Source organism: Ranitomeya variabilis, chromosome 2 (genome assembly GCF_051348905.1).
Source record: "Ranitomeya variabilis isolate aRanVar5 chromosome 2, aRanVar5.hap1, whole genome shotgun sequence".
NCBI classification, from domain to species: Eukaryota; Metazoa; Chordata; class Amphibia; order Anura; family Dendrobatidae; genus Ranitomeya; species Ranitomeya variabilis.
The window spans coordinates 843,735,841-843,880,019 of NC_135233.1; the positions used below are offsets into that span (position 1 = coordinate 843,735,841).

General features: G+C 46.2%; 1 long non-coding RNA gene across 2 annotated transcripts; it reads left to right on the plus strand.

The window, feature by feature from the left end:
- Positions 1-53,820: 53,820 nt before the first annotated feature.
- On the plus strand, positions 53,821-92,478 carry LOC143809966 (uncharacterized). Of its 2 annotated transcripts, none has more exons than XR_013222562.1 (3): positions 53,821-54,109; positions 88,727-88,797; positions 91,110-92,478. It is a non-coding gene; the product is annotated as an uncharacterized LOC143809966 (long non-coding RNA). The 2 variants fall into 2 exon arrangements; XR_013222563.1 differs by lacking the exon at positions 91,110-92,478 and adding an exon at positions 89,176-89,234.
- Positions 92,479-144,179: the final 51,701 nt, after the last annotated feature.

Sequence of the window (144,179 nt, forward strand, 5' to 3'; positions counted from 1 at the left end):
CCAGGGATATCTTTCTGCATCCCTTTCCTGTTTTATACAGTTCAACTACCTTTTCCTATAGATCCGATGACAATTCTTTTGCTTTCTCCATGACTCACAATCCAGAAACATCAGTGGCTGGATAAAAGATGCAAGAGTCTGTCTAGATCCCAGAAACTCACTCAGCTTTTATGCACACACACTGATTAGAAGCAAACAGGTCACAGGTGAGGATGTTACCTTTAGTAGCCACTCAAACCCATTTGTGTCAACTTCTGTGCATGTTATCAGGCCCAAATCATCAGGCTATGTTAAGTTTTGATCAGGGTCATTTGGATGTTTTGTGTTGTCATTATGATTTAAAAAGAGAAGATACAGTAGTTTTAAAATAAATGGCTCCACCCAACCACTAACCATGAGTGGAGAAAAAGTCTTGGTGTTATCATTTATATTCTCTGAAAAAAGGCCAAGGAAGTAAAAATTCTGCCATGGTATGTAAACTTTCGAGCATAGCCGTACTGTACTTTATGATAGTGGTAAAATTTCTCTGATATGACTTGCATTTATTTGTGAATTTTTTTTTTCAAAATTTAAATTTTTATGCCCTTAAATCAGAGAGTGGTGTCACACAAAATAGTTAATAAATAACATTTCCCACATGTCTTTACATCAGCACAATTTTGGAAATACAATTTTTTTTTTCAGGAAGTTATAAGGGTTAAAAGTTGACCAGCGATTTCTCATTTTTACAAGAAAATTTGCAAAACCATTTTTTTAGGGACCACATCACATTTGAAGTGACTTTGAGGGGCCTATACAACAGAAAATACCCCAAATTGACACCATTCTAAGAACTGCACCACTCAAGGTACTCAAAAACCACATTCAAGAAGATTATTAACCCTTCAGGTGCTTCACAGGAATTTTTGGAGTATGGAAGGAAAAAATAAACATTTACTTTTCTTTCACAAAAAGTTTCCTTTAGACCTCATTTTTTTACTTTTGCAAGGGTAACAAAAGAAAATGGACCATTCATTTTGTTGTGCATTTTCTCCTGAGCATGCCTATACCCATATGTGAGGGAAATCTACTGTTTAGGCACACGGCAGGGCTTGGAAGGTATGCAGCGCCATTTGACTTTTTAATGTAAAATATGCTGGAATAATTAGCGGTTGCCATGTCGCATTTGGAGAGCCCCTGATGATACCATTTTGGAAACTAGACTCCGTAGTAAACTTATCTAGATGTGTATTGAGCACCTTGAACCCACAGGTGCTTCAGAGATGTTTATAACGTTAAGCCGTGAAAATAAAAAAAATAATTTTTTCCAGATAAATCTTTTTTAGCTCCAAATTTTGCATTTTCAGAAGGGTAACATGAGAAATTGCTCCATACAATTTGTTGTGCAATTTCTCCTGAGTGCGCAGATACCCAATATGTGGAGAAAAACAACTCTTTGGGTGCACGGCAGGACTTGGAAGTAATGAAGCGCCATTTGACTTTACCACAAACAGATGCAACGTCTGTGTGCACACATTGGATAAGACTAAGTCCTTTCAGCTGGCTTCAGGTATGGTCCAAGAAATTACATCTTTTATCAATTGCGACACACAATACGTGGTTTATTGTATCTGCTGCTTTAACTGTGATTTAAAATATATCGGGTATACTACTCGTAAACTAAAAAAAAAGGATAGTAGAACACCTATCAAATATCAACAACAAAAATGCTTCCTATTCGGGGGCTTCTAAACATTTTGTTAATGTTTGCAAAGGTGATTTCTCTCACCTTGTGTTTTTTTGGATTTGAAAAGGTCAATAAATCTTATTTGTGTTGGTGACAGAAGTAAACTCACTATCAGGAAAGCCTCTTGGATTAGAAAATTAAATACAAAATATCCGAAAGGGATGAATTTCAGAAACTATTTATTTTATATATATTAATAATTGTTTTCTTTGCACCCTTAGCTTCTATGACATCGGCGTGGGACACTCCTTGTGCATACTAATGTAATGATGCTTTGCTGTTTTTTGATGGGCATTTTTTCTATATATGATCACATGCTTTGCCATTTTTGTATCCTATGACTTAGGGCGCTACTATCGCCTCAGGTTCTTTTATTTTAACTATGGCTTGACATGACGAATAAAGTTTTTTTATTTTATCTTATGGGTTGGTGTGCCAGAGGAAATCCCTTTTTTTTCATCTTTATTTTGTGAAATATGACTCTGATTTAAAGGCATAAATGTTAAAAGTTAGAAAATTGTGACATTTTCAAAAATTTTTCTCCAAATTTCTATTTTTTTCACACATAAGCGCAAGTCATAGCAAAGAAATTTTACCACTATCATGAAACACAATATGTCACAAGAAAACATTCTCAGAATCAGTGGGATCCATTGAAGCGTTCCAGAGTTATGAACTCATAAAGTGACAGTGGTCAGAATTGTAACAATTGGCCTGGTCAGGAAATTGAAAACAGTCTTCGGGGTGAAGGGGTTAAATGCTTATTCTCATCTTCTTATATTGTTGGATAGTGCTTTCGGATAATGTCTTATCCGAGCATGCTCAGGTGTTATCCGAGTATCTTGGATGTGCTCGTATATTATGTTCGCGTACCTGTGGCTGCATGATTTGACAGTCTCAACACATGCACGAATTGCCTGTTTGTTATCTGAGCACATGCGCCCATCGCTAGTTATTAATGGTTATCTGAGTAATGTTCTGCCTCGCTGAATGCATTTGGGCACACAATCATCAAGATCCACAACAGGCAGCTCCCTTTGCAATTGCCTAGCAATGGTGTCCCAAATGTCCTAGATGGGAAACAAGTCAGGCTATGGTGGCATGTGTTGATCACACTGGCTGCTCACAGTAACTTTAGCAACATACGACCTGGCATTGTCGTGTTGAAAAAGGCTGTTTCAATACACTTGTGAAATGGCCGTATCACTGGTTCCACCACCAAAACAATGTAATACTGAGCTGCTGGTATACCTGAGATGATGCAACGAGTGTGTCAGAGGCTGCAGACAGACTGCATCTAACTGCCGAAGGTCTCAGCAGTTGACTTTGCGACTCCTTCCTAGTCCATCTGACTTTAGGACCCAGTGGCAACCTCCCCCAGCTCTAGTTGACACACCTGAGGTGTTTATAATTCCCAGCTTGCTGCTGGGAGTTGCTGGTGTTTTTTCCATTTCCCTGTTGATACTTGGAGCTATAGCAGTCGGCTATCTTCTTCTTTGGTGTTTGGAGGACATCTGTGTTTCGTTCTGTGTCTACTCAAGCTAAGTGTTCCCCTTGTTTGTGTATCCCATTTGTCTTTAGTGGTAGTGGGGATTGACTAGTGCATAATCTGTCCTTCCCTATGCAGGGCTTATCTCCTGGGTCAGGCAGGGGTTAGGTATCCTGCTCGGCGATAGGGTGACGTTAGATCTGCCTAGAGGTCTCCACTCCCCCCTTCCCTAGTGTTGGGTTCCTTTCCCCTTATCCCTTCGTGTTGCACTTAGTCTTTCCTACACTGTGCGTGACAGATGAAGACCATAGGGGTCCGGCTAAATTACATTATGCCACACCAAACCATAATCCTACTGTAGGACAAGAATTACATTCACTTGTTAACTCCTTTTCATGGCATTGCCAATCTGTAAATAAACAGAAAGAGTCACATAATTGATATTACAATGATGGTATTTATCCCATATGGCAAACCTTGTACACAAAAAAAATGTGATTTTTTTAATTCATATTGACATATATAAAGTAGAACATGGCAATGAAGAAAAACAAATTTTATTTTGTAAAAAAAAATGTTTAGTGTACAAAATTAGCAAATCATAAAAACCTATATAAATCTGGTATCAATATAATCATACTGACCTAAAGAACAAAGTTGTCTTATTACTTCTATTGCATATTGAATGGCATAAAAAAAGTTAAAACAATAGCTGAATTGCTTTTTGTTCATTCTGCATCAGCAAAATCTGAATAAAAAATGTTTTTAAATGTTATGTACCCCAAAATGGTGCCAATAAAAACATCAACTTATCCTGCAGAAAAATGTAACAAGCAGTCAAATAGGTCTGTCAAAAATAAAATAAAAAATCTATAACTCTCAGAATATGGTGACAAAAAAATCTATTTTTTTATATATCGTAAAATCATTTTTAGTCCATAAAAATAACAAAAGAAAAAAAACTATATAAATCTGGTATTGCTATAAATAGCACTAACCCAAAGAATAAAGCTTTCTTATCATTTATACCACATGGTGAATGGCACTAAAAGAAATAAAAACAATTCTTGAACTGCTGTTTTATTTGTTTTGCCTCCCAAAAATTAAAATTAGGCTCAGGGGACATTATCCTATGTTCTATGCTGAGCACTTACATTGCGGTTTCTGTGTAAATCCTCATATTTATGATCGAACACTGCAGTCACTTTATTACGACTTCTAAATCCTCAAGCTGCGTGCACCGCACATTGTCAGGATTCTCTAATGCTCGTGGTGAGATCGGGGGATTATGTAACTGCAAGTCTTCGATTTGAATACATGAAGTCATGTGCAAATTAGACATGCACAGCTTCATTCAATTCACTTTTATTGAGCGAGATTCAGCATATCTAGTCAGAATAGGGCCGAAAGTATGCAAATCCTATATACTTGCCGCTGGCAGAATACTAACAGTGTGCAGTGTGCACACTGAGAGGATTCAGAAGTCTACAGTCACATAGAGTGACTGTAGACTTTCAACACAAACATGGACTACCCATTTAATTATAACATTAAGCACGGTAACATGCCCAATCCTAACAGTGTGTACTGACTGTGAGCTTTTGGAACTGTTTTCCAGTTGCAGTAGTTATCACGTGCAAACTAGCTTTACTTCATACTTCTCTCAGTGAAGCAGGGATGGTAGTTTTTCACTGAACATTGAGAGAAGTATTAAATGAGCTGTGAAGTCTCAAAAATTAGGTCACTTGTGAAGGACGTTTGCTGGTGTGGCACCTCATATTTTTGTCAATTCCGCCCACAATTTATTCAAAGAAAATCTATGTTCCACAAGCCAAGTAGCACTCCTTCCCATCCAAGTGCTCAAACAGTAGTGTATTGTACAACCACAAATGAAGTATTGCCAAAATAGTACCTGTAAAAAGTTTAACTTGTCCTAGAAAAAACAAGCCCTCATACAGCTCTGTCAGCAGAACAATAATAATAATAATCTTTATTTTTATATAACATATTCCGCAGCACAGTTTGCACACATTATCATCGCTGTCCCCTATCAGTATGTCTTTGGAATATGGGAGGAAACCGGGGAACCCAGAGGAAACCCACACAAACACGGTGAGAACATACAAACTCCTTGCAGATGTTGTCCTTGGTGGGATAAAAACTTATGTCTAATAATATGAGGATATATAGTATTTTTCGGACTACAATACGCACTTTTTTCCTCCCAAAATGTGTAGGAAAATGGGGGGTGCGTCTTATAGTCCGCATATAGCGAACAGAGTGGAAAAACAAGAGTGGACCCTCTGGACCGTGGGGAGACCTACCCCTGGGCGAGCGGACCTAGGGTGAAACACGACCCCTATACAGGGACCGTAAGGAGCAGGCCCAGAGGTCACTTACCCAGGGTGAAGATACCAAGAGGGACGGCTCCAGGAGGAAGGATAAGTGAAGAAGCAGGATACTGACAGGTGGTAAGGGTTATCCGTGGGCTAGACTGGAGGGCTGGAAGACCGGAACGGAGTAAAGCTGAGGGAAAAAACAAAACAAAAGGAAAAGTAAGCAAAAAGAGCAGGGTAACCAGCAGTAGCAAGATAGGAAACCAAGGAGAGGCAATGGACGGGGAAGAGTAAGCGAAGACGCAAACGGAGAGAGTATGCTGCGGAGGGAACGGAAGGGGCCGGACGCAATAGCAAAGGCTAAAGCAATCAGGCACCAGGAAGCCGTACAGTAGAGGCAGGGACGGGATTGGTTACCCGGGAGGCTGACCTAATGATCCCAGGAAGTGGTAACAGGGAAGATGCGCCTGCGCCCCTTGGGAAACCCAGAGCGCCTGCGCAAAGACAGCATACCTGCAGAGGGGCTAGGCACCGGACGTGCTGGAGGAGCACAGACGCGCGCGGACCCGGAAGTGGATTGCCGGGGACGTGCTGCAGCAGAGGAGGAACCGGCGTTCACAGACCCAGGGGCAGGACGGGCGGAGAGCGCAGGACCGGAAGCAGACCTCGGGAGAGTGAGGTGAGAGCGGCGGAACCCAGGCACAGCAGCGGAGGAGCGGCGACGCGGGGAAGCGGCGTCGGTAACAGTACCCCCCTCCTTACAACTCCCCCTACGTAAAGCAGCAAAAAAATTTGTTAAGAATACGAGGAGCATCGATGTTCTCCAGAGGCTCCCAGGACCTCTCCTCAGGACCAAAACCCTTCCAATCAACCAAGAAAAAAATCTTTTCCCCAAATTTTCTTAACAGCCAAAATATCCCTCACCTCAAAGACATTGTCAGTGCTGATTGGTTGAGAAGAGGTACCAGGAGAGGGATGAAAGCGGTTAAAGACAGCCAGTTTGAGAAGAGAGACATGAAAGCTATTGGGTATACGAAGCGAGGCAGGCAATCTCAGCTTGTACGCGACATCGTTGACTCGACACAGAATCTCGAAAGGACCTATGAAACGTGGACCAAGTTTGTAGGAAGGAATCTTGAGTCTCATGAATCTTGAAGAAAGCCAGACCTTATCACCAGGAGAGAAAGGAGGAGAATCTAAACGCCTCTTGTCAGCTTGTCTTTTCATTCTTGAAGATGCTTGTATTAGCGTCTCTTTGACTTCGTCCCAGATCGTAGAAAACTCGAGAGCTACAGAGTCAGCTGCTGGAACACCAGAGGCAGGAGAAACTGGTAGGGGCAAACCAGGATGCTGGCCAAAAACAATGAAAAAAGGAGTTCTTGCAGAGGCCTCACTGGAATAGTTGTTGTAAGCAAATTCCGCCCAAGGAAGCAAATTGACCCAGTCATCATGGTGAGCATTAGTGAAATGTCGTAAATAGACAGCCAAAGTCTGATTGGTTCGTTCCGCCTGACCGTTGGTTTGAGGGTGATATGCGGAAGAAAAGTCCAGGGATACCTTTAAAAGTTTGCACAAAGCTCTCCAAAAGCGGGAAGTAAATTTTACCCCTCTGTCCGACACGATGTGCTGAGGAAAGCCATGGAATTTGAAGATGTTTTGGATAAAAATGTTTGCCAACTCAGGAGCAGAAGGTAAACCGGGCAGCGGAATAAAGTGAGCCATCTTAGAGAATCTGTCCACCAAAACGAGGATGACCGTACATGCGGAAGAGCCGGGTAGATCGGTAATGAAGTCCATGGCGATATGTTGCCATGGCGCAGACGGAACTGGAAGAGGAAGCAGGTTTCCAAGCGGTAGTCGTCTAGGTACTTTGTTTCTGGCACAAGAGGGACAAGATGCTACGAATTCTTTTACATCTTGACGTAACGTGGGCCACCAATAATACTAAGAGATGAGAAGGAAAGTCTTCTTGGTCCCTGCATGACCAGCCAATTTGGAAGAATGACCCCAAGATAACACCCTCCCTGTGTCACCATCCGAGACAAGAGTCTTACCCGGTGGAGGACGGAACATCTGTAAGGGAGCTATGGTTATGATTTTAGTTGGATCAATGATGCATGCTGGCTCCTCCGCAGTATCAGACGATTGGAATGACCTAGACAGAGCGTCAGCCTTTATGTTCCTATTGCCAGGCCGAAAGCGTAGTTCAAATTCAAAATGGGCAAAAAACAGAGACCATCAGGCTTGACGTGGGTTTAATCTCTGCGCAGTCTGCAGGTATGTAAAATTCTTATGATCAGAGAAGATTACAAATGGATGACCAGACCCCTCTAGCAGATACCTCCATTCCTCTAAAGCCAATTTGATGGCTAACAACTCTCGATCACCAATGGTATAATTCCGTTCAGAAGACGAAAAGGCTTTAGAGAAGAAGCCTCATGGAGCCGTTCGACCTTCGGGAGTCTTTTGTGAGAGCACAGCTCCAGCACCCGTAGAAGAGGCGTCCACTTCCAGAATAAATGGCTTGTTCACCTCCGGGTGATGCAAGACAGGGGCGGTGGAAAAAGACTCTTTAAGCAGAGCAAAGGACTCTTCAGCCTCCGGGGTCCATTCCTTGGAGCAGGAACTTTTACGAGTGAGAGAAGAAAGAGGATGAATCACGGAAGAAAAATGCGGAATGAATTGCCTGTAGTAATTGGCGAAACCGATGAACCGTTGGATGGCTTTCACTCCGCAGGGCCGCGGCCAGTTAACGATGGCATTCACCTTTTCAGGATCCATTTTAAGACCAGAATCCGAGATGATGTGTCCAAGGAAAAGCAAGGAGGTTTGCTCGAACACACATTTCTCAAACTTGGCATACAGGTGGTTGTCTCTTAGGCGTTGCAAGACTTTGCGAACACTCCTACGATGCGATGGGAGATCAGGAGAAAAAACAAGGATATCATCCAAGTAAACCAAAACACATGAGTAGAGGAGATCTCGGAATACATCGTTGACGAGCTCTTGGAAAACCGCGGGAGCATTGCATAGGCCGAAAGGCATAACTAAATACTCGTAATGTCCATCCCGGGTGTTAAAGGCGGTCTTCCACTCGTCGCCGGAGCGGATCCGGACTAAATTTTAAGCGCCTCGCAAATCAAGCTTAGTGAAAATACGAGCACCTCGAAGGCGGTTGAAGAGCTCCGGAATAAGAGGCAAAGGATACCTATTCTTGACCGTGATGCTGTTCAATCCACGATAGACTATAGATGGTCTTAAGGAACCGTCCTTTTTTTTCACAAAGAAGAACCCTGCTCCAGCAGGAGAAGAAGACTTTCGGATGAATCCTTTAGCAAGATTCTCTTGTATATACTCAGACATAGACTTGGTCTCTGCTGCCGAGAGCGGATAAATTCTTCCTCTGGGAGGAGAACAACCGGGAAGGAGATCCATCGGACAATCGTAGGAACGATGGGGAGGAAGATTTTCAGCCTCCTTGTCGAAGACGTCAGCATACGACCAGTAAGGAGAAGGCAAATCAACAGTAACACCAGTGGGCTGAGGAGAGGATACAGGACATACTGACCGTAGACAACGATCATGACACGAAGGACCCCACCGAAGCACGTCTCCTGTATGCCAATTCAGAGTAGGTTCATGAACTCAAAGCCAGGGAAGACCAAGCAAAAAGGCGTGAAAGAGATTAGGCAAAACATAAAAAGCGATCCTCTCATGATGAAGAGCCCCGATTTGTAACTCCACCTCCTCAGTAACAAAAGAAATTGCCTCCTGTAAAGGTCTTCCATCCACAGAAGCAATTAGGCGAGGAGAGTCCAAAGAGAATACTGGAATGCGAAGTCTCCGAGCCGCTTCAAGACTGATAAAATTGCCTGCCGCGCCTGAATCCACATACGCAACTTCGGAAGACTGACTCTGGTTGGAAACAAAAAGAACAGAAAGAGTCAAAGGTTGAGAGGAAACACTGTCACCTAGGGAGGCCTCTCTTACCTGTCCTAGGCGGAAGAGTTTTCCGGTCTGTCTGGACAGCTGCGAAGCAAGTGAGCGGCACTGCCACAATAAAAGCAGAGGCCCTGAGTATGCCTCTCTTTACGACGTTGTTCAGCCATTTTTACACGATCCACTTGCATGGGTTCAGGTGTAGGCAAAGAAGAAGAAACAGAAACGGGGACACGAGGACTGCTGGACTGACGGAAAGTAGATGTGGTAGGATTAGGTCTCCTCTCTCGAGCAGACTCACGAGATCGCTCTTGAAAGCGGAGGTCTATCCGGGTGGCGAGAGAGATAAGATCCTCTAGAGTAGTTGGGGTGTCACGACCGGCAAGCTCATCCTTGATCCGGCTAGACAGGCCCCGCCAGAAGGCGCCCACAAGAGCCTCATTGTTCCATCCCAGCTCTGAAGCCAAAGTACGGAAGCGGATGGCATATTGTCCGACAGAAGAGGATCCTTGACGTAAATTAAAGAGAGACTCAGTAGTAGAAGCTAAACGTCCGGGCTCATCAAAAACTTTACGAAAGGTCTCAAGAAAATCCTCTAAGTGGCAGACTACGGGATTCGTCACGCTCCCACAAGGGATTAACCCAAGCTAACGCCTCTCCCTCCAAGTGTGACACAATAAACGCCACTCTCGCCCGATCCGAGAGGTACTGCTGAGGCAGAAGCTCAAAATGGAGACGGCATTGATTCAAAAACCCCCGACAGAGCTTGGGATCGCCGGCGTACCTGGGAGGTTTACCCAAACAAGGAGGAGGATGAGAGGTAGGCAAAGAACTGGAATCAAGAGAGGATGCCTGCGCAGAAGCAGCAGGAGCGGACTGTAAATTAAACAGGCGATCACCAATAGAAGCCATATAGCTCAGCATGCGGGCCTGAGTATCCCGCTGCTGAGTAAGCTCCTGTTGGAGGCTAGCCAGTTGGGCGGCATTGACAGGGTCAGCAGTCTGTATAGAGGTTATGCGTGACTCCATAGACTTCATAAAAGCCATTATGCGCTGCTGATTATCACGCAAATGGGCTAACTCCTTCTGGGCCGAAAAAGGGGTACCTGCGGGGTCCATGGCCTGATTGTACTATAGCGAACAGAGTGGAAAAACAAGAGTGGACCCTCTGGACCGTGGGGAGATCTACCCCTGGGCGAGCGGACCTAGGGTAAAACACGACCCCTATACAGGGACCGTAAGGAGCAGGCCCAGAGGTCACTTACCCACGGTGAAGATACCAAGAGGGACGGCTCCAGGAGGAAGGATAAGTGAAGAAGCAGGATACTGACAGGTGGTAAGGGTTATCCGTGGGCTAGACTGGAGGGCTGGAAGACCAGAACGGAGTAAAGTTGAGGGAAAAAACAAAACAAAAGGAAAAGTAAGCAAAAAGAGCAGGGTAACCAGCAGTAGCAAGATAGGAAACCAAGGAGAGGCAACGGACGGGGAAGCGTAAGCGAAGACGCAAACGGAGAGAGTACGCTGTGGAGGGAACGGAAGGGGCCGGACGCAATAGCTAAGGCTAAAGCAATCAGGCACCAGGAAGCAGGAGAGGCTACCTCTTATAGTAGAGGCAGGGACGGGATTGGTTACCCGGGAGGCTGACCTAATGATCCCAGGAAGTGGTAACAGGGAAGATGCGCCTGCGCCCCTTGGGAAACCCAGAGCGCCTGCGCAAAGACAGCATACCTGCAGAGGGGCTAGGCACCGGAAGTGCTGGAGGAGCACAGACGCGCGCGGACCCGGAAGTGGATTGCCGGGGACGCGCTGCAGCAGAGGAGGAACCGGCGTTCACAGACCCAGGGGCAGGACGGGCGGAGAGCGCAGAACCGGAAGCAGACCTCGGGAGAGTGAGGTGAGAGCGGCGGAACCCAGGCACAGCAGCGGAGGAGCGGCGACGCGGCATCGGTAACACCGCATTTATTGGCTCTGGCTGTGGTGGGGAGGTGGGGGACTGGAATTGGAGGAGCAGCGGGTCACAGAGGCAGGAGTCGGTGGCTCCAGCTAACTCCTGTGCCCACTGCTAAAGAGAAATGAATATGCACTGCATTACACGCCCCTGGGCGTGGAGGGCAATAAATATTCATTTCTTCCTGGCATCCTGGTATGACTGATTGGCCCCATCCCCTTGCCAGTATGATTGGCCTCATCCCAGTTCTGGTATCCATGGCCCCATCAGAAAAGATTAAAAAAACAAACCTTTACTCTTACCTTCCTCCACTCCCTCGCAGTCGTAGCGTCCTGCTCTGGTGCCAGCAGCTGCTTAATGCTTGTAAGCAGTGCATGGCAGGGACATCATGCGCTGCTGACAAGCAGAGCACAGCTGCTGGAATACTCACCGGGTGTTCATCAGAGATCACGGTGAGTATCCATTCCTCTTCAGTAGCGCTCATTGTCAGCCACCTGCTTCCTGCTGCCGGCGGTCACGTGTGCCGATACTTATATTGTTTTTAGTCTTTTTTAGGTCATCTGTAGAATGTTCCCACACACAAACATCAAGCTGAGTTGATATAAGTAATTGAATTGAAAATTTGCCTAACATACTTTTGTATTTAATTGTACAATCATTAAAGAAATTAATGAAGCTAACTTGAAGTTAGTCTAGGGTGCAAGTTTTAGTCAGTTCAGAAAAATCAGTATCGGGATAAAGTTAAGTTGTAATTAACAGTTCATTCTTAACCAGACACTTACGTACTATAATATATATAGCATTGATCTTTAGGGCACAATAACTTTTAAGAGATATTTTAGTCTAGGACTACACGGCAACATTTGTTGCGCAAACAATAAATCGTGACAAATGTGTGGGGGGGCTTGAATATACTGTTTGTGGTAGCTGCATTATACTGTGAGTGGGGGGCTGCATTGCACTGTGTGTATGTGAGGGCTGCATTATACGGTGTATGGGGGGCTGCACTATACTGTGTGTGGGGGCACTGCTCTATATTGTGTATGTGGGGGGCTGCCTTATACACGGCTTATACACAGTACCGAGTGTCTGGGGGCTGCACTATATTGTGTATATATGGGGGCTGCACTATACTGTGTATGTGTGGGGTCTGCACTATACTGTATGTGTGTGTGTGTGGACTGCATTATACTGTGTCTAGGGGCTGCACCATATTGTGTATGCATGGGGGCAGCTCTATACTGTGTACGGTAGGGGGCTGCTCTATACTGTGTACGGTAGGGGGCTGAATTATACTGTGTGTGGGGGCTGCACTATATTGTGTGTGTATGGTGTCAGCAGCCACGTACCTGATACCCCCTGGTGAGTAAGTCTTCTGTGGAGTGCAGGCAAGTGGGGCTCATGGCATCCAAGATGGCACGCAACCGCCAATGTACAAGACCTGCAGCACGTGACCGCAGGGGGAGGGACCTTGGCGGAGCCAACCGCCGGGTAACTGGAGATGATAGCGGGAGACGGCGGAGACTGACAGGACCACAAAGAGACAAAGTGAGTTAAGGACCACCGGGTATGAGAGCCAGATGCGGGGAGAGTAGTCAGGGCCAGGCTGATGTGTCAGAAACCGAGAGAGGCAAATAACAGTACCGAAGGGACAGACAGAACGGGTAGTCTCAAATCACTTTAAAGAAAAGAAAAATAAACCAGCTCACCCGTGATGCATTAGTTGAGCTTCTGGAGCACAGACCCGCTGTGTCCAAACGTATAAAATCCAAAAGAAGAAAAATGTCCAGCTCCATCGAATCCGTGAAGAAAAAATTTCTTTCACAAACTTGTTACATAGAGGGTACAAACTGGTCATGATTAAGGGAGCTTGGTCTCCAGAAATGCGTTGAGATTCACACCCACATGGTTTGTGCTGAAGTTTGTACTCTCTATGTTACAAGTTTGTGAATAAAGAAATTTTATCTTCACGCATTCGATGGAGCTGGACATTTTTCTTCTTTTAGTCTCAAATCACGCAGGAGTCAGGAACCAGACAAATCAGTAGACAGTACCAAATCAGCAGACAAAACCACAACAGAGAAACGGACCGGGTCATAGCCAAAAGATTATACAAAAACACAGGCACAAGGCACAGACACACAGAGGTCAACTAACTCTGCAGAGGGGGAAAGTATAACTGACAAGGAGCAAGGCCCCACATAGGCTATAAAAGGCCCTCCCCAAGCCAGAGAGAGGCTACCAGCCTTAACCCCTGGAGCGCTGACCAAACAACTACAAAACAGGCCATGACATATGGGGGCTGCACTGTACTGTGTATGTTGGGGGCTGTATTATGCTGTGTCTGGGTACTGCACTATACTGTGTATGTGTGGGGACTGCACTATACTGTTTGTGTGGGGTTTGCATTGTACTGTGTGGGGGGTTGCATTATGCTGTGTATGTGGGGACTGCATTATGCTGTGTGTGTAGGGGGCTGCACTATATTGTGTGCATGGGGGCGGCACTATACTGTGTATGTGGGGAGTGCATTATGCTGTGTCTGGGGGACTGCACTATATTGTGTATGTGTGGGGACTGCACTATACTGTGTGTGGGGTTGCATTATACTATGTGTGAGGGGACTGCACTATACTGTGTATTTGGGGGGCTGCATTATACTGTGTGTGGGGTGGCTGCATTATACTTTGTGGGGGGACTGCACTATACTGTGTATGTGGGGGATGCATCATACTGTGTGTGGGCTGCACTACACTGTGTGTGTATGGGGGCTGTATTATGCTGTGTGTGGGGGGTTCTGCACTATACTCTGTATGTGGGGGCTGCATTATACTATGTGTGGGGGCTGCACTATACTATGTGTATGGGGACTGCACTATACTGTGTGCGGGGGGCCTGCATTATACTGTGAGTGAGGGAACTGCCCTGTACTGTGTCTGTGGGGGCTGCATTATACTGTGTTTGTGGGGGCTGCATTATACTGTGAGTGGGGACTGCTTTATACTGTGTGTCTGTGGGGGGCTGAATTATACTGTGTGTGGGGGCTGCATTATACTGTGTGTATGGGGGGCTGCATTTTACTGAGTGGGGGGCTGCATTATACTGTGTTTGTGGGGGCTACATTATACTGTGAGTGGGCACTGCTTTATACTATGTATGTGGGGGGCTGAATTATACTGTGCATGTGGGGGGCTGCATTATACTGAGTGGGGGGCTGCATTATACTGTGTATGTGTGTGTGGGGGCTGCATTATACTGTGCATGGAGGCAGCACTATACTGTGTGTGTGCGGGGGGCTGAATTATACTGTGTGTGGGGCTGCATTATACTCTGAGGGGGCTGTATTATACTCTATAAGGGGCTGCAGTATACTCTGAGAGGGGCTGCAGTATACACTATGAGTGGGACTACAGTATACTCTATGAGGGGGAGCTTTAGTGTACTCTATGAGAGGGGCTGCAGCATACTATGAGGGGGGCTGTATTATATTCTATCAAGGACCATGGTCAGTGCTTTTATACTATATGTACTACTGTATATAGGACCTGCTTTGTACTGAATCAAGGACTATCTGTACCCATCATTGTTCCTCAGCCGCTATAAAGAGGCCGGGAAACAAGCCTTCGAACGACTTCAATATTGTCAATCACGCTCGTTTAACGGCCTGAACTCAGCGCATGTAAATACAACAGAAATGTTTGGGTCATGGTGCAATATGTGAGCATTTGGGGCCCCACTTTAAACTTTTGCCAAGGGCCCCACATTGTCTAAAACCGGCCCTGGTCGGGACTTACATCCGAAGTCACAGCAAAATGGGATACAATAGTGTGCGTCGATAGGGCCATTGACTATAATGGTGCAGACAGAATCACTGTGTGCTCTGTTGTGTCATTTTCTGGTGTATACGCCTATCTGAAAAGGACAGCTGAATGTAGTAGCCTACATCATGGTGTCCAGTAGGTAGAAAATTATGCACGATGGAGCACACAGACAGCAAGCAGCCCAGTAAGTGACACACTGCTGGAATTAGGGTCTCTGTCACAACATCATGCCCCTCTCAGATTAAGTGGCAGAAACCTGGTGACAGTATCCCTTTAAAACATAATGTGTTAAAGGGAGTCTGTCACCACCAAAATGGCATTTAAATTTACTAAATATTTATATAGGCCTAGCCCCTATTTAAATCATGTTTGGAATGAATAGTTTAACTTAATATTTAGTTAAAAATCATTATTTATTTGATATGCAAATTTTCTGTGCACCCTTGGCGTGTCCTAAGCTTTCTGCACTGTTAAGTTAAACTATACATGATGCCTTATATAGGTCCCCTATATAAATGTTTCTGCAGTTTAATTGCCATTTTAGGTGTGGCAGACTCCCTTCAACTATACAATGATGCAAAAAACTAACTGAATACTTAAAGGGGTTTTCTAGTCACCAGCATTGGGTCACTGGGTCACTTATTTGCAATTCGGTGTAGTTTTGTTAAAACACTGTTTTATCTCCTATAGCTTGTGCTGTGCAGTTTTCGATATTCATTAGCTCTGTCTCTCTCCACAAAAAAATTGCTAATGTTTTTTTTCTCATACAACAGTCTTTAATATAAAATAATAAATAGAAGTGGTAATTTTTTTTGTTATTGACATATTTAGATATGCACAGATTAGGCAAAAACTGTCAATCAGTGGCATGGATTAAATTGGACAAGGGCAGGTTTCGTTATAAAGGAGACTAGCAGAGCTGCAGACGATAATATAGTGACTTTATTAAAATTACCGCAAGAGGTCCAATAAGGAACAGATCACTGGAATCAGGGTCTGTGCTGCTATTTTATGCTGCCATCACATTGAAGGCATAAACCTGGTTACAGATTCTCTTTAATAAGGTCTGTATCATCTGATGGAACCAAGAACCACCTCTATGGGAAAGTTATAATTACTGTGCTCATTTTTACAGTGAAATTCCTTTCAGGCAGTAAAGAAATGCCTCACATTTCTATGCACTGTTGCTCATCTATCCTACATGGCTCAATAAGTTCCTAATCCTAACCGGATTTCCTTCTTTTCATTTCAGCAACATTGAATCACAGCTAGGGAAATCAGTTTAGTTCTCCAAGGAGCAAAACAATTTCTACAAGGATAAATCTCCAGCCTTTATTCATCAGATATAATAAATAAATGTATACTTGATCTTAATAAAATCTCATAAGACACAAACAAATGTAAGCAAAATGAAAATATCCTGTAGGAGAAATAACTAGTGCTTATTACAAAAAAAGACATATAAAAGTCTGTTCTTGTAAACAAATGAAGGATAATGTTCACCAGTCATAATAGTCTGTCCTTGCACAAGATATTCACCAACTGTAGGTCTTGGTAAGATATCTGTTGATGCCTTACATCTAAGGCCGGGGCTACACCTGTTGTCCCACCAAAGTTTACTAGGTGTTACTGCTACAATGCAGTGCAACACAGGTGAATGGGATTGCATTGTGACCTCCAGGCAGGGCTGGACTGGCCATCTGGCAATTCTGGCAAATGCCAGATAGACTGGTGCCAGCTGTGGGCCTCTCCTTCATTCCAAGGACACACATGCAAACTGTTGGCAGATATGCAACAGATACAGACTTATTAGTGTGCAGGAGGAGTTTACATTTTTCTGACAGTAGATGGCAATGTTGTTACTGTTATATGCTTAGATTAATGTAATGCATATACTTGTTGTACTTTGGTTTCACTTTCTCTCTGGTAAAAGTTCCTTCAGACTTCCTGTTATGCTGTACTAAGAAGCTGATGCATGTACCTCATGTTCTGTGTAGATGAAAGTTGAATTACCCCATATAATCTACTCTCACAAGTTTTTTCTGTGCCCAAACTATGCAACAGGTTATGGGCCCAAAAGCTCACAGACACAAAAAGAGGACTTAAAAATCCTCCAGAAAATTGAAAAAAATCAGAGAAAAATGCAGAGATGATTACCTGCTGAAGCCTCCAAACAAATGCACCAGCAGGGCGCATCGGACCCGATTAATGATGGCAAAAAACAGGTGCAAAAAATACCGATGAAACAACCACTTTCAATCCAGTGTTGGCTGTTTGGCATTAGTGCACAGAAAGATAAGCGATAATAGTCTGTATGTGGCATTGTTCACACAGGCAATGCAGAGCATCTGGTTTACAGCCTATTACTAACGCACATACAGGCGGGCCGCCCAGTGCTACAAAATGCATGCTGTGTGAATAGAGGCCTACAGTTTACAGAGCCATCTTGGTCCGACTGCGCCCTGCAAGATAAAGTGCAAAAAAAAACATATCAATGTATGTAAGGTATTAGTTTATATTGGGGCCTCAATAGCATAAAAGACAAAAAAGACTTGGTGAATGGAAAAGAGTTTAGAGCAATTCTCTCCAAACAAGTAAGACAAATAAGTTAAAGATGAGCAGCAGTTCAGAGCTGAGACTCACAGTAGCTAAGCTAAACAATGAGAACTATCAGTTATGGAAGTTCAAAGTGGAGGTGTTATTGTCTAAAGATGATTTATGGGAGGTAATCACTACAGACAGACCCAATGATAATAATCAGACATGGGATAAGAAAAACAGACAAGCAAGAGCTACTATCAGCTTATTAGTGGAGGATGATCAGTTAATCCACATAGGGAATGAGAATACAGCAAAGGGAATGTGGGAAGCATTGAGAACGCTACATGAAAGATCCAGCTTAAATCACAAACTATTCCTGTTAAGAAAACTTTGCAAGATGAGATTAAGTGCAAGGAAAGACATGCAGGAGCATATAAACGTCATGATGGAGGTGGTAACACAGCTGTGATCAGTCGGTAAAGACATTAAGGAAAGCCATATAGCAGAAATATTATTATGCAGTTTACCAGATTCCTACACTACTCTGATAAATGCATTAGATACAAGACCTAAAGCAGACAGTACACTAGAGTTTGTAAAGACCAGACTTATAGATGAATATCATAGAAGGAAAAAGCAAACGATTCCACTGAAAGGGATAGTGAAAATGCTCTTAAAGTGACAGACAAGAAACCCCATAATACAGAGACAAGAGAATGTTTCATATGTAAGAAAAAGGGACATTTAAAGAATGACTGTACTATATGGAAAGCAAAACAACAGAAATGACTCCAACAGGAGAATAAACAGAAAGTAAAAAGCAACATTTCTAGCCTACATGCAGATCACTGGAATGGTACATTTAAAGTAAAGGTACCTTCACACGAAGCGACGCTGCAGCGATAGCGACAACGATGCTGATTGCTGCAGCGTCGCTGTTTGATCGCTGGAGAGCTGTCACACAGACCGCTCTCCAGCGACCAACGATGCCGAGGTCCCCGGGTAACCAGGGTAAACATCGGGTTGCTAAGCGCAGGGCCGCGCTTAGTAACCCGATGTTTACCCTGGTTACCAGCGTAAAATGTAAAAAAAACAAACAGTACATACTTACATGCGTCCCCCGGCGTCCGCTTCCTGCACTGACTGAGCGCCGGCAGTAGCAGGGCACAGCGGTGACGTCACCTCTGTGCTGTGCTTTCACTTTCACTTTGCGGCGCTCAGTCAGTGTGGGAAGCGGACGCCGGGGGACGCATGTGAGTATGTACTGTTTGTTTTTTTTACATTTTACGCTGGTAACCAGGGTAAACATCGGGTTACTAAGCGCGGCCCTGCGCTTAGTAACCCGATGTTTACCCTGGTTACCAGTGTAAAATATCGCTGGTATAGTTGCTTTTGCTGTCAAACACAACGATACACGGCGATCGGACGACCAAATAAAGTTCTGAACTTTATTCAGCGACCAGCGACATCACAGCAGGATCCTGATCGCTGCTGCGTGTCAAACTAAACGATATCGCTAGCCAGGACGCTGCAATGTCACGGATCGCTAGCGATATCGTTACAAAGTCGTTTCGTGTGAAGGTACCTTAACTGATAAAGAGTCATCATCAGGCTGGTTTATTGACTCAAGAGCAACAAGTCACATGACTAGTGATAAAAACTTCTTTACTGAACTTGATGAAAATAAGAAGGAAGCAATTTATCTTGCAGATGGGAGTAAAATAACCCCAGAAGGTATTGGACAAGGAATGTTAACTTGTCCTGATAGATTTGGGCATAATTCAAAATTACTAGTAAAGGATGTGTTATATGTTCCAGGACTAGAAGAGGATTGTTATCTGTAAAGCTTCTGACAGCCAAAGGACTTACTGTAAAATTTAAAGATGATAATTGTACAACCCTAGCAGGAGATAGGGTAATAACTAATGTCAAAGCAGGTGAACCATTATACCATCTAGACACATTAAAGTAACAGATGAAGTTATGCACACATGATCACAAGAATTGTATTCACATGTGGCATAGACATCTAGGACACAGACATCCTAAAAGTATAATGGCGTTACAAAAGAAGAATTTGACAAAAGACCTATTGATATCTGATTGCTCAATTACCGTAAAATGTGAATGTTGTATAAAATCTAAAGCTACAAGAGTATCCATACCTAAAGAGAGTGAGACAAAAAGCACAAGACCACTTGATTTGGTACACACTGATGTATGTGGACCCATGAAAGTGACCACACCAGGAGGTAATAGATATATGGTGAGCTTCATAGATGACTACTCAAGATACACAGTCACGTACTTGATAAAGAACAAAAGTGAAGTTTTTGAAAAATTATAAGACTATGTGACAAAGTCAAATAACAAGTTTCAGAGTAAGCCAATCATCATCAGAAGTGCTACTGAAGGTGAATTTACAGGACACCAAATAGAAAATTACTTAAGACAGAATGGAATAGAACATCAAAAGACTGTTCCATACACACCTGAACAGAACGGGATAGCAGAAAGCAAAAACAGAACTCTGAATAAAATGATAAGATGCATGCTAACTAGTGTTGAGCATTCCGATACTGAAAATATCAGGTATCGGCCGATATTCGCTGTATCGGAATTCCGATACCTAGTTCTGATATTTTTGCGATATCGGATACCGGAATTGGAAGTTCCCATAGTGCAATGATGCACTATAATGGGTGTGGGCGGTGCGTGGGTGGAGACTGTGCATGTGTGTGTTGGCGGGGTCTGTGCGTGCCTGCTGGGGCTCTGTGCGGGCTGCTGGGGCTCTGTGAGGGCTGCCGGGGGTCTGTGCATGCCTGCTGGGGCTCTGTGTGGGCTGCCGGGGGTCTGTGTGTGCCTGCCGGGGCTCTGTGCAGGCTGCTGTGGGTCTGTGCGGGCTGCCGGGGCTCTGTGCGGGCTGCCGGGGGTCTGTGCGTGTGTGCAGGCATCGTCCGATGGGACAACAAGTCCCATCGTCCAGGGACTTGTTGTCCCATCGGACGATGCCTGCACACACGCCTGCTACAGTGACAGTGGTTGACACATTAGCCAATGATGGAACAGTAGTAGTCCTATCATCCGGCTAATGTGTTGAATGTAAAAAAAACATACATATTACATACATACTACATACATACAACATACATACCACATACTATATACATACTACATACATACTACATACAACATACATACTACATACATACATACTACATGCATACTACATACTACATACAATACATTCATACATTACATACAATACATACATACAGACAGACATACAGTACATTAAACACAGATTTCATACTTGTCACTTTGTTCCCCGAAGCCAGTGTCATCTGTAAAAAAGATTAAAATAACAAACAACCAATATACTCCCTGTCCGCAGAAATCCACGAGTGTCCCACGACGATCTCCCGTGGAGAACGGCAGCATCAGCTGATGCGACCGCTCTCTAGGGGCTCTAGGAACACAATGACGGGAGGAAGGTATCCTTCCGCACTGTATTCCTCTGCCACTGTAAAAAAATAGTCCCTAGTCTCACTTTTGGCATTGCTGTGTGAGAAATTTTCCCACGCAGCAATTGCCATAAAGTGAGACTTTGAACTATAGTAACCTCAGTGATGCACTGCTGGAGCCATTGTCTCCTGTCAGTGTGTCACTGAGGGTCCTATAGAGCAGTGACATCACCCAATGTCACTGTTCTATAGGGGACATCGTTGTGGGACACTCGTTATTAATTGGACTACGGTGGACAGGTAGTATACAGTTTATTATTTTACGATTTTGCAGGCGCTGAAGTATGGTAAGTATGGTTAAATGAAGAATATTACAATACTTTTTTCCTAATGTGTGTGTTTTATTAACCCTTTATTACTATTGGATTAATAATGGATAGGTGTCTTATTGACGCCTCTCCGTTATTAACCCAGCTTAATGTCACCTTACAATAGCAAGGTGACATTAACCCCTTATTACCCCATATCCCACCACTACACGGGAGTGGGAAGAGAGGGGCTAAGTGCCGGAATTGGCGCATCTTACAGATGCGCCATTTCTGGGGGGGCTGCGGACTAGTATTTGTAGCCGGAGGGGGCCAATATCCATGGCCCCTCTCTAGACTATGAATATCAGCCCGCAGCTGTCTGCGTAGCCTTTCTGGCTATAAAATATAGGGAGACTCCACGTCATTTTTTTGGGGGGTCCCCCTATTTTAATAGCCAGTGAAGGCTACGCTGACAGCTGCGGGCTGATATTCATAGCAGGCTACAAATATTGGCCCCCGGCCGTCGGCTTTCCCCTTCTGGCGCAGAAAATTGCGCGGGAGCCCACGCCGTTTTTTTTTTAATTCAACGCTCATTAAGGCCTCTTTCACACTTGCGTTGGTACGGGTCCGTCGCTATGCGTTGGGCCGATGTACCAACGCACGTTGTGAAATTCGTGCACGACGTGGGCAGCGGATGCAGTTTTTCAACACATCCGCTGCCCATTCTGAAGTCCGGGGAGGAGGAAGCGGAGTTTTGGCCGCGCATGCGCGGTAGAAAATGGCGGACATGACGGACAAAAATACATTCACTTGAATGTTTTTTCGTGCCGACGGTCTGCCAAAAACACGACGGATCCGTTGCACAACGGATGCGACGTGTGGCCATCTGTCATGATCCGTCGCTAATACAAGTCTATGGGAAAAAAACACATCCTGCGAGCACATTTGCAGGATCCGTTTTTTTCCGCAGGATCCGTTTTTTTCCGCCGGATCCATTTTTTCCCCGCAGGATCCGTTTTTCTGCCGGATCTGTTTTTTTTCTGCCGGATCCGTTTTTTCCGCCGGATCCGTTTTTTCCACCGGATCCATTTTTTCCACAGGATCCGTTTTTTCCCGCCGGATACGTTTTTTCCCCTGGATCCGTTTTTTCCGCCGGTTCCGTTTTTTTCAAAAAAAGCATAAAAAAAGCATAAAAACAACACCAAAAACCTGCATCAAAAACCACACCAAAAACTGCATCAAAAACAGCATGAAAAACCGCATAAAAAAATGCACCATAAACTGCACCAAAACCTGCATTAAAAAACTGCACCAAAAACCTGCATCAAAAACCCGCATCAAAAACTGCACCAAACACAGCATCAAAAACCACACCAAAAACCTGCATCAAAAACTGCATCAAACACAGTATCAAAATCCGCACCAAAAAACCTGCATCAAAAAATGCACCAAAAACAGCATCAAAAACCGCATCAAAAACCTGCATCAAAAACAGCATAAAAAAACACAACAAAAACCTGCATCAAAAACTGCACCAAAAACTGCATCAAAACCGCATCAAAAACCACACCAAAAACCTTCATAAAAAACTGCACCAAAAACTGCATCAAAAACTGCATCAAAAACCGCATCAAAAACCCGCACCAAACACTGCATCAAAAACAGCATCAAAAACGCACTAAAAACTGCATGAAAACTGCACCAAAAACTGTATTAAAAACCGCACCAAAAACTGCATCAAAACTACACCAGTTTTTGATGCAGGTTTTGATGCAGTTTTTGGTGCGATTGTGATGCCTTTTTGGTGCAGTTTTTAATGCAGGTTTTGATGCAGTTTTTGTGCGGTTTTTGATGCCGTTTTTTGGTGCGGTTTTTGATGCAGGTTTTGATGCAGTTTTTGGTGCGATTTTTGCGCGGTTTTGATGCAGTTTTTGGAAATAAATAAATAAACGGATAATGTGCATGATTTGGATGGAAACATGCATAAAAAAACTGATTCGGAGGCCGGATTCATCATTTCACATCTCAGTTTCATCCGTTTTTTGCCGGATCCATCTCTGTGCGTTTTTTCGCCGGACAGAAAAACCGTTCCTCTGTATGTGTTTTCCTTCCAGCGGAAACAGCTTTTTTGATGGATCCGGCAAAAAAACGGATGGAACGTGTGGCCATCAGGCGCAATCCGGAGCTAATACAACTTTGTGAGAAAAAAACAGATCCGGCGGAAAAAAATGTATCCTGCAAATGTGCTCGCAGGATGCGTTTTTTACCCATAGACTCGTATTAGCGACGGATAGCGATGGATGGCCACACGTCGCGTCCATCGTGCAACGGATCCGTCGTGTTTTGGCGGACCGTCGTCACGAAAAAACGTTCAAGTGAACTTTTTTTGTCCGTCGCGTCCGCCATTTTCTACCACGCATGCGTGGCCGAAACTCCGCCCCCTCCTTCCCGGACTTCAGAGTGGGCAGCGAATGCGTTGAAAAACTGCATCCGCTGCCCACGTCATGCATGAATTTCACAACGTGCATCGGTACGTCAGCCCGACGCATAGCGACGGACCCATACCGACACGTGTGAAAGAGGCCTTAATGGGCATTGAATAAAAAAAAAACGGCGTGGGCTCCCGCGCAATTTTCTGCGCCAGAGGGGTAAAGCCAACGGTCGGGGGCCAATATTTGTAGCCTGCTATGAATATCAGCCCGCAGCTGTCTGCGTAGCCTTTACTGGCTATTAAAATAGGGGGACCCCCCAAAAAAATGACATGTGGTCCCCCTATATTTTATAGCCAGAAAGGCTACGCAGACAGCTGCAGGCTGATATTCATAGCCTAGAGAGGGGCCATGGATATTGGCCCCCCCGGGCTACAAATACCAGTCCGCAGCCGCCACAGAAATGGCGCTTAGCCCCTCTCTTCCCACTCCCTTGTAGTGGTGGGATATGGGGTAATAAGAGGTTAATGTCACCTTGCTATTGTAAGGTGACATTAAGCCGGGTTAATAACGGAGAGGCGTCAATAAGACACCTATCCATTATTAATCCAATAGTAATAAAGGGTTAATAAAACACACACACATTAGGAAAAAAGTATTTTAATATTCTTCATTTAACCATACTTACCATACTTCAGCGCCTGCAAAAAATGTAAAATAATAAACCGTATACTACCTGTCCGCCGTATTCCAATTAATAACGAATGTCCCACGACGATCTCCCCTATAGAACAGTGACATCGGGTGATGTCACTGCTCTATAGGACCCTCAGTGACACACTGACAGGAGACAATGGCTCCTGCAGTGCATCACTGAGGTTACTATAGTTCAAAGTCTCGCTTTATGGCAATTGCTGCATGGGAAAATTTCTCACACAGCAATGCCAAAAGTGAGACTAGGGACTATTTTTTTTACAGCGGCGGTGGAATACAGTGCGGAAGGATACCTTCCTTCCGTCATTGTGTTCCTGGAGCCCCTGGAGAGCGGTCGCATCAGCTGATGCTGCCGTTCTCCACGGGTGTTGTGAATTCTGCTCTTGGGCTCCCTCCGCTGGTTGTTGGTGGTAGTGCAGTTGTCTTGGGGTTGTAATCCAGGGCAGGTGTTTCTGCTGATTGCAGCTCTATTAGGTATTTAGGTGTGCAGGATCCATGAGTCCGTGCCAGTTGTCCATTGTACTTGGAGGGATTGCATCTCTCTCTGGTTCCTCATGCCCTGCTGCCAAATTCAGCTAAGATAAGTGTCTGGTTTTTGTCTCTGTGCACACATGCAGTGTGCTTGCAATTCAGTGCAATTCATTGTGTTTTTGTCCAGCTTAAACTTTGTTTGGATTTTTCAGTCATGCTGGATTCTCAGGAGATGCAGATATACTTTCTATGTCTTTAGTTAGATGTAGAATATTTGTATTATCTGCTGTGGATATTTTTAGGATTTTAATACTGACCGCTTAGAATTCTGTCCTATCCTTTTCTATTTAGCTAGAAGTGCCTCTTTTGCTAAATCCTGTTTTTCTGCCTGCGTGTGTCTTTCCTCTTATACTCACAGTCAATATTTGTGGGGGCTGCCTATCCTTTGGGGTTCTGCTCTGAGGCAAGATAGAATTCCCATTTCCATCTATAGGGGTATTTAGTCCTCCGGCTGTGTCGAGGTGTCTAGGAAATGTTAGGTACATCCCACGGCTACTTCTAGTTGCGGTGTTAGTTTAGGGTTTGCGGTCAGTACAGGTTCCACCTACTCCTGAGAAAGTCTCTCATGCGGCTCCAAGGTTACCGGATCATAACAACGGGAGATCGTCGTGGGACACTCGTGGATTTCTGCGGACAGGGAGTATATTGGTTGTTTGCTATTTTAATCTTTTTTACAGATGACACTGGCTTCAGGGATCAAAATGACAAGTAATGGTGAATATGAAATCTATGTTTAATGTACTGTATGTCTGTATTGTATGTAATGTATGAATGTATTGTATGTAGTATGTATATAGTATGTATGTATGTAGTATGTATACTGTGTGTAGTATGTATGTAGTATGTATGTAGCATTATGCAGTATGTATGTATGTATGTATGTATGTATGTATGTATGTATGTATGTAGTATGTATGTAGTATGTATGTAGTATGTATGTATGTTTTTTGTTTTTTTTTTACATTCAACACATTAGCCGGATGATGGGACTACTACTGTCCCATCATTGGCTAATGTGTCAATCACTGTCACTGTAGCAGGCATTCGTTCGATGGGACTTGTAGTCCCATCGGAGGATGCCTGCACACACACACAGACCCCCGGCAGGCACCCACAGAGCCCCGGCAGGCACCCACAGAGCCCCGGAAGGCACCCACAGAGCCCCGGAAGGCACCCACAGAGCCCCGGCAGGCACGCACAGAGCCCCAGCAGGCACGGACAGAGCCCCGGCAGGCACGCACAGAGCCCCATCAGGCCATGCACAGAGCCCTGGCAGCCCACGCAGAGCACCGGCAGGTACGCACAAACCCAGCAGGCACGCACAGACCCCAGGCAGCTGCACAGAGCCCCGGCAGCCCGCACAGAGCCCTGGCAGCCCGCACAGAGCCCCGGCAGGCACACACAGAGCCCTGGCAGCCCACACAGAGCCCTGGCAGCCCGCACAGAGCCCTGGCAGCCCGCACAGAGCCCCGGCAGGCACGCACAGAGCCCCGGCAGGCACGCACAGAGCTCCGGCAGGCACGCACAGAGCTCCGGCAGGCCACGCACAGAGCCCCGGCAGGCCACGCACAGAGCCCCGGCAGCCCACGCAGAGCACCGGCAGGTACGCACAAACCCAGCAGGCATGCACAGACCCCAGGCAGCCGCACAGAGCCCCGGCAGCCCGCACAGAGCCCTGGCAGCCCGCACAGAGCCCCGGCAGGCACGCACAGAGCCCCGGCAGGCACGCACAGAGCCCTGGCAGCCCGCACAGAGCCCTGGCAGCCCGCACAGAGCCCCGGCAGGCACGCACAGACCCCCGGCAGCCTGCACAGACCCCCGAGAGGCCCATACAGATCCCCGGCAGGCCCGCACAGACCCCGCCTGCACACAGACATGCACAGTGTCCGGCCACGCACCGCCCCCGCACCGCCCACACTCTTCCCCCCTCAGGAACAGGATGTAGAAGGACAGAAAGGGCTTATTTACATTCCAATATTTGTGTCCCATTGACTTGCATTGGTATCGGATATTTTTTGGGTATCGGCCGATCCAATCCGATACTTTTGGATATCGGAAGGTATCGCTCAACACCAATGCTAACAGACTCCAAACTACCAGAGAAATACTGGGGTGAAGCAGCAATGACAGCTACTTATCTGCAAAATAGACTGTTTTCAAGAAAGCTGAAAAAAACTCATTTGAACTATGGCAAGGTAAGAAACCAAGTGTGAATCATTTAAGAGTTTTTGGTTGCAAAGATTTTGTGTTTATTTCAGAAGAAAAATGCTCCAAACTTCAAAACAGAGCCAATGAAGGAAAATTTGTCGGATATAGTGACAATTGCAAAGGATAAAGAATTCTAGATACCAAGACAGACAGAATCACAGTGAGTAACAGTGTAACATTCATTGAAGATCTAAATGATGACATAAAATGACATCACTGGAAACAAAAAATAAGAGAAACGACAGTGATATAACTGCAGGAACATCTGATGAGAAAGAAGTGGAAATCGATGAAAATAAAAAACTGAAAGTCAAGAAAGATATACAGCTCCATACAGACACAGAACCAAGACACTCAATAAGAGAAAACAAGGGAAGACCACCTCAACATCTTTCATACAAGGCAAGTACAAAACCTACATGAACCTACATCTTGGGAGGACATAGCTCAACTTTCACAAGAAGAGGCCAAAAAATGGATAAAGGATACTGAAACAGAAATAAAATCCATGCACGATTCAAAGACATGGACACTGACAGAACTACCAAAAGAAAAAAAGGCTATAGGATGTAAATGGGTTTTTAAAGTAAAATACCAAGCAGACGGCACAGCTGAACAATACTGAGCAAGACTTGTAGCTAAAGGCTTTTCTCAGAAATATGGAGAAGACTATGATGAGACATTTGCTCCAGTTGTCAAACACACCACAATCAGAACTTTGTTTGCAGTTGCAGCAACAAAACAAATGCAGTTGAAACATCTGGATGTAAAGACAGCATTTCAGAATGGAGACTTAACAGAAAACATTTACATGGAACAACCCCCAGGATTCAAGGATAAAAGGAAACCAAACATGGTTTGTAAGCTACGGAAAAGTATATATGGTTTAAAACAAGCTGCTAAAGTATGGAATGATAAAATCACAGCAGTGCTCATAAATGAACATTTTCAAAGAAGCAAAGCTGATCCTTCTGTATCTACAAAGAGACTGACAGACAGATGGATCTATATGCATATATATGCGGATGATATTTTATTTTGTTTTGAAAAAGAAAGGGATGAAGCGGAGATAGTGAAAACTTTGGATCAACACTTCGAAATCAAAGATCTTGGAAATGTGAAACAGTACCTAGGAATACAGATAGAAAGAGAAGAAGATGGGAGTTTCCTTCTTAATCAAAATCACATGATTCAAGACGTAATCGAAACATTTGAATTGAAAGATGCAAAACCAGTAAAGTCTCTAATGGAAACCAACTATCTGAAGGAAATAAATAGTGAACAGAATCCGTTACCGAATACTGAACAATACAGAAAGGTAATGGGAAAATTATTAAATCTTGCGACTGTTACAAGGCCAGACATGTCAGCAGCAGTGGGAATTTTGAGCAGGAACGTGTCAAAGGCAAACAAAATGCATTATAATGCAGTGAAGAGAGTAATCCTTTATTTGAAAGGGACTAGCAGTGTTAAACTGAAACTACCTGCAAGTGAGAAATGCATTTTAACCGGATACGTTGATGCAGACTGGGCTGGAGATCTAATTGACAGGAAATCTACCAGTGGCTATCTTTTCTTGCTCTCTGTAGAAGAAACGAGAGGCTAGCACACGACTTCTAGTAGGTTTGATGGTGCTAGTGAACGGAACCAATGATCCCATAAAGAGGTAAAGTCTATAATCACTGCACTCATACAAGTAAGGAAGTTTGCTTCAAGTGAATAATTTATTTATAGATGATGAGCGATAGGCAATTTGATGTTTCGGCCACAATAAGGCCTTGATCACAATGTCGCCTTTTGTAGATGCATCAACAGGTCGTACTTGTACACCCCTTTTGGGCAATGATATATGGGTAAGTGTGTCCACGCTGGATGGGGTATGCACAGGGGCTGCAGTGATGCCAGAGATATGCCTAAGCACTCTTGTTGATCCATTGGTGGTATTGTGATTACAGAAGCTTCTCCCCGCTTAGGCACGGATGTGCCAGCCCTCCCACTTAGCCACCAACATCGGCTTGTGCAGCAGCTGATCTTCAGACACTAATATGTCTGTAATCATGACAATATCATTGCCCAAAAGGGGTGTACAAGTATAAACTTCCTTACTTGTATGAGTGCAGTGATTATAGACTTTACCTTTTCTTGCTCTCTGGCAGACCAATTACCGTATATACTCGAGTATAAGCCGACCCGAGTATAAGCCGACCCCCCTAATTTTGCCACAAAAAACTGGGAAAACTTATTGACTCGAGTATAAGCCTAGGGTGGAAAATGCAGCAGGTACTGGTGAATTTCAAAATTAAAAATAGATACTCCATACCGTTCATTATGGCCCCATAGATGCTCCACATAAAGCTGTGCCACATATAATGCTCTGCACCGTTCATTATGGCCCCATAGATGCTCCACATAAAGCTGTGCCATATATAATGCTCTGCACCGTTCATTATGGCCCCATAGATGCTCCACATAAAGCTGTGCCATATGTAATGCTCTGCACCGTTCATTATGGCCCCATAGATGCTCCACATAAAGCTGTGCCATATATACAATGCTCTGCACCGTTGCCCCATAGATAGCTGTGCCATATATATAATGCTCTGCACTGTTGCCCCATAGCTGTGCCATATATACAATGCTCTGCACCGTTGCCCCATAGATACTCCACATAAAGCTGTGCCATATATACAATGCTCTGCACCGTTGCCCCATAGATAGCTGTGCCATATATATAATGCTCTGCACCGTTGCCCCATAGCTGTGCCATATATATAGTGCTCTGCACCGTTGCCCCATAGCTGTGCCATATATATAATGCTCTGCACCGTTGCCCCATAGCTGTGCCATATATATAGTGCTCTGCACCGTTGCCCCATAGCTGTGCCATATATATATAATGCTCTGCACCGTTGCCCCATAGCTGTGCCATATAAATAATGCTCTGCACCATTGCCCCATAGGTGTGCCATATATATAATGCTCTGCACCGTTGCCCCATAGCTGTGCCATATATATAATGCTCTGCACCGTTGCCCCATAGCTGTGCCATATATATAGTGCTCTGCACCATTGCCCCATAGCTGTGCCATATATATAGTGCTCTGCACCGTTGCCCCATAGCTGTGCCATATATATAATGCTCTGCACCGTTGCCCCATAGCTGTGCCATATATATAATGCTCTGCACCGTTGCCCCATAGCTGTGCCATATATATAGTGCTCTGCACCGTTGCCCCATAGCTGTGCCATATATATATATATATAATGCTCTGCACCGTTGCCCCATAGCTGTGCCATATATATAATGCTCTGCACCGTTGCCCCATAGCTGTGCCATATATATAGTGCTCTGCACCGTTGCCCCATAGCTGTGCCATATATATAATGCTCTGCACCGTTGCCCCATAGCTGTGCCATATATATAATGCTCTGCACCGTTGCCCCATAGCTGTGCCATATATATAATGCTCTGCACCGTTGCCCCATAGCTGTGCCATATATATAATGCTCTGCACCGTTGCCCCATAGCTGTGCCATATAAATAATGCTCTGCACCGTTGCCCCATAGCTGTGCCATATATATAGTGCTCTGCACCGTTGCCCCATAGCTGTGCCATATAGTGCTCTGCACCATTGCCCCATAGCTGTGCCATATAGTGCTCTGCACCGTTGCCCCATAGCTGTGCCATATATATATAATGCTCTGCACCGTTGCCCCACAGCTGTGCCATATATATATAATGCTCTGCACCGTTGCCCCATAGCTGTGCCATATATATAATGCTCTGCACCGTTGCCCCATAGCTGTGCCATATATATAATGCTCTGCACCATTGCCCCATAGCTGTGCCATATATATAGTGCTCTGCACCGTTGCCCCATAGCTGTGCCATATATATAGTGCTCTGCACCTTTGCCCCATAGCTGTGCCATATCGTGCTCTGCACCGTTGCCCCATAGCTGTGCCATATAGTGCTCTGCACCGTTGCCCCATAGATGCTCCACATAAATCTGTGCCATTGCTGCTGCTGCAATAAAAAAAAAAAACACATACTCACCTCTCTTGCTTGCACCTCCTCAGCGTCCCGTCCCGGCGTCTCTCTGCACTGACTGATCAGGCAGAGGGCGGCGCGCACACTATATGCGTCATCGCGCCCTCTGACCTGCACAGTCAGTGCGGAGAGACGCCGGGAAGATGGAGCGACGCCCGGCGTGTGGAATGAGGACAGGTGAATAGGTCATACTTACCTGCTCCCGGCGTCCCGCTCCTTCCCCCGGACAGCTGCTCTTCGGTGCCGCAGCCTCTTCCTCTATCAGCGGTCACCGGCACCGCTTCATTAGAGAAATGAATAGGCGGCTCCGCCCCTATGGGAGGTGGAGCAGCCTATTCATTTCTCTAATGAGCGGTCCCACGTGACCGCTCAGGGGAAGAGGCTGCGGCACCCGGAGACCGTGGGACGGGCAGGGGGAGCGACAGGAACGCCGGAACTAGGTGAGTATATGACAGTCCTCACCCGCCGACCCCACCACCGATCATGACTCGAGTATAAGCCGAGAGGGGCACTTTCAGCCCAAAAATTTGGGCTGAAAATCTCGGCTTATACTCGAGTATATACGGTAGTTGGACTAGTAAGAAACAATCTATAGTAACACTGTCGTCAACAGAAGCAGAATATGTCTCTGCAGCACATGCCAGTCAAGAAGTTCTATGGTTCAGACAACTGCTAACAGACTTAGGACAACAACAATTGGGACCAACAAAGATGCATCAAGACAATCAAGGATGTCTAGTTCTTGCTCAGATGGAAATAGTTAATCCAAGAACTAAAGACATTAATGTAAAGTTTCACTTCTTGAGAGATCACCAGGAACAAGGAATCCTAAATTTAGAGTACTGCCCAACTGAAGATATGACAGCAGATATTTTCACAAAAGCATTGAATGCTGAAACATCAGAGACTGATGAAGAAATTAGGCTTAACTGAATAAGTTCTTACTGTTGAGAAAGGATGTTGGCAGATATGCAACAGATACAGACTTATTTGTGTGCAGGAGGAGTTTACACTTTTCTGACAGTAGATGGTGATGTTGTTACTGTTATATGCTTAGTTGAATGTAATGCATATACTTGTTGTACTTTGGTTTCATTTTCTCTCTGGTAAAGGTCCTTCAGTTCAGACTTCCTGTCATGCTGTATTAAGAAGCAGATGCATGTACCTCATGTTCTGTGTAGATAAAAGTTGAATTGCCCCATATAATCTAATCTCACAAGTTTCTTCTGCAACCAAACTATGCAACACAAACCTTCCCCCTGGCATCCTATTTGTTCTATTTAGGTTTCTGTGCTGCACAGGGCTTAACTCCAATGGTGACCTGATGTCCGCTTCTTCCTAGACCCATTTAGTACATTAAGGAGGAAAAAGGGGTTGAGCTGATGCAGCCAGTCAGAATAATCATGTTTAGTGACTCAGCCAGCCCAGCAAGAGCAGCCAAGGCACAGACAGAAGAGCAGCATTATAAGGCCATGTGCACACGTTCAGGTTTTTTCGTGTTTTTTTCGCGATAAAAACGCTATAAAAACTCATTAAAAACACATGCATTATGCATTCTATCATTTAGAATGCATTCTGCATGTTTTGTGCACATGGATGAGTTTTTTTCCGCGAAAAAAACGCATCGCGGTAAAAAAATGAGCATGTTCATTAATTTTGCAGTTTTTCTGCGTTTTTCCCGCAATTCTATGCATCTGGGAAAAAACGCACAAAAAACACATCAAAAACGCGTCAAAAAACGCAAAAAAAAACGCATGCGGATTTCTGGCAGAAATTTCAATTTTTTTGTCAGGAAAATTTCTGCAAGAAATCCTGATGTGTGCACATACCCTAAAGCCATGTGCACACGTTCAGTATTTTTCGCTTTTTTTCGCGTTTTTTCTCTATAAAAACGTGATAAAAACGCAAAAAAAAGGCTTACATATGCCTCCTATTATTTACAGTGTATTCCGCATTTCTTGTGCACATGTTGCATTTTTTTCCGCAAAAAAATCGCATCGCGGAAAAAAGCAACATGTTCATTAAATTTGCGGAATTGCGGGGATTCCGCACCACTAGGAATGCATTGATTTGCTTACTTTCCACATGTGGCTGTGCCCACCATGCGGGAAGTAAGCAGATCATGTGCGGTTGGTACCCAGGGTGGAGGAGAGGAGACTCTCCTCCACGGACTGGGCACCATATAATTGGTAAAAAAAAAAGAATTAAAATAAAAAATAGTCATATACTCACCCTCTGATGGCCCCGGAGTCTTCCCGCCTCTCATCGGTGCACGCTGCCGCTTCCGTTCCTATAGATGGTGTGTGTGAAGGACCTGCGATGACGTCGCGGTCTTGTGATTGGTCGCGTGACCGCTCATGTGACTGCGACGTCATCGAAGGTCCTGCACACACACACACCATCTATAGGAACGGACGCCGCTGAGGAGATCGGCTGTCTGCAGGTGAGTATAACCATTTTTTTTATTATTTTTATTAAACATTCTATCTTTTACTATTGATGCTGCATAGGCAGCATCTATAGTAAAAAGATGGTCACACTTGTTAAACACTGTTTGACAAGTGTGACCAACCTGTCAGTCAGTTTTCCAAGCGATGCTACGGATCGCTTGGAAAACTTTAGCATTCTGCAAGCTAATTTTGCTAAAATGCTAAAAAAAACGCGAAAAACACGGGAAAAAAAACGCAAAAAAAAAAAAAATGCGGATTTCTTGCAGAAAATTTCCGGTTTTCTTCAGGAAATTTCTGCAAGAAATCCTGAACGTGTGCACATGGCCTTACAGTCATGCTGTGAGTTCTGCAGATTACATGACCCTTCCACATTCAGGCCCATGATTAGGGTATGTGCACATGTTGCGGATTTCTTGCAGAAATTTCCTGAAGAAAACCGGAAATTTTCTGCAAGAAATCCGCATTTTTTTTTTTGCGTTTTTTTTCCGTTTTTTTCGCGTTTTTTTAGCATTCTGCAAGCGTAATTAGCTTGCAGAATGCTAAAGTTTTCCAAGCGATCTGTAGCATCGCTTGGAAAACTGACTGACAGGTTGGTCACACTTGTCAAACATAACGTTTGACAAGTGTGACCAACTTTTTACTATAGATGCAGCCTATGCAGCATCAATAGTAATAGATAGAATGTTTAAAAATAATAAAAAAAATAAAAAAATGGTTATACTCACCCAGACATCTCCTCACCGGCGTCCGTTCCTCTTCCTATAGCTGGTCTGTGCGCACAGGACCTTCCGTGACGTCACGGTCACGTGAGCGGTCACATGACCGCTCACGACCAATCACAGGACAGTGACGTCATCGGCAGGTCTTTCACCGCACACCAGCTACAGGAACCGAAGCGACAGCGTGCAGTGGAGGCGGGAAGACATCGAGGGTGAGTATAGGACTATTTTTTATTTTAATTCTTATTTTTTGACCACTTATATGGTGCCCAGTGCATGGAGGAGAGTCTCCTCTCCTCCACCCTGGGTACCAACCGCACATAATCTGCTTACTTCCCGCATGGTGTGCACAGCCCCGTGCGGGAAGTAAGCAGATCAATGGACCCCTAGGTGTGCGGAAACCCCTGCAATTCCGCATTTTAATGAACATGTTGCTTTTTTTTCCGCGATGCGATTTTTTCGCGGAAAAAAAGGCTACATTTGCACAAAAAATGCGGAATACACTTAAAATAATAGGAGGCATATGTAAGCATTTTTTTCGCGTTTTTATCACGTTTTTATAGCGAAAAAACGCGAAAAAAACGTGAAAAATACTGAACGTGTGCACATGGCCTTAGAGCTTCTCTGACTATGAAATGGTTGTCCTCTGGCAGCTCCTGTCTCTTTGATCTGCTGCCCCTCTCTCATTTCTCTTATCACTGTCCTGTGTTTGTAAAAGGTATCCACACAAGACAGCTAACCCTTTTGTTGCCTTTTGTTGCTGACAGAGAACTGTGTTTTAGCTAGGTAGTGAAAGGATTAAATCTTTTGCGTTGCAATGGCTTTTACAAACTAAAGATAGTATTGGACTCCTTACATCTTATCACTGTTCCTTCTGACAGTCTGAAGCTGTGCCACGGGGTCCCGCCCACAAGAGTCCCCAATACACATTAAAATGAACCTGACTGCTACCCTAACCCCCTAAACCGGCGTCAGCGCTGACTCTTTGCAAATTTTGCTCATGCAGACATTTTTCTACTTCCCTGGGAATGTGCAATGAAGTCGGATGTATGTACCCCAACTTTATTGGCACACTGCCAGGGAGGCAAGAGTGACATTGGACTTGGCCAGCCTCAAAGTTTGCAAAGAGCTGGCGGTAACATTAGTTTTGAAAATCATGTTACCCACACCCACAGGACTGTGCTTACACATATAGAAGGAGGATTAGTCCAGGGAAATCAGTGCCCCCTGATTAGTTATTTACCCATTGATTTACACAGCTCTAGAGCAGGTTTAGCCCCTTCTCAACCCCAATTGTTCCTCCTTGTAAAATAATAACACCTATAGTCACCTCCGCCACAAAGAGCTGTTCAAGCTGTGTCAGCATTTTCTCTTCTGGGGATTGCGTAACATTGTTGTGTCATGTCATACCTGTGGCCAAACCTTGCTGGCTTCACTCGCCTTGCTTTTGAACAAATCCAGACATCCAGAGGAGGTGAGCACTGCTGCTGCTCTCGCACCTCTTTTGGATGTCAGTTATGTCCAAAGGACTGGACAGAGAAGCCGCTGCTGAATTGCCACAGGAATCGCCTGAAACATCGCCGGCACCGGAGGTGAATAGAAGTGTTATTATTTTACTGGGAAGAATAAAATAATAGGGATTGTGTAAAGGTGGTGAGAGCAATATTCATGACGGAGCTGCTGTCCGGTTATGCTCTGGCACTTTACAGGAAAACAGTGTCCCAGTCCCAGTGTGCTGTCAGGTGTGGGATGCATCACGCTCACTTGTAAGCCATAGGCCTCGGTTGTCTCCAAACCTCCATCCTCAGGAGCTGCCGCACACAATTGAGGGGACACCAAGTTCATTGCAACAAGTGTTGTGAAATTGGATTTTGGGCTCCCCCGGTGGCCACTGGTGCAATTTAACTGGTGTGCTTCATCCTCTCTGTTCACCTGTTTCCATCAGGATGTGGGAGTCGCTATTTAGCCTTGCTCCTCTGTCACTTCCATGCCGGTCAACATTGTAATCAGAAGCCTTTCTGTGCATGTTCCTGCTGCTAGACAACTCCCAGCTAAGTTGGACTTTAGTCCTTGTTTGTTTTTGCATTTTGTTCCAGTTCACAGCTGTAGTTTCGTTTCTGTGTCTGGAAAGCTCTTGTGATCTGAAATTGCCACTCTGATGTTATGAGTTAATACTAGAGTCTTAAAGTAATTTCAGGATGGTATTTTGATAGGGTTTTCAGCTGACCATGAAAGTGCCCTTTCTGTCTTCCTGCTATCTAGTAAGCGGACCTCAATTTTGCTAAACCTATTTTCATACTACGTTTGTCATTTCATCTAAAATCACCGCCAATATTTGTGGGGGCCTCTGTCTGCCTTTCGGGGAAATTTCTCTAGAGGTGAGCCAGGACTATATTTTCCTCTGCCAGGATTAGTTAGTCCTCCGGCCGGCGCTGGGCGTCTAGGGATAAAACGCAGGCTACGCTACCCGGCTACTGTTAGTTGTGCGGCAGGTTTAGTTCATGGTCAGTTTAGTTTCCATCCTTCCAAGAGCTAGTTCTTATGTTTGCTGGGCTATGTTCTCTTGCCATTGAGAACCATAACAGTTTGACCGGCCATAAAGGGTTAAATTAATTGACAGAGAAAGGAGAGAAAAGAGAAGTCTGCTGAAGATTTTTTTTTTTTTTTTTTTTCCTTCAGTTCTGAGTGTGCTTGTAATTGAATCTCTTGCAAGTCTGCCTATATTGCAGCCTTTCTCTCTCTCTCTCCTTCTAATCCTGGAATGGCTCTGTGTTCACCTGTTTAAAATGGATATTCAGAGTTTAGCTGCAGGTTTGAATAATCTCACCACGAAAGTTCAAAATTTACAAGATTTTGTTGTTCATGTTCCTATATCTGAACCTAGAATTCCTTTGCCTGAATTTTTCTCGGGGAATAGATCTTGCTTTCAAAATTTCAAAAATAATTGCAAGTTGTTTTTGTCCCTGAAATCTCGCTCTGCTGGAGATCCTGCTCAGCAGGTCAGGATTGTGATTTCCTTGCTCCGGGGCGACCCTCAGGATTGGGCTTTTGCATTGGCTCCAGGGGATCCTGCGTTGCTCAATGTGGATGCGTTTTTTCTGGCCTTGGGGTTGCTTTATGAGGAACCTCAGTTAGAACTTCAGGCGGAAAAGGCCTTGATGTCCCTATCTCAGGGGCAAGACGAAGCTGAAATATACTGCCAGAAATTCCGTAAATGGGCTGTGCTTACTCAGTGGAATGAGTGCGCCCTGGCGGCGAATTTCAGAGAGGGTCTCTCTGATGCCATTAAGGATGTTATGGTGGGGTTCCCTGTGCCTGCGGGTCTGAATGAGTCCATGACAATGGCTATCCAGATCGATAGGCGTCTGCGGGAGCGCAAACCTGTGCACCATTTGGCGGTGTCTACTGAGAAGACGCCAGAGAATATGCAATGTGATAGAATTCTGTCCAGAAGTGAACGGCAGAATTTTAGACGAAAAAATGGGTTGTGCTTCTATTGCGGTGATTCAACTCATGTTATATCAGCATGCTCTAAGCGTACTAAGAAGCTTGATAAGTCTGTTTCAATTGGCACTTTACAGTCTAAGTTTATTCTATCTGTGACTCTGATTTGTTCTTTATCATCTATTACCGCGGATGCCTATGTCGACTCTGGCGCCGCTTTGAGTCTTATGGATTGGTCCTTTGCCAAACGCTGTGGGTATGATTTGGAGCCTCTGGAAACTCCTATACCCCTGAAGGGGATTGACTCCACCCCATTGGCTAGCAATAAACCACAATACTGGACACAAGTAACTATGCGGATTAATCCGGATCACCAGGAGATTATTCGCTTTCTTGTGCTGTATAACCTACATGATGTGTTGGTGCTTGGATTGCCATGGCTGCAATCTCATAACCCAGTCCTTGACTGGAAAGCTATGTCTGTGTTAAGCTGGGGATGTAAGGGGACGCATGGGGACGTACCTGTGGTTTCCATTTCATCATCTATTCCCTCTGAGATTCCTGAATTCTTGACTGAATATCGTGACGTTTTTGAAGAACCTAAGCTTGGTTCATTACCTCCGCACCGGGAGTGCGATTGTGCCATAGATTTGATTCCGGGTAGTAAATACCCTAAGGGTCGTTTATTTAATTTGTCTGTGCCTGAACATGCTGCTATGCGAGAATATATAAAGGAGTCCTTGGAAAAGGGACATATTCGTCCTTCGTCATCTCCCTTAGGAGCCGTTTTTTTCTTTGTGGCTAAGAAAGATGGCTCTTTGAGGCCGTGCATTGATTATCGGCTTTTGAATAAAATCACGGTTAAATATCAATATCCGTTGCCATTGCTGACTGATTTGTTTGCTCGCATAAAGGGGGCCAAGTGGTTCTCTAAGATAGATCTCCGTGGGGCGTATAATTTGGTGCGAATTAAGCAGGGGGATGAGTGGAAAACCGCATTTAATACGCCCGAGGGCCACTTTGAGTATTTGGTGATGCCTTTTGGTCTTTCAAATGCCCCTTCAGTCTTTCAGTCCTTTATGCATGACATTTTCCGTGATTATTTGGATAAATTTATGATTGTGTATCTGGATGATATTTTGATTTTTTCGGATGACTGGGACTCTCATGTCCAGCAGGTCAGGAGGGTTTTTCAGGTTTTGCGGTCTAATTCCTTGTGTGTGAAGGGTTCTAAGTGCGTTTTTGGGGTTCAAAAGATTTCCTTTTTGGGATATATTTTTTCCCCCTCTTCCATCGAGATGGATCCTGTCAAGGTTCAGGCTATTTGTGATTGGACGCAACCCTCTTCTCTTAAGAGTCTTCAGAAATTTTTGGGCTTTGCTAACTTTTATCGTCGATTTATTGCTGGTTTTTCTGATGTTGTTAAACCATTGACTGATTTGACTAAGAAGGGTGCTGATGTTGCTGATTGGTCCACTGCTGCTGTGGAGGCCTTTCGGGAGCTTAAGCGCCGCTTTTCTTCCGCCCCTGTGTTGCGTCAGCCTGATGTTGCTCTTCCTTTTCAGGTTGAGGTCGACGCTTCTGAAATCGGAGCTGGGGCGGTTTTGTCGCAGAGAAGTTCCGATTGCTCCGTGATGAGACCTTGTGCTTTTTTCTCGCGTAAACTTTCGCCCGCCGAGCGGAATTATGATGTTGGGAATCGGGAGCTTTTGGCCATGAAGTGGGCTTTTGAGGAGTGGCGTCATTGGCTTGAGGGGGCTAGACATCAGGTGGTGGTATTGACTGACCACAAAAATCTAATTTATCTTGAGTCCGCCAGACGCCTGAATCCTAGACAGGCGCGCTGGTCATTGTTTTTCTCTCGGTTTAATTTTGTGGTGTCCTACCTGCCGGGTTCTAAGAATGTTAAGGCGGATGCCCTTTCTAGGAGTTTTGAGCCTGACTCCCCTGGTAATTCTGAACCTACAGGTATCCTTAAGGACGGAGTGATATTGTCTGCCGTTTCTCCAGACCTGCGGCGGGCCTTGCAGGAGTTTCAGGCGGATAGACCTGATCGTTGCCCACCTGGTAGACTGTTTGTTCCTGATGATTGGACCAGTAAAGTCATTTCTGAGGTTCATTCTTCTGCGTTGGCAGGTCATCCTGGAATCTCTGGTACCAGGGATTTGGTGGCAAGGTCCTTCTGGTGGCCTTCCCTGTCTCGAGATGTGCGAGGCTTCGTGCAGTCTTGTGATGTTTGTGCTCGGGCCAAGCCTTGTTGTTCTCGGGCTAGTGGATTGTTGTTGCCCTTGCCTATCCCGAAGAGGCCCTGGACGCACATCTCGATGGATTTTATTTCGGATCTTCCTGTTTCTCAGAAGATGTCTGTCATCTGGGTGGTGTGTGATCGTTTCTCTAAGATGGTCCATTTGGTTCCCCTGCCTAAGTTGCCTTCTTCTTCCGAGTTGGTTCCTCTGTTTTTTCAAAATGTGGTCCGTTTGCATGGTATTCCGGAGAATATCGTTTCTGACAGAGGTACCCAATTCGTGTCTAGATTTTGGCGAGCATTCTGTGCTAGGATGGGCATAGATTTGTCTTTCTCGTCTGCTTTCCATCCTCAGACTAATGGCCAGACCGAGCGGACGAATCAGACCTTGGAGACATATTTGAGGTGTTTTGTGTCTGCAGATCAGGATGATTGGGTTGCTTTTTTGCCTTTAGCGGAGTTTGCCCTCAATAATCGAGCCAGCTCTGCCACCTTGGTGTCTCCCTTTTTCTGTAATTCGGGGTTTCATCCTCGATTTTCTTCTGGTCAGGTGGAATCTTCGGATTGTCCTGGAGTGGATGCTGTGGTGGAGAGGTTGCATCAGATTTGGGGGCAGGTAGTGGACAATTTGAAGTTGTCCCAGGAGAAGACTCAGCTTTTTGCCAACCGCCGGCGTCGGGTTGGTCCTCGGCTTTGTGTTGGGGACTTGGTGTGGTTGTCTTCTCGTTTTGTCCCTATGAGGGTTTCTTCTCCCAAGTTTAAGCCTCGGTTCATCGGCCCGTACAAGATATTGGAGATTCTTAACCCTGTGTCCTTCCGTTTGGACCTCCCTGCATCTTTTTCTATTCATAATGTTTTTCATCGGTCATTATTGCGCAGGTATGAGGTACCGGTTGTGCCTTCCGTTGAGCCTCCTGCTCCGGTGTTGGTTGAGGGCGAGTTGGAGTACGTTGTGGAAAAAATCTTGGACTCCCGTGTTTCCAGACGGAAACTCCAGTATCTGGTCAAATGGAAGGGATACGGTCAGGAGGATAATTCTTGGGTGACTGCCTCTGATGTTCATGCCTCCGATTTGGTCCGTGCCTTTCATAGGGCTCATCCTGATCGCCCTGGTGGTTCTGGTGAGGGTTCGGTGCCCCCTCCTTGAGGGGGGGTACTGTTGTGAAATTGGATTTTGGGCTCCCCCGGTGGCCACTGGTGCAATTTAACTGGTGTGCTTCATCCTCTCTGTTCACCTGTTTCCATCAGGATGTGGGAGTCGCTATTTAGCCTTGCTCCTCTGTCACTTCCATGCTGGTCAACATTGTAATCAGAAGCCTTTCTGTGCATGTTCCTGCTGCTAGACAACTCCCAGCTAAGTTGGACTTTAGTCCTTGTTTGTTTTTGCATTTTGTTCCAGTTCACAGCTGTAGTTTCGTTTCTGTGTCTGGAAAGCTCTTGTGATCTGAAATTGCCACTCTGATGTTATGAGTTAATACTAGAGTCTTAAAGTAATTTCAGGATGGTATTTTGATAGGGTTTTCAGCTGACCATGAAAGTGCCCTTTCTGTCTTCCTGCTATCTAGTAAGCGGACCTCAATTTTGCTAAACCTATTTTCATACTACGTTTGTCATTTCATCTAAAATCACCGCCAATATTTGTGGGGGCCTCTGTCTGCCTTTCGGGGAAATTTCTCTAGAGGTGAGCCAGGACTATATTTTCCTCTGCCAGGATTAGTTAGTCCTCCGGCCGGCGCTGGGCGTCTAGGGATAAAACGCAGGCTACGCTACCCGGCTACTGTTAGTTGTGCGGCAGGTTTAGTTCATGGTCAGTTTAGTTTCCATCCTTCCAAGAGCTAGTTCTTATGTTTGCTGGGCTATGTTCTCTTGCCATTGAGAACCATAACAAACAAGCAAACGTTTACTGGTCAGTTCAAGTTCATCAGATTGTAGCATAGGATAGGCAGGGCCGGACTGGGACTAAAATTCAGCCCTGGCATTTGAAGGTACACAGGCCCACTTGTCACATGGTGACTGTATAATATCTTTGTACACTTGTAGGCTACAAGAAGTGAGGGGAGTGTAACATGACTATATAACATATAATCACAGCTGTATCCAGCTTTACAGCTCAGTGCTATTTATGGCTTTTAGTTGCGGTACCAAGAAAAGCCGCTACTTTACCTACATAACTGGATCTCGTAGATAATGAAGGGATTGAGATGACCAAAGGCTATGGAACCTCATTCTGATGCTCCATATACTTTGCCTACAGCCACTTTTGGTTCCGCTGTGCAGCATGAGACCCGGTGACTCTGAAAGCGGTGACATCAGTAACGTCACCGCTCTTCAGATATTCCGGGTATTGCGCTGAGCTCGGCGACTGTGAAGAGCGGTATTGTTACTACCGTCACCGCTCTTCAGAGTCGCTGGGTCTCGCCAGGTCTGGGCTAGTAGTGGGGGTGTCTGATAGACACCTCTCCATTACTTACACCAGGGATTGATAGCAGCTGACATTATGCAGCTGACATCAACCCTAAAAATCATTACAAATACCAGAATTAAATGCTTTGGAGGCTGGGAAAAGCAATAGAGTTAGGGCTATTCCCAGGCGCCAGGTGCTAACTACAACTGTCATCATCCTTGCCTCATCTCCCTGCGAAGCATTTCTGTTGTATTTACATGCGCTGATCTCAGGACGCTAAATGAGTGTGATCGACAATAGTGAAGTCATTCACTTGTTTCCCGGCCTCTTTACACCAACTGAGACAGAATGAAGGGAACAGAACAATCCCAATTAGATCAATCTGTCCCCATACAGTATCATGTTATCACTAGCACATCTACAGTTTACACCGGTGATGTGCTGCTGAGAACAAGGATTTCTGTTTCCACATAAACAATCCAATCACTCGATGAATAGGCAGCATTTTGCTTGTTTAGTATAATACACCCCATAGTCCTCCATATATTATAATGTGCACCTCAGTCCTCCATATAGTATAATACACTCCTCAGTTCTCCATATAGTATAATACACTCCTCAGTCCTCCCTATAGCATAATACACTCCTCAGTCCTCCATATAGTATAATACACTCCTCAGTCCTCCATATAGTATAATACACTCCTCATAGTACTCCATATAGTATAATACACTCCTCATAGTACTCCATATATTAAAATACACTGCTCAGTCCTCCATATAGTGTAACACTCTTTAGTCCTCCATATAGTATAATGTACTGCCACAGTCCTCCAAATAGAATACACTCCTCATAGTGCTCCATATAGTATAATGCACCGCCATTGTCATCCATGTAGTACAATTCACTTCCCATAGTTCTTCATATAGTATAATGTATTCCCCATAGTCCTCGATACAGTATAATGCAGCCCACATATAGTATAATGATGCCACTCCAGAGTATAATGCAGCCATCCCACAGAATATATCGTAGCCCCCTGAGTATAATGTAACCCCCCAGAGAATATAATGCAGCCCCCTCATATAGTATAATGCAGCCCCTGCATATATATGGTAGCACCCTCATAGAGCATAATGCAGCCCCTCATAGAATATAATGTAGCCCCTCCATAGAATACAATGCAGCCCTCCTCATATAGTATAAAGCAGCTTCCCATAGAATATAATGTAGCCCCCTCATAGAGTATGATGCAATCACCCCCCATGGAATATAATGTAGCCCCATAGAATGTAATGCAGCCAGCCCCATAGAATGTAATGCAGCCAGCCCCCATGGAATGGAATGCAGCCACCCCCCATAGAATGTAATGCAGCCAGCCTCATAGAATGTAATGCAGCCAGCCTCCATAGAATGTAATGCAGCCAGCCCCCATAGAATGTAATGCAGCCAGCCCCCATAGAATGTAATACAGCACAGCCCCCAGAGAATGCAATGCAGCCAGCCCCCATAGAATGTAATAAATCCCCCCCATAGAATGTAATACAGCACAGCCCCCATAGAATGTAATGCAGCCAGCCCCCCAAAAAATGTAATGCAGCCAGCCCCCATAAAATGTAATGCAGCCAGCCCCCATAAAATGTAATGCAGCCAGCCCCCATAGAATGTAATACAGCACAGCCCCCATAGAATGTAATACAGCCAGCCCCCATAGAATGTAATGCAGCCAGCCCCCTATAAAATGTAATGCAGCCAGCCCCCATAGAATGTAATACAGCACAGCCCCCATAGAATGTAATGCAGCCAGCCCCCATAGAATGTAATAAAGCCCCCCATAGAATGTAATACAGCACAGCCCCCATAGAATGTAATGCAGCACAGCCCCCATAGAATGTAATACAGCACAGCCCCCACAGAATGTAATGTAGCACAGCCCCCATAGAATGTAATGCAGCACAACCCCCATAGAATGTAATGCAGCCAGCCCCCATAGAATGTAATGCAGCACAGCCCCCATAGAATGTAATGCAGCACAACCCCCATAGAATGTAATGCAGCCAGCCCCCACAGAATGTAATGCAGCACAGCCCCCATAAAATGTGATGCAGCCAGCCCCCATAGAATGTAATGCAGCCAGCCCCCATAGAATGTAATACAGCACAGCCCCCATAGAATGTAATGCAGCACAGCCCCCATAGAATGTAATGCAGCCCCCCATTTGCCCCACAATCCAGTTATCACTCACAGATACATAAAAAAAAACAAAAAAAACCACTCTCCTCACCTCTCCTCGTGCCCTGTGCTGCTCCCGGCTCCAGTCTCAGCGGCTGCCGTCTGCCCGGCCACACAGCAGGTACGCGATGATATGACGTCTTCGCGCACCCGCAGTGTCAGAGGCAGAGCAGGGAATGTGTTATGATCCTAGTGGCAAGGATCGCAAGTAAGACTAGCTAAGTAACTAAACCGACGACCAGCTCTGGGGAAGTGGTATCTGGATTGACCGCAACCTGATCCTATCCGCAAACAACTATAGGCAGCCGTGGAACGTTACCTGAAAATCCTAGACGTCTCTTCACGGCCTGAGAAACTACCTATTCCTAGAGGGAAAGTAAAGTCCTTACTTGCCTCAGAGAAATGACCCAAAAGATATAGAAAAGCCCCCCACAAATATTAACGGTGAGTTAAGGGGAAAGCACAAACGCAGAGATGAAATAGATTTAGCAAATGAGGCCCGCTAACACTAGATAGCAGAAAATAGGAAGGGAGCTGTGCGGTCAATAGAAAACCCTAAGCAAAATATCCACGCAGAGATTGCTCGAGCCCCCGCACCAACTAACGGTGCGGGGGAAGCAACTCCGTACCCCAGAGCTTACCAGCAGAAAGAACTCACATATTAGCAAGCTGGACTAAACTCATCATACACTGAAATCATATTGCAGACTGATGAGCAAAAAATAATCAAACAGAAACTTAGCTTCTCCAGAAGAGACTGAAAACGAAGATAATCAGGGGAGATCAGAATAGCACTGAATACATCGACAGCCGGCAACAAGTGGAGGTGAAGCAGAGCTAAATAGGAAACTCCCTAGTGCATAACGAGGCAGCTGATTCAGCCACAGATCCGCAGGATAACAAACAAAGCCACCAGGGGGAGCCCAAAAACAAAACTCACACAATACCACCTGTGACCACAAGAGGGAGCCCGAAAACAGAGTTCACAACAGAAATGTAATAAAGCCCCCCATAGAATGTAATACAGCACAGCCCCCATAGAATGTAATGCAGCCAGCCCCCATAGAATGTAATAAATCCCCCTCATAGAATGTAATACAGCACAGCCCCCATAGAATGTAATGCAGCACAGCCCCCATAGAATGTAATACAGCACAGCCCCCATAGAATGTAATGCAGCACAGCCCCCATAGAATGCAATGCAGCACAACCCCCATAGAATGTAATGCAGCCACTCCCCAAAGAATGTAATGCAGCCAGCCTCACAGAATGTAATGCAGCCAGCCTCCATAGAATGTAATGCAGCCAGCCCCCATAGAATGTAATGCAGCCAGCCCCCATAGAATGTAATACAGCACAGCCCCCATAGAATGCAATGCAGCCAGCCCCCATAGAATGTAATAAATCCCCCCATAGAATGTAATACAGCACAGCCCCCATAGAATGTAATACAGCACAGCCCCCATAGAATGCAATACAGCCAGCCCCCATAGAATGTAATGCAGCCAGCCCCCCATAAAATGTAATGCAGCCAGCCCCCATAAAATGTAATGCAGCCAGCCCTCATAGAATGTAATGCAGCCAGCCCCCATAGAATGTAATACAGCACAGCCCCCATAGAATGTAATGCAGCCAGCCCCCATAGAATGTAATGCAGCCAGCCCCCTATAAAATGTAATGCAGCCAGCCCCCATAGAATGTAATACAGCACAGCCCCATAGAATGTAATGCAGCCAGCCCCCATAGAATGTAATAAAGCCCCCCATAGAATGTAATACAGCACAGCCCCCATAGAATGTAATACAGCACAGCTCCCATAGAATGTAATGCAGCCAGCCCCCATAGAATGTAATGCAGCCAGCCCCCATAGAATGTAATAAATCCCCCCCATAGAATGTAATACAGCACAGCCCCCATAGAATGTAATGCAGCACAGCCCCCATAGAATGTAATGCAGCACAACTCCCATAGAATGTAATGCAGCCAGCCCCATAGAATGTAATGCAGCACAGCCCCCATAAAATGTGATACAGCCAGCCCCCATAGAATGTAATGCAGCCAGCCCCCATAGAATGTAATACAGCACAGCCCCCATAGAATGTAATGCAGCACAGCCCCCATAGAATGTAATACAGCACAGCCCCCATAGAATGTAATGCAGCAACCCCCATAGAATGTAATGCAGCACAACCCCCATAGAATGTAATGCAGCCAGCCCCCATAGAATGTAATGCAGCACAGCTCCCATAAAATGTGATGCAGCCAGCCCCCATAGAATGTAATGCAGCCAGCCCCCATAGAATGTAATACAGCACAGCCCCCATAGAATGTAATGCAGCACAGCCCCCATAGAATGTAATGCAGCCCCCCATTTGCCCCACAATCCAGTTATCACTCACAGATATATATTAAAAAAAAAAAAAACCACTCTCCTCACCTCTCCTCGTGCCCTGCGCTGCTCCCGGCTCCAGTCTCAGCGGCTGCAGTCTGCCCGGCCACACAGCAGGTACGCGATGTCAGAGGCAGAGCAGGGAATGATGGGAGAGAGAGCGACAGCAGACGCTCTCTCCTCCATCATTGCATTCAACTGTAGTTGAATGCGGGGTGGGCGATCGGGGGGGTTTCGGCGCTGGCTGGAGGAGTCGGCCCTGCTGATAGCGGCAGCGGCCCACTCCTGGCACCGGCCCCTCTGGCATTTGCCAGAAGTGCACGATGGCCAGTCCGGCCCTGAGGATAGGGCACAACACTTCATATTTTTTAGTTCCTTTGTACAACACATCTTCAGCCCTACCACTCATTCATCATGGACTATCTCCAAGCCCATTGACTGTCAGCCTTGGGGATTTCCTTTCCACTTCAGCAGTGCACCTGGGATCCACTACCTTCAGTCTACATGGCACCCTATCCATCTTCCACTGTATGCCGAGGACACGATGTGCCTGGCATCCAGACCTTGGGCTGTGGACGTGACAGGAGCGTTCACTCGGAATTCAAGTATGGTTTCCCACTGCTTTGAACAACTGGTACTGTACATGCTGGCTCTAGCAGCCCACTGTTCTTGAACTTGACCTTTGTGGTTCCTTATCTCCCTTACTACCCGAAAGTGCCCCCTTTTTTTACCAACACTAGTCCCCACCCACTGTGGGCTAGTTCTACCTATTAACTGCATCTTATCACTATCTTGTGTCTATGTCTAATCCTACGCTTACCCTGCACTACACACTACTCACATTGTACATTAACACTTTACATTACTTATACGCTGCACATTACCATAACATAATATAAGAGACACACATCAATATTCACAATACATGTAAAACCACATGACACTGCACACATGGCGCAATTTTTGTCTTCAGGGGCAAGAACGCAGCAGAACAGTCCCGGACTCTTACAAGTAGTGGAAAATACCTTTAATTTTACATTTATCGTCAATCACTGAGCAACAAAAAGGGGAAAATGTGGAAAAAAGGGTGCATTAGTCAGTCATGATAGCAGTTTAGGGAGTTAGGGGAGCTGACGGGTTCCCTTTAATAGTACATGCAGTCAATGCACCTTAGAGAGTGCACTGCGCATTGTAAGGAGAGAATGGGGAGACCAAAGAAGTTGCCTTCCCCCAATAGTGAAGTCACTTTCATGGATGGGACTGGTCACTGCTTGCTGTGTTCCTTCCTTGATTGACAGCCGGCTGTGCACAAGTGCAGAGCCGGCTGTCAGTCAAAGTGCCAGTGAGTGCTGACTGTAATTGCTCCGGGCACACCTGCATGACTGAAAGCCGGTGGGTGATTGGAGAAATAAAGTTTATTTTGTCCTGGGTGCTGCACTTTCAGTTCAGCGGCTGTTCATCTTCATAAAGCTATTAATCTGCAGAATAAACCTATGTCTGCAGTTAAACAAGAAGCAACACAATTGTGCACTGAAGACTCATAAAACTGAATTCTTTATTAAACTGATATAGCATAACAATCCTTTAACAGGATCAAGAAGTGCCATAAAAAACAAATTTGTGTACAATATGACAATTTTTATTTAAATATACAACACGAAAACATATATAATAAATATAATAAAATTGGTGCCTCAAACCAAATACTGGAGGCTGGTGGGCAGAGTGGATTATAATTTTAACATCTTTAACAAGACTTGTAATTATGGGGACAAAAAACATTGAGAATCAGACACCTAATGTATTGCAATCTTATAGGAAGGGAAAACCACAAACCGGGAAATTAACCACAAGTTTGAAATAGGTGCTGAGGTTGTAATTACCTCAAATCCACCAGGCACCCCTTTCCAACTCTGAACAAAACAGTAAAGAGCATAAGGTCAGTTCATCCTCATATTACCTAATATGCAGTCCCACACATGAATCCACTGCCAAAGATTAACCGAGCCTCCAGACCCCTACGCACGTTTCGCTGTCGCTTCTTCCTGGGGAAGAACTTGTGGTTAATTTCCCGGGGCAGCTGAGCGCTTCTAGGAGCCATCCATCTACATTATGGGTAAGCACATGGGAATTACTGCTGTATTCGTTTGATTTGTAGGCAACAACGGAGGGTTTAACCCCCATATGTTGGTACTAATATAATACTTACTAGCCCCATGTAACTCACCTCGGATGCACTAGCTTTCCTGGAGACTCCTCAGTTTTTCTGCATGTCTTCTCCTAGAAATCTCCTTTTTGTATTTGTATTTACTATGACTTTGTTTATTTGAAACATGTGAACACTTTTTTCTAATTTTCTGTAATAATAAAGTATTTTCAATATTTTACTATGCTCTGTGAGACTGGTTTACTCCGTCTTCTGGTTTTATATGTTCTTTGGAGTTGTCCCTTTAACCCAGGATTTTTGGGTATTAATAGGAAGGGGTTAACACGAGTGTCTTCTCGACCCCATGTATTTAAAACGCTTATTGGTTATCGTTTAGATATTGATTAAAAAAAAGTAGATTAAATATATAAACAAAATTAGGTGAGAAGCAGAGTAACATAACGGAGGACCACTTATGTATAGGGTTGGACTGGTGTGTCTGGGGCCTACAGGGGAATTGACTCTAGGGTCCCATTCTACAGCTATATGCAGATATCTGTAAGCCATTATCCCTATTATAGTGGAGCATTGACTGTAAAGCACAGGCGTCTCCTGCACACCTACTGTGCGCCACCATAACTGGGATGTACAATTATGGTAGTTTGTATTAAAGTGGTTCTTTGAGGAAAACAAGTTATCACTGATCCACAGGTTAGGTAGGTGATAACTTATTTAGTGGTGAAATCCAACCATTGGAAGTATGGGGATCTTTTATCTATAACAGGGTACTTTTATCCCCATTTTAAAATGGAGTGGCAGATTGGATGTCATTCATCCTCTTTGGGGGCTTACAGGAAAAGCCAAGTGCATCACTCGGCAGTCACTTAGGGAATGAATGGATCAGTGGTTGATCAGTATGCTGCTTCATACTAATGGGATTAAAAATTGCACATTCTGCAGATCGGTTCCAGTCCCAGTAGTCGGACCCCCATATCCGAACTTCTCCAGGATTGCCGCCCCACTATATCTCCTCTTGGGGGGCGACAAAGTCAACACCCATGGAGAAAAAGAACGCAGACAGGACCGGATTTAAAAGAAAAAACACTGTTTCGTCCCAGCAGCCCATCCTCTGGACATCAGACCACCAGGAGGTATTGGAAGAACTAGTGGATTACCTGGTAAAACCACCTATATTGGGATATCCTGATTTCAACTTACCATTTGTTCTTCATTGTGATGCTTCTCAAGTTGGACTGGGAGCCGCCCTGTATCTGCATCAAGAGGGAAAATTGAGTCATTGGTTCCGGTTCCAGAACATTGACAGATGCCGAGAGGCATTACCATCTACATTCTGGAAAATTGGAGTTCATGGAATTTAAGTGGGCTATCTTTGAACGATTTAGAGATTATCTCTATTACAGCAAAGAGTTTGAGGTTTACATGGACAGCAACCCCTTGACCTATGTTCTCACTACAGCCAAACTGAATGCGATGGGTCAGAGATGGGTAGCTGAACAAGCTGACTTCAATTTCAGTATTAAGTACAGGCCAGAGAAACGCAAAGCAGATGCTGACGGATTGTCAAGAATGCCACTAGAGCCTGAGGGATCATGCAAGAATGCTTGGAGGAAGTCAGTCTAGAAGCTATTGAGAACTCTACTCAAGCAGTTTAAGCTTATCAAGAGGAATACACACCATTGTGGCGTCCGTTTACGGTGGAAACCACCATAAAAGTGAAAGAACGAGATCACCCCGAAAACTACGAAAAGGAACAATCCGTAGAGCACAACTGGAAGATCAGATAATTGGCAGAATACTACCTTATGTGGACCAAAATCGGTTTCCAAGTAAACAAGTAAACAAGAGAGAGATAATGAGTCACCAGCAGTATTGGTTTTAGTTAAAGAATGGACGAAACTCTACCTAAGTGAGGACTGTATCCTGTATCGTAAAGGAGGACAAAACCAGCAGTTGGTACCACCTAGAGTGTTCCGTAGGTTGGTCTTTAAAGAACTCCATGAAAACATGGGACACCTGCAAATGGAAAGGACAACACACGTGATCCATGATCGTTTTTTCTGGCCATACATGCAGTGAGATATTGAGAGGTACGTGACCAGGGAGTGTGGGTGTCTGAAAAATAAACGTCCCAACACATCAACTTGGGCACCTATAGGCAACATCCCAACTATCTATCTGTTTGAGATGGTCTCAATAGACTTTTTATATCTCGAGAGAAGATCTTCAATGATTTTGCTTTGAAGTTCTCTATGAGGTTACACAGCAACGAAGGAAGAGAATTTGAGAGCCAGCTCTTTGCCAAGTTAGGAAAGTACTGTAGAATTCAAAGATGTGCACATGGAAAGAAAAATCCAGCTCCAGGAATAAAAAGTATCAAAAATTTATTTAAACAAATTAAAATTTGGAAAACTGCTGACAAGCGAAAAATTACATCATTTGGATGGAAGCTACCATGTAGTGGCTGGACGCGTTTCGAGCACAAACGGCGCTCTTAGACTTCAGCTTCGGCGCCGGGGAACCAGGGACTGCGCCTGGAGCAGGTGAGTATAACGCAGTGCGCGATATTCACCTGCTTCCTGTTCCACCGTCGGCGCTGCTCCGTCTTCCGCGTCCTCTGCACTGACACGATTAGTGTGTGCGCCACCCTCTGCCTGAACAGTCAGTGCAGAGGATGCAGAAGACACAGCGGCGGGCGGCAGCGGTGGAACGGGGAGCAGGTGAATATAGCAAGTGCCGGGGGCCTGAGCGACGAGAGGTAAGTATGTGATTTTTTTTTTTTATCGCAGCAACAGCATATGGGGTAAATGTCTACATGGAGCATCTTATGGGGCATAATCAATGTTTGTGCAGCTTTATATGGGGCAAATGTCTACATGGAGCATGTTATGGGGCATAATCACTGTTTGTGCAGCTTTATATGGGGCAAATATCTTTATGCAGCATCTTATAGGGGCATTTTCAATGTTTGTGGAGCATTATATGGGACAAATATCTTTATAGAGCATCTAATGGGGCCATAATCAATGTTTGTGCAGCATTATATGGGGCAAATGTCTGTATGGAGCATCTTATGGGGCCATAATCTGCATTTGTGCAGCATTATATGGGGCATATTTTAATATGGAACATCTTATGGGGCCCATCATGAACTGTATGGAGCATTATATGGGGGCTCCTGATTCAATATGGATATTCAAAAACACTTAACCTACTGATGTCTCAATTAATTTTACTTTTATTGGTATATACGGTACATGAAACCCTGCATGGTGTATAAACTCTGGGGAAACTGGTCATATGACTAGGACAGAAGCTTCTTCTCTAACCTAGACCAAAGTAAGTCAGAGGAAGTGATCTTTAGGCAATGGTTAGTATAAGAATTCAGAAGGCAAAAAAAAGTTGAGTTGTGCTAGCTAAAATGGAAGGAAAGTGTATATACTGCTAAACACGAACAGCACAAGAATTGTATCCATGTAACGCACAGGCACCTTGCAGATAGAGACTAGTGATGAGCGAGTGTACTCGTTGCTCGGGTTTTCCTGAGCACGCTCGGGTGGTCTCTGAATATTTGTAACTGCTCGGAGATTTAGTTTTTGTTGACTCAGCTGCATGATTTACGGCTACTAGCCTGCCTGAGTACATGTGAGGGTTGCCTGGTTGCTAGGGAATCCCCACATGTAATCAAGCTGTCTATCAGCTGTAAATCATGCAGCTGAGGCAATGAAAACTACATCTCTGAGCGCTTACAAATACTCAGAGATAACCCGAGCGTGCTCGGGAAAACCAGAGCAACGAGTATACTCGCTCATCACTAATAGAGACCCATAAGCAATAAGAAAGTTAGTTCAAAAACAATTTTCTCATGGTATTACAGTCGATCTGTGTAATCAGACAATGAAGTGCACTAGCTGTCTTAAAAGGGAAAATGTCAAGAAAATCCTTTCCTAAGAATAGTCCTGCAAAATCAGAAAAGCTTCTGGTCCAATCAGGGCCGTATTTGCGGCACCTGAGCAAGGCAAGATTTTTTTTTAATTTATTTATTTATTTATTTTTTATAGTCTAGGTTCGGCCGGCCGCCCTCCATCCTCCCTCCTCAGTCTTCCGGCTGCGGCTGGGGTCTCGGATCCAGTGCTGTCACATGTACTACACAGGGAGCCAGAAGTGGAATCAAGTCACACCGCAGGCCCCGCCCCCTCCTCGCTGAGGCGCCAAGTTCAGTTCCTGCCTGGCAGTCCTGTGTCAGCCCACCCACCCGCCTCTGTCTTCTGGCTGCTGTTGGTGTCTCGGATCCCACCAGGGCGGGCAGGGTGCAGATGCCCCCGAGCCAGTCCCCCATCACCAGGTTCAGGCCATTTGCTGGGTTAAAGGCCGGGTATCGGCAGCTGCACTGCAGACAAGACCACACTGTGTGCAGTCAGTGTTGGCTAAACTCACCTGGCTGGAAGGAGGAGATCCAGAGTGGTACAGCGTCCTTGGTCTAGATCGCAGCAGGCTAGGATCTGACCGTGACAGCCAATCAGAAAAGGGGAGAGAAAAAAACGCAGCTTGGAAAGGTAAGTGCAGAACACTGTGCCAGAGCAAGGCCTGGGCCTGCAGTGAGGCACTCATGCTGGCTGGTGGCACATACCTCCCAACAGTCCCGGATTCAGCGGGGCAGTCCCACACTGCAGAGCCGCACTGCACATAACATATATGGCTGCACTGTGAGCACAGGACCTGTGATGAGGTCACAGGAGGGGAGGAGTCAGGGGTCACATGATCAGGGCCCTCAGTGTATGCAGGACTCTGCTGTGCTGGTTGTCATGGTGATGGATGAGGGTAAGTTTGTGTGGGGCCAGGAGGGGTTTACAGTGTGGATGGAGCAGAACCGCATGTGTACGAGGTGCACAGAGCGGAGCCGAGTGTGTACGAGGTGTACGGAGCGGAGCCGGGTGTGTACGAGGTGCACAGAGCGGAGCCGGGTGTGTACAAGGTACACGGAGCAGAGCCGGGTGTGTACGAGGTACACGGAGCGGAGCCGGGTGTGTATGAGGTGCACGGAGCGGAGCCGGGTGTGTATGAGGTGCATGGAGCGGAGCCGGGTGTGTACGAGGTGTACGGAGTGGAGGCAGGTGTGTATGAGATGTATGGAGCAGAGCCAGGTGTGTATGAGGTATATGGAGCGGAGCCAGGTGTGTATGAGATGTACGGAGCGGAGCTGGGTGTGTATGAGGAGTACGGAGCGGAGCCAGGTGTGTATGAGGTGTACGGTGCGGACCGGCATGTGTGCGAGGTGTATGGAGCGGAGCCGTGTGTGCGAGGTGTACGGAGTGCAGCCGCGTGTGTGTGCGAAGCGAAGTCGTGTGTGTGTGTGCGGAGCCGCATGTGTACGGAGCAGAGTCATGTGTGTGTACGGAGCAGAGCCGCGTGTGTGCAAGGTGTGTGGAGTGGAGTCGTGTGTGTGTATATGGAGCGGAGCCGCGTGTGTACGAGGTGTACGGAGCGGAGCCGTGTGTGCAAGGTCTACAGATCAGAGCATCATGTGTGGCCATTATACAGTATGGAGCATCATGTGTGGCCATTATACAGTATGGAGCATCATGTGGGGCATTATACAGTATGGAGCATCATGTGTGGCCATTATACAGTATGGAACCTCGTGGGGCCATTATACAGTATGGAGCATCATGTGGGGCATTATACAGTATGGAGCATCATGTGTGGCCGTTATACAGTATGGAGCACTGTGTGGCCATTATATAGTATGGAGCACTGTGTGGTCGTTATACAGTATGGAGCATCATGTGTGGCCATTATACAGTGTGGAGCATCATGTGGGGCCATTATACAGTATGGAGCACCATGTGGGGCCATTATACAGTATGGAGTATCATGTGGGGCATTTATACAGTATGGAGCATCATGTGTGGGCATTATACAGTATGGAGCATCATGTGGAGCCATTATACAGTATGGAGCACTCTGTGGTGTATGTACATGTGTATACTGTGCCCCCTGTGCAGTGTATCTGTGATACGTATACATGTCCCCGCCTTGTAATAACGTCCCCTGTCCTGTATTAACGTTTCCAGTCCAGTAATGTAATCACGTCCCCTGTCCTGTAATAACATACCTTGTCCTGTAGTAATGGTCTCCTCTCTTGTAAGCAGGATCACAGGAGGCAGAGTCCCTTCCTCTGGAAGTCTGCAGTGGCAGAAGTGGGACAATGCAGCGGGCCCTGAATGGGAGGAGGGGGTGTCCCAGTGGTGCAATGCTGCGGGCTCGAACTAAGTGGAGTGCATTGCTTTCCTGGCGACCATATTTCTGAAGCTGTGGGCCAATGGAGGCGGCGCATGCGGAGATTGGGATCTTGGTCCAGATGCGATCTCAGTCTGCGCATGCACCGTCTATAGCGGCCGTCTTCCTGAAGCCCTCCGCAGGGAAAACAATGCACTTACGCCATAGCCTGGAACCCTCATTATCATAGGAATATGTCAGTTAATAAATTGTTTTTCTAAAGCTTTATAGTGTAGTTTTAGGTCAGGGAGTGATGGTTAGGGATGAGCTTGCAAGGTGCAGGGACAGGTAGTGATGGCTACTTGCGGACATGTGCGGCACTTGCGGTTTTGCACTTGCGGTGAGACAAAAAAACACTGCTAGCAGCATTTTTTTCCCGCTGCTGCAAGTACTGCATTTGCTGGATCATGGCAAAACTGCAAGTGCCGCACATGTCCGCAAGTCCCATAGGGAATGAATGAGGGCAAACACAGTGTTGCCGTAAGTGATCCGTTATGTGGCAGATGCGGAAAAACTGTCGGATCCGCCGTGAATGCCAAAAATCGCTGATGTGAAAGTAGCCTTAGTCACTGCCGACAGTGTCTGCATTAGTCATACTCGCCAATGGGGGAGGCAGCACGAAAAGTGCCTAGGGCGGCAAAAAACTCTAAATACGGCCCTGGGTCCAATGAGTACTCAAACGCCTTGAAAGAAGAGATATTTTCTCATATGTATCAATGACTATTCAAGATATACAGTTGTCTATCTGCCTCACAGCAAAAAAGAAGTTTCAGATAAACTTGAAATATATCTCTCTGAAGTATATAACAAATTTTGGAGAATGTCAAAAATTCTGCATGCAGATAATGGAACTGAATGTAGTAATGAGACACAAAGTGTTTTAAGGAAAAATGGAATCATATTTCAGACCATTGTACCATACAGCCCTAAACAAAATGGTGTAGCGGAAAGAAGGAACTGGACACTTTGCAAAAGTGGAAGAAGTATGCTATTTGAAGCGGATTTGCCAACAACATATTAGGGTGAAGCAACCATGACAGCTTGCAATCTTCAAAACAGACTACCAGGTAAAGCTACTGAGAAAACTCCATTTGAACAATGGAACAGTAAAAAGTCTGAACTACAACACATAAGAATGTTCTGAAGTAAAGTATTTGTACATACTCCGAAAGAAAAATGTACTAAATGGGAATCTCATGCAAAAGAAGTTATCTTGGTGGGTTACAGTGAAACCCAGAAAGGATATAGAATTCTGCACCCAGAAACGAACAAGATGACAATAAGCAGAGATGTAAAGATTGATGCGAAGCATCAACAATCTCAGTCACAATTTTGAAATGACAAGAAAAAGGATGTATTAGGCTGGTTTCAGACTTGCGTTCGGCAGAGCTGCAGATGAAAGCCTTCTTCCTCCGTTAAGCCCCGCCCACTGCCGCACCTCTTCCTTCAGCTCCGCCTACGTCTGCATTCGTCCTGCGTACCCTGTCTTTAACAATGGGTACACAGGCCATGCGGATGTATGTGGATGCCTCCGCATGCGTCGTTTTGACGCTGCGCTGAACTGCGTCAAACGCAACATGTTGCATTTTGTTGCTGTCGGCGCAGTGTCTAAACGACGCATGCGGAGGCATCCACATACATCCGCATGGCCTGCGTACCCATTGTTAAAGACAGGGTACGCAGGACGAATGCAGACGTAGGCGGAGCTGAAGGAAGAGGTGTGGCAGTGTGCAGTGCTTAACAAAGGAAAAAGGCTGCCATCCGCAGCCCTGCCGAACAGTAGTATGAAACTAGCCTTAGTTTGGTTAGGTTCTTCAACCACTGAAGAAGAAACAGAAAAATCAGGTGAACCTGTAGTCAGAAGATCGTCAAGATTAAACAAGGGTATATAAGCTCAGCATCTATCCTACTTTGTCAAAACCCTATCTGAGTCAGATCTGCAGTCATAGTATGAGATGCAACAACTGTTTGTCAATGAAAAACTGAAGTGGATTAATGCTGCTAATGAGGGAATGAAGTCCCTTCATCAATTTCAAACTTGGAAACTCACCAAACTACCGCAAGGCAAGAAAGCAATCAAATATAAATTGGTTTTTAAGAACAAGTATGATTTTGAAGGCAAGGTTTAAAGATTTAAAGCAAGATTAGTCACAAAAGGATATTCTCAAATATTCTCGCTTGCAAACTACTAAAATCTCTGTATGGTAGCTATCAGCAAGAGCATGGAACACCAAAATGAACAACGTCTTATTGGAAGAAGGATTTAAAAGAGGTTAAGCAGATCCGTGTTCATATACAAAATATACAGATGGAAAGTGGTTGTATATTCTCTTATATGTGGACAATGAGATTATGGTTCATCAAGTGGAAACAGAAATTGCAAAGATGACTAAAACTCTGAATCAGAATTTTAAAACTAAAGACCTTGAAAATGTATCATATTATCTAGGACTCCAGGTCCAAAGAGAAGAAGATGGAAGCTTTCTTCTAAACCAAAGTGCAAAAATCAACTCAATTCTGAATCAGTTTGGAATGTCAGAAGCTAAAGGTATATCAGCCCCAATGGAACCATCCTACTTAAAGTTGGAAGGAGAAGATGATCCGTTGTCTAACAATGAGAAATGCAGACAGGCAGTGGGGGCACCTCTATACATAGCAACTATGACTTGACCAGATATCACATTAACTATTGGAATTCTCTGCAGATATGTGGAAAAACCATGCCAAAAAGACTGGAATGCCGTTAAGAGTTCTTCGATATTTGAAAGAGACTCAACGTAAATATTAGGATATCTACAACAGGAGATCTAAAACTTACAGGCTATGTGAATGCATACTGGGCTGGTCACTGAATGTCTGAATGTGATTGTAAATCGACAAGTGACTATTTGATCAAGCTTGAAAAAAGTTCAATCTCTTGGTCTAGTGGAAAACAAGTGTCTATAGCCTTGTCATCTACAGAAGCAGAGTATTTGTCTGCAGCCAATGCAAGTCAAGAGGTCATTTGGTTAAACCAATTGTTAGGCAATCTTGGTAAGCCATCAACTCAACCGCCGGTGATTTATGAAGACAGCCAAGGAGGCATTAAACTTGCATGCAGTGATAAGGTCAATGTGAGAACCAAACACATTGATGTTAAACATCATCACCTGTGACATAATTGAATTTGTTTATTCCAAGACTGACCAGATGATAGATGATGTTATGACAAAACCACTTCCATGAGCCAAATTTAAAGAATTCAGAACCACCATGGGACTAGCCGGATAAGTAGTTGTTTAGTGGGGGTGTAAGAGTAATGCTTATTATTGTATATATTGCAACAACTACTATGTACTACTGTTTAAATAATAGTTTCTGTCTTCAGCAAGTGTTATATACACTAATAATACAATGTAAATAAAAACTCTGAAGTTCCTGTTCATTCAGTGTGTGTAGCTGCAGCACACTTTACTTTCAATATGTAAGCTGACAGACAAGATGCTAAGATCCTAAGCTATAAGAAATACCAGTTGTAAGCTGTGTTATATTTTTTCCTGAAGAAAATGTATATTCACTGTTGAACGGCTAGACAGACCAGAGATTAATTCGCTGCCAAAATTATATAGAAGTGTCTCAGCAGTTAAATTCCCACCTCGTACAATCTAATATCACATGACACACATACACATATCTAGATTTTCTATTTTCAAGGGCCGGCATCAACAGTGCTGCAAATGCTGGGGCCCTGAGCAGGCAGGGGACCCATTTGCCGTCAGGGATACCGGCGCACTATGGTGGCCTGACCCCCACTTGCTTAAGGACCGGGTACTTGCAATACTTACCTCTCCCTGTTCCTCTGAGAAATATATGGGGTCCATTTTACCGTATGGAGCAATATATGGAGATCACTATACTGTATGGAGCAATATCTGGGGCTCATTATACTGTATGGAGCAATATATGGGGCTAATTATGCTGTATAGAGCAATATATGGGGTTCACTATTCTGTATGGAGCATTACATGGGGCTCATTATACTGTATGGAGCAATATATGTGACTCATTATTCTGTATGGAGCAATATATGGAGCTCATTATACTGTATAGAGCAATATATGGGGCTCTTTCAGTATGGAGCAATATATGTGATTTAGTACACTGTATAGAGCAATATATGGGGCTCATAATACAGTATGGAGCAATATATGGGGCTCATTATTCTGTATGGAGCATTTTGCAGTGCCCATAATACTGTATGGAGCACTATGTGGTGCCCTTAATACTGTATGGATGTCTATACTGTCTGGTTTCTGAGCTATTGTAGAATGTACAATAGATATCACTCATGTAATGTAAGAAGTAAATGAAATCTTTGGCATTGTACTATACCTATATTTCTCTGCCATATCTGTGCATCATGAATGGTGGTATGTGTTAAAGGGGCCCACTGAGATTATTTTGCCCGGGGCCCACGAAAACCTGGAGACGGCCCTGAATAGAACTAACCAACAGCACATGTGAAAAAGTCTTGGGTATACTAATAGATGACCTACGGTACATGAGTCAACAGTGTGACGCAGAAGCAAAAAAGGCAAACACAGTTCTGGAATGTATTAAGAGAAGCATAAAGTCTAGATCAGGTGAAGCAAATATCCCCCTCTACTCCTCCTTGGTCAACAATCATCTGAAAAACTGTGTCCAGTCCTGGGCACCACATTTTAATAAAGACACTGAAAAACTGGAGCAAGTTCAGAGAAGAGCTATTAGGATGGTGAACGGACTGAAAAGTATGTCCTACAAGGAACACTTACAGGATCTGGAAATGTTTAGCTTGTGAAAAAGAAGGCAGCCACCCTACAATCAGGAATTGGCCGCTTGGTGCACCTGTGCATCATAACTTGGGTCCGCTGCACCTTGGTTACCTTGCATGCATTGTTATGTTTTTGGTGCACTGTATATTTTTCCAGGGTGCGGCTGGGCCCTAGATGACTCTGTATACTGTGGCCTCTGTTCACACAGGATGCATTATGGTTAGCCCGCTATGTGGCGTCATTAATAGCCTTTGAGCCATATACTTACACATTTCTGTGTGAACACGCCACATACAGACTATTTGTTTGCACAGGTGCACCAAGCGGCCAATTCCTGATTGTAGGGTGGCTGCCTTATCGGTATTATTGCACCTGTGTATCTGTCATCTTAACTTGGGTCCGCTGCGCCTTGGTTAGTGCAATTGTTTGGAGGCCTTGGACAGGTAAGCATCTCTGCCTGTGCACTGGTGTTTTTTTCATATGTCTTGCACTGAGGAGAGGCTTCTGTTGGGCCACTCTGCCATAAAGGCCCGACTGGTGGAGGGCTGCAGTGATAGTTGACTTTGTGTAACTTTCTCCCATCTCCCTACTGCATCTCTGGAGCTTAGCCACAGTGATCTTAGGGTTCTTCTTTACCTCCCCCACCAACGCTCTTCTCCCACGATTGCTCAGTTTGGCTGGACGGCCAGGTCTAGAAAGACTTCTGGTGGTCCCAAACTTCTTCCATTTAAGGAGTATGGAGGCCACTGTGCTCTTAGGAACCTTGAGTACTGCAGAAATTCTTTTGTAACCTTGGCCAGATCTGTGCCTTGCCACAATTCTATCTCTGAGCTCCTTGGCCAGTTCATTTGGTCTGACATGCACTGTGAGCTGTGAGGTATTATATAGACAGGCGTGTGCCTTTCCAAATCAAGTCCTACCAGTTTAATTAAACACAGCTGGACTCCAATGAATGAGTAGAACCGTCTCAAGGAAAATAAATCGTTACATTGGCCGTATAAGATAATAGACCTTGATATTTTTTTTAAAGCCAAAACCAGATGAAAGGAAAGATGAATGATAATAATTAAAGACTGAAGTGTAGAAGAGACCAAATGATAGGTATGGGTTGGATAGATAGACTTAGTGTGTTCACTTTACATAATGGGTGGGGAACCTCAGGCCCCTGGGCCATTTACGGCCCTCGATGACATTTTATCAGGCAGATTCTCAGGGACCGTATTCTTGAACAGTGAGCTGTATTTTGATTGCCACCAGCTCATTAATTTCTTCTTGCTCTGTTAGCACACACACACACACACACAGTGTTCACTACTGAACACTGAAGGGCATGCAATGAAAGATTTCGTCCTGATGTAGCTAGATGGACCAGAATAGTGGTCTCTCTTGCGTGTCTGGGCCAGAACTGTCGGGACTGTCACCGTTGTTGACGGGGGAAGCACTTTCTAACCGGAGTAGACCTTTGCACCTGACTTTTGGGGGTGGGTGTGATATAAAAAGGACAGTGTGCGCGGGAACGGGGCTTTTGGCGGGTACTCAGTGTGCGCTACAGAAAAAGGTTGACTCCCTCTCTGCTGACCGACGCCAATTGACAAGACCGCATTGCAGCACTCCATCCCCTGCGCATATAGGCTGTGCATTCCCTGAGACCAATTCCCTGTTACTCTCTGACCTTAACAGCACTAACCGGTCGGTACATCTGACACCTTCTGTCCCTCTTGGTAGTTCTGGTCTGGCGTTGCATGCGGTTCGTAGTGGTGAGACTGTGGCCTACAGTCCGGGACTTTGTACATGTTTAGCCGTACAGCAGACCTTTCCCCGTTCAGCACCTCGTTCCAGGATCACAAGACCACAGGAAAGAAGAACAGGATGCTTCATCGCTGTACAGAGACAGTGCTACACTCTCCTTTAGCACTGGCTCAGAGACTTCACGCGCCACCTACGGTGCCATCGTGGGATTTTCCAGCCACCCTCGTCTAGGAACCAGAGACCGATAAGTTAACCTGTTATTTCACCAGTTGCAGTTACTTTACTGCTATATGCACATTGTGGTCCTGTATGTTTACACCACCTTACTCCCTCTGCTGGAGTATTTACTGTCGAGACATATATATATATATATATATATATATATATATATATATATATATATATGTATATATATAATCTTTTAACTCTTGCTCTGCCTCCTGCTCCTCACTGCGTCCCGCGTTCCTGCTAGTACCTTACACTGACACCAGTGCCAGTCAGGACAGGATTTACTTTGTGTGCGGAGTTTGTACCGAAGGATGGTATAAATATCCAAATGGCCCTTGGTAGAAAAAAAAATTCCCCATCCCTGCTTTAGATGATTGGAATGGATTTTTGTCATCTGAGATTTCTCTTTATTTTATTTTATCACTGATTTTTCTGTATAGCCGTAGATTTCAAGACAGTAACAATGTCAATGTAATAATTTCTCTCTAGACTTTCAGGAAATAAACAAAGATAGAAAGCAAATTGCAACAGAGTGGATTAATATTCTAAGCACCAGCCAGCTGTATTTAATTTTTGGCCTCCATTGTACATCTATTGATGTCTTTGAACTTTGCCTTTTTGCAACAACTTTCTAACTAACCATAAAATAGCGTTGATACGCATAATCAGGGGCAGACATACAATTGGTGCAATCTGTGCAACCTGTCACAGACCCAAGAGGTAAAGGGGACCACTATCACCTACAAAGTAGGTGGAATTGTGGATTATGACAAGCTATTGGACTGCAAAGGGCCACCATATATTGTTCTTGCACAGGGTCTGTCTGTGTCCACCTCTGCCCTTAAGGTATAATGGCAGCATATATTTAACCCTTTAAAGAAGCTTACCATTTTAGACAGTACATTTATTAACTTGCCATATGTTGTATTTTTTTACTGGTTCAAGTCGTATTTTTTGTACTATTTTGCAGTTTTATTATGTTATCTATGTTGTGCATGTATTCGTTAAACACAGAAACTAATGTTTTTGCCTTTCATTTTAGCTCTCAATATTTGAGATTTTGGATGGTTGCAACTACTACACTTCTCTACCAACATGTCACTTATTGTACCACGCTATGCTTATTTGTATCAGTTCAAACAAGCCCTGCTTATGTCCCCTGAGTACCGTGAGAACTTTTGTCACCACCAACATTTGTATTGAGGAGGGAGGGCACCCCATGTTGAGGAAGCTTTTCTAAGGCTACTTTCACACATCAGTTTTTTGTCTTCAGGCTGAATCCGGCGAATTTGGGAAAAAACGGATCAAACGGAAATTGTGAAAAACTGATGCGACGGATCCGTTTTTTCGCCAGATCCGACTAGCTGATCCGGGGAGGAGATCCGACTAGCTGATAGAGAGAGAGAGAGAAAGAGAGAGACCCCCAGAATGGAAAACATATACTCAGTTAAAAAAAAGGAATCCGTCGCCGGATTTCATCATTTGACGGATCCGGAGCCATAGGCTTCTATTCTAGCAAACAACAGATAGTGCCGAATACATCGCTGTCCGTTTTTTTTGACGGACACAAAAAAGTTACTATGTCCGTTTTCTCCGGCCGCCGGAAAGCCAATTTTCAACGGATCCGGCAAAAAACGGATGAAACGTGAGGCCAACTGTCGCAATCCATCGCTAATACAAGTCTATGAGAAAAAACGGATACGGGGGTAACTTTTGCCGGATCCGTTTTTTCAACATTCGACGGATTGAGACTGATGGCAAAAAACTGATGTGTGAAAGCAGCCTAACCACCCCCATATCTAATAGCTTGGATGCTGTGGTTGCTATCGCCTAAGCCTCTTTAAAATATTTTTATCAGTAGTCTTCTCTTTTGGACTTAAAAATGCATAAATAATAGTCATATAAAAATTTTTGACTGAAATAAACCCCAGCACCCAAGAACACTTGTTCAACTTGTGACCACTAAATTGGCAAGTCACCACTAGACTGACAAACTGAAATAAGGATCTTTATCTTTTTAATTTAGACTCGATGGAAACTTTAGAGAACAAACATCAGGAAAAACTCTTTAAACTACTTCTAATTGTTTATCTGGCTCAAACTTCTAATTATGAGATAATATTCATCTGCATTTTCGAAATCAAAGTATCCTGGATGATTTACTGGCGTTCCAAACATTTTAAGAACTAGTTAACAAATTCCAGGCAAGTGTTTGAAAATAAAAAATGAGAAAGCAAAGAAAAGTGTTATCACAGTGTGAATAGCTGTCTTTTTGACAGGCAAGTGTTTATTTAGGTTGAGACATTTAGAAAGCAAATGATTATGTAGACCCTGCTTGGACAGAATGACCAATGCTCATGAAACTCAGACTCCTAACCTAACCTGAATCTCTGGTTTGACTAGTTCTTTGAACCCCTTCACCCCCATGCTATTTTTCATTTTATAATTTTTGTTTTATCCTCCCCTTCTTCCAGGAGTCATAACTTTTTTATTTTCCCATCCACATGTCCATATGATTGCATGTCTATTGCGAGACAAGTTGTACTTTTGAATGGTATAATTTATTTTATCATGTGATGTATTGGAAAGCGGGAATAAAATTTCAAGTGCGTTGAAATTGCAAAACAAAGTTCAATTTCACAATTGTTTTTGTTTTTCTTTTCATTTTGTTTATTTACCATGTTTACTATACAGTAAAACTGACCAGGGAACATAATCCTCTAGCTCAGTATGATTTTGCAGCTACTAAACATGTATTGTTTTCTTTTTATTTAAGTAATGAATAGAGATGAACGAACTTGTTTGGAAAACGTTTGCCAGTCTTAAATTTGGCAAGAATGTAGCTCATTCGCATTCTTGTTCAGATTCCCGAGTATTTTCCCTCAAAATCAGCAAAGTTCAGGTGCAGTTCGGTAAATGATTGCATTTCCACCAATGGTTTTGTTAGTACTATGGCTAGGATAGTGGTGCTTTATCATGAGTGGATGTGTTTGATGAGGGGAGGGGTGGGGAGAGGTCAGAGAAGCGGCGGACTTTATTTTTTTAATTAACTTAATCTGTGGAGTTTTCGACAGCCAATCAGGGTGCAGAAACCATCCACAATGTCCAGGCACAAGGGCTTCTTTCTGTCACGATCCAATTTTGGATGCGTAGCAGCTCTGGTTCCTCTATAAATTAAATGTAGCTTTTTTTCATTTTCAGGCCAGAGGGGGTTACTATCAGTTTCCCTCATTGTAACTGCAGAGTTGCTAGGTCAGCTGATGTGGGTAGTGACCACTCCCACCTTCCTTTAAATGGTTACCTGATGCATCAACTGGCTGCTGGTGATAGAGATTCTCTATGGAGACCAGCCGTGCAGTGGCAGCTCTCTGGTGTCAGCTACTTCTGATGTTTGGAATCCTGTTTATGTGTCTTTTGCGGTGTGGAGCTTCGCAGCGGAGCTTGGAAGCTAAGTGTTGTGCTTATTTCTTGCCTATCTTGTGTTTTGTCTCTGTCCCCTGTGTGGTACCATCTGCAGTGGTTAGGCTAGAGCCCTTGCCGGCCAGTGCACTAGCCAGGGCAGTGTGAGGTGACAGCGAGGGATGAGGTTCCTGATGGCGGTGGGGGAAGGACCCACTTTGGGCATTAGGGGAGTGCAGGGACAGGCTCAGGTTTGAGATATGTCCATCCCTCATTTCCCTGTCAGTAGGGCCTTCCACTCTCCCTTTCCATCCCCTTGTGTGCTTGTTGTGCCGTCCGCTGACCGACCCCCCCATTGGGTCGTTGTGTATTTCGTGACAATGTCATTGGCTGCTGAAGTCACATGTGCCTCTCAATATAAAAAGTGGACATGTTGTTTTTGCACCATTTTGTGAGTGTAACAGCGCAGGGAGCCTGCTCCTGATGCTGCAAGTAGTCAGATAGGCAGTTAGTGCAACTAGCTAGAATCCTGTGTGAAATCAACCTTCCAGCATATTACTCATTTGTGCTAATAGTCTGGTGCAGGCAGGAGGCCACATTTCCTAATCAAAATCGTTTGTAGTAATATTGTGGTGCAGGCACCAGTCCACATTTCATAATATAAATCCATTGTTCTAATATTGTGGGGCTGGCACCAGGACACATTTCATGATCTAAATAATTTGTGCTAATACTGTGGGGCAGGCACCAGGCCCACATATCATAATATAAATCATATGTGCCAGTACTGTGGTGCAGGTACCAGTCCACATTTCATAATCAAAATCATTTGGGCTAATACTCTGGTGCAGGCACCAGAGCACATTTCATAATTAAAAATTGTTTGCGCTAATACTCTGGTGGAGGCACCAGGCCACACATCATAATAAAAATTGTCTTGGCTAATACTGTAGTGTAGGTACCAGGTCACATTTCATAATCAAAATTGTTTGAGCTAATACTGTGGTGCAGGCACCAAGTCACATTTCATAATCAAAATTGTTTGAGCTAATACTCTGGTGGAGGCACCAGGCCACATTTCATAATATAAATTCATTGTGCTAATACTGTGGTGCAGGCACCAGTGCACATTTCATAATTAAAATCATTTGGGCTAATACTCTGATGCAGGCACTAGGCCACACTTTGCAATCAAAATCGTCAGGGCTAATACTCTGATGCAGGCACTAGGTGACATTTCATAATCAAAATCATTTGGGCTAATACTCTGGTGCAGTCAAATAAATAAGGCAGCACAATGTAGTGCCAAAACCTGCAAACATGAAACATGAAAATTGAATTGCATTCAATTTGCATTCGTTAGCCTTCTGACTGAGCACTCCTTTTAGCCACAAGTGTTTTTAATCACAGCAGGACCACTACCCCTCCACAGAGGGAGAGATTTTAGTAAACGAGAGGACTCATATTTGGTTCCCATTCAGATGAAGACTTTATTCTCAGAGAAGAAATCCATTGCTAGGCCCTTGTATATGAGAAATGCCTTATCGTGGCTACAAGTGTTATGACCCCAATGGCAGAGGGTCTCAAAAGTACATACCAAGTCTGCAAACATAAAAAACCAGCTCATAGGGCAGTGGTAACTGGGCTAACTGTTGTGGATTCTGTTTGTGGGTTCCCTCTGGTGGTTACTGCTGGTACTGGGTGACTTTGGTGGGTTGCGGCCTTTGGTTTCCACCTGTCCATCAGAGGCTGGGTGTTTCCTATTTTACCTGGCCTTTCTGTCATTCCCTTGCCGGCTATCAATGTATTCAGATGTGCTCTGTTTGGTTCCTGCCTACCTGCTCCCAGATCTTTCAGGATAAGCTAAGTGCTGATTTTCAGTTGTTGGTTTTTTTGTCCAGCTTGCTTATTATGTCTCTATGCTAGCTGGTAGCTCTAGTGGACTGAGGTTCTCCCCATGTGCCATGAGTTGGCACATGGGTTCTTGTAATCTCAGGATGGTTTTTTGATTAGGGTTTTTTGCTGACCGCTCAGACCCCTTTTGTATCGTTCTGCTTTCTAGTTTACAGCGGGCCTCAATTTGCTGAACCTATATATATCATCTCTATGTGTGTGCCTTCCTCTCATTTCACCGTCAATACATGTGGGGGGCAACTATACCTTTTGGGGTTCATTCCTCTGGAGGCAAGTGAGGTCTTTATTTTCTCTGCAGTACTAGTTAGCTCTTAGGCTGGTGCGTGGCGTCTAGAACCAACGTAGGCACGCTCCCTGGCTAGAAAGAAAAGGTTTGTATGCCAGCTCACCGTTGATGAACGCAGGTGCACGGAACTCCGCCGCAGGAAATCGAGTGTAATCCAAGGAAAAAAGGAAGTTGAGTTCCAGCTCCGTAAAAAATGCCAAAAGTTTATTTCAGTCCAACATTAAAATATGACACATGACTATTCTCCCTCCGGTATATATGTCCCTATGTGAGGAGCAAACGGCAACGCGTTTCGATCCGAAGATCTTTATCAAAGCCATATCTAAATCTGATTGTGTTACTCCTATATACAAGGAGCAACCAATCAGATTCAATTGCTATGTCACATGACATTACAAAAGGTCCTATTAAAAACATTAACAATCAAGACATATACATTTAAAATATTCACTTTATACTTAGCAGTAATGTAGCATGGTTTCTGCACGTTTATTTAGACCCATCGGGTACCTAGTATTTAGATGAAATATCCAATATGCCTCCCGTGTTAGGAGACGTCTCCTCATGTCTCCGCCCCTCCGAGGCGTAGTTACCCGCTCTATGGCCTGTATTTGGAAACTTTCGGTACTGCGTGCATGACAAGAAACAAAATGTCTGGATGCCGCTGACATATTTCTATTGCCATTTGTTGTATTGATGATATCATGTAAATGTTCTCGAGTACGGATTTTTAGTTTCCTCGATGTACATCCGATATATGACATATTACATTTATTGCAAGCAATTTTGTATACCAAATTCGTAGAGTTGCAATTTATATATTGTTTAATGTTAAATTCAATTGTACCTTCCGCATTTTGAAATGTTTTAGTTACCAAGGCATGTTTGCAGGTACTACAATTGTTTGTGCCACATTTATAAAAACCCGGATAGTCCAACCATGTCTTTTTTTGTCCTATTGCATGTGATTGAAAAAAGTTGGGAGATATTTGACTACCTATGGTTGGAGCCCTTCTAGATACTATATTAATGCCACATTTTAGAATGTCATTAAGTTGTTGATCCTCATAGAGCACAGGCAGGTACTTTTGGATGATATTTTTCATTTGATTATATTGCGGACTATATTGGAAACATATGTATGGTTTTTTTCCCTGATTTATGTTTATTTTCCTTTCTGATGTTATTAAATCTATCCGATCTTTTTTTTCCACTATTTTCTTTGCTCTATTAATTACCCAATTGGGATATTTGCGTTTTTTTAATTTATTTTCAATTTGCCTAAATTCTCCTTGAAGATCTTCTACTAGAGAGCAGTTTCTTTTGATTCTGGTGAATTCCCCCACCGGAATTGCTTTAATGGTATGTTTATTATGACTACTATCCGCATGCAGTATGGTGTTACCACTTACTGGTTTATGATGGGTTTTTGTGACGATCCTCCGATCGACAACTCCACTAAGCTCCAAATCCAAAAAGGAGATCCTAGTATCATCAACTCTATGTGTGAACCTAATATTGTATTCATTGTCATTCAGATAATCCATAAACTGTGGTATGGCAGATACATGACCCCTCCAAATGATGAGGGTATCGTCTATGTATCTGCCATACCACAGCATGGCATCCGAATATGGATTACCCGCCGAGAAAATGTATTCCATCTCCCAGAATGACATGACCAGGTTTGCCAGGGAGGGTGAGTATTTCGCACCCATGGTCACTCCCGTTCTTTGCAAATAAAATTGGCCATCAAAAAGAAAAAAATTGTTGGACAAAAGAAATTGAATTACAGACAGCAAGTAATTACTTAAATCTATGGACAAACTGCTAAATCTGGTGAGATGGTATTGTATCGCTTTTAGTGCCAACATGTGAGGGATACACGTATAAAGGGAAATAACATCGCAGGAGACCCATGAATAATTAGCCTGCCATATTTTATCATCCATGATTCTGAGTACTTCTTTAGAGTCTCGTATATATCCCGGAGTCCGTTTTACCAGTGGTTGAAGGAGAGAATCAACCCACTGGCAGAGTCTCTCATTGCATGAGCCCACCCCCGACACAATTGGTCGCATAGGAGGAATCCCTTCTTTTTTGTGAATTTTGGGTACCCCATAAATAATGGGGAGAATCGGGTTCTCTACCATTAGGTAGTCTATTTGTTTTTTAGTTAGTACTCCTAAATTCTCTCCCTCCTTTATGATCAAATCCCTTTTTTTAATGATTGCACTAGATGGATTAGATTTCAATTTCTCATATGTATTGGAGTCTGATAGTAGTTCTTTCATTTTACTGTAATAATCTGTTGTATTTAATACTACTACTACCCCCCCTTTGTCCGACATTTTGATAGTAATATCTGTCATATCTTTTATTTCTTTTAATGCATTATAGAATCTCTTAGGTATATTCCTATTGCTCCTCACAGTATTGATTTTATTTCTGTTATATAGCTCTCTCAGCTCTCTCTCAACACCCTCCTGAAACCGATCCATACACTCAGATCTATCCTGAATTGGATAATAGTAAGGATTTTTTGTTTCAAAATCCCGAGAAAAACCAATTCTATCAGAATCAGTCATCCCTTCATGATTAAGATCCTGTAACATGACCAATGTCATCTGTTCTTTAAAGTCCATGTCAGCAAATTCGTTAATTACACCATCAGATACAAAATTGTCCATCTGTTGACTATTGTCCTCTAAATTCTCCTCTTGTAAAAAATGTTTTTTAATAGTCAAGTTTCTGATAAATTTATTTGTATCCATAATAGCTGTAAATAGATCAAAGTTTTGGTCCGGCACAAAGTTTAAGCCCAATGATAATACCTGGGTCTGGTCCTCAGTTAAAGATCTAGTAGACAGATTCAATACATTTACATATCTGTTGTGAAATTGGATTTTGGGCTCCCCCGGTGGCCACTGGTGGAATTGAACTGGTGTGCATCATCCCCTCTGTTCACCTGTTTCCATCAGGATGTGGGAGTCGCTATTTAACCTTGCTCCTCTGTCACTTCCTTGCCGGTCAACATTGTAATCAGAAGCCTTTCTGTGCATGTTCCTGCTGCTAGACAACTAAGTTGGACTTATGTCCTCGTTTGTTTTTGCATTTTGTTCCAGTTCACCGCTGTAGTTTCGTTTCTGTGTCTGGAAAGCTCTTGTGATCTGAAATTGCCACTCTGATGTTATGAGTTAATACTAGAGTCTTAAAGTAATTTCAGGATGGTATTTTGATAGGGTTTTCAGCTGACCATGAAAGTGTCCTTTCTGTCTTCCTGCTATCTGGTAAGCGGACCTCAATTTTGCTAAACCTATTTTCATACTACGTTTGTCATTTCATCTAAAATCACCGCCAATATATGTGGGGGCCTCTGTCTGCCTATCGGGGAAATTTCTCTAGAGGTGAGCCAGGACTATATTTTCCTCTGCCAGGATTAGTTAGTCCTCCGGCCGGCGCTGGGCGTCTAGGGATAAAAAACGTAGGCAACGCTACCCGGCTACTGTTAGTTGTGCGGCAGGTTTAGTTCATGGTCAGTTTAGTTTCCATCCTTCCAAGAGCTAGTACTTATGTTTGCTGGGCTATGTTCTCTTGCCATTGAGAACCATAACAGTTTGACCGGCCAAAAAGGGTTAAATTAATTGACAGAGAAAGGAGAGAAAAGAGAAGTCTGCTGAAGATTTTTTTTTTTTTTTTTTTCCTTCCCTTCAGTTCTGAGTGTGCTTGTAATTGAATCTCTTGCAAGTCTGCCTATATTGCAGCCTTTCTCTCTCTCTCTCTCCTTCTAATCCTGGAATGGCTCTGTGTTCACCTGTGTAAAATGGATATTCAGAGTTTAGCTGCAGGTTTGAATAATCTCACCACGAAAGTTCAAAATTTACAATATTTTGTTGTTCATGTTCCTATATCTGAACCTAGAATTCCTTTGCCTGAATTTTTCTCGGGGAATAGATCTTGCTTTCAAAATTTCAAAAATAATTGCAAGTTGTTTTTGTCCCTGAAATCTCGCTCTGCTGGAGATCCTGCTCAGCAGGTCAGGATTGTGATTTCCTTGCTCCGGGGCGACCCTCAGGATTGGGCTTTTGCATTGGCTCCAGGGGATCCTGCGTTGCTCAATGTGGATGCGTTTTTTCTGGCCTTGGGGTTGCTTTATGAGGAACCTCAGTTAGAGCTTCAGGCGGAAAAGGCCTTGATGTCCCTATCTCAGGGGCAAGACGAAGCTGAAATATACTGCCAGAAATTCCGTAAATGGGCTGTGCTTACTCAGTGGAATGAGTGCGCCCTGGCGGCGAATTTCAGAGAGGGTCTCTCTGATGCCATTAAGGATGTTATGGTGGGGTTCCCTGTGCCTGCGGGTCTGAATGAGTCCATGACAATGGCTATCCAGATCGATAGGCGTCTGCGGGAGCGCAAACCTGTGCACCATTTGGCGGTGTCTACTGAGAAGACGCCAGAGAATATGCAATGTGATAGAATTCTGTCCAGAAGTGAACGGCAGAATTTAAGACGAAAAAATGGGTTGTGCTTCTATTGCGGTGATTCAACTCATGTTATATCAGCATGCTCTAAGCGTACTAAGAAGCTTGATAAGTCTGTTTCAATTGGCACTTTACAGTCTAAGTTTATTCTATCTGTGACCCTGATTTGTTCTTTATCATTTATTACCGCGGATGCCTATGTCGACTCTGGCGCCGCTTTGAGTCTTATGGATTGGTCCTTTGCCAAACGCTGTGGGTATGATTTGGAGCCTCTTGAAACTCCTATACCCCTGAAGGGGATTGACTCCACCCCATTGGCTAGTAATAAACCACAATACTGGACACAAGTAACAATGCGGATTAATCCGGATCATCAGGAGATTATTCGCTTTCTTGTGCTGTATAACCTACATGATGTGTTGGTGCTTGGATTGCCATGGCTGCAATCTCATAACCCAGTCCTTGACTGGAAAGCTATGTCTGTGTTAAGCTGGGGATGTAAGGGGACGCATGGGGACGTACCTGTGGTTTCCATTTCATCATCTATTCCCTCTGAGATTCCTGAATTCTTGACTGAATATCGTGACGTTTTTGAAGAACCTAAGCTTGGTTCATTACCTCCGCACCGGGAGTGCGATTGTGCCATAGATTTGATTCCGGGTAGTAAATACCCTAAGGGTCGTTTATTTAATCTGTCTGTGCCTGAACATGCTGCTATGCGAGAATATATAAAGGAGTCCTTGGAAAAGGGACATATTCGTCCTTCGTCATCTCCCTTAGGAGCCGTTTTTTTCTTTGTGGCTAAGAAAGATGGCTCTTTGAGGCCGTGTATTGATTATCGGCTTTTGAATAAAATCACGGTTAAATATCAATATCCGTTGCCACTGCTGACTGATTTGTTTGCTCGCATAAAGGGGGCCAAGTGGTTCTCTAAGATAGATCTCCGTGGGGCGTATAATTTGGTGCGAATTAAGCAGGGGGATGAGTGGAAGACCGCATTTAATACGCCCGAGGGCCACTTTGAGTATTTGGTGATGCCTTTTGGTCTTTCAAATGCCCCTTCAGTCTTTCAGTCCTTTATGCATGACATTTTCCGTGATTATTTGGATAAATTTATGATTGTGTATCTGGATGATATTTTGATTTTTTTGGATGACTGGGACTCTCATGTCCAGCAGGTCAGGAGGGTTTTTCAGGTTTTGCGGTCTAATTCCTTGTGTGTGAAGGGTTCTAAGTGCGTTTTTGGGGTTCAAAAGATTTCCTTTTTGGGATATATTTTTTCCCCCTCTTCCATCGAGATGGATCCTGTCAAGGTTCAGGCTGTTTGTGATTGGACGCAACCCTCTTCTCTTAAGAGTCTTCAGAAATTTTTGGGCTTTGCTAACTTTTATCGTCGATTTATTGCTGGTTTTTCTGATGTTGTTAAGCCATTGACTGATTTGACTAAGAAGGGTGCTGATGTTGCTGATTGGTCCCCTGCTGCTGTGGAGGCCTTTCGGGAGCTTAAGCGCCGCTTTTCTTCCGCCCCTGTGTTGCGTCAGCCTGATGTTGCTCTTCCTTTTCAGGTTGAGGTCGACGCTTCTGAAATCGGAGCTGGGGCGGTTTTGTCACAGAGAAGTTCCGATTGTTCCGTGATGAGACCTTGCGCCTTTTTCTCGCGTAAATTTTCGCCCGCCGAGCGGAATTATGATGTTGGGAATCGGGAGCTTTTGGCCATGAAGTGGGCTTTTGAGGAGTGGCGTCATTGGCTTGAGGGGGCTAGACATCAGGTGGTGGTATTGACTGACCACAAAAATCTAATTTATCTTGAGTCCGCCAGACGCCTGAATCCTAGACAGGCGCGCTGGTCGTTGTTTTTCTCTCGGTTTAATTTTGTGGTGTCCTACCTGCCGGGTTCTAAGAATGTTAAGGCGGATGCCCTTTCTAGGAGTTTTGAGCCTGACTCCCCTGGTAACTCTGAACCTACAGGTATCCTTAAGGATGGAGTGATATTGTCTGCCGTTTCTCCAGACCTGCGGCGGGCCTTGCAGGAGTTTCAGGCGGATAGACCTGATCGTTGCCCACCTGGTAGACTGTTTGTTCCTGATGATTGGACCAGTAAAGTCATTTCTGAGGTTCATTCTTCTGCGTTGACAGGTCATCCTGGAATCTTTGGTACCAGGGATTTGGTGGCAAGGTCCTTCTGGTGGCCTTCCCTGTCTCGAGATGTGCGAGGCTTTGTGCAGTCTTGTGACGTTTGTGCTCGGGCCAAGCCTTGTTGTTCTCGGGCTAGTGGATTGTTGTTGCCCTTGCCGATCCCGAAGAGGCCCTGGACGCACATCTCGATGGATTTTATTTCGGATCTTCCTGTTTCTCAGAAGATGTCTGTCATCTGGGTGGTGTGTGACCGTTTCTCTAAGATGGTCCATTTGGTTCCCCTGCCTAAGTTGCCTTCTTCTTCCGAGTTGGTTCCTCTGTTTTTTCAAAATGTGGTCCGTTTGCATGGTATTCCGGAGAATATCGTTTCTGACAGAGGAACCCAATTCGTGTCTAGATTTTGGCGAGCATTCTGTGCTAGGATGGGCATAGATTTGTCTTTCTCGTCTGCTTTCCATCCTCAGACTAATGGCCAGACCGAGCGGACGAATCAGACCTTGGAGACATATTTGAGGTGTTTTGTGTCTGCAGATCAGGATGATTGGGTTGCTTTTTTGCCTTTAGCGGAGTTTGCCCTCAATAATCGGGCCAGCTCTGCCACCTTGGTGTCTCCTTTTTTCTGTAATTCGGGGTTTCATCCTCGATTTTCTTCTGGTCAGGTGGAATCTTCGGATTGTCCTGGAGTGGATGCTGTGGTGGAGAGGTTGCATCAGATTTGGAGGCAGGTAGCGGACAATTTGAAGTTGTCCCAGGAGAAGACTCAGCTTTTTGCCAACCGCCGGCGTCGGGTTGGTCCTCGACTTTGTGTTGGGGACTTGGTGTGGTTGTCTTCTCGTTTTGTCCCTATGAGGGTTTCTTCTCCTAAGTTTAAGCCTCGGTTCATCGGCCCGTACAAGATATTGGAGATTCTTAACCCTGTGTCCTTCCGTTTGGACCTCCCTGCATCTTTTTCTATTCATAATGTTTTTCATCGGTCATTGTTGCGCAGGTATGAGGTACCGGTTGTGCCTTCCGTTGAGCCTCCTGCTCCGGTGTTGGTTGAGGGCGAGTTGGAGTACGTTGTGGAAAAAATCTTGGACTCCCGTGTTTCCAGACGGAAACTCCAGTATCTGGTCAAATGGAAGGGATACGGTCAGGAGGATAATTCTTGGGTGACTGCCTCTGATGTTCATGCCTCCGATCTGGTCCGTGCCTTTCATAGGGCTCATCCTGATCGCCCTGGTGGTTCTGGTGAGGGTTCGGTGCCCCCTCCTTGAGGGGGGGGTACTGTTGTGAAATTGGATTTTGGGCTCCCCCGGTGGCCACTGGTGGAATTGAACTGGTGTGCATCATCCCCTCTGTTCACCTGTTTCCATCAGGATGTGGGAGTCGCTATTTAACCTTGCTCCTCTGTCACTTCCTTGCCGGTCAACATTGTAATCAGAAGCCTTTCTGTGCATGTTCCTGCTGCTAGACAACTCCCAGCTAAGTTGGACTTATGTCCTCGTTTGTTTTTGCATTTTGTTCCAGTTCACCGCTGTAGTTTCGTTTCTGTGTCTGGAAAGCTCTTGTGATCTGAAATTGCCACTCTGATGTTATGAGTTAATACTAGAGTCTTAAAGTAATTTCAGGATGGTATTTTGATAGGGTTTTCAGCTGACCATGAAAGTGTCCTTTCTGTCTTCCTGCTATCTGGTAAGCGGACCTCAATTTTGCTAAACCTATTTTCATACTACGTTTGTCATTTCATCTAAAATCACCGCCAATATATGTGGGGGCCTCTGTCTGCCTATCGGGGAAATTTCTCTAGAGGTGAGCCAGGACTATATTTTCCTCTGCCAGGATTAGTTAGTCCTCCGGCCGGCGCTGGGCGTCTAGGGATAAAAAACGTAGGCAACGCTACCCGGCTACTGTTAGTTGTGCGGCAGGTTTAGTTCATGGTCAGTTTAGTTTCCATCCTTCCAAGAGCTAGTACTTATGTTTGCTGGGCTATGTTCTCTTGCCATTGAGAACCATAACACATATCCATCTACTTCTTGTGAAACTTCTTGTTTCGAGTTATCATTCCTCCTTCGTTTATGTTTTCTACCCCCCCGCCTCCTGCGTTTTTTGACTGGCGGTAGTTGTGCTTTGGGGTAGCCATCCCTTTGTCACTGAAAGAAATGTCCGATGCATTGCTCTGATTATCAGAAGAATCCGGGTCCGAGGACGTGAAATAAACGTGCGATTTTACTTTTTTCCTATAGTTGCTGCGTTTTTGGTGAGACTGGCTCTGTTTGAGTATAGATTTAGGGGTCCCATTAATATTTGTCCATTTTCCCCATTCATAAACCACATTGGCTTGATAGTCCTTAGAGTCTCTGGTAAATTTTCTTTTTTTTCTTTCCATGATTAGATCCTCTAATGCGGTCACTTTTTCTTTGATTTTAACCATCGATGAGTCATACAGTGTATCTGTTTTATATTCCATCAGCACTAGGTTTATCTCCTCAATCTCCTGTTGTATATTTTGCAATTTCTTGTCTTCATACTTAACAATCAGTTTCATAAGATTACAGGAGCAGTTACTCAGGATAGAGTTCCATTCCTCAGAGAACTGTTCAGAGTATATAGTCGTTGGTAGTTTTTTAATACGCAACCCCCTTGGGATCATCTCTTTAGAAATATAATTGTTCAGAGTAGTTTGATCCCACCACACTTTAGTTTCCTGCATCATGAGATTTTCTAATTTGTTCAAATTGTCATTAAAAACATTATTTCCCATTTCATCCATTTGTTGAATAGAAAACACTTGTGCAGCTTTTCGTAGCCTGTCTCTGGATATATCCGTGGCCATGCTGCAGTATAAAGTGAATAAGCCACCTCACGTTTGGGGGAATATAACTGGTCCAATAAAATATACAATTGAATACACTACTGTGTATAGGGAGCGACAACAGGAGCACGACAATCCAGCAATATTGGTAAGAAAGAAAAGGTTTGTATGCCAGCTCACCGTTGATGAACGCAGGTGCACGGAACTCCGCCGCAGGAAATCGAGTGTAATCCAAGGAAAAAAGGAAGTTGAGTTCCAGCTCCGTAAAAAATGCCAAAAGTTTATTTCAGTCCAACATTAAAATATGACACATGACTATTCTCCCTCCGGTATATATGTCCCTATGTGAGGAGCAAACGGCAACGCGTTTCGATCCGAAGATCTTTATCAAAGCCATATCTAAATCTGATTGTGTTACTCCTATATACAAGGAGCAACCAATCAGATTCAATTGCTATGTCACATGACATTACAAAAGGTCCTATTAAAAACATTAACAATCAAGACATATACATTTAAAATATTCACTTATAATACTCCAGTATTTGGTTAAGTGGAAGGGTTATGGTCAGGAGGATAATTCCTGGGTGGTCGCCTCCAATGTTCATGCGACTGATTTGGTCCGCGCCTTCCATAGAGCTCACCCTGATCGCCCTGGGGGTTCTCGTGAGGGTTCGGTGACCCCTCCTCAAGGGGGGGGTACTGTTGTGGATTCTGTTTGTGGGTTCCCTCTGGTGGTTACTGCTGGTACTGGGTGACTTTGGTGGGTTGCGGCCTTTGGTTTCCACCTGTCCATCAGAGGCTGGGTGTTTCCTATTTTACCTGGCCTTTCTGTCATTCCCTTGCCGGCTATCAATGTATTCAGATGTGCTCTGTTTGGTTCCTGCCTACCTGCTCCCAGATCTTTCAGGATAAGCTAAGTGCTGATTTTCAGTTGTTGGTTTTTTTGTCCAGCTTGCTTATTATGTCTCTATGCTAGCTGGTAGCTCTAGTGGACTGAGGTTCTCCCCATGTGCCATGAGTTGGCACATGGGTTCTTGTAATCTCAGGATGGTTTTTTGATTAGGGTTTTTTGCTGACCGCTCAGACCCCTTTTGTATCGTTCTGCTTTCTAGTTTACAGCGGGCCTCAATTTGCTGAACCTATATATATATCATCTCTATGTGTGTGCCTTCCTCTCATTTCACCGTCAATACATGTGGGGGGCAACTATACCTTTTGGGGTTCATTCCTCTGGAGGCAAGTGAGGTCTTTATTTTCTCTGCAGTACTAGTTAGCTCTTAGGCTGGTGCGTGGCGTCTAGAACCAACGTAGGCACGCTCCCTGGCTATCTCTAGTTGCGTTTGTCAGGCGTAGGGCAGCGGTCAGCCCAGGTTCCATCACCCTAGAGCTCGTCCGATATTTTGTATTACTTTGCTTGTCCCTTGCTATCCCTAGCCATTGGGATTCATGACAGTATAGCCGGCCCACAAAGTGTTAATTGTTTGGGCTGAAGCAGGAGAAAAAGAAGTGTTTAAGGGAATTTTTTTTTTTTTTTTTCCTTCAGAGTTTTGCTGCCTAGCCCTTAATTGCTGTCTAGCTGCTTCTTACCTCCTCTTAACCCTTGAATGGCTCTGATATTAGCTGTTTAACATGGATGTCCAGAGTTTGGCTTCCAGCCTGAGTAATCTCGCGGCAAAAGTTCAAAACATACAGGATTTTGTTGTTCACACTCCCATGTCTGAACCTAGAATTCCTATTCCAGAGTTCTTTTCTGGAGATAGATTTACCTTCCTGAATTTCAGGAACAATTGTAAATTGTTTCTTTCTTTAAAATCTCGCTCCTCTGGAGACCCTGCTCAACAAGTCAAGATTGTAATATCTCCTGCGAGGCGACCCTCAGAATTGGGCATTTGCACTGGCACCAGGGGATCCTGCATTGCTCAATGTGGATGCGTTTTTTCTGGCATTGGGATTGCTCTATGAGGAACCCAACCTGGAGATTCAGGCTGAAAAGGCTTTATTAGCCCTCTCTCAGGGGTATGATGAAGCGGAAATATATTGTCAAAAATTTCGGAAATGGTCGGTGCTTACTCAGTGGAATAAGTGCGCCCTGGCTGCAAACTTCAGAAATGGTCTTTCCGAGGCCATTAAGGATATTATGGTGGGGTTCCCTACGCCTACAGGTCTGAATGAGTCGATGGCTATGGCCATTCAGATTGATCGGCGTTTACGGGAGCGCAAACCCGTGCACCAGTTGGCGGTGTCTTTTGAACAGGCACCTGAGACTATGCAATGTGATAGAATTCAGTCCAGAAGTGAACGGCAAAATTATAGGCGGCAAAATGGATTGTGTTTTTATTGTGGTGATTCAGCTCATGTTATATCAGCATGCTCTAAACGCACAAAAAGGGTTGATAAATCTTTTGCCATTGGTACTCTGCAGCCTAAGTTCATTTTGTCTGTGACTCTGATTTTTTCACTGTCTTCCATTTCCGTCGATGCCTATGTGGATTCGGGCGCTGCCCTGAGTCTTATGGATTGGTCATTTGCTAAACGCTGCGGTTTTAGTCTGGAACCTCTGGAAGTTCCTATTCCTCTGAAGAGAATTGACTCTACACCATTGGCTATGAATAAACCGCAGTATTGGACACAAGTGACCATGCGCATGACTCCCGTTCATCAGGAGGTGATTCGCTTCCTTGTACTGTATAATTTACATGATGTACTAGTGCTTGGTCTGCCATGGTTACAAACTCATAATCCTGTCCTGGACTGGAAAACAATGTCTGTGTTAAGCTGGGGATGTCAGGGGGTTCATGATTATGCACCTCCGATTTCAATCGCTTCATCTACTCCTTCTGAGATCCCTGCGTTTTTGTCTGACTATAGGGATGTTTTTGAGGAGCCTAAGCTCAATTCGCTCCCTCCGCATAGAGATTGTGACTGTGCTATAGAATTGATTCCTGGCAGTAAGTTCCCTAAGGGTCGTTTATTTAATCTGTCACTGCCAGAGCATACTGCTATGCGGAATTATATTAAGGAGTCCTTGGAAAAGGGACATATTTGTCCATCTTCGTCCCCTCTGGGAGCAGGTTTTTTTTTCGTGGCAAAAAAAGATGGTTCCCTGAGGCCTTGTATAGATTATCGCCTTCTGAATAAGATTACAGTCAAGTATCAGTATCCATTGCCATTATTGACTGATTTGTTTGCTCGCATTAAGGGGGCTAGGTGGTTCACTAAGATAGATCTTCGCGGTGCGTATAATCTGGTGCGGATAAAACGGTGATGAGTGGAAAACCGCATTTAATACGCCTGAGGGCCATTTTGAGTATTTGGTAATGCCTTTTGGACTCTCCAATGCTCCGTCAGTCTTTCAGTCCTTTATGCACAATATTTTCCGTGAATATCTGGATAAGTTTATGATTGTGTATTTGGATGATATTTAGGTGTTTTCTGATGACTGGGAGTCTCATGTTCTACAGGTCAGGAAGGTGTTTCAGGTTCTGCGGGCCAATTCTCTGTTTGTGAAGGGCTCAAAGTGTCTCTTCGGAGTCCAGAAGATTTCTTTTTTGGGGTACATTTTTTCTCCTTCTACTATTGAGATGGATCCCGTCAAGGTTCAGGCTATTTGTGACTGGACACAACCTACATCTGTTAAGAGCCTTCCAAAGTTCTTGGTGTTTGCTAATTTTTATCGTCGGTTCATTGCTAATTTTTCCAGTATTGTTAAACCTTTGACTGATTTGACTAAAAAGGGTGCTGATGTTGCTGATTGGTCTCCTGCGGCCGTGGAGGCCTTTCAGGAACTTAAGCGCCGGTTTTCTTCTGCTCCTGTGTTGTCAACCAGATGTTTCACTTCCTTTTCAGGTTGAGGTTGAGGCTTCCGAGATTGGAGCGGGGGCGGTTTTGTCACAGAGAAGTTCTAATGGCTCGGTGATGAAGCCATGTGCATTCTTCTCTAGAAAATTCTCGCCCGCCGAGCGCAATTATGATGTGGGTAATCGGGAGCTTTTGGCCATGAAGTGGGCATTTGAGGAGTGGCGTCATTGGCTTGAGGGTGCTAAACATCGTGTGGTGGTCTTGACTGATCACAAGAATCTCATTTACCTTGAGTCTGCCAGGCGTTTGAATCCTAGACAGGCTCGTTGGTCGTTGTTTTTTTCTCGTTTCAATTTTGTGGTTTCATACCTGCCAGGTTCAAAGAATGTGAAGGCAGATGCTCTTTCCAGGAGTTTTGTGCCTGACTCTCCTGGAGACTCTGGGCCTACTGGTATCCTTAGGGATGGGGTAATATTGTCCGCTGTATCCCCAGACTTGCGACGTGCATTGCAGGAGTTTCAGGTGGATAAACCGGATCGTTGTCCACCAGAAAGACTGTTTGTTCTGGATGATTGGACCAGTAGAGTCATCTCCGAGGTCCATTCTTCTGTGTTGGCTGGTCATCCTGGAATATTTGGTACTAGAGACTTGGTGGCCAGGTCTTTTTGGTGGCCTTCCTTGTCTAGGGATGTGCGTACCTTTGTGCAGTCTTGTGAAGTGTGTGCTCGAACTAAGCCTTGCTGTTCTCGGGCCAGTGGGTTGTTGTTATCCTTGCCCATCCCGAAGAGGCCTTGGACGCACATTTCCATGGATTTTATTTCTGATCTCCCGGTTTCACAGAAAATGTCCGTTATCTGGGTTGTGTGTGACCGCTTTTCTAAGATGGTTCATTTGGTGCCCTTGCCTAAGTTGCCTTCCTCCTCTGAGTTGGTCCCTTTATTTTTTCAGAACGTGGTTCGTTTGCATGGGATTCCGGAGAATATCGTTTCTGACAGGGGATCCCAGTTTGTGTCTAGATTTTGGCGGACGTTTTGTGCCAAGATGGGCATTGATTTGTCTTTCTCGTCTGCATTCCATCCTCAGACGAATGGCCAGACGGAGCGAACTAATCAGACCTTGGAAACTTATTTGAGGTGTTTTGTTTCTGCTGATCAAGATGACTGGGTTGCTTTTTTGCCACTGGCCGAATTTGCTCTTAATAATCGGGCTAGTTCTGCCACGTTGGTCTCTCCTTTTTTTTGTAATTCGGGGTTTCATCCTCGTTTTTCCTCTGGTCAGGTGGAGTCTTCGGATTGTCCTGGAGTGGACGTGGTGGTGGACAGGCTGCATCAGATTTGGAACCAGGTGGTGGACAATTTGAAGTTATCTCAGGAGAAGACTCAGCAGTTTGCTAATCGCCGTCGCCGCGTGGGTCCCCGACTTCTTGTTGGGGACTTGGTGTGGTTGTCTTCTCGTTTTGTCCCTATGAAGGTCTCTTCTCCTAAGTTCAAGCCTCGGTTCATCGGTCCTTATAGGATCTCGGAGATTCTTAACCCTGTATCTTTTCGTTTGGATCTCCCAGCATCGTTTGCTATTCATAATGTGTTCCATCGGTCGTTGTTGCGGAGGTATGAGGTGCCCGTTGTTCCTTCGGTTGAGCCTCCTGCTCCGGTGCTGGTGGAGGGAGAATTGGAGTATGTTGTTGAGAAGATCTTGGATTCTCGTGTTTCCAGACGCAAACTCCAGTATTTGGTTAAGTGGAAGGGTTATGGTCAGGAGGATAATTCCTGGGTGGTCGCCTCCAATGTTCATGCGACTGATTTGGTCCGCGCCTTCCATAGAGCTCACCCTGATCGCCCTGGGGGTTCTCGTGAGGGTTCGGTGACCCCTCCTCAAGGGGGGGGTACTGTTGTGGATTCTGTTTGTGGGCTCCCTCTGGTGGTTACTGCTGGTACTGGGTGACTTTGGTGGGTTGCGGCCTTTGGTTTCCACCTGTCCATCAGAGGCTGGGTGTTTCCTATTTTACCTGGCCTTTCTGTCATTCCCTTGCCGGCTATCAATGTATTCAGATGTGCTCTGTTTGGTTCCTGCCTACCTGCTCCCAGATCTTTCAGGATAAGCTAAGTGCTGATTTTCAGTTGTTGGTTTTTTTGTCCAGCTTGCTTATTATGTCTCTATGCTAGCTGGTAGCTCTAGTGGACTGAGGTTCTCCCCATGTGCCATGAGTTGGCACATGGGTTCTTGTAATCTCAGGATGGTTTTTTGATTAGGGTTTTTTGCTGACCGCTCAGACCCCTTTTGTATCGTTCTGCTTTCTAGTTTACAGCGGGCCTCAATTTGCTGAACCTATATATATCATCTCTATGTGTGTGCCTTCCTCTCATTTCACCGTCAATACATGTGGGGGGCAACTATACCTTTTGGGGTTCATTCCTCTGGAGGCAAGTGAGGTCTTTATTTTCTCTGCAGTACTAGTTAGCTCTTAGGCTGGTGCGTGGCGTCTAGAACCAACGTAGGCACGCTCCCTGGCTATCTCTAGTTGCGTTTGTCAGGCGTAGGGCAGCGGTCAGCCCAGGTTCCATCACCCTAGAGCTCGTCCGATATTTTGTATTACTTTGCTTCTCCCTTGCTATCCCTAGCCATTGGGATTCATGACAGCTAACCGTATATCTAATCCTAGCACCGCAAATAGCAGCAGCCGGGGAACGTGCCTACGTTGGTTCTAGACGTCTCGTGCCAGCCGGAGAACTAACTAACCCTAGAAGGGAAAAGATAGACCTTTCTTGCCTCCAGAGAAAAGACCCCAAAAGTTGGATACAAGCCCCCCACAAATAATAACGGTGAGGTAAGGAGAAAAGACAAACGTAAGAATGAACTAGATATTTAGCAAAGAGAGGCCCACTGACTAATAGCAGAATATAGTAAGATGACTTATACGGTCAGCAAAAACCCTATCAAAATTTCCACGCTGGATATTCAAGAACCCCCGAACTGTCTAACGGCCCGGGGGGAGAATACCAGCCCCCTAGAGCTTCCAGCAAAATCAGGAATCACATTTAGTACAAGCTGGACAGAAAATAAGAGCAATACAGATAACCAAAAAACAAGGAAGCAGGACTTAGCTTAATTTTGCAAGAGCCCGGACCAGCAGACAGGAGCAAACAGAAAGGATCTGATTACAACGATGCCAGGCACTGGACTGAGGATCCAGGAAGTTTATATAGCAACACCCCTGGACTAACGACCCAGGTGGGTGCCAAACTGAGGAAAGACAATCCCAGAGTCATATCACTAGTGACCACAAGAGGGAGCCAAAAAGTCTAATTCACAACATACAAGGTACACATAAATTTGCCAATTTATGCGCTAAACTTTATCAATTTTTCATATTTCTAGTGCAGTAATGCAATTTAATTTTCATGTTTCATGTTTGCAGGTTTTGGTGCTACAGTGTGCTGCCTTATTTATTTGACTGTATACGAGTTGGTGACTCTAGGTTCAGCACCTGTTCACACTTAGTCTATGTTTGGACATGACGGTCAGTTTTTTAAAATTTTTAATACTCTGGTGCTGGCACCAAGCCACACTTTATAATCAAAATCATCTGGGCTAATGCTGTGGTGCAGCACCAGGCCACATTTCAAAATCAAACTTGTTTGAGCTAATAATGTGGTACAAGCACCAGGCCACATTTCATAATCAAAATTGTTTAAGCTAATACTCTGGTGCAGACACCAGGCCACATTTGATAATCAAAATTGTTTGAGCTAATATTTTGTTGGAGGCACCAGGCCAAATTTCATAATATAAATCCATTTCTGGTCTCCGGTGTATAAGAAAGACATAGCTGAACTTGAGCGGGTGCAGAGAAGAGCGACCAAGGTTATTAGAGGACTGGGGGGTCTGCAATACCAAGATAGGTTATTACACTTGGGGCTATTTAGTTTGGAAAAACGAAGACTAAGGGGTGATCTTATTTTAATGTATAAATATATGAGGGGACAGTACAAAGACCTTTCTGATGATCTTTTTAATCATAGACCTGAGACAGGGACAAGGGGGCATCCTCTACGTCTGGAGGAAAGAAGGTTTAAGCATAATAACAGACGCGGATTCTTTACTGTAAGAGCAGTGAGACTATGGAACTCTCTGCCGTATGATGTTGTAATGAGTGATTCATTAATTAAATTTAAGAGGGGACTGGATACCTTTCTGGAAAAGTATAATGTTACAGGGTATATACACTAGATTCCTTGATAAGGCGTTGATCCAGGGAACTAGTCTGATTGCCGTATGTGGAGTCGGGAAGGAATTTTTTTCCCCATGGTGGAGTTACTCTTTGCCACATGGGTTATTTTTGCCTTCCTCTGGATCAACATGTTAGGGCATGTTAGGTTAGGCTATGGGTTGAACTAGATGGACTTAAAGTCTTCCTTCAACCTTAATAACTATGTAACTATGTAACTATGTAATTGTGCTAATACTGTGGTGCAGGTATCAGGTCACATTTCATAATATAAATCATTTGTGCTAATATTGTGGTGCAGGCACCAGTCCACATTTCATAATCAAAATCAGTTGGGCTAATACTCTGGTGCAGGCACCAGGCTACATTTCATAATCAAAATTGTCTGGTATAATACTCTGGTGCAGGCACCAAGCCACACTTCATAATCAAAATTGTGCAGGCACCAGTCAAAATTTGATAACCAAATTCATTTGGGCTAATAATCTGGTGCAGGTACCAGGCCACATTTTATAATATAAATACATTGTGCTAATACTGTGGTGCAGGCACAAGTTCACATTTCATAATCAAAATCATTTGGGCTAATACTCTGGTGCAGGCACCAGGCCACAATTCTTAATCAAAATTGTCTGGGCTAATACTGTGGTGCAGGCTCCAGGACACATTCCATAATCAAAATAGTTTGGCATAAAACTCTGGTGCAGGCACCAACCCACACTTCATAATCAAAATTGTCGCCTAATACTGTAATGCAGGCACCAGGCTACATTTCATAATCAAAATCTTTTGGGCTATTACTCAGGTGCAGGCACCAGGCCACATTTTATAATCAAAATCATTTGGGCTAATACTGTGGTGCAGGCACCAGGTCATATTTCATAATCTAACTCATTTGTGCTAATATTGTGGTGCAAGCATGAGGCCACATTTCCTAATCTAAATTGTTTGTGCAATTACTCTTGTTTCCCCTTGCGTCACAACTCTCCAACCACCCAACTGACCCAGAATACAAATAGAATAATTGTGAAACATGTCTGCATGGGACAGGGCCTGGACCAGCATTTCTAGCTTAAACATTGATCAGTAACAGGTGGATGAGTGACAGATGTAGGCCTGGCCCTCTATATTTCAAAATATTGTTTGTAACATTAACAGAAATAGCAACAGCAGGCACAGAAGCCACAACAAAGGTGTCACAGACTGAATAATACATGATCAATGCAGCACACTATAAACTACACCATTGCCTAGTCTGTCCAGTCTGCGATGATGATTTGTTCCTCTTGTTGAAAGTTAGATGGTCTACACTTTCAGGGGACAGCCACATTTGTTTATTCGTCAGGATACCACCAGCAGTGCTGAAGACACGTTCTGATAGAACATTGGCTCCTCGGCATGAGAAAACCTCCAAGACGTGACATGCAAACTCAGGCCATCTTCCATTTTTGAACACCAAAATGCAAAAGGGTCCAAACACCCCCAGATGGCATTTATTTTTAGCTCAATATACTCCTGCATCATCCTCTCCAGTCATTCACAACATACTTGCACTCTGTTCTGCTGGTGCATGGGCTGGTCTAAAAAAATGTGTGAAATGACTCACAGAAATTGCTTCTGCCACTTACACTGCTGCTGCTGCTAATGTTTTTGCTTTGATGACTCGACATTCCCAGGGTTGGAAGTCTATAACTGCGGTGCATGCTGTGTGCCTCACTGATATCTTGGGGAAAACTACTCTTACGTTTGTCTACAAGTGTTTCGATACTCCAGCATGCGCATGACCCTTTCCAGGGGGGAAGCATCTGGCAAAATTTACTCTTGTACCGTGGATCTAACAGAATGGCAACCCAGTAGACAGCACTGTTTCTAATCCTATCAATACAGGCATCATGTTGCAGCAAGAAGGCGCTCATGTGTCGGGTGCTTACATGAGGTCCAAGTCCATGGTGTGTTGGTGGCGAGGCAACATTCAAGCTTGCTTCCTCCGTCCCTTCCCACCAAGCACAGACAACAGAGAGGGGATCATTATCCTTTTCATTTCCTGGCTGTTGCGTGTCCATCACCTCTTCCTCCTCGTCCTCCACCATTTGTTCCTCGGCTCCCGCACCTTCACTAACAGTTTGTTTGGTACCATAACCCCCTCCTCCACTCTCCCATGGCATGTGCTTCTGTGACGACAGTCCTGAAATTTGAGATATTGTTATCCCTTCCGCCTCCTCCTCTGTTTCCTCCTCTTCCTCTGGGACCACCACCTCTTCTCACAGAATGTTCAAAGTGTGCTCCAGCATATAAACCTGAATAATGATGCTGACAGAGGCATCATCAGTGCTAACCATCTTAGTAGCCATTTTGAAACTATGCAGAAGGGTCCTTCATCTGTGCCAATTCCATAAGCGTGATTTGCACCGCATTCGTATTGTGTTGGCCCAAGCTATGCAAAATGTCGGCACATTGCATATTGACCTGTTAACTGGTAGCCCGAAAGACTTATTGTTATTATTATTTAATTTTATTCATCCCTTATCATTTACTTTATTTTTATTATTTTTTATTTTTTTCATTTCCAGCTAGCACATTCACTCATCCATCTGTTTATTCCTATTCAATACTCCTATGATCTTATTCAATCCTCTCTTTCTTTCTCTATCCATCCATTTTCTATATGTATTAGTGCAGCATTTCATTCTGAGACTTGGCGCTTTGCATATACAGCCTCAATATACTTGATGCAGCATGGATTTCTTCCATATTCCGTGACAGTATGTGTTTCAAGCCTCATTTTCAATCCCCTTCTACTGCGCATGCCCCACTTACACACATTCCCAAGCCTCTACACGAGCACGGCTTTTGCGGCCACTGTGCATGCGCCTGTGTTTCAAACCTCGTTCCCACATACATTTCCTGTTCCACACCGCGCCCGCGCTACACCAGGGTATTTAACCCACGCTGCCACTAGAAGGTATACTCACCACCACTGACGGTGCTTTTCTTGCACGGATTTTAGGTCAGTATTGCTATATGCAACATCTTCTACTATCCCAAACTCGTTCTACACTATCTAAATAACCTTATTCTGCCCTTATAGGCCCGGCTGGGACTTCCATTTCCTATGTTTCTGCAACTTCCTTGATCTTCCCCCTTTGTCTACTGTGCAAGGTTAGTTCTATTATTATTAGTTCTATTATTCCAGCATGTTTCAACTCCACCACTTATGATAATGATGAACTGTCATTATAGATCATTCTCCTGAAGCACTTTGGTTATCCTTGTTATACATGTTACCTATTGCTATGAATAGTCCTCCTGAATACATTGGTCATATGTTTGAACCTTATATTATATATAGGTCAGCCCTATTTTCCTGGTGCCACCTGTATCTTATTCGTTAACGTATCAGGGAATGTTCATTGAATATTTAGCAAATTTATTTTACCTATATCATATTCACATGTATATATGTACAGCATTTTATCTTTCTTGTTTGAATCTTATATTCTATGTATTAATGGTGTTATTTTATGTATTCTTTTATAGTGAGGTTTGATAAACAAGGGTCGAAACGTTACCTCTGAACTTTTTCCTCCGGTGGTGTATTGTGAATAAAATGTAAACACTTTTTTTCAAAATTCAAAGATGTGTTGAGTGCAGCTGTTACTTTTTACCTTTATACTACAAAGGCTGCCTATGAGAGGGGGTGCATTATACTACAAAGGCTGCCTATGAGAGGGGGGTGCATTATACTACAAAGGCTGCCTATAAGAGGCGGTGCATTATACTACAAAGGCTGCCTATGAGATGGGGGCTGCATTATAATGCAACCGCATTTTACGGCCGTAGAAAATCGCAGCCAGCATGCTGCGTTTGTCAGCGTACTGCGCAAAAAATCTGCCAAGGCATGTCTATGAGTGTGCAAAAAATACGGATTACACACGGACCAGCAGTGTGACTTGCGAAAAATACGCCAGACATCTCCAGGTGACAGGAAATGTGCCAAGCCCTCAATCAGGAAGCTTAGACATGCTAATTAGCTGAAAAAGCCAGACAGACATCCCGGAAGTCTGGCGCACTCCTCCTCGGAGTTGCAAGCAGCATGGCCAACATAATCAATGTTGATATGCTCCTGGTCCTGGTCCAAGAGAGGCCTGAAATTTGGGACCAACGTGATTCCAACTATGCTAAGCGGGCAAGGAAAGAGGCTGCTTGGAGGAGCATTTGTGGGATCCTTTTCCCAGATTATGAACAGCGGCCACGTGAGGGACAGAGGCAAATAAGTATGTACACTCATGTTTCTCAATTAATGAATATTGTAAACTGCAGTAAGAACAATATTTTGACACTATTATTATTTATCTTATTCTGAATGTGTATGTACCGTATTTTCTGCTTTGTAAGACGCACTTTATTTCCCCAAAATCTGGGGGGGAAATGGGGGTGCATCTTACAAAGCGGATATACCGCTTACCGTTACATGCTGGGATGAGGGGGTGTCCGCCGTTGCCGCCCGCCACCGCTGTCGCCCGCCACCACTGCCGCGGTTGTCCGCTGCTGCCCCGGGTGATGCTGGAGGCTCCGGTGCTGCGGGGGGCTCTGGCGACATTTTGTGAAAGACCAGAGCCCCCCGGCAGTTCGTCCTTGCGTTCCTGTATGACTGACTCCGGGAAAATGGCCGCCGGAATCTCGGGAGATGAGATCTCAGCGCTGAGATCTCCTCTCTCGAGATTCCGGCTGCCATTTTCCCGGAGTCAGTCATACAGGAACGCATGGACGAACTGCCGGGGGCTCTGGCCTTTCACAAAATGTCGGCAGAGCCCCCCGCAGCACCGGAGACAGCCCTGCAGCACCGGAGCCCCCCTGCAGCACCGGAGCCCCCCTGCAGACCCCCTCATCCCAGCCTGCCTCACAGGAACCCCCCTGCAGCACAGGAGCCCCCCTGCAGACCCCCTCATCCCAGCCTGCAGCAATGCTCCACTCCTGCCTCCAGCAACGATCCTGGGACCCTGATCCACCGAAGCCACAACCCCTGGTAAGTAATAAGACGCATGGATTATAAGACGTCCCACCAATTTATTAAAAAAAAGTTTTTTCCTATTTTTCTCCTCAAAATTTGGGGTGCGTCTTATAATCTGGAGCGTCTTACAAAGCGAAAAATACGGTATATTGCACCATTTATTTAATGGTGCTGGACATGAGAAAGGGGTTATGTACAGCGTTTATCGATGTCGCTTACAGTAAGCAAATTTACAATCACAGACTGGTATAGAGGGGACAGGACCCTGTCCTTGTGTATTTACATTCTATGGTGTTACCCTTTTATGATATTGTGGTATTTGTGTTAAATTTGATTATTGAAGATATTTATTAAGAAATGCAGCTTACTAGGACATATTACAATCTGGGAAATCACTGACACCTTCTGGTACCACTGTGCACAATGGCCTTAAACATTATTTTCTTCTCTGTCATTGCAGTGGAAGATGTTATGAGACGTTGGCGCAGCATTCAGGACCAGTACCGGAGAGAAAGGCAGCAGTCCAGAATTGGGTCATCTGCTCCGGCCAAAAGAAAGTATATATATTTTGACCGGCTGTCCTTTCTGGATCCCAGTATGGATCTCAGACCATAAGTACAAACCTCACACCACATTAAACATATGTTTGGAATGCTCATAAATGATTTATCAAATTAACTTTTTTAATGTTCATAACAGAACACAATTCAACCTCACTGAGAGGGAGACAACAGGGTCCGAATCGGAGCCATTGATTGATCCTGTTGGGGAAGAAGAGGTGGCTGGCCCATCTACGGCTCCTACCATGTTCATCCCTCTGGATCCATCTTCGGCTGCCTCTCATGTTCAACATTCACCTGGGACAGATGATGTAGCCCCACCCCCAGATGCACCAGCTTCAGGGATGCCTGAAGATCCTGGTCACAGCAGCAGCCCCACTGTTCCGCTGGAGGCCTCCCCACAGCCTGCTGTGACCTCACGCTGTGGCCACAGAAGGAGAGAGCTTATGGAAACCCAAAGGAATGTGGACACTGGTGTCTTAAATTATTTGGCCAGGGCTGCTCAGGATGATGGTGAGGAGGCATTTTCTCGAAGCCTGGCCTGGTATCTCCGTACCATACCCCGTGAGGTGAGGCTACGTGTGAGAGGGTGCTTTCAAATCCTTCTTGATGCATGCACCCCCCCCAAATATGATTTGTTTTCAGTACATTGAGAGGTAGCAACTGTCAACATGTAATGTCCTGCGTATGCCAACAAATCAACGAGTGCATGCTCAGCAGGGATCTGAAGCACCTCCTCCACGTATGCCTACACCTCAACCCTTTCCCCAAAATAACCCACCAATGCCTACACCATACCAAATGGCACCCTTCCATCAACCTTACCAATATGGCCACTTGTCTAGACCCAGTGTTGTAGGCTGGTCCCAACCTGGGTTTGGACGACATGGCCATATTGGTGGGGGTTATGATTCACGTGAGGTGTACTATAGTCATGATGCCCATAGTATCCACCCTTATGGCCAGTACTCATCTGGGCAATCTGAGCATGGGCAGATTTTGGAGCAGGACCAACAGAGAAGTCACCAACAGGGTGAAGGACAATTGGCCCAACAAAGGCCACAAGAGCAGCAACCCGAACAGCCACCATCACCTCCACCAACGTATCAGAATCTGTAAAAAATAATTTCTTGTTGATAGTTTTGTGTTATCCCCAAAATTATTTAATCTGCTGTGATAGCAATGTGGTTTGTTTAATTTTTTACACTTTGGCCAAGTTTAAATGGCCACAAAAGCCATATGATGTAAATATGGTGAAAAAAAAATAAATTTGGGCTTATGATATCATTTATAAACCAACCTTAACAAGCCAATTTCTTTGTGTTTGACAAATCATTATTACACCATACACAATTCAAACATTTTTAAACATATCAAATGTAAATTAAAAAAAAAAAAAATAAAATAAATAAATTACAACATAGAGACAACATTATCTTTCCAGGGAGTAGCACCCTGAGGAGAAAGAAAATAATTTGTATAAATATCCCTAACTTTTAGGCCAGAAAGGGGACGCCGCTGAGGAAGGACTTGTGGCGTAGGCCTACCAACATTGGCCAACATGCCTTCACCACTGTCAGCTGAGGAACACTCATGAATTCTTGTGAAGTTGTGTAAAACAACACAAGCTTTTATGACTTCATTAACATTTGCCTCACTCAGCTGAATGGCAGACTGGAGGACATGCCATTTGGCACACACAATGCCAAAGGCGCACTCCACCAGTCGCCACGTCCGTGAAAGTCTCACATTAAACACCCGCCACCGGTGGTCCAGGTTGCGCTGGGGATAAGGCCTCATTACATGCCTAGTCAATTGGAAGGCCTCATCTGCCACAAGTACATAAGGGACTGCTTCAGCATTGGAACCTGGGAGTTGTGGTGGTGGGAGGTCCAACACGTTTTTACATAGCCGCCGACCCATAATGGATGAATTGAAGACTCTAGAGTCTCCAGTTCACCCATAGGCCCCAATATCTACAATTATAAACCTGTAGTTACTGTCAACTACAGCTAAGAGAACTACAGAGGAAACTGCTTATAATTGTAGAAATGGGACCCCGAGTTCGGCGGCTTACACACCCTGATATGTTTCCCATCCAGGGCTCCAATACAGTGAGGAAAATCACAAGAGTCAGTAAATCCACGGGCTATTTTCAGCCAATCCTCCCTTTTGGGCTCCGGCATCACAAGTTCATGTAGTTTGTCCCATATTTGAACACATGTATCACGAACAATGCCGGAAATAGTGGACCTCCCTATCAGAAATTCCAGATGTATTCCGGCATAAGACAATCCAGTTGACAGGAATCTGAAAGCACATACATCAAAAAAATATTAGCAATGTTACAATGCTTGTTAAAAACCATAGTAAAGCAAAGTAATATGAGGATATAAAAGGGCAGGATACCAGTGTACCTTACAAAATGTACACTGGCTACTAACATTTAACATTAACTACATATTTGTATCTGATTTTGGTAAAATTGAATAATATAATTTAAATCTGATGCTTGGAAAATCAAAATAGGACCAAAAACATCATCAACATACAGTATGTGAGGATGGTGCATACCGTAAGATAAGGAGAAGACGCTCCTCTGCGGATATGCATTTCCGCATCCTGGTATCCTGATACGTTATTCCTGGACATACTGTCTCCAACAAGATATCAAATGTGTATTGTCATGCGACAGTACTGGAAGAATTTGTTCAGATGTGTCCGTAGAGCTGAATAGAGCCTGAGAAAATGGCCTTTAGTGAGGCGTTGCCGCAAAAGTGGATGCACCCACATTCTTCTTCTCCTCCTTCGCAGATCAACTATCAAGGGGTATGGCTGCTCAAAGCGGCATGACAAGACCCAATAAAATAACACCCACTGAGTTGGTGTGAAATGTAGGAGGTCACACATGTTGCCCAAGTACCACCAAAACACCTACACAAGCACAGCAACAAAATGGCCATATGGGAGGGTTCCACCTGTTGGAGAGGCCTTAAATAGGTTTATGCTGATGATTTAAATTAATTTCAGGCCTCAAAACCGTTAAATGTCCATTTTGTAAGCTTGCGTGAAAAAAAACGCATTACAGATGCCATACGGATTACATACAGAGGTTTACATGAGTAAAATACGCAGCCACACCTTGCCTACGGATGACATACGGATCACTGTTTTGGGATCATTTTTGCATATTACGCCTGTAAAAAACGGACCGCATTTTCATACGCCAAGTGTGACGCCGGCCTTAGGGTGCGTCACCCAGCTGTAATCAAGGTCACCTGGTTAGGGAGCCACTGAGAAGTTTCACCCCCCCGAACCAAAACCCTAGCTACACCTCTGTTGCTCGTCCAAGTATCAGTGTGGAAATGCACCCTGGATTTTTTCAAGGAAAATTGTCATCTGCAAAATGCTGCTGTAGTGCAGGCATATCTTTCTTAGAGTAGCAATGGTGACTGGGCAACTGGTATCGGGGGACTGCAACAGCCATCAGCTTTCGGAAAGCATCTGTATACACCAGGCAAAAAGGCAGCATTTCCATGTCCAACAGACTGGAGATGGTGAACTTCAAGCTCTTAGCTTTGCCATGTGTAGGAGGAAACTATCTTTTGTGTGACAACAACTGCAGGACCGAGGGCTAGCTGCTGTGTTGAGAAAAAAATGACACGACAAACTGCTGGAGGAAGCAACATTGCGAAATGTGCGTTGGGGTCCGCTTTTCCATGCTACGCAATCAGGTTGGTGCACTATGGGCATTTATGGATTGACATCTTGGTACCCTCAGTTTTGGTCTAACTTTATAGTATGTGATCTTTGGCTTTTGTCATAATTCCTTCTGTATTACTTTGACCCGTATGTTTATTTGGATTACACGGTTACTTTATAACTTGGGTCTATGTTGTAATTGTTGAATAGGAATTTTCAACGGTCACCACCACATTTCTTAGTGGCATACTCTATACGTGGCTATCTGCTGTGGGTGTACATATGCATATTTGTATTACTTTCTGTTTTTTTTTGCTATATAACCTGACCAACTGTTTTGCGTACGTGGAACCTAGATGTCATTTACACCCTGATTCGTTCCGTATATAATTGTCTCTGTGATAATATGACTATTTTTTTTTAATTGTTTTAATAACATTTCTATACAGGTCCTTCTCAAAAAATTAGCATATAGTGTTACATTTCATTATTTACCATAATGTAATGATTACAATTAAACTTTCATATATTATAGATTCATTATCCACCAACTGAAATTTGTCAGGTCTTTTATTGTTTTAATACTGATGATTTTGGCATACAACTCCTGATAACCCAAAAAACCTGTCTCAATAAATTAGCATATCAAGAAAAGGTTCGCTAAATGACCTATTACCCTAATCTTCTGAATCAACTAATTAACTCTAAACACATGCAAAAGATACCCGAGGCTTTTAAAAACTCCCTGCCTGGTTCATTACTCAAAACCCCCATCATGGGTAAGACTAGCGACCTGACAGATGTCAAGAAGGCCATCATTGACACCCTCAAGCAAGAGGGTAAGACCCAGAAAGAAATTTCTCAACAAATAGGCTGTTCCCAGAGTGCTGTATCAAGGCACCTCAATGGTAAGTCTGTTGGAAGGAAACAATGTGGCAGAAAACGCTGTACAATGAGAAGAGGTGACCGGACCCTGAGGAAGATTGTGGAGAAGGACCGATTCCAGACCTTGGGGAACATGAGGAAGCAGTGGACTGAGTCTGGCGTGTGCAGGAAATGGGCTACAGGTGCCGCATTCCCCAGGTAAAGCCACTTTTGAACCATAAACAGCGGCAGAAGCGCCTGACCTGGGCTACAGAGAAGCAGCACTGGACTGTTGCTAAGTGGTCCCAAGTACTTTTTTCTGATGAAAGCAAATTTTGCATGTCATTCGGAAATCAAGGTGCCAGAGTCTGGAGGAAGACTGGGGAGAAGGAAATGCCAAAATGCCTGAGTCAAGTACCCACAGTCAGTGATGGTGTGGGGTGCCATGTCAGCTGCTGGTGTTGGTCCACTGTGTTTCATCAAGGGCAGGGTCAATGCAGCTAGCTATCAGGAGATTTTGGAGCACTTCATGCTTCCATCGGCTGAAATGCTTTATGGAGATGAAGATTTCATTTTTCAGCACGACCTGGCACCTGCTCACAGTGCCAAAACCACTGGTAAATGGTTTACTGACCATGGTATTACTGTGCTCAATTGGCCTGCCAACTCTCCTGACCTGAACCCCATAGAGAATCTGTGGGATATTGTGAAGAGAAAGTTGAGAGACGCAAGACCCAACACTCTGGATGAGCTTAAGGCCGCTATTGAAGCATCCTGGGCCTCCATAACGTCTCAGCAGTGTCACAGGCTGATTGCCTCCATGCCACGCCGCATTGAAGCAGTCATTTCTGCCAAAGGATTCCCGACCAAGTATTGAGTGCATAACTGAACATTATTATTTGATGTTTTTTTTGTTTGGTATTAAAAAACACTTTTATTTGATTGGTCGGGTGAAATATGCTAATTTATTGAGACAGGTTTTTTGGGTTATCAGGAGTTGTATGCCAAAATCATCAGTATTAAAACAATAAAAGACCTGACAAATTTCAGTTGGTGGATAATGAATCTATAATATATGAAAGTTTAATTGTAATCATTACATTATGGTAAATAATGAAATTTAACACTATATGCTAATTTTTTGAGAAGGACCTGTACATTTTTAAGAAATGCTCTAAAGCCCACTTCTTCTGTTTGGTTCTGGACTGTGAATAAGACGCAGCTGGAGATATTATGGTGGATTGAGAAAGATGTGGTGTGCTTGGTGTTTAAGGTCAGTCAACAAAAACAGCAGGAATGTCCACTTCCGTTACAGCTGACGGGTTCTGACTCACTCTGACTGTAGTGGGTTAACAAGTGGAGGTTATGCGGCCGGAGACCTGTGTGAAAACACTTGCCACGGTGACGGAGGAGGAAGAAGCAGCAGATGCGGTTGATCGGGCGACCGTTGGTTGGCGAGACCCGCTAGGCCACATTTTAATGCAGTGAGATTCCCAGACTAACGCATGTTGATCGCACATGTGTCGCTTCAGGCATGTAATAGTCAAAATGATGATGATGAATATCTAAGCAAAGCGGCAAATAAAGCCCCACCCACAGGCCTGCCCCAAAGCACAAGAATCTCATTCACTGAAAACTGCAAATAAAGATTAAACAACAACCAAAAGACAGATTTCATCAACCCAGGTATCATTTTAACCCCTTCCTGACATCAGACGTACTATCCCGTCGAGGTGGGGTGGGCCCGTATGACCGCCGACGGGATAGTACGTCATACGCGATCGGCCGCGCTCACGGGGGGAGCGCGGCCGATCGCGGCCGGGTGTCAGCTGCATATCGCAGCTGACATCCGGCACTATGTGCCAGGAGCGGTCACGGACCACCCCCGGCACACCGCGATCAAACATGATCGCAGTGTACCGGCGGTATAGGGAAGCATCGCGCAGGGAGGGGGCTCCCTGCGGGCTTCCCTGAGACCCCCGGAGCAACGCGATGTGATCGCGTTGCTCCGAGGGTCTCCTACCTCCTTCCTGGCTGCAGGTCCCGGATCCAAGATGGCCGCGGCATCCGGGTCCTACAGGGAAGGAGGTGGCTTACCGAGTGTCTGCTCAGAGCAGACGCTTGGTAAGCCTGCAGCCCTGCACAGCAGATCGCAGATCTGGCAGAGTGCTGTGCACACTGCCAGATCAATGATCTGTGATGTCCCCCCCTGGGACAAAGTAAAAAAGTAAAAAAAAATTTTTTCCACATGTGTAAAAAAAATTAAAAAAAAATCCTAAATAAATAATAAAAAAAATATATATATTATTCCCATAAATACATTTCTTTATCTAAATAAAAAAAACAAAACAATAAAAGTACACATTTAGTATCGCCGCGTCCGTAACGACCCAACCTATAAAACTGTCCCACTAGTTAACCCCTTCAGTAAACTCCGTAAGAAAAAAAAAAAAAAACGAGGCAAAAAACAACGCTTTATTACCATACCGCCGAACAAAAAGTGGAATAACACGCGATCAAAAAGACTGATATAAATATCCATGGTACCGCTGAAAACGTCATCTTGTCCCGCAAAAAACAAGCCGCCATACAGCATCATCAGCAAAAAAATTAAAAAGTTATAGTCCTGAGAATAAAGCGATACCAAAATAATTATTTTTTCTATAAAATAGTTTTTATCGTATAAAAGCGCCAAAACATAAAAAATGATATAAATGAGGTATCACTGTAATCGTACTGACCCGAAGAATAAAACTGCTTTATCAATTTTACCAAACGCGGAACGGTATAAACGCCTCTCCCAAAAGAAATTCATGAATAGCAGGTTTTTGGTCATTCTGCCTCACAAAAATCGGAATAAAAAGTGATCAAAAACGGTCACGTGTCCGAAAATGTTACCAATAAAAACGTCAACTCGTCCCGCAAAAAACAAGACCTCAAATGACTCTGTAGACCAAAATGTGGAAAAATTCTAGGTCTCAAAATGTGGAGACGCAAAAACTTTTTTGCTATAAAAAGCGTCGCTGGTTTCACACTTGCGTTTTTGTCTGCAGCGTTTTTTGCACAAAAAAATGCATGCGTTTTTTCCCTATATTTAACATTGAAAACGCATGCGTTTTTTTGTACGGGTTTGGTCGCGTTTTCAAACGCATGCGTTTTTTTTCTGCATGCGTTCATTTTCAGAAATACAACCTGCAGTATTTTCTTGCGTTTTTAAGCACATGCGTTTGCGTTAAAAACGCATGCGTTTTTATCGAAAAAAAACAGAAAACACACTGAAAAGCCACCCACCACCATCAAGGTGATAAAGAGATCCAAACCCTAACCCTAACTCTACCCCTAACCTCACCCCTAACCGTTTAATGAACATTTTCTGACAGTCATAGTGCCACATATTTCAGTGCCACGTATTTCAGTGCCACGTATTTCAGTGCCACGTATCACGTATTTCAGTGCCACGTGTTTCAGTGCCACGTATTTAAGTGCCACGTATCACGTATTTCAGTGCCACATATTTTAGTGCCACGTATTTAAGTACCACGTATTTAAGTACCACGTATTTCAGTTGCACGTATTTCAGTTGCTCGTATTTCAGTGCCACGTATTTCAGTGGCACGTATTTCAGTGCCACGTATTTCAGTGCCACGGATCACGTATTTCAGTGCCACGTATTTAAGTGCCACGTATCACGTATTTCAGTGCCACGTGTTTCAGTGCCACGTGTTTCAGTGCCACGTATCACGTATTTCAGTGCCACGTATCACGTATTTCAGTGCCACATATTTAAGTGCCACGTATTTCAGTTGCACGTATTTCAGTTGCACGTATTTCAGTTGCACGTATTTCAGTGCCACGTATTTCAGTGCCACGTATTTCAGTGCCACGTATCACGTATTTCAGTGCCACGTGTTTCAGTGCCACGTATTTCAGTGCCACGTATTTCAGTGCCACGTATTTCAGTGCCACGTATTTAAGTGCCACGTATTTCAGTCACGTTTAGGGTTAGGGGTAGGGTTAGGGTTAGGGCTAGGGTTGGAGGTAAAGTTAGGGTTAGGGTTTGGGCTAAAGTTATGGTTGGGGCTAAAGTTAGGGTTTGGATTACATTTACGGTTTGGATTAGGGTTGGGATTAGAATTATGGGTGTGTCAGGGCTAGGGGTGTGGTTAGGGTTACCGTTGGGATTAGGGTTAGGGGTGTGTTTGGGTTAGGGTTTCAGGTAGAATTGGGGAGTTTCCACTGTCCAGGCACATCAGGGGCTCTCCAAGCGCGACATGGCGTCCAATCTCAATTCCAGCCAATTCTGCGTTGAAAAAGTAAAACAGTGCTCCTTCCCTTCCGAGCTCTCCCGTGCGCCCAAAAAGGGGTTTACCCCAACATATGTGTTATCAGCGTACTCGGGACAAATTGAACAACAACTTCTGGGGTCCAAGTTCTCTTGTTATCCTTAGGAAAATAAAAATTGGGGGGGCTAAAAATCATTTTTGTGGGAAAAAAAAGATGTTTTATTTTCACGGCTCTGCGTTATAAACTGTAGTGAAACACTTGGGGGTTCAAAGTTCTCACAACACATCTAGATAAGTTCCTTGGGAGGTCTAGTTTCCAATATGGGGTCACTTGTGGGGGGTTTGTACTGTTTGGGTACATCAGGGGCTCTGCAAATGCAACGTGACGCCTGCAGACCAATCCATTTAAGGCTGCATTCCAAATGGCGCTCCTTCCCTTCCGAGCTCTGTCATGCACCCAAACAGTGGTTCCCCCCCACATATGGGGTATCAGCGTACTCAGGACAAATTGGACAACAACTTTTGGGGTCTAATTTATCCTGTTACCCTTGTGAAAATACAAAACTGGGGGCTAAGAAATCATTTTTGTGAAAAAAAAAAGGAATTTTTATTTTCACGGCTTTGCGCTATAATTTTAGTATAGATGGTTAGCACTCGGCCACGTAGAACAAGGTGCAAGTGAAAAGGAACCAAAGATTCCGTAAAGTCCAAAAATAGATATAGAATCACTGCACTCAATAGAGAAAGTATGCTTTCAAGTGAATAAACTTTATTTACGGTGGTGGATGAAGCGACAGTATTTTTTTGACGTTTCGGCCGAACTCCGGCCTTTATCACATAGTCGCCTTTAAGGTCACCGAAAGGTTATTGGCACCGTTTATTGGGATGTCTCAAATTGATGATATACTTCCCGTTTAGTGGATGATCCAGGAGGGGTTTGCGGCAAGCCCAAGGAGTGCTGTCCTGATATTGATAATTGAGAAGGTAGAATTGGGGAGTTTCCACTGTCCAGGCACATCAGGGGCTCTCCAAGCGCGACATGGCGTCCAATCTCAATTCCAGCCAATTCTGCGTTGAAAAAGTAAAACAGTGCTCCTTCCCTTCCGAGCTCTCCCGTGCGCCCAAAAAGGGGTTTACCCCAACATATGTGTTATCAGCGTACTCGGGACAAATTGAACAACAACTTCTGGGGTCCAAGTTCTCTTGTTATCCTTAGGAAAATAAAAATTGGGGGGGCTAAAAATCATTTTTGTGGGAAAAAAAAGATGTTTTATTTTCACGGCTCTGCGTTATAAACTGTAGTGAAACACTTGGGGGTTCAAAGTTCTCACAACACATCTAGATAAGTTCCTTGGGAGGTCTAGTTTCCAATATGGGGTCACTTGTGGGGGGTTTGTACTGTTTGGGTACATCAGGGGCTCTGCAAATGCAACGTGACGCCTGCAGACCAATCCATTTAAGGCTGCATTCCAAATGGCGCTCCTTCCCTTCCGAGCTCTGTCATGCACCCAAACAGTGGTTCCCCCCCACATATGGGGTATCAGCGTACTCAGGACAAATTGGACAACAACTTTTGGGGTCTAATTTATCCTGTTACCCTTGTGAAAATACAAAACTGGGGGCTAAAAAATCATTTTTGTGAAAAAAAAAAGGAATTTTTATTTTCACGGCTTTGCGCTATAAACTTTAGTGAAACACTTGGGGGTTCAAAGTTCTCAAAACACATCTAGATAAGTTCCTTGGGAGGTCTAGTTTCCAATATGGGGTCACTTGTGGGGGGTTTGTACTGTTTGGGTACATCAGGGGCTCTGCAAATGCAACGTGACGGCTGCTGACCAATCCATTTAAGTCTGCATTCCAAATGGCGCTCCTTCCCTTCCGAGCTCTGTCATGCGCCCAAACAGTGGTTCCCCCCCACATATGGGGTATCAGTGTACTCAGGACAAATTGGAAAACAAATTTTGGGGTCCAATTTATTCTGTTACCGTTGTAAAAATACAAAGCTGGGGGCTAAAAAATCATTTTTGAGAAAAAAAAAAAAATTATTTTCACGGCTCTGCGTTATAATCTGTAGTGAAACACTTGGGGGTTCAAAGCTCTCAAAACACATCTAGATAAGTTCGTTAGGGGGTCTACTTTCCAAAATGGTGTCACTTGTGGGGGGTTTCAATGTTTAGGCACATCAGGGGCTCTCCAAACGCAACATGGCGTCCCATCTCAATTCCAGTCAATTTTGCATTGAAAAGTCAAATGGCGCTCCTTCCCTTCCAAGCTCTGCCATGCACCCAAACAATGGTTTACACCCACATATGGGATATCAGCGTACTCAGGACAAATTGCACAACATTTTTTGGGGTCCAATTTCTTCTCTTACCCTTGGGAAAATAAAAAATTGGGGGCGAAAAGATCATTTTTGTGAAAAAATGATTTTTTATTTTTACGGCTCTGCATTATAAACTTCTGTGAAGCACTTGGTGGGTCAAAGTGCTCACCACACATCTAGATAAGTTCCTTAGGGGGTCTACTTTCCAAAATGGTGTCACTTGTAGGGAGTTTCAATGTTTAGGCATATCAGGGGCTCTCCAAACGCAACATGGCGTCCCATCTCAATTCCAGTCAATTTTGCATTGAAAAGTCAAATGGCGCTCCTTCCCTTCCAAGCTCTGCCATGCGCCCAAACAATGGTTTACACCCACATATGGGGTATCAGCGTACTCAGGACAAATTGCTCAACATTTTTTGGGGTCCAATTTCTTCTCTTACCCTTGGGAAAATAAAAAATTGGGGGCGAAAAGATCATTTTTGTGAAAAAATATGATTTTTTATTTTTATGGCTCTGCATTATAAACTTCTGTGAAGCACTTGGTGGGTCAAAGTGCTCACCACACATCTAGATAAGTTCCTTAGGGGGTCTACTTTCCAAAATGGTGTCACTTGTAGGGGGTTTCAATGTTTAGGCACATCAGGGGCTCTCCAAACGCAACATGGCGTCCCATCTCAATTCCAGTCAATTTTGCATTGAAAAGTCAAATGGCGCTCCTTTCCTTCCGAGCTCTGCCATGCGCCCAAACAGTGGTTTACCCCCACATATGGGGTATCAGCGTACTCAGGACAAATTGTACAACAACTTTGGCGGTCCATTTTCTCCTGTTACCCTTGGTAAAATAAAACAAATTGGAGCTGAAATAAATTTTGTGTGAAAAAAAGTTAAATGTTCATTTTTATTTAAACATTCCAAAAATTCCTGTGAAACACCTGAAGGGTTAATAAACTTCTTGAATGTGGTTTTGAGCACCTTGAGGGGTGCAGTTTTTAGAATGGTGTCACACTTGGGTATTTTCTATCATATAGACCCCTCAAAATGACTTCAAATGAGATGTGGTCCCTAAAAAAAAATGGTGTTGTAAAAATGAGAAATTGCTGGTCAACTTTTAACCCTTATAACTCCGTCACAAAAAAAAATTTTGGTTCCAAAATTGTACTGATGTAAAGTAGACATGTGGGAAATGTTACTTATTAAGTATTTTGCGTGACATATGTCTGTGATTTAAGGGCATAAAAATTCAAAGTTGGAAAATTGCGAAATTTTCAAAATTTTCGCCAAATTTCCATTTTTTTCACAAATAAACGCAAGTTATATCGAATAAATTTTACCACTAACATGAAGTACAATATGTCACGAGAAAACAATGTCAGAATCGCCAAGATCCGTCAAAGCGTTCCAGAGTTATAGCCTCATAAAGGGACAGTGGTCAGAATTGTAAAAATTGGCCCGGTCATTAACGTGCAAACCACCCTTGGTGGTGAAGGGGTTAATCAGTATAGCGGTGCCAATCTGACACTGTCTGTAGTTTACTCAGCACAATCCTGCTGATAGGTTCACTTCTCGCTAGAAATGCTGGTCCAAGCTCTATCCCATGCATCCATGCTGCGCAATTATACTATTTGTACTCTGGATCAATTGATGCCAATTTTCCGTGTCTGCCCCCAATTTGAGCTGTTTTGGCAGCTTTTTGGCCTCCCTGAAGGTTTTGTGTCTATGTTTTGGTTTTGACTCCCATTGAATTGAATGGGGTTCGAGTGTGTTCACTGAACCGTTGGGCAAACATCGGGCTGTTTGCCAAACCGAACATATATTGGTAAATAAAAATTTGGAAATTTGTAAAAAAAATTAAAAAAAAATGTTGCTTGTGTTTGCTTTTTCCGAGATCTGTAATGTTTTCAATATTCAGGATATTGGGCAGTCTGAGAAAATATTTTTTATGCATTCAGATGACGTTTTTTTCCTGATAGCATTTTGAGCTAGATACAATGTTTTGATCGTCTGTTACTGCATTTTATTGCCGTGTTGCGGAACCAAAAAAAATCTTAATTTGAGCATTTCGATTTTTTTCTCATAAAGCCGATTATATATCGGATTAATGCATTTTATATTTTGATAGACCAGACTTTTATGAATGCAACAATACCATATATGTGTATTTATTTATTTTTTTTGTTTTATTTTTAATGAGGGGAACTTGTGTTTTTTTATTTTGTTCACATTTTTTAATTTTTTTTTAAAAACTTTTTACTGTATTTAATAGTCCCCTTATGGGACTTTAAGCTGCGATCATCTGATCACTTGTACTATGCATAGCAGAGCACCAGCAATGCTATGTATAGTGAAAATCATGATCTCATATTTCACTGTTGTCATTCATAAAGGTATAGTAATAGGCAGGGGATCTTCAGCAGACTCCCAGCTGTCATGGTAACCCATCGGCGTTAGGGTTGCAAATCCTCCAGGACAGTCCATAAAAATAGGTCACTTTTTTGCCCTGTTCATAAATAAAATTGAAGGCGTCCATATTTTTTTGTTGCTGAAGAAATTTATGCAGAGTAGTTTACACTGAATGCAGCTAATGTCTTCATATCAGAATTATGTACTGTAGACATGTATCACTTATAATCAAAATGATCATTTTCTAATGTGTCTGTAAAAAATATTGTCTGTCCGTGATTTTTTTAAAAGCTGTCCAGAAAAAATAAAAAGTGAACTTGGCAACCCCAATCAGCGCCCTGCAATCACCTCACATCAGAGATTGTCAGCAGCATTTAACAAGTTAACCGTGGCAGGATTAGCTCCACTCCACCCGCGGCTGTTAAAGCACATGATGGCTGATTAAATCAGCCATCACCTGCAAGTCCGCATCAAAGTCAGTACAGCATATGTCATCAAAGGGTTAAACAGTTCTGTGAATAAAAATAAATGACCTTTTTACAATATCTGTTGTCCTTGAATGAAACCTATATCTCTAAAAATTCCCACGTATTCCATTTTTTGTATTTGCCTCCAGTGAGTTTTTACAACATGCTGTGCTGGTTAACCCCTTAATGACCGCCAATACGCCTTGTAATAGCGGCAGTTAAGGTGCCTTATTCCTCAGTGCCACTTTTTAATGGAGTAACGGTGATCACGAAAAAAAAGTCTGCTTTTCCATTAATTTCTCTCTCCTCTCATATGATCTAGAAATTCCAGAGGTGAGAGAAATGGGGTCCCACCATATTATGGGTGTCAGGTCCAAGAATTCCTAGATGAACAGTTTCCTGAAAAGTGGATTGGTCATCGTGGGCCAGTTGAATGGCCACCAAGGTCTCCTGATCTGACCCCCTTAGACTTTTATCTTTGGCATCTGAAGGCAATTGTCTATGCTGTGAAGATACGAGTTGTGCAGCACCTGATGCAACGAATACTGGAAGCCTGTGCTAGCATTTCTTCTGCGATGTTGCTATTAGTGTGTCAAGAGTGGGAGAAGAGGGCTGCATTGACAATCAAACACAATGGACAGCACTTTGAACACATTTCATAATTGGTCATAAACTTGTAAATAACTCATGAAAGAATAAACCGTTAAAACCAAACACACCATTGTTTTTCTTGTGAAATTCTCAATAAGTTTGATGTGTCACATAACCCTCTTCCCATTGGAAAAAATAATGTTGGATCCAAAATGGCCGACTTCAAAATGGCCGCCATGGTCACCACCCATCTTGAAAAGTTCTCCCCCTCCCATATACTAATGTGTCACAAACAAAAAGTTGATATCAACAACCATTCCCATTTTATTTAGGTGTATCCATTCAAATGGCCCACCCTGTAGTTAGAAATTTTCCCTGACTATCCTCCATAGGGATGTAACCCCTAGTAGTTGGTGAGTTGTGGCTGGGGAGGTATTTTTCATTAATATGGTGATGTTAGGGACACTACATTCTAATATAATTGACTTTTTTTTTTTTTTTTAGTTTTAATGTTATACAGGATTCAATAGAAAAGAAAAGAAAATTGAAAGTTATGTTTATTTTAACATGGACTTCTACTTCAGAAAGTGAGGCACAGTCTTTAATATGGTCTGTCTGGTGTGGCTTAATATAATAATAATAATTTCTATAGCACCAACATATTCCGCAGCACTTTACATTTTTAGAGGGGACTTGTACAGACAGTAAAAACATTACAGAATAAGCACAACTCAGATAGCAAGAGGAGTGAGGGCCCTGCTCGCAAGCTTACAATCTATGAGATGGTGGTATATCTGTTGAGGTCCTAGTTAAAAAAAAAAAAGTATGAAAAGGTCTGCTTTAGAGTATTTAGAGATATTTTACGACTAATCTGTCCTAGTCCATGGCTATTGATCTGTACTTTAAATGGAATATGTCATTAGTATAAACCCTTCTAAGCAGTCTATATGGGAATGTAGGTTATAAGAAGCTGAATCAAATGCTACATTGATATATGTAATCAGATGTCTTATTCCAGAGAAATCCACATTTTTCTTATATGTAAATGAGTTGTTAAGATCTATGGGCGGGACAAAGATCTCCCTGAAAATCTGCCTCCATAGATTATTTTAAATTAAAGAAGCCGTTACCAGTGTGAGACATGTGTGGCACCCCAGGAGTTTGGGTACCACAGTAGTGCTGCCTTCCTCTCGGGGAGGGTAGTGCTATGTCTAGAGACAAGTGAGATTCCCTTTGGCAGGTTATAACATACACAACACCTTCCAAGTCACGGCCAGGAGGGGGAGCTCAAAACCCTGTTTTAGGGCAGCTTTCCTGGATAAAGATCCTGGTTTGGAGGCGGAGTTAGATTAGTCTGTACAGAGAGTCTGTGTGTGAGGACAGACAGGGACGAAGCACAATGAAGATACAGGACTCCATGAGGCTACGAGAAGGTCTCAACGAAGTCAGTGCGCAGAATCCAGGTACTAGGAGCCCGAGGCTTTTGTGGAGCTATAAGACACAGAGCAGAACCGGAGGGCATAGAAATACATGGAGTTTGCCCATATTTTCCTGCGGCACAGCAGCACCTTGGAGCCTGGAATCACCGTGAAAGGACCCCAATAGGCACAGCTCAAGCTGCCTGCCATACAGGTACCTGTCCCTGGACAGGAGAATGAATAAGGACTTTGCATAGGACACTTAGTGGCAGCAGTAACCTCAGAGACAGTAAGCGCTTAGTGGAAGGCTCCTACCTGACCTGCCAAGGGGATTCCACTTGTCTCTGGACTACCCAGACTTCTAATTCACCTGTTGCCGGTGCCCTGGACTGTGGCATGTCACCCACAAGTAAACCAGGTAAAGACTTACAACCTGTGTCACGGGTTCCTTCTCCGGTATCATACAATCAACAGAGCAAGAGAATAGTGAACAATTCCAAGACCTTTATTTAGGCAAAACACGAAAGGTCCATATATACGATCCATCACACAAAGGATTAAATATTCCAGAACACGAATACAGTTCAGTTACAGAATAAAAGTCCAACAATCCAGCACAGAGGATGACAGTCCATATTCCCTTCTTTCTCTCTCTGACGTGCTGTCTTCACATCATGGGTTCCACATAGGATCTGATCTCCCCCAGCTCCTGTCCTCTCATCTCCAGGAGTAGTCAGACAGGATGGGGTTGTTTTCAGGCCTCCCACACCTGACAAAGGTGCCTGGTGGATTAAGGGACTACAGGGGGTCATTGTTTCAACAAGCTAGTTCAATATGTCATTAGCATATTAGCAAACAGGTTTATTCACTGACCCTGTGGACAGATCAGAGGTGTATCTAGGGTTTCCCGCACCCGGGGCAAGAATTCAGTTTGGCGCCCCTCCTACCCCTGAACGTATGCAATTTTCACACTTAGTCATGTACCGACGAGCTCCTCTCCCTTAAGCTCTCAATGTTCAGTGAAAAACTGAGAGAAGCAGAAGAGAAGTTTGGTGTCACAGGACCACAAGTATGAAAGTCGCATATGAGTGAAGTGTCCATGTGACGATTACTGGAACCTGCAGAGCTGAATCCTGACATCGCAGCTTCTGAATTCTCACAACTAATGCACTGCACACTTTTAGGATTCTCACTTGCCAGTGGAAGGTCATGTCAGCACAAGTATGCGATTTGTATACTTCTGACCACATTCCGACTAGATGTGCCCGGCCTCACTCAGTTCATTTTCATTGAGTGAGGCCAAACATGTCTAGTCAGCATGTGACCGCATGTAAATCGCCAGCACGAGAGAATCCTGACAGCATGCAGGGCGCACTGTGAGAACTCGGAAGTCTGCAGTCACAAAGAATGACTGCAGACTCATCACAAACTTGGACATCCCCTTTAATGATCCTAACATAAATAAAGACATGAGACATTAGTCAGTATCACAAATAACATTTACATCCAGGTACCTTATATATGTCGTCGTCTCTGGAGTCATTCTCCTTTTCATCATCTTGTCCAGATCCCATGATGAGTTTTCTCATCCACAGCCGTCTCTGCAGACTTCCATCTTCTCCGCTCTTTTGCAGAAAATCTCCACATGATGCCCTTAAAGATAGAAGTGTCATTATAATGCTCCTGAATAAAAAATTGCCCCTCACTATATTGTCTGCACAAAATATGGCCTCCACACTGTCCTTCTTATGGTACATGCTCTTTACACTGACCTCTCCTTTCCATACCGGCCCCCATTTTCACACTGTCCTCGCACACTGTGTCCCCCTCTATACGGCCCAGTATTTACACTGTACTCTCTCATCACACTCCCCCTCCTTGGTATACTGTCCCCTCCTGGCTGTGCCCTTACACTGTCCCTCCATGCTACGCATGCACACATCCCAACACCCTCACTCCCCGTACTCTGTCCACATACGTTTTTCACATCGCTACTCATACTGTGTCTGCATACATTCCCCCGTTTGTTCCGCAAACTGTCTGCACCCATCCCCCATACTGTTTCCTCATACATGCCCCCATCTCCCCCTTTGCTCTTCATTTTGTGTCCTCAGATCTCCCCCACACATTAAATCCCCCCATCCCCAAGACAAATCTCCCCTCACACACATTCAATCCCCCATCTCCACTCCAATTCTCCCCACACACAATAAATACCCCCATCTCCACTCACATTAAATCCCTTCCCCACAATAAATCCCCCATCTCCACTCACATTAAATCTCCCCCCACACACATTCAATTCCCCATCTCCACTCCAATTCTCCCCACACACAATAAATCCCCCCATCTCCACTCATATTAAATATTCCCCATCCAATAATATATCCCACCATCCCCACTCACATTAAATCCCCCCCACAATATTTCCCCCCATCCCTACTCACATTAAATCCCCCCACAATATATCCCCCCATCCCCACTCACATTAAATCCCCCCAACAATTTATCCCCCCATCCCCACTCACATTAAATCCCCCCCACAATATATCCCCCCATCCCTACTCACATTAAATCCCCCCACAATATAACCCCCCATCCCCACTCACATTAAATCCCCCCACAATATATGCCCCCATCCCCACTCACATTAAATCCCCCCCACAATATATCCCCCCATCTCCACTCACATTAAATCCCCCCACAATATATCCCCCCCATCCCCACTCACATTAAATCCCCCCACAATATATGCCCCCATCCCCACTCACATTAAATCCCCCCACAATATATGCCCCATCCCCACTCACATTAAATCCCCCCACAATATATCCCCCCCATCCCCACTCACATTAAATCCCCCCACAATATATCCCCCCATCCCCACTCACATTAAATCCCCCCACAATATATCCCCCCCAGTCCCACTCACATTAAATCCCTCCCTGCACCTTCGGTGTCTTCAGCTCCACTGGAGCACTTACCACCGATCTTCATCTCCTGCTCTGCCTCTGCTCTGCCGCGCGGGTGAGTGACGTCAGCAGCGTGATCACATGACCTGATCACGCTGCTGGCGTCGCTCTGACCCGGCAGTCAGCGCTTCAATTGTACTCTCATCTCAGATACGAGTACAATTGAACACTGGGAGCCGGCGCGCTGCAGCTTCTCTGTGCCGGCTGTCAGCTTGACAGTCGGCACAGAGAACAGCTGACTCCCAGTGCGGGGGGCGGCAGAATGCAGCCGCCGGGGGAGACACTACGGACCGCCGCTTTAGGCGGCCCGACTGCGCCCCCCTGCCGGCTGCGCCTGGGGCACATGCCCTGGCTGCCCCCCCTAGATACGCCACTGGGACAGATAACAATACAGGAATGTGGGGGCTGATATCAGATGGCAAATAACAGCCATTAATCAATTGGCAAATAACTCCTACTACAAGAGAACAATCAGTAAAATATAAATATACACAAAAATGATACCCACATAACATATCACACCATCACAACCTCTCACCCCTCATAATACGTGAGCACGCCATTAGGTCTACACAGACCTCTGGCCTGCTCACTTTAGTCCACTTTGCTCCACTGTTTATAGTTCCTTGTACAGTGGCAGGGGTTGCAATAATCATGAGCACTTGTTGTCCATAAATTCCTGGTTCCTGGCTTTATGGTCATACCAGGCTTTTTGACTGGACTGGGCCATTCGCTGATGTTCATTAGCCAAGATAGATAGCTAGGCGAGACAGTCTCTGATCTCTAGAACGTAGGGAATGATGGGCGTTACGGTATCTGCGATATCTCCCTCCGATTGTTCTTTCAGAGTGAGAGGCCCACGGACCTTCTGCTCCCACAAAATGACTTTGCAACTCCCCAATGTCATTTCCAAGGAGGATATCTGCAGGAAGTCCTCCCATAACTCCAATCCAACAGAGTTTTTCTCCAAAACCAAAATCCAAACGTACCAAAGCTCTCTGTATATATTTGCGGACACCCCCCGCCAGGACAATGGGAATTCCCGGGCCCTGGTGAATTGCCTCGAGTCGAACCACATGGGGGTCAGCGATAGTCAGGAATGCCCCCGTGTCTCTAAATCCCGACACTTTGTATCTATCAATTAAGACATCCTGCAGGTGGCAATGCCATTGTTGTGTATTTCTGATGGACAAAGGCCGGAGTCCGTACACTCCAGGAGGGGTATCTACACTCACCGGCCACTTTATTAGGTACACCTGTCCAACTTCTTGTTAACACTTAATTTCTAATCAGCCAATCACATGGCGGCAACTCAGTGCATTTAGGCATGTAGACATGGTCAAGACAATCTCCTGCAGTTCAAACCGAGCATCAGTATGGGGAAGAAAGGTGATTTGAGTGCCTTTGAACGTGGCATGGTTGTTGGTGCCAGAAGGCCTGGTCTGAGTATTTCAGAAACTGCTGATCTACTGGGATTTTCATGCACAACCATCTCTAGGGTTTACAGAGAATGGTCCGAAAAAGAAAAAAAATCCAGTGAGCGGCAGTTCTGTGGGCAGAAATGCCTTGTTGATGCCAGAGGTCAGAGGAGAATGGGCAGACTGGTTCGAGCTGATAGAAAGGCAACAGTGACTCAAATCGCCACCCGTTACAACCAAGGTAGGCCTAAGAGCATCTCTGAACGCACAGTGCGTCGAACTTTGAGGCAGATGGGCTACAGCAGCAGAAGACCACACCGGGTACCACTCCTTTCAGCTAAGAACAGGAAACTGAGGCTACAATTTGTACAAGCTCATCGAAATTGGACAGTAGAAGATTGGAAAAACGTTGCTTGGTCTGATGAGTCTCGATTTCTGCTGCGACATTCGGATGGTAGGGTCAGAATTTGGCGTAAACAACATGAAAGCATGGATCCATCCTGCCTTGTATGGAGCATCTTTGGGATGTGCAGCCGACAAATCTGCGGCAACTGTGTGATGCCATCATGTCAATATGGACCAAAATCTCTGAGGAATGCTTCCAGCACCTTGTTGAATCTATGCCACGAAGAATTGAGGCAGTTCTGAAGGCAAAAGGGGGTCCAACCCGTTACTAGCATGGTGTACCTAATAAAGTGGCCGGTGAGTGTATGGTGCCGTGGTCAGTGGTCCACTCTGGTGGGGGTGGTGGTAGCTCTTCCTCAGGCGGGATGGAGTGCACAAGGTGCACTGGACGAGGTGGGGCTGAGTGGGACTCCCTCCGAATCCTTGAGGGACAGCCAGACTGCAAATGTCCAGGTTGCCCACACCCGTAACATCTCCTCTCTGTGATACCTCCAGGTCGTGGTCGGAACTGTTGGGGCCCAGGATTGTGAGCTGTGATTGTCATCAGCCTGCAGCTGGGTGGAGGGGCAGATATAATCGGAGGGGGATGGGGCGCGGTCGAAGCCCGTGGTTCATTGTCCAGAAGCCTCCTCCATTGCGGTCGGATAGTAAGGGCTTCATCGGCCAGGGCTGCAGCTCTATCCACGGTGCACGGCGTGCGCTCCCGGGCCCATTCCCGTACCTCTGCGGGGCACTTGGCAAGAAATTGTTCTATAAGGAACGCCTGTATAACATCTTCCACAGTAAAGGCATTTTCTGCTTCCAGCCATCTCTGACATGCCTGGGAGATCTTATGTGCATACATCCTAAACGATCCCCCCCGTAGTGCATGGGAGGTCTCGGAACTTGGCCCTATATGAGTCTGGGGTGATAGCATGGTAATCCAGGATAGTCTGCTTTGCAATGTTATAATCCCGATTCCGCTGTGAGTCAATGGTTCGGTAAGCCTCCGCAAGGCTACCGTTCAGGAGGCCCACTAACAAACGCATCCAGCCAGAGTGGGGCACCTCCATCACAGCACACTGCTGCTCAAAGTCCTTGAAGAACCCCTCCACATCTCCGGAAGCCTCATCAAATGGCTTAAACTCTGTCCGGGTGATCCGTACAGGCTCCCGGATCATTGGGTTTACATTCCACATTGTGTTACTCCCTCTTTCAAGCTCCATTGCTTCTTGTCTCCTGTGCCCAGCGGGCAGCCTCCTCCTTGTACTCCTGAGAGACGCCTGGGCCCAGAACCGCCATCTCTTCTTCGTACCACACCACCCACTGGCTTTTTGGGGTGGGGGTCCTCGTCTCCAGTGCTCGTCCTTCAGACATATGGGAGTAGGTGGTCTGGCTAGCACCCATCAGTAGATCAATTAAGGCCTCTTTAGTCAGTCCCTGGTAGTTCAGGCCCAGGTCTCTGGCTCTCTCCTGTAAACTGGATACAGTCCAATTTCTGTACTCACTCTGTGTGTGGTTCTCCATTAGGTTACGCTCTGTTGATCCCGCTGCTTGCCACCAGTTGTCACGGGTTCCTTCTCCGGTATCATACAATCAACAGAGCAAAATAATAGTGAACAATTCCAAGACCTTTATTTAGGCAAAACACGAAAGGTCCATATATACGATCCATCACACAAAGGATTAAATATTCCAGAACACGAATACAGTTCAGTTACAGAATAAAAGTCCAACAATCCAGCACAGAGGATGACAGTCCATATTCCCTTCTTTCTCTCTCTGACGTGCTGTCTTCACATCATGGGTTCCACACAGGATCTGATCTCCCCCAGCTCCTGTCCTCTCCTTATCTCCAGGAGTAGTCAGACAGGATGGGGTGGTTTTCAGGCCTCCCACACCTGACAAAGGTGCCTGGTGGATTAACGGACTACAGGGGGTCATTGTTTCAACAAGCTAGTTCAATATGTCATTAGCATATTAGGAAGTGCAGCGCCCTAGAGTCCTGGTCGTTGCAGTACTGACGCTCCGCCACTAAGGGGAGTGATGGTACGTCTGATGGCACTTAAGGAGTTCACCTGACCAGGTATCACAGTCACACATTACACTTCATACTCTGGCCACCAGGGGGAGCAAAGGGTTCTATGTATTAGGCCACTCCTCACAATCTGGTAAAACTGGGGGCTGGATAGGAAGTTAGTGAGAAGCTGACTGGGTTGGATCCAGGCAACATCCTGTGGCAGAGGGTGTTGCAGGGGAAGATTCAGGGGGGTCTCTGTCAGAGGTGGGATCCTGACAGTGGCCTAGCGAACAGAACAGAACGTTACGGAGCCGCGCCTGCACCCGTTGCGGTGGCATCCTAAGAAAGGAAACGAAGCGAGGTTTATTGTGGAGAAGTGAGAAACGAGATTGCAGCAAAAAGGAGATAAAGCCAGTAGGAGTCGTGCTGTAAGATCGAGGCAACATCCTACTGAGGCGCGTAGCCGGTGGCCGGAATGCCGAAGAAGTATTAGGCTCCAAGCATTACTTCAAAGAGCGGCAGGACAGTTAATTTTAGGTTGGCTGTCTCACCTAAATCACCTAAGCAGACATAGGGGGCAATTGTGGGAGAGGGGCGACGCTAGGGTCCCGGAAGAACTCCAGGCCTACCCGTCATACGGGTGCGTCCTATCCATATCATCTGGGGGACGGAGAAAGAACATCAGAACAGATACGAGTTGTGAGAGAAGAACATCAGAAACAGACACAACAGTTGTGAGGACTATCCCGTGGTGCTCAGCAGAGAGGTACTACAACACACAGGCGCTAGAAGGTAGGCACTGATTTCCACCTGCAAAGTAAACTCTGGATGTGCCTTTGGACTGGCCGCGGCCCTGCGTCTGGGGGCGCTCCAAAAACAGGTTTATTCACTGACCCTGTGGACAGATAACAATACAGGAATGTGGGGGCTGATATCAGATGGCAAATAACAGCCATTCATCAATTGGCAAATAACTCATACTACAAGAGAACAATCAGTAAAATATAAATATACACAAAATGATACCCACATAACATATCACACCATCACACCATCACAACCTGTCTCCTCCATTTATTCACCGGCCTTACCATCAACGCCACACACCATAGGACCCCTGGGGACCCCGCTTCACCTGTGGGAAGAGTAACACCTGTGCTGCTGCAACATCCCCCAGGGGACCCCTCTAATGCAGCGTCGGTCCCCCTATTGACCGAACTCCACAGGTGGTGTCACGACAAACTTTGAACATTTTCCCCTTTAACGTTGATGCCCAGGGCCACGGACTGGGTCGCAGCCACCGTGACATCCCCTTTGCGACCGGACCCGGTACCGAGTACCCCACTGCCCTGTGGGCACATCACATCTAATGGCTGACATTTTGCTATCATTTTCACACACAGCTCTGCACCGAGAAAAGAGATAACTAATTCCGTACAACAAAACTAGCACAGTACAGCAGATGCGAACTTTGCCTCATTACAAACATTTGCAGCAGCACTTGTCCTCTTATACTGCTGGCTGCTCTGTTGCAGAGCTGTACTGAAGTATAACCAACACAGTACAGCAGAGTTGAACCATGTCTCATTGCAAACGGATGTGTGCACTCCCCCCTCTTAAAGGGCTGCTTGCACCATCCTAAAGTATACCCAGCCAATAGCTGGTGGACACTTACTATTTAAGGCACCTCCTCCTGCATGGAGGAGCTTGAGCAATGTGTAATGATAGCCTTTGCATACTTGCTAGTTGTCAGGTCTCTGGTACCCACCAGTCAGTCTGCACAGTGCCTGTCTGCCTGTACTTGCTTGCCTCACTGTATTTCAGCCGAACCAGTCCACACCTGCCAGTGCCTATCTGTGTACCAGCAAGACCATCCTGCACTTGCCAGTGCTTATCTGTATACCAGCTGTACCAGCCCGCACCTGCCAGTGCTCATCTGTATACCAGCCGGACCAGCTTGCACCTGCCTGTGCTCATCTGTATACCAGCCGAACCAGTGCGCACCTGCCAGTGCCTATCTGTATACCAGCAGGACCAGACTGCACTTGCCAGAGCTTATCTGTATACCATCCGTACCAGCCCTTACCTGCCATTGCTCATTTGTATACCAGCCGGACCAGTCAACACCTGCTAGTGCTTATCTGTATACCAGCCCGCACCTTCCTGAACCTACCTGTATATCAGCTGTACCCATCAACATCCGTGGTCCCTGTGTTCCTGTCATGCCTGTCAGTATCAGTTGTACCTTCTTACGGGGCTGTTCAAGCTTCCTATCCCCAGGGGTTCAGCTGCCGCATGCCACAGGTCTTTCCTGGAGTAGCACCTGGTGTTTATCAGGAGCCAAGCCCAACTCCACCATCGGGGGCTCTAGTGAAAAAGGAAATCTTTCAGCAGGATTTCACACCCCAAACTATTTATATGTGCATGTAGCTCTTTCAAAGACAATTCCAGTAATGCTTTTACATGACCAGTCTGTTCCTGAGAAATCAGCAAATGAGGCTGTAGATCGGAAGCCTCTGTCACTTCAGCTCTATTCCCTGTCCAGTGCCAACTTCTCCTGCTAGAATGACAGTTCATTTGCCTGATGTCACAAAGCTTAAACACTGATGGCAAACATCACCTTATTGCCCTTTATCATTGGATAAGATAAGATTGTGCTTTTTCCTACCTAAAAACATTGATGACTTTCTGATGGTAAAAATGGACACACTGATGACACACTGATGGAAAACACTAATGACACCAGTACTGTATTTTATGTTCATGTTTTATACGGACGTATGAAGGAGACCTTATACAAATAAAGTTGTCAGTCCCTAATAGGACTGTCCACTGGACTGCAAATTCTAGCAGCTTTTGCTACTCTATATCATGATTGTAAGCATAATGCCCAAACCCATATTCCCCAAAGGGGAGTGGGTAGTGTTGAGCATTCCGATACCGCAAGTATCGGGTATCGGCCGATACTTGCGGTATCGGAATTCCGATACCGGGATTCCGATACTTGCCGCGTATCGGATACCGGAATCGGAAGTTCCAAGATTCAAAATGCACAAATTCAGCCAATGAGAATGATTCCAAGTGTGGGCACATCCTGTTTAGCATGGAGGGCATGAAACTACTGGCAAGGCTGTGATTGGCTGCTGAAATGATGTCATGATGCAGTTTAAAAGTCGCTGGCGCCATTTTGCGATCACTCTGCTGTGAATTCAGTTAGTGACAGGACGCTGTTTGCTGACTGAGGGACAGTTTAGAGATAGCGATTTGCTTCTTTGTGCTTTCCAAAGGCTAATTTAGCAACCGCTGTGTTCACCTACTATTCACCTTGCTTTTGCCTTGTAGCGCTGTTTTCACAGCGATCTGCAAGGTCTGTGTGTGTGTGTGTGTGAGTGCAGCCCACTCTCTAGTCTGAGTGCAGCCACATAGGCCATCCATAGCTGGTTGTATTCAGTTCAGGGAGGGTGGTTCATTGCCTCATACTGTTCTTTTTTTTTTTTTTTTTCAAGTAGTGTAGTCTGCTGCTAATTTATTCAAAAAAATCCTATTAGTGTCTTTCCACCCGTCTCCAGCTAATTTGTGGAAAAACACTACATAGGATAACGTAGAGGAGGGTTTTTGGGCCTTGCAGCGCCGTTTACGGCTGTCTGCATGGTCTCCGTGTGACTGCAGCTCGCCCTGTAGTCTGTGAGCAGCCGTAGCCTGGTTGTCTCCAGCTCAGGGTTGTTCACTGCGTCATACCGCCAAATCAATTTTCATTTTGTTTTAAGTAGTGCAGGCTGCTGCACATTTTTTCAAAAAATTCCTATTAGTGTCTTTCCACCCGTCTCCAGCTAATTTGTGGAAAAACACTACATAGGATAACGTAGAGGAGGGTTTTTGGGCCTTGCAGCGCCGTTTACGGCTGTCTGCACGGTCTCCGTGTGACTGCAGCTCGCCCTGTAGTCTGTGAGCAGCCATAGCCTGGTTGTCTCCAGCTCAGGGTTGTTCACTGCGTCATACCGCCAAATCAATTTTCATTTTGTTTTAAGTAGTGCAGGCTGCTGCACATTTTTTCAAAAAATTCCTATTAGTGTCTTTCCACCCGTCTCCAGCTAATTTGTGGAAAAACACTACATAGGATAACGTAGAGGAGGGTTTTTGGGCCTTGCAGCGCCGTTTACGGCTGTCTGCACGGTCTCCGTGTGACTGCAGCTCGCCCTGTAGTCTGTGAGCAGCCATAGCCTGGTTGTCTCCAGCTCAGGGTTCTTCACTGCGTCATACCGCCAAATCAATTTTCATTTTGTTTTAAGTAGTGCAGGCTGCTGCACATTTTTTCAAAAAAATCCTATTAGTGTCTTTCCACCCGTCTCCAGCTAACTTGTGGAAAAACACTACATAGGATAACGTAGAGGAGGGTTTTTGGGCCTTGCAGCGCCGTTTACGTCTGTCTGCACGGTCTCCGTGTGACTGCAGCTCTATCCGTTGTCAGTTCAGCCCCCAAAAAATAAATAAATAATAAAGTTCACCAAACACACCACTTTACATTTGTGTAGGCCACATTAGCTCATATTAAAGTCTAGTCCACACTTTAGAAAATTAGTGTTTCTTATACCTGTTAGGAGGAGTTGCTCAGGAATAAGCACACAAAGCCGTTAGTACTTTTCTGCTTATCTTTATCAGTCAACCAAGATGAAGAAGGCAGTGAGTAAGGCACGTGGGCGTGGGCGTGGGCCCGGAGCAGGGAGGGGACGTGGGGATTCTGTGCCTGCTGCGGGCACCGGTGACTCATCAGCACCCACTTTCACCAGGCAACAGTCATTCATGCGCAGCTTTGTGTCAGAGCGCCGTACACCGCTGCTGCGTGAAGAACAAATTGAAGCCGTTGTCGGATGGATGGCAGCTAATGCATCAACTTCAATTAGTGCCACATCCTCTCAGACACAGAGCACTGGAGAGCAGCCATCTGTCTCTTCACCACCTGCCAAATTGCCCAGGCAGACAGAGAGCCCAGAACAGGAGCCGTCTCTACTTCTGTTCTCTGAATCTCTTGGCTTGGAAACAGGGGACCAGCCAAGCAGCATTGGAGAAATGGAAGAAGAGGCAGGGTGCAGTGATGCCCAACAGCTTTTTCTCTCTTCCTCTGAAGAGGCGGGTGGGCCAGTGGCTCCGGTCACCACATCGCAGGCCGCATCAGCTGATGATGACACTCAGGTGCCACTTACTGGTGCGTGCTCTGCTGCTGAGACTACCCAGGAGGAGCAGTTGGGGGCAGAGGGTAGTGTAGATGATGAGGTCCTTGACCCATCTTGGCGTGAGGGACAGGAAGGTGGTGGGAGCAGCTCTGAGGAAGAGATTCCCCGTACGGCCCAAAGAGGGAGAGGGAGGGGGAAGACTGCGGATCCTGCAGCCTCCGCTTTGGCACCCGTTAGGAGCATGTCTCTTCCAAAAGCCAAAAAGGGCGCTCCCAAGACTTGCAGTGCCTGGTCCTTTTTTGACACAGTTGCAGATGACATTTGCTATGTCAGATGCAAGGTGTGTCATCAAAAAGTCAAAAGAGGTCGAAATGTCAGCAACCTCAATACCTCCAACATGTGGAAACATGTGCGCAACAGGCACCCGGCGGAGTTAGAAAAACACACTGAAGAGCTAGGCCAACCAACAGCGGCAGCTACCACCTCTTCAGCTCGTGTTGCCTCTTCCTCTAGCTCACACGCAGCTGGTTCGGCTTCCTCCCAGGATCGCCGTGGAAGAACCTCTGGCCCTGTTGTCCAGAGACCCGCTGTAATTCCACCCGCAGCACCACTTTCCCAGTCATCCACACACTCCCAGCCCAGTCTACAGCCATCGGTAGTACAGGCATGGGAGAAAAGGCGGCCTTTCTCGTCAAACCACCCACGAGCACAGGCTCTGACTGCAGGCATTGCCAAACTTCTTTCACTGGAAATGCTGTCATTCAGGCTGGTGGAGACTGACAGCTTCCGTGACTTGATGTCATTGGCAGTCCCACAGTACAATGTGCCCAGCCGCTTTTACTTCAGCAGGCAAGCCGTCCCTGCCCTGCACAAGCATGTGGAGGGACACATAAAACATGCGCTACTGAACGCCGTCAGTAGCAAGGTCCACCTCACCACCGATGTGTGGACCAGTCAACATGGACAGGGGCGATACCTTTCCCTCACTGCCCATTGGGTTAATGTCGTTGAGCCGGGTACAGACCGTGCGAGTGGCGCAAGACGTGTCCTGCCCACTCCAAGGATTGCAGGAATCCATTCTGTACGCATTGACTCCTCCTCTTACACCAGTTCCTCAGAATCATCGCTGCAGGAGCCGTCACAGTCCACCTCCACATGGACCCGTGATGAACGTGTACCTGTTACGACCGACATGAGCACAGCCGTGGCCAAACGTCAACAGGCCGTCTTGAAATTAATTTTTTTGGGGAATCGTAGCCACACAGCGCAGGAGCTCTGGAATGCCATCAAGCAGGAGAGCGATGTGTGGTTTGTGCCAGCGAATCTCCAGCCAGGCATGGTAGTGTGTGATAATGGCCGAAATCTGGTGGCAGCTCTGGGCCTCGGCAACCTCACTCACATCCCATGTCTGGCACATGTGCTCAATTTGGTCGTGCAGAGCTTTTTGAGGGACTATCCGGATCTTGATGCACTGCTGCACAAGTCCGCCTAGAGTGTGCTCACTTGCGGCGTTCCAGCACGGCAAAAGCGCGCATTGCGGCTCTGCAGCGCCGACACCGCCTGCCGGAACATCGCATCATATGTGACCTACCTACCAGGTGGAATTCCACGTTACATATGTTGGAGCGGTTGTGTGAGCAGCAGCAAGCTGTAATGGAGTACCAGCTGCTTCAGGCGCAAAGAAGTCGCAGTCAGCGCCGTACAGACTTCACAACCACAGAGTGGGCCACTATGAATGACGTCTGCCAGGTTTTGCGTCCCTTTGATTATTCCACGCGGATGGCGAGTGCAGATGATGCACTAGTCAGCATGACTGTCCCCCTTATCTGCCTGCTTGAAAAATCACTGCAAGCGCTAAGGGATGATGTTGTGGAAGAGGTGGAGGATGAGGATTCACCATTTCCATCATCTTCTGGACAGTCAGCGCCACGTGGTTCCTCACAAACGCGTAGGCAGGGGACAGTTTGTGAGGAGGATGAGGAGGAGTCAATGGAGGAGGAAGACATCCGTCCAGAGGAGGGAGTTATCGAATTGTCCAGTACTCAGTGTGTACAGCGAGGGTGGGGTGATGACGAGCGGGCAGAGATCACGCCTCCAGCAGGGGACAGCGTTTCTTGGGCAGTTGGCAGTCTGCAGCACATGGTGGATTACATGCTGCAGTGCCTGAGAAACGACCGCCGCATCGCCCACATTCTCAACATGTCTGATTATTGGGTGTTCACCCTCCTCGATCCTCGCTACCGGGACAACGTAGAAAGCCTCATCACACCGTTGAACCGGGAGCGAAAAATGCGGGAGTACCAAGACACACTGGTCAATTCCATCATCTTCTCCATTCCAACTGAGAGAAGTGCTGCTAGTGCATTCCAAAGCAGCTCAGTGCGTCCAGGCAGTGGTGGAGGCTCTGCACAAAGAGGGAGCAGAAGCAGTGCCTCTGCCCAAGGCAAGACCAGTATGGCCCAACTGTGGCACAGTTTTCTGTGCCCCCCACAAAAGTCTACACCATCACAGACGGCTCCAGTCAGCAGGAGGCAACGGTTCCGTCAGATGGTGACAGACTACATGTCTTGCCCTCTTGCTGTACTCCCAGACGGCTCTTCCCCTTTCAAGTTTTGGGTCTCAAAGCTGGATACATGGCCAGAGCTAAGCCAGTATGCATTGGAGGTGCTGTCTTGCCCTGCGGCCAGTGTATTATCGGAACGTGTCTTTAGTGCTGCAGGTGGTGTACTAACTGACCGTCGCATGCGACTATCCTCCGATAACGTTGACCGGCTTACTTTCCTGAAAATGAACAAGGCCTGGATCTCGCAGGAATTTGCCACTCCTCCTCCTGATTAAATAATTAGGTCACTGTATACGTTATCCAGGTCTCCTGTTGTGTTCATCTTTCTACCACCTGAACTTAAATTCCTGGGCTCCAACACCACCAGTTGAGGCTCAGAAGTGCCGTCTGCACAGTCAAAACATACGACCCAGTGTTATTGGGTTTCAGTAACGTCAGCTGATCCCCAGCTGTGTAGCCGGCAATGTGTCATGCGACCGCCACGCTGACACAACAACTGAAATGTAAGGGAATCTGTCCCCCCCCCCCCCAAGGCGTTTGTTACTGAAAGAGCCACCTTGTGCAGCAGTAATGCTGCACAAGGAAAAGGTAGCTATTTTGGTTTAGCTCCTTGCACACGCAGAACTTAACACTTATAAAATGTGTCCACTGATACCGTAAAACCGTCCCGGAGGTGGGACTTTCCTTCGTAATATGACGCAGCACAGCCGTCATTCCTCCCCCCCCGGCGCCGTGCCCCGGCTCCTCAGCGTTGTTTGATTCCGTCCCGGAGCCTGCGCTGTTATGTTATCCCGTGGCCAGGCACACTTAGCGCTGCCCGTCTTCTGGCATCATTTGGTGTCAGGATGGCTGCGCCTGTGCGGCCGCGCTGGCCGAGAGCCCGCCTCGCAGTGTCTTCTGATTTAATCCCACTGGGGGCCTGGGATCCATGGACATGCGCAGTGCATATCTGAACCTCCACCTCTCACTCATCTCCCTATGGCTTCTTCAGACTGTTCGGTGTCAGCTGGTCCCTAATAGCATGCCACGGCCGTGACACCGCACAGTCTTAAGAAGCCGTAGGGAGGGGAGTGAGAGGCGAGGATATGCACTGCGCATGGCCATGGATCCCAGGTCCCCAGTGGGATAAAATCAGAAGACACTGCGAGGCGGGCTCTCGGCCAGCGCGGCCGCACAGGCGCAGCCAGCCTGACACCAAATGATGTCAGAAGATGGGCAGCGCTAAGTGTGCCTGGCCAAGGGATAACATAACAGCGCAGGCTCCGGGACGGAATCAAACTACGCTGAGGAGCCGGGACGCGGCGCCGGGGGGGTAGGAATGACGGCTGTGCTGCGTCATATTACGAAGGAAAGTCCCACCTCCGGGACGGTTTCACGGTTTCATGGGACACATTTTATAAGTGTTTAGTTCTGTGTTTGCAAGGAGCATGATGAAAAGAGCCACCTTTTCCTTTTGCATCTTTTGTGCTGCACAAGCTGGCTCTTTCAGCTACAAACGCCTTGGGGGGGTTAAAGGTTCCCTTTCGACTTTCTCAGGCTTCGGCCTACATTGTGTTCCTCTGCTTTTCCACCTGTCCCTGGGCTCCAACACCGCTAGTTGCCGTCCAGAAGTGCTGTCCGCACAGTCCCAACAGTCGCTCCTCTGTTATTGGGGTTCAGTAACGTCAGCTGTTCCCCAGCTGTGTGTGTGGCAATCCCTCCTACCTCCTCCTACCTCCTCCTCCTCCACCTGTCCCTGGGCTCCAACACCGCTAGTTGTTGCCTGGTAGTGCTGTACGCACAGTCCCAACAGTCCCTCCTCTGTTATTGGGGTTCAGTAACGTCAGCTGTTCCCCAGCTGTGTGTGTGGCAATCCCTCCTACCTCCTCCTACCTCCTCCTCCCCCACCTGTCCCTGGGCTCCAACACCGCTAGTTGTTGCCTGGTAGTGCTGTACGCACAGTCCCAACAGTCCCTCCTCTGTTATTGGGGTTCAGTAACGTCAGCTGTTCCCCTGCTGTGTGTGTGGCAATCCCTCCTACCTCCTCCTCCTCCACCTGTCCCTGGGCTCCAACACCGCTAGTTGTTGCCTGGTAGTGCTGTACGCACAGTCCCAACAGTCCCTCCTCTGTTATTGGGGTTCAGTAACGTCAGCTGTTCCCCTGCTGTGTGTGTGGCAATCCCTCCTACCTCCTCCTACCTCCTCCTCCTCCACCTGTCCCTGGGCTTCAACACCGCTAGTTGTTGCCTGGTAGTGCTGTACGCACAGTCCCAACAGTCCCTCCTCTGTTATTGGGGTTCAGTAACGTCAGCTGTTCCCCTGCTGTGTGTGTGGCAATCCCTCCTACCTCCTCCACCTCCTCCTCCTCCACCTGTCCCTGGGCTCCAACACCGCTAGTTGTTGCCTGGTAGTGCTGTACGCACAGTCCCAACAGTCCCTCCTCTGTTATTGGGGTTCAGTAACGTCAGCTGTTCCCCTGCTGTGTGTGTGGCAATCCCTCCTACCTCCTCCTACCTCCTCCTCCTCCACCTGTCCCTGGGCTCCAACACCGCTAGTTGTTGCCTGGTAGTGCTGTACGCACAGTCCCAACAGTCCCTCCTCTGTTATTGGGGTTCAGTAACGTCAGCTGTTCCCCTGCTGTGTGTGTGGCAATCCCTCCTACCTCCTCCACCTCCTCCTCCTCCACCTGTCCCTGGGCTCCAACACCGCTAGTTGTTGCCTGGTAGTGCTGTACGCACAGTCCCAACAGTCCCTCCTCTGTTATTGGGGTTCAGTAACGTCAGCTGTTCCCCTGCTGTGTGTGTGGCAATCCCTCCTACCTCCTCCTACCTCCTCCTCCTCCACCTGTCCCTGGGCTCCAACACCGCTAGTTGTTGCCTGGTAGTGCTGTACGCACAGTCCCAACAGTCCCTCCTCTGTTATTGGGGTTCAGTAACGTCAGCTGTTCCCCAGCTGTGTGTGTGGCAATCCCTCCTACCTCCTCCTACCTCCTCCTCCCCCACCTGTCCCTGGGCTCCAACACCGCTAGTTGTTGCCTGGTAGTGCTGTACGCACAGTCCCAACAGTCCCTCCTCTGTTATTGGGGTTCAGTAACGTCAGCTGTTCCCCTGCTGTGTGTGTGGCAATCCCTCCTACCTCCTCCTCCTCCACCTGTCCCTGGGCTCCAACACCGCTAGTTGTTGCCTGGTAGTGCTGTACGCACAGTCCCAACAGTCCCTCCTCTGTTATTGGGGTTCAGTAACGTCAGCTGTTCCCCTGCTGTGTGTGTGGCAATCCCTCCTACCTCCTCCTACCTCCTCCTCCTCCACCTGTCCCTGGGCTCCAACACTGCTAGTTGTTGCCTGGTAGTGCTGTACGCACAGTCCCAACAGTCCCTCCTCTGTTATTGGGGTTCAGTAACGTCAGCTGTTCCCCTGCTGTGTGTGTGGCAATCCCTCCTACCTCCTCCACCTCCACCTGTCCCTGGGCTCCAACACCGCTAGTTGTTGCCTGGTAGTGCTGTACGCACAGTCCCAACAGTCCCTCCTCTGTTATTGGGGTTCAGTAACGTCAGCTGTTCCCCTGCTGTGTGTGTGGCAATCCCTCCTACCTCCTCCTACCTCCTCCTCCTCCACCTGTCCCTGGGCTCCAACACCGCTAGTTGTTGCCTGGTAGTGCTGTACGCACAGTCCCAACAGTCCCTCCTCTGTTATTGGGGTTCAGTAACGTCAGCTGTTCCCCTGCTGTGTGTGTGGCAATCCCTCCTACCTCCTCCACCTCCTCCACCTGTCCCTGGGCTCCAACACCGCTAGTTGTTGCCTGGTAGTGCTGTACGCACAGTCCCAACAGTCCCTCCTCTGTTATTGGGGTTCAGTAACGTCAGCTGTTCCCCTGCTGTGTGTGTGGCAATCCCTCCTACCTCCTCCTACCTCCTCCTCCTCCACCTGTCCCTGGGCTCCAACACCGCTAGTTGTTGCCTGGTAGTGCTGTACGCACAGTCCCAACAGTCCCTCCTCTGTTATTGGGGTTCAGTAACGTCAGCTGTTCCCCAGCTGTGTGTGTGGCAATCCCTCCTACCTCCTCCTACCTCCTCCTCCTCCACCTGTCCCTGGGCTCCAACACCGCTAGTTGTTGCCTGGTAGTGCTGTACGCACAGTCCCAACAGTCCCTCCTCTGTTATTGGGGTTCAGTAACGTCAGCTGTTCCCCAGCTGTGTGTGTGGCAATCCCTCCTACCTCCTCCTACCTCCTCCTCCTCCACCTGTCCCTGGGCTCCAACACCGCTAGTTGTTGCCTGGTAGTGCTGTACGCACAGTCCCAACAGTCCCTCCTCTGTTATTGGGGTTCAGTAACGTCAGCTGTTCCCCTGCTGTGTGTGTGGCAATCCCTCCTACCTCCTCCTACCTCCTCCTCCTCCACCTGTCCCTGGGCTCCAACACCGCTAGTTGTTGCCTGGTAGTGCTGTACGCACAGTCCCAACAGTCCCTCCTCTGTTATTGGGGTTCAGTAACGTCAGCTGTTCCCCTGCTGTGTGTGTGGCAATCCCTCCTACCTCCTCCTACCTCCTCCTCCTCCACCTGTCCCTGGGCTCCAACACCGCTAGTTGTTGCCTGGTAGTGCTGTACGCACAGTCCCAACAGTCCCTCCTCTGTTATTGGGGTTCAGTAACGTCAGCTGTTCCCCTGCTGTGTGTGTGGCAATCCCTCCTACCTCCTCCACCTCCTCCTCCTCCACCTGTCCCTGGGCTCCAACACCGCTAGTTGTTGCCTGGTAGTGCTGTACGCACAGTCCCAACAGTCCCTCCTCTGTTATTGGGGTTCAGTAACGTCAGCTGTTCCCCTGCTGTGTGTGTGGCAATCCCTCCTACCTCCTCCTACCTCCTCCTCCTCCACCTGTCCCTGGGCTCCAACACCGCTAGTTGTTGCCTGGTAGTGCTGTACGCACAGTCCCAACAGTCCCTCCTCTGTTATTGGGGTTCAGTAACGTCAGCTGTTCCCCTGCTGTGTGTGTGGCAATCCCTCCTACCTCCTCCACCTCCTCCACCTGTCCCTGGGCTCCAACACCGCTAGTTGTTGCCTGGTAGTGCTGTACGCACAGTCCCAACAGTCCCTCCTCTGTTATTGGGGTTCAGTAACATCAGCTGTTCCCCTGCTGTGTGTGTGGCAATCCCTCCTACCTCCTCCTACCTCCTCCTCCTCCACCTGTCCCTGGGCTCCAACACCGCTAGTTGTTGCCTGGTAGTGCTGTACGCACAGTCCCAACAGTCCCTCCTCTGTTATTGGGGTTCAGTAACGTCAGCTGTTCCCCAGCTGTGTGTGTGGCAATCCCTCCTACCTCCTCCTACCTCCTCCTCCTCCACCTGTCCCTGGGCTCCAACACCGCTAGTTGTTGCCTGGTAGTGCTGTACGCACAGTCCCAACAGTCCCTCCTCTGTTATTGGGGTTCAGTAACGTCAGCTGTTCCCCAGCTGTGTGTGTGGCAATCCCTCCTACCTCCTCCTACCTCCTCCTCCTCCACCTGTCCCTGGGCTCCAACACCGCTAGTTGTTGCCTGGTAGTGCTGTACGCACAGTCCCAACAGTCCCTCCTCTGTTATTGGGGTTCAGTAACGTCAGCTGTTCCCCTGCTGTGTGTGTGGCAATCCCTCCTACCTCCTCCTACCTCCTCCTCCTCCACCTGTCCCTGGGCTCCAACACCGCTAGTTGTTGCCTGGTAGTGCTGTACGCACAGTCCCAACAGTCCCTCCTCTGTTATTGGGGTTCAGTAACGTCAGCTGTTCCCCTGCTGTGTGTGTGGCAATCCCTCCTACCTCCTCCTCCTCCACCTGTCCCTGGGCTCCAACACCGCTAGTTGTTGCCTGGTAGTGCTGTACGCACAGTCCCAACAGTCCCTCCTCTGTTATTGGGGTTCAGTAACGTCAGCTGTTCCCCTGCTGTGTGAGTGGCAATCCCTCCTACCTCCTCCTACCTCCTCCTCCTCCACCTGTCCCTGGGCTCCAACACCGCTAGTTGTTGCCTGGTAGTGCTGTACGCACAGTCCCAACAGTCCCTCCTCTGTTATTGGGGTTCAGTAACGTCAGCTGTTCCCCAGCTGTGTGTGTGGCAATCCCTCCTACCTCCTCCTACCTCCTCCTCCTCCACCTGTCCCTGGGCTCCAACACCGCTAGTTGCCGTCCAGAAGTGCTGTACGCACAGTCCCAACAGTCCCTCCTCTGTTATTGGGGTTCAGTAACGTCAGCTGTTCCCCAGCTGTGTGTGTGGCAATCCCTCCTACCTCCTCCTACCTCCTCCACCTGTCCCTGGGCTCCAACACCGCTAGTTGTTGCCTGGTAGTGCTGTACGCACAGTTCCAACAGTCCCTCCTCTGTTATTGGGGTTCAGTAACGTCAGCTGTTCCCCTGCTGTGTGTGTGGCAATCCCTCCTACCTCCTCCTACCTCCTCCTCCTCCACCTGTCACTGGGCTCCAACACCGCTAGTTGTTGCCTGGTAGTGCTGTACGCACAGTCCCAACAGTCCCTCCTCTGTTATTGGGGTTCAGTAACGTCAGCTGTTCCCCTGCTGTGTGTGTGGCAATCCCTCCTACCTCCTCCACCTCCTCCTCCTCCACCTGTCCCTGGGCTCCAACACCGCTAGTTGTTGCCTGGTAGTGCTGTACGCACAGTCCCAACAGTCCCTCCTCTGTTATTGGGGTTCAGTAACGTCAGCTGTTCCCCTGCTGTGTGTGTGGCAATCCCTCCTACCTCTTCCTACCTCCTCCTCCTCCACCTGTCCCTGGGCTCCAACACCGCTAGTTGTTGCCTGGTAGTGCTGTACGCACAGTCCCAACAGTCCCTCCTCTGTTATTGGGGTTCAGTAACGTCAGCTGTTCCCCTGCTGTGTGTGTGGCAATCCCTCCTACCTCCTCCTACCTCCTCCTCCTCCACCTGTCCCTGGGCTCCAACACCGCTAGTTGCCGTCCAGAAGTGCTGTCCGCACAGAGCCAAACACCTCGCCAATGTGTTAGTGGGGTTCAGCACCGCCAGCTGTTCCCCTGCTGTGCAGCCGGCAACGTGTACTGCGACCGCCACGCAGGCACAACAAGTTAAATTTAAGGGAACCTGTCCCCCCCCCCCAGGCGTTTGTTACTGAAGGAGCCACCTTGTGCAGCAGTAATGATGCAAAGGGAAAAAGTGCCTCTTTTCGTGGTGCTCCTTGCACATGCTGATCCTAACACTTATGAAAAGTGTCCCCTCCTACCGTGATACCGTCCGGTTGGTGGAACTTTCCTTTGTGATGTGACGCAGCACAGCCGTCATTCTTACCCCCTTGGCGCCGTGCGCCGCCTCCTCAGCGTTGTTTGAATCAGTCCCGGAGCCTGCGCTGTTAGGTTAGCCCTTGGCCATGCACACATATTGTGCTGCCCGTCTTCTGACATCATTTGGTGTCAGGCTGGCTGCGCCTGTGCGGCCGCGCTGGCCGAGAGCCCGCCTCGTACTGTCTTCTGATTTAATCCCACTGGGGGCCAGAGATCCATGGACATGCGCAGTGCATATCTGAACCTCCACCTCTCACTCATCTCCCTACGGCTTATTCAAACTGTGCGGTGTCAGCTGGTCCCTAATAGCATGCCACGGCCGTGACACCGCACATTCAGAAGAAGCCGTAGGGAGATGAGTGAGAGGTGGAGGTTCAGATATGCACTGCGCATGTCCATGGATCTCAGGCCCCCAGTGAGATTAAATCAGAAGACAGTACGAGGCGGGCTCTCGGCCAGCGCGGCCGCACAGGCGCAGCCAGCCTGACACCAAATGATGTCAGAAGACGGGCAGCGCAAAATGTGTGCATGGCCAAGGGCTAACCTAACAGCGCAGGCTCCGGGACTGATTCAAACAACGCTGAGGAGGCGGCGCACGGCGCCAAGGGGGTAAGAATGACGGCTGTGCTGCGTCACATCACAAAGGAAAGTTCCACCTACCGGACGGTATCACGGTAGGAGGGGACACTTTTTATAAGTGTTAGGTTCAGCATGTGCAAGGACCATAATTAAAAGAGCTAAGTTTACCTTTTCCAGCATTAGTGCTGTACACGATGGCTCTTTCAGCTACAAACGCCTGGGGGGGGGTTAAAGTTTCCCTTTCAACTTGCTCCAGTGCAGGCTTCGGCCTACACTCTGCTCCCTCTCCTCCTCCTGCTGACCCTGGGCTCTAACACCGCCAGTTGGGGCCCAGATGTGCTAGCTGCACAGAGCCAAACACCAGCCAATGTGTCAGTGGGGTTCAGCACCGCCAGCTGTTCCCCTGCTGTGTAGCCGGCAACGTGTCCTGCAACAGCCACGCAGACACAAGAACTGAAATTGAAGGAAACCTGTCCCCCCTCCCCCAGGCGTTTTTACGTTTTACAGCCACCTTGTACGACAGTAATGCTGCATGTGTGCAAGGTGGCTCAGAAACTTAATCTCCTTGCCCATGTTGAAGTGAACACGTCTAAAAATGAGTCCTCTGCGACCATTAAAACGTCCCTCAGGTGTGATTTTCCTTTGTATTGACACGCAACAAGCTCCTTGGTAGCGCTGCCCGTCTTCTGGCATCATTGTTTGGCTGGGTGCGCCTCTGCGGCCGCCTTGCCCCACACAACGCCCCTCGGTGTCTTATTTATTTGGACTGCGAGGGTGTGATTGATGGGCATGAACGGTGCATTTCTTCGCCTGTCCCTCATCTCCTTCCGCCTTCCTCAGACTGTGTGGCTTCATGGCCGCGGCATGCGATAAGGGATCAGCTGACGCCGCACAGTCTGAAGCGGGTGTAAGGACCCGAGTGTGAGAGGCGAACATATGTACTGCGCCAGGCCATGAATCCCAGCCCCGCAGTGTTTAACAATGTTAACACACTGGGGGGCTGGGATGCATGGTCATCGCAAACCGCACCGGCCGACATTAAATGATGTCAGAGGATGGTCAGCGCTAACAGCCCAAGGCCAAGGGATAACACAAAAGCGCAGACTCCTGTGCAACAAATAACGATGCTCAGGAGGCCGCGCAAAGCACCAAGGTGGCATTTTTGCCAGCTGTACTGCGTCTCTTTACGAAGGGAACTCACGCCTCAAAATCAGTTTGACTGTGTAAGGGCCTAAATGTTATACGTGTTCCTTTCAGCGTGTGCAAGGAGCAAAATTAAAAGAGCAACCTTTGACTTGTGCAGCACTACTGCTGCATAAGCTGTGGCTCTTCTACTTTGTAACCCCTGAGGGGGGGTTAAAGGTTACCTTTGAAATTGGTTCAAGTAGGCTTCGGCCTACACTCTGCTCCCCCTGCAGAGCACGGGCTCCAACACCGCCAGTTGGGGCCCGGTACTGCTAGCTGCACAGAGCCAAACACCAGCCAATGTGTCAGTGGGGTTCAGCACCGCCAGCTGTTCCCCTGCTGTGCAGCCGGCAACGTGTCCTGCAACAGCCACGCAGGCACAACAGACCCAAAGCTGCCGCCAGTGCAGGCTTCGGCCTACACTCTGCTCCATCTCCTCCTCCTGCTGACCCCGGGCTCTAACACTGCCAGTTGGGGCCCGGTACTGCTAGCTGCACAGAGAAAAACACCAGCCAATGTGTCAGTGGGGTTCAGCACCGCCAGCTGTTCCCCTGCTGTGCAGCCGGCATCGTGTCCTGCAAAAGCCACGCAGACACAAGAACTGAAATTGAAGGGAACCTGTCCCCCCTCCCCCAGGCGTTTGTACGTTTTTAAGGCCACCTTGTACAGCGGTAATGCTGCATGTGTGCAAGGTGGCTCATAAACGTATTCTCCTCGCACATGTGGAACTGAAAACACGTCTGAAATGTGTCCTCTGTGTGACCATTTAACCGTCCCGGGGGTGTGACTTTCCTTTGTAATGACACGCTGCAACCCCCTTGGTAGCGCTGCCCGTCTTCTGGCATCATTGTTTGGCTGCCTGCGCCTCTGCGGCCGCCCTGACCCACACAACGCCCCTCGGTGTCTTATTTCTTGGGACTGCGAGGGTGTGATTGATGGGCATGAGCAGTGCATCAGTTCGCCTGTCCCTCATCTCCTTCCGCCTTCTTCAGACTGTGCGGCTTCATGGCCGTGGCATGCGATAAGGGATCAGCTGACGCCGCACAGTCTGAAGCGGGTGTAAGGACCCGAGTGTGAGAGGCGAACATATGTGCTGCGCCAGGCCATGAATCCCAGCCCCGCAGTGTTTTAACAATGTTAAGACACTGCGGGGCTGGGATTCATGGTCATCGCGAACCGCACCGGCCGACATTAAATGAGGTCAGAAGATGGGCAGCGCTAACAGCGCTAGGCCAGGGGATAACACGACAGCGCAGACTCCTGTACAGCAAATAACAACGCTCAGGAGGCTGCATCCAGCACCAAGGTGGGATTCTTGACATCTGTGCTGCGTCTCATTACAAAGGGAACTCGCGCCTCCAACACAGTTTGACTGTATAAAGGGCTAAATGTTATACGTGTTTCATCCAGCGTGTGCAAGGAGCAAAATTAAAAGAGCAACCTTTGACTTGTGCAGCACTACTGCTGCATAAGCTGTGGCTCTTCTACTTTGTAACCCCTGAGGGGGGGTTAAAGGTTACCTTTGAAATTGGTTCAATTAGGCTTCGGCCTACACTCTGCTCCCCCTGCAGAGCCCGGGCTCCAACACCGCCAGTTGGGGCCCGGTACTGCTAGCTGCACAGAGAAAAACACCAGCCAATGTGTCAGTGGGGTTCAGCACCGCCAGCTGTTCCCCTGCTGTGCAGCCGGCAACGTGTCCTGCAACAGCCACGCAGGCACAACAGACCCAAAGCTGCCGCCAGTGCAGGCTTCGGCCTACACTCTGCTCCATCTCCTCCTCCTGCTGACCCCGGGCTCTAACACCGCCAGTTGGGGCCCGGTACTGCTAGCTGCACAGAGAAAAACACCAGCCAATGTGTCAGTGGGGTTCAGCACCGCCAGCTGTTCCCCTGCTGTGCAGCCGGCATCGTGTCCTGCAAAAGCCACGCAGACACAAGAACTGAAATTGAAGGGAACCTGTCCCCCCTCCCCCAGGCGTTTGTACGTTTTTAAAGCCACCTTGTACAGCGGTAATGCTGCATGTGTGCAAGGTGGCTCATAAACGTATTCTCCTCGCACATGTGGAACTGAAAACACGTCTGAAATGTGTCCTCTGTGTGACCATTTAACCGTCCCGGGGGTGTGACTTTCCTTTGTAATGACACGCTGCAACCCCCTTGGTAGCGCTGCCCGTCTTCTGGCATCATTGTTTGGCTGCCTGCGCCTCTGCGGCCGCCCTGATCCACACAACGCCCCTCGGTGTCTTATTTCTTGGGACTGCGAGGGTGTGATTGATGGGCATGAGCAGTGCATCAGTTCGCCTGTCCCTCATCTCCTTCCGCCTTCTTCAGACTGTGCGGCTTCATGGCCGTGGCATGCGATAAGGGATCAGCTGACGCCGCACAGTCTGCAGCGGGTGTAAGGACCCGAGTGCGAGAGGCGAACATATGTGCTGCGCCAGGCCATGAATCACAGCCCCGCAGTGTTTTAACAATGTTAAGACACCGCGGGGCTGGGATTCATGGTCATCGCGAACCGCAGCGGCCTACATTAAATGAGGTCAGAAGATGGGCAGCGCTAACAGCGCTAGGCCAGGGGATAACACGACAGCGCAGACTCCTGTACAGCAAATAACAACGCTCAGGAGGCTGCATCCAGCACCAAGGTGGGATTCTTGACATCTGTGCTGCGTCTCATTACAAAGGGAACTCGCGCCTCCAACACAGTTTGACTGTATAAAGGGCTAAATGTTATACGTGTTTCATTCAGCATGTGCAAGGAGCAAAATTAAAAGAGCAACCTTTGATTTGTGCAGCACTACTGCTGCATAAGCTGTGGCTCTTCTACTTTGTAACCCCTGAGGGGGGGTTAAAGGTTACCTTTGAAATTGGTTCAAGTAGGCTTCGGCCTACACTCTGCTCCATCTCCTCTTCCTGCTGACCCCGGGCTCTAACACCGCCAGTTGGGGCCCGGTACTGCTAGCTGCACAGAGAAAAACACCAGCCAATGTGTCAGTGGGGTTCAGCACCGCCAGCTGTTCCCCTGCTGTGTAGCCGGCAACGTGTCCTGCGACCGCCACGCAGACACAAGAACTGAAATTGAAGGGAACCTGTCCACCCTCCCCCAGGTGTTTCTATGTTTTACAGCCACCTTGTACAGCAGTAATGCTGCATGTGTGCAAGGTGGCTCAGAAACGTATTCTCCTTGCACTCGTGGAACTGAACACGTCTAAAATGTGTCCTCTGTGACCATTAAAACGTCCCTCAGGTGTGATTTTCCTTTGTATTGACACGCAACAAGCTCCTTGGTAACGCTGCCCGTCTTCTGGCATCATTGTTTGGCTGGGCGTGCCTCTGCGGCCGCCTTGCCCCACACAACGCCCCTCGGTGTCTTATTTATTTTGACTGCGAGGGTGTGATTGACGGGCATGAACGGTGCATTTCTTCGCCTGTCCCTCATCTCCTTCCGCCTTCTTCGGACTGTGCGGCTTCATGGCCGTGGCATGCGATAAGGGATCAGCTGACGCCACATAGTCTGAAGCAGGTGTAAGAACCCAAGCGAGAGGCGAACATATGTGCTGCGCCAGGCCATGAATCCCAGCCCCGCAGTGTTTTAACAATGTCAAGACACTGCGGGGCTGGGATTCATGGGCATCGCGAACCGCACCGGCCGACATCAAATGATGTCAGAGGACGGGCAGCACTAACAGCGCAAGGCCAAGGGATAACACGACAGCGCAGACTCCTGTGCAACAAATAACGATGCTCAGGAGGCCGCGCAAAGCACCAAGGTGGCATTTTTGCCAGCTGTACTGCGTCTCTTTACGAAGGGAACTCACGCCTCAAAATCAGTTTGACTGTGTAAGGGCCTAAATGTTATACGTGTTCCTTTCAGCGTGTGCAAGGAGCAAAATTAAAATAGCAACCTTTGACTTGTGCAGCACTACTGCTGCATAAGCTGTGGCTCTTCTACTTTGTAACCCCTGAGGGGGGGTTAAAGGTTACCTTTGAAATTGGTTCAAGTAGGCTTCGGCCTACACTCTGCTCCCCCTGCAGAGCACGGGCTCCAACACCGCCAGTTGGGGCCCGGTACTGCTAGCTGCACAGAGCCAAACACCAGCCAATGTGTCAGTGGGGTTCAGCACCGCCAGCTGTTCCCCTGCTGTGCAGCCGGCAACGTGTCCTGCAACAGCCACGCAGGCACAACAGACCCAAAGCTGCCGCCAGTGCAGGCTTCGGCCTACACTCTGCTCCATCTCCTCCTCCTGCTGACCCCGGGCTCTAACACCGCCAGTTGGGGCCCGGTACTGCTAGCTGCACAGAGAAAAACACCAGCCAATGTGTCAGTGGGGTTCAGCACCGCCAGCTGTTCCCCTGCTGTGCAGCCGGCATCGTGTCCTGCAAAAGCCACGCAGACACAAGAACTGAAATTGAAGGGAACCTGTCCCCCCTCCCCCAGGCGTTTGTACGTTTTTAAGGCCACCTTGTACAGCGGTAATGCTGCATGTGTGCAAGGTGGCTCATAAACGTATTCTCCTCGCACATGTGGAACTGAAAACACGTCTGAAATGTGTCCTCTGTGTGACCATTTAACCGTCCCGGGGGTGTGACTTTCCTTTGTAATGACACGCTGCAACCCCCTTGGTAGCGCTGCCCGTCTTCTGGCATCATTGTTTGGCTGCCTGCGCCTCTGCGGCCGCCCTGACCCACACAACGCCCCTCGGTGTCTTATTTCTTGGGACTGCGAGGGTGTGATTGATGGGCATGAGCAGTGCATCAGTTCGCCTGTCCCTCATCTCCTTCCGCCTTCTTCAGACTGTGCGGCTTCATGGCCGTGGCATGCGATAAGGGATCAGCTGACGCCGCACAGTCTGAAGCGGGTGTAAGGACCCGAGTGTGAGAGGCGAACATATGTGCTGCGCCAGGCCATGAATCCCAGCCCCGCAGTGTTTTAACAATGTTAAGACACTGCGGGGCTGGGATTCATGGTCATCGCGAACCGCACCGGCCGACATTAAATGATGTCAGAAGATGGGCAGCGCTAACAGCGCTAGGCCAGGGGATAACACGACAGCGCAGACTCCTGTACAGCAAATAACAACGCTCAGGAGGCTGCACCCAGCACCAAGGTGGGATTCTTGACATCTGTGCTGCGTCTCATTACAAAGGGAACTCGCGCCTCCAACACAGTTTGACTGTATAAAGGGCTAAATGTTATACGTGTTTCATTCAGCGTGTGCAAGGAGCAAAATTAAAAGAGCAACCTTTGACTTGTGCAGCACTACTGCTGCATAAGCTGTGGCTCTTCTACTTTGTAACCCCTGAAGGGGGGTTAAAGGTTACCTTTGAAATTGGTTCAAGTAGGCTTCGGCCTACACTCTGCTCCCCCTGCAGAGCCCGGGCTCCAACACCGCCAGTTGGGGCCCGGTACTGCTAACTGCACAGAGCCAAACACCAGCCAATGTGTCAGTGGGGTTCAGCACCGCCAGCTGTTCCCCTGCTGTGCAGCCAGCAACGTGTCCTGCAACTGCCACGCAGGCACAACAGACCCAAAGCTGCCGCCAGTGCAGGCTTCGGCCTACACTCTGCTCCATCTCCTCCTCCTGCTGACCCCGGGCTCTAACACCGCCAGTTGGGGCCCGGTACTGCTAGCTGCACAGAGAAAAACACCAGCCAATGTGTCAGTGGGGTTCAGCACCGCCAGCTGTTCCCCTGCTGTGCAGCCGGCATCGTGTCCTGCAAAAGCCACGCAGACACTTGCTCTTGTACAAAAAGAAAAAAAAGAGCATGAACCGCACATCCCAAAATCATACGTTGATCTAAAGCCGCTAGGCAAAAATTTAAATACTGAACATGAGGTTTTCAGTTTAACATTCTGATCAGACTGTATGAAGCCCACTGCCCCTTCACGGCAAACCTCGTAGTGGGTCCTAACGCCCTAACGGGGCGGAGCCGTGCAGCGACCACCGCCGCAGCGGCCATGCACCAGCAGGGCGGACGGCCTGTTGCCCCACAGCACCCATGCTGCGAGACTGAGTCCCCAAGACTCCAGACCGCGCCGCCCCACCAGCACAAAGCCACAGCAACAATAGCCGCCACACAGCACCAGCACCAAAATGAAGGGAGCATTTCAACTCACCTTCCTCCAGCTCTTCAGTGAGAGCCAAAATGGGCTAGACCCCTTACTTTGCAGTCTCCTGCTAATTAAAATCACCTGAGCCAAATGGGAGGAGTGCTGGTCCAAAAAAAGAGACACGTACATGCTATGTGCAAAAAGAAAAAAAAGAGCATGAACCGCACATCCCAAAATCATACGTTGATCTAAAGCCGCTAGGCAAAAATTTAAATACTGAACATGAGGTTTTCAGTTTAACATTCTGATCAGACTGTATGAAGCCCACTGCCCCTTCACGGCAAACCTCGTAGTGGGTCCTAACGCCCTAACGGGGCGGAGCCGTGCGGCGACCACCGCCGCAGCGGCCATGCACCAGCAGGGCGGACGGCCTGTTGCCCCACAGCACCCATGCTGCGAGACTGAGTCCCCAAGACTCCAGACCGCGCCGCCCCACCAGCACAAAGCCACAGCAACAATAGCCGCCACACAGCACCAGCACCAAAATGAAGGGAGCATTTCAACTCACCTTCCTCCAGCTCTTCAGTGAGAGCCAAAATGGGCTAGACCCCTTACTTTGCAGTCTCCTGCTAATTAAAATCACCTGAGCCAAATGGGAGGAGTGCTGGTCCAAAAAAAGAGACACGTACATGCTATGTGCAAAAAGAAAAAAAAGAGCATGAACCGCACATCCCAAAATCATACGTTGATCTAAAGCCGCTAGGCAAAAATTTAAATACTGAACATGAGGTTTTCAGTTTAACATTCTGATCAGACTGTATGAAGCCCACTGCCCCTTCACGGCAAACCTCGTAGTGGGTCCTAACGCCCTAACGGGGCGGAGCCGTGCGGCGACCACCGCCGCAGCGGCCATGCACCAGCAGGGCGGACGGCCTGTTGCCCCACAGCACCCATGCTGCGAGACTGAGTCCCCAAGACTCCAGACCGCGCCGCCCCACCAGCACAAAGCCACAGCAACAATAGCCGCCACACAGCACCAGCACCAAAATGAAGGGAGCATTTCAACTCACCTTCCTCCAGCTCTTCAGTGAGAGCCAAAATGGGCTAGACCCCTTACTTTGCAGTCTCCTGCTAATTAAAATCACCTGAGCCAAATGGGAGGAGTGCTGGTCCAAAAAAAGAGACACGTACATGCTATGTGCAAAAAGAAAAAAAAGAGCATGAACCGCACATCCCAAAATCATACGTTGATCTAAAGCCGCTAGGCAAAAATTTAAATACTGAACATGAGGTTTTCAGTTTAACATTCTGATCAGACTGTATGAAGCCCACTGCCCCTTCACGGCAAACCTCGTAGTGGGTCCTAACGCCCTAACGGGGCGGAGCCGTGCGGCGACCACCGCCGCAGCGGCCATGCACCAGCAGGGCGGACGGCCTGTTGCCCCACAGCACCCATGCTGCGAGACTGAGTCCCCAAGACTCCAGACCGCGCCGCCCCACCAGCACAAAGCCACAGCAACAATAGCCGCCACACAGCACCAGCACCAAAATGAAGGGAGCATTTCAACTCACCTTCCTCCAGCTCTTCAGTGAGAGCCAAAATGGGCTAGACCCCTTACTTTGCAGTCTCCTGCTAATTAAAATCACCTGAGCCAAATGGGAGGAGTGCTGGTCCAAAAAAAGAGACACGTACATGCTATGTGCAAAAAGAAAAAAAAAAAGAGCATGAACCGCACATCCCAAAATCATACGTTGATCTAAAGCCGCTAGGCAAAAATTTAAATACTGAACATGAGGTTTTCAGTTTAACATTCTGATCAGACTGTATGAAGCCCACTGCCCCTTCACGGCAAACCTCGTAGTGGGTCCTAACGCCCTAACGGGGCGGAGCCGTGCGGCGACCACCGCCGCAGCGGCCATGCACCAGCAGGGCGGACGGCCTGTTGCCCCACAGCACCCATGCTGCGAGACTGAGTCCCCAAGACTCCAGACCGCGCCGCCCCACCAGCACAAAGCCACAGCAACAATAGCCGCCACACAGCACCAGCACCAAAATGAAGGGAGCATTTCAACTCACCTTCCTCCAGCTCTTCAGTGAGAGCCAAAATGGGCTAGACCCCTTACTTTGCAGTCTCCTGCTAATTAAAATCACCTGAGCCAAATGGGAGGAGTGCTGGTCCAAAAAAAGAGACACGTACACGTGTACTCCGCTCCGTTAGGGCGTTAGGACCCACTACGAGGTTTGCCGTGAAGGGGCAGTGGGCTTCATACAGTCTGATCAGAATGTTAAACTGAAAACCTCATGTTCAGTATTTAAATTTTTGCCTAGCGGCTTTAGATCAACGTATGATTTTGGGATGTGCGGTTCATGCTCTTTTTTTTTTTCTTTTTGCACATAGCATGTACTTGTCTCTTTTTTTGGACCAGCACTCCTCCCATTTGGCTCAGGTGATTTTAATTAGCAGGAGACTGCAAAGTAAGGGGTCTAGCCCATTTTGGCTCTCACTGAAGAGCTGGAGGAAGGTGAGTTGAAATGCTCCCTTCATTTTGGTGCTGGTGCTGTGTGGCGGCCATTGTTGCTGTGGCTTTGTGCTGGTGGGGCGGCGCGGTCTGGAGTCATGGGGGCTCAGTCTCGCAGCATGGGTGCTGTGGGGCAACAGGCCGTCCGCCCTGCTGGTGCATGGCCGCTGCGGCGGTGGTCGCCGCACGGCTCCGCTCCGTTAGGGCGTTAGGACCCACTACGAGGTTTGCCGTGAAGGGGCAGTGGGCTTCATACAGTCTGATCAGAATGTTAAACTGAAAACCTCATGTTCAGTATTTAAATTTTTGCCTAGCGGCTTTAGATCAACGTATGATTTTGGGATGTGCGGTTCATGCTCTTTTTTTTTCTTTTTGCACATAGCATGTACTTGTCTCTTTTTTTGGACCAGCACTCCTCCCATTTGGCTCAGGTGATTTTAATTAGCAGGAGACTGCAAAGTAAGGGGTCTAGCCCATTTTGGCTCTCACTGAAGAGCTGGAGGAAGGTGAGTTGAAATGCTCCCTTCATTTTGGTGCTGGTGCTGTGTGGCGGCCATTGTTGCTGTGGCTTTGTGCTGGTGGGGCGGCGCGGTCTGGAGTCATGGGGGCTCAGTCTCGCAGCATGGGTGCTGTGGGGCAACAGGCCGTCCGCCCTGCTGGTGCATGGCCGCTGCGGCGGTGGTCGCCGCACGGCTCCGCTCCGTTAGGGCGTTAGGACCCACTACGAGGTTTGCCGTGAAGGGGCAGTGGGCTTCATACAGTCTGATCAGAATGTTAAACTGAAAACCTCATGTTCAGTATTTAAATTTTTGCCTAGCGGCTTTAGATCAACGTATGATTTTGGGATGTGCGGTTCATGCTCTTTTTTTTTTTCTTTTTGCACATAGCATGTACTTGTCTCTTTTTTTGGACCAGCACTCCTCCCATTTGGCTCAGGTGATTTTAATTAGCAGGAGACTGCAAAGTAAGGGGTCTAGCCCATTTTGGCTCTCACTGAAGAGCTGGAGGAAGGTGAGTTGAAATGCTCCCTTCATTTTGGTGCTGGTGCTGTGTGGCGGCCATTGTTGCTGTGGCTTTGTGCTGGTGGGGCGGCGCGGTCTGGAGTCATGGGGGCTCAGTCTCGCAGCATGGGTGCTGTGGGGCAACAGGCCGTCCGCCCTACTGGTGCATGGCCGCTGCGGCGGTGGTCGCCGCACGGCTCCGCTCCGTTAGGGCGTTAGGACCCACTACGAGGTTTGCCGTGAAGGGGCAGTGGGCTTCATACAGTCTGATCAGAATGTTAAACTGAAAACCTCATGTTCAGTATTTAAATTTTTGCCTAGCGGCTTTAGATCAACGTATGATTTTGGGATGTGCGGTTCATGCTCTTTTTTTTTTCTTTTTGCACTTGCTCTTGTACCTTCTGCTCCCCATCCTGGTTCCAGTACCGTCAGCTGGTTCCGGGCAGAGCCTTTGGCTTAGGTGCCTCCCTCTGGGTATCCGAGTTCCACCAACGTCAGGTGGTCCTTGGTAGTGCTTTCAGGCACGGGTACCTCCTGCTTAGTAACCGGGTTCCAGTAACGTCAGCTGGTCTTCGGTAGTTCCATTGGCTCTTGGACCTTCGGCTACCCATCCGGGTTCCAGCACCGTCAGCTGGTTCTCGTCAGTGTCTTTTGCTCTTGTACCTTCTGCTCCCCATCCTGGTTCCAGTACCGTCAGCTGGTTCCGGGCAGAGCTTTTGGCTTAGGTGCCTCCCTCTGGGTATCCGAGTTCCACCAACGTCAGGTGGTCCTTGGTAGTACTTTCAGGCACGGGTACCTCCTGCTTAGTAACCGGGTTCCAGTAACGTCAGCTGGTCCTCGGTAGTTCCATTGGCTCTTGGACCTTCGGGTAGCCATCCGAGTTCCAGTTCCATCAGCTGGTTCTCGGCATTTTCTCAGCCTTCTTGTACCTTCTGCTACATTTCCAAGTTCAAGAGACTAAACACGATGACCCGGAAGACCACCCCTAAGATGACGACGACACCAGAGACGACAACCACCGTGATGACGACGACCCTGGAGACGATGACCCTGAAGACCACCCCGATGACGACGACCCCGGAGACGACGACCCTGAAGACCACCCCGATGACGACGACCCCGGAGACGACGACCCTGGAGACGACGACGACCTGGAAGACCGAGAAGCAGAAGAACAAGAGGCTGCAGAACAAAGAGCAGAAGAACATTAAGCATAACACTAAATATCAGAGCAAAAAATATTATCTAAATTATAAGCAGAAGAAGACTAAGCAGTGTATGGGGGTGAGTCCGTTCCTCCTCGTGGTGCCCCTGGATAAAGCCTGATGCTGCAGGCCAAACTGAACGCGGACAAATGTAACTCTTTTGTGACAGGCAGAACGGAAGGTGTAATCTTCAAACTTTTATAGATAACAACTACGGGAATGCCTGTCACAAATAAGAATATGATGAAGAAGTAGAATATGATGAAGATAATAGTAAAATAAAAAGAATATGAACAATGTAACCAAAAAAATAATAGGTAGAAGATGAAGAAGAAGATGAATAAGGTGAAGAAGTTGATGTCAAAGAAGCTGATGATGAGGATAATGAAGAAGAAAGTGTGGGAGAAGTAAAAAAGAAGGTGAAGGGCGTGGAAGTAGTGAAACATCAATATCTGACAAAATAAAAAAAAAATTAACATAGTCAAAATCTTTCTACCGCCGAACGTCATAAAAAAAAATAAAATCCTGCTATTCTATTACATTGGGCTAAACCTCTGTGCCTTTAATGTCTCCGCCACGTCCCCCAATACATCCTACATTATTCTTAGTTGTTTTCCCTTCATGTAGAATGAACCTACAAGTTTATAAAGGGTTTATTTTAATTCCGATATTTTCGTCCCATTGACTTGCATTGGGATCGGGTATCGGTATCGGATTAGATCCGATATTTTGACGGTATCGGCCGATACTTTCCGATACCGATACTTTCCGATATCGGAAAGTATCGCTCAACACTAGGAGTGGGCAACACTCCATATAACTCTAGAACATACTAAGAACACAGATGAATAAACTGTGTTCAAAAGAAGTGTCACAGAAATATAATTAAAACAAACTCTTTTTATTTACAAATTAGTTAAAATACAGACATAAACAGACAATAAGGTGCCTCTATACAACCAACAAAAATAAATAAATGCGGTCAGCATGAGGAGGACACTTCTGATTTTAGAGCAGAACTAGGAGTGTGGCTGGTCTAAAAATATCAGGTCATACATATAATCCGTTACAATCTACCCACTGCATATGCCCCAATCACGAAAAGTAGTTGAGGGTGCTCAGACATGTCACACTTTGCCCAGTACTAATTAAGGATTAGCCGAAGCTAACACCATACAGGTGAGTATAACCTAACTTGTTTTTCTTACCTTTCAGGTTACATCGGGGGGGGGGGCTTACTTACAGCATTACAAAATGCCGTAGATAAGCCCTTGATGGCGGTGGCCGAAGCTTATACACAAAAAAGCAGGTGACAGATTGCCTTTAGTGAAGGCAGATCTCAGGAGGATGGCAACTTTGCACATAGAGGACTCCAGACCACTGTTGCCCATCAGACCAGACTGTGTTGATTAGAATACAGTGTGAAGACTTATAAAATATTTTGTTTGCAATATGTAGTTACTTGGGGACTTATAAACAAGTTGATTGACTGCGGCAATAGTCCAATGAATGGAGGTGACATTAGTTTATATTGGGAAAATCTTTGTGATCCTAGTTAAAAATCACACTGGAAATATATGTATCATTTTTTGCACTGAATTTTATAGGTTAACTCTGGTAGCAATATCATTAATACACATGTAACCTTTAAAAGCATGAAAGTTCCAAATATAAAGGTTCATAGAACTCATCCCATGTATAGTGGCCTAAAGCCACACCGAAGGCAAATAATATGCATTATTTCAAAGGTCTTTGCATGCTGTTTTTTCTTTGTGGTTGCAATTTAATTGTTGCAATTTAATTCTCTATGAGCATGACAAGTTCATTTGATAATATCCAATAATAGAATTGTTTCTAAATCTCATAGCTTGGACTGTATGACTGGTCACCTATGCACTTCGTTTCTTCCTTTCAATCAGTGCCACTCCTAGACAGGCTTGGGCTTTAACTTATCAGTTAAAAGGGCATATACTTGCTTTAGACTCAAAGGAGTGTCACATAATCAATTTCACAAGAGCATTAGAACAAGGTTCGTAAGTATTTTTGCATACAGTAAAGGGAATCTGTCATCAGGTTTTTGCCACCTAATCTGTGAGCAGGATAATGTAGAGACAGAGATCATGATTCCAGTTACATGTCACTTACTGGGCTGTTTGAAGCAGTTTTTATCAAATCAATGTTATCAGCAGGAAATTATCACTAGGGGACTAGTAAACCTGCTGCAACGTAGTCCGGCATATTCATGCGCTCTGAATAACCTGCCTCTACCGCTGATTCTGCCTATCTACAGAGCACGTAGAAAAATATATATAAACCCAGACTCATGTTAAAGAGTATCCAGGAACCATGTCCTGGCACCCAAATATATAACTCCAGACAATAGTTTAACCAAATAGAGGAGAAAAACAGGAGTTTTCAAAATTTATCATAAAAATATCAAAATTTTATTGAAACACATACATACATACATACATATACATAAAATCACGGACACCAACCACAAAACTCCTGTAAATCAGTAGACCCATAAATACTAACCAACCATTAGAATTCCACTAAAAAGTGGGAGAGTACGCAATTCTGAACCCACACAAGGATCAACG